We start from the raw sequence: 116,035 nt of genomic DNA, 5'->3' as shown, positions 1-116,035 counted from the left end.
GGTGTACTTTCCATTGTTGGACCTCCCATTGTCTTTTCAAATCTCACCTTTTTACTTCCCAAGCCTGAATGCCGTCCAGGTCCCTCTGTGATGACTCAATGGATCCTCCATGATCTGCTCTACAACAAAGAGAAGGTTGAGCCTGTTTATTCAGCAGTAGATTTAATAAATTTAATGTTTTTTTCGTTGTACTATAAGGTGCAGTGACGGTAGATTAAACAGCTGAACTGCACAGGGTTGCCCAGCTGACATTGTACTGGACTGGCATGGAGGTGCAGACCCGGACTGTTTGGAGAAGGATGATGAAATACAGGGACCCCCACAATGAAGTAGGAAAAGATGAAGAGGAAGACGACAGCGTCAAATGCACTGAACGGAGCCCCGTGGCATTCGAGTTGCGTGAAATCGCAACACCCGAGGGGCGCTGCGTGTCTGCCGTGGACCTTCTGTCGTCACACAGCGGAAACGCCCATTTCAGACTGCAGTTGCGATCCGTCGCTGCGCTGCTGCCGCCGCTTTTGTTCCTCTTCGGCCCCCGTAGGATTCGCGACTCGGAGGGTAGTGTGAGAGGTCAGAGGTTAGCGCGTGCGAACATGGTGGAGAGCGATGAGGTCCGCGTGGTTCGCTGCGGCGGCAGCAGAATTCACTATCGAAAGGCTCTCTTCAGCGTGGACTCCCGGTAAGTTGAGGGGCTTTGCGCCGATGAGGCGGCTGTGCGCTCCCACAGACGTTTTTTTTTTTCCTGTTTATGTGGGTTACTGTCGGTAGGGCCAGGCGTGTTTGGGAGCTGCAGCCAGGGCTTTCTTTTTAAATGTCCCCGCTCATTCGTTTACCTTTTATTATCAGTTAGTTGTTCTGAATTAACATCAATATGTGCCCGGTGTCCGTTTGGGTGGTCTGCCCCGAGTGGGTTTGGTGAAACGAAGCGGAGTAAAACGGCACCTTTGTTACTCTTCTTAAATGTTGTTGTCCTGAAATGAGAAGGTTTGAGTTGAAGGCGAGCGAAGTTCTTTGTCGTTGTAATCTCGGCACGCCAAGTTCTGTCGGGCACGTCCGAATCTCGGAGACTCCGTGCCGACGCTTTAAATGCGGAGACCCCGGGAGAAGCGGGCACTGCTGATGCCGTCCATGGCGTGTAAACCGCACAGAGCGCCGCTTTAGAAGCCGTCCGGATGAGACGGAGGGCCCGGGCCGGGGATTGAGCCGAGTTCTGCGGATGGTAAGCCAGGACACGGGGGTTCAGGGAGACCCTCGCAGTGGCGTGTGTTCGTTTAACGGCCCCCTTACTTGTTGTTTGTTTCCCTCTGATGAAGGGTCCATCTGGTCAAGTCCCAAAGCCGAGGGCCGCCGCAGCAGCCCAGTCCATTTATGTGAAGGTTGGGATTGAAAGGGAGCCACCTGGACGTTCGGCCTGGCATGTTGTGTGGCCAGCTTGAAGTGCCAGGTGGTGTTTGCCCACCAGAGTTCAGATGTACAGAGGATCACACTGGTGAATGTTGGCGGTTAGTCAAAGGGTCGAACCAAATTCCGAGCTCCGGTTTACAGCACTGTTGTTAAGATTTGTGCCCAGAAAGCTAGCCGTGACTGTGGCCCTGGTGCCAGCATTGTGACGAACCCAGACGGGTTGATGACACTTTTTTGGCCCAAAGGGTAAATTTTAGCCTTTCAAGAAACTCCAGAAATATTGTAACAAACAACAATCCTCTCAAACACCACAACCATAACGAACAAGAAGACGAAGCATCTGACCTGGCTAAAGACGAGACGAGACAGCAGGTGGTCCCAGGGAGGCGCTATAAAGGCATGGGGGCCACAGTGCCGTTTCAGGACACCCGTCCTCCATGCTGGCGCGTCACCCCGGGGATGTGTGGCGTTGTTTACAGTGGCACTCAGTTTTGTCTTCACTCTGTGGTCCGCCAACGGGGGTCCAGAGTGCGTCCCGTAACCGAGCCCACCCTTTTTAGTTAGCTTGTTGTGTTGATGGGCCTTTCTTGAAGGGATGTTAGCGGAGTAGAAAGTAGCGCTGCCTGTCGCCGAATTAGAGGGCATGTGAGGGATGTCACCGCCAACAGGCTGCTCTTCCCTTTCCTGGGTAGTTCCATGCCAGCCTGTCATTGATGTGGACCCCCAAGTACTTGCTGCAGTGCCCCACCTCTACATCCACTCCCTGAGTACTGACTGACTGTGCCCACCACCAAAGAGCCTCTATGCCCAGTCACCACTGGAATGCCCTCCTCTCTGTGGCGTCGCCCAGTGACGTGTCCGACAGGCCCGTTCCTTGTGCTGCTCCCCACTGTCCCTAATTGTCACAAACTGCCACCTGCCATTAGCCAGGCCACCTTAACAGGGATGGCTGGGTGGGTTTGAATCCACTCGAGAAATGCAGTGGTAGTGGTGGGCAGGCCATCCCCTTGTCGGGGTCTTCGCTGACGCTTTATCGCATACTTGATGAGGGTCACAGGTGGGAACTGAGGTGCCACGTCCAGGGTGTGCCTGCTTTCTAAATTGCCCAGTTGTGCTTCTGGGGGCGCGCTGGGCTTTAGTTGGTTGGTTTGCCAATCTTTTTCTGTCACAGGGTGGTGGTGCTGTTAGTGTGCCCCTGCCATGATACCTGGCAGTGTCTGAGCTGGCACTCCTCTCTGGCGTCGCATCTCGTCGATTTGAGAGGAGGCCTGAGTTGGCGAGTCTTTCTTGTCGCGTTTATTGACGAGGAGACCACCCAAAAGGGGTGAGTTTTTTTGCTTGTTACTCACTTTTGTTGCCTGTGTTGTCACCAACTTAGTTTTTACTGTCACATTTCATTAGCGATTCACAATTCTTGGGCCCAACCTGAATAGCAGCCAACACAACCAGAGTGCCCAGCAAGGCTGAGATGAAGACCCACATCCTTCTCGTTCGCTCATTGGTCAGTCCTGCCCTGGCACTTCACGTGCAGTTAGTGACGATAGTGGGTGACAGTGTGACTGGACGGACAGCTGGCCTTAGACGTGGGGAGCTTCAGCAAGCCAAAGGTCGGGTCACTGGTGCCGCTTCACCCACTGCCACTGAGTGAGTGACCAGGGGATGATGGAGCTGAGTGTCCACTTTAGTTCACAAGCTCGATGCCGCTGGTGGGTTCCACTGCCACGCACACGAGGACTTTGTTTGAACCTTCTGGGATGTTGTCGGTATTTGACCGGATACCCGACTCGCCATGCGTCTGCTTTGGCGTTTTTAATGGGCAGTTTGCTGTATTTCGGGGTGAGATGCCGTTAGAGCCCACTGTGCCTCTGTCCCCCGGGTGGCAGCTGCGTAGGGCACCATTTTGGGCCGAGTGCTGTGGAGCTCCTTTGTTGTTTTGGTAAGTCTGACGCTCGTGTGCACGTAGTGAGGGTCTTAAAGGCCGCTGCGTCTTTGCACATTAAGCACGGGGGGCGACCTTCACGGCTCACGTCCCTGCTGAGTGAAGGCCGGACCGCCACCAGCGCTTGTGCCCAGATGTGCGTTCAGTCAGGTCTGCCCTGTCACGTGAATGGACAGGGCCGAGTCACACGGGTCTGTTACAGATTTCTGGGGGTCCTGTCTGAGTGTGAACGAGGCCAACCCTTCACCTGTAACACTCGTGTGCTACGACCAGTTGAGCCGCAGGCCGTGGTGGGCTCTTGTCTGTGCACCCTGCTGAGGGTGGGCTTCATTACCGGTGACTAGAGTGTCACTTGGAGGACGGAATGCTTTTGACCACCGGGATGACCTTAAGCTGGTGACACGCCGTCTAGTCAGAGGGACACGAAACTTGACGACTACAGTTGCTGCTCTTGTAACCTAATGACGTTAAATTACGTGGCTCAGAGTGGCAGGCTCACCCTGGCACTCAGTGATGTGCTGTGCCCGTCAGTTCAGATGCAAATTCTGCCATAAAACGGGAAGCGTTTCTCTTCTGTTGGTCGTCATTCCTCGTCGCCGCAGGCCACACGTTGTACTTCACTGGCTGTCCGCTGTTGTGCACACAGAGCTGCCCTCTGTGCCGTAAGACAAAGTGGCACCTGCCTGAGGGGCGACCCGTCGACTGGGTTACTGGGCGTCAGACTACACGACTGTCGCTCTCAGCTGGCTGTGATTGTGTGAATGAAATGTGTGACTGAGAGTCCCCGGGCACAAATCGCATGGTGGGACGCTTAAGCCCTGGGTGTGGCACTCGCCGCTCACAATAAACTTTGGGCAGGGCACTGGCTTCACTGATGGCATCCTTAGCAGTAAAGCATAAAGCCCACCAACTAACTGAGACCTTCAGATGTAATCGTCTTACAGCCGACGAGAAACCCGAGTCGCGTCTCACAAACTCGACAACGCTGATCACAGTAAACCTTCACACAGCTTCTAACAGGGACCCCAACAGCACGTAACGTGACGCTCGCCGCTCTTTATGACACTCGCCAGAGCAGTCACCCCCACCACCTTAAAGCCCCTCGCTGCCCGCCAGATTACGGCGCCCACTGAGACACTGCGAGTCACCCAGTCACAAATCCATTCTGGTGGCCCTGAAGTGGCGCCTTGTCTGGCAGCTCGGGTAGGCCGAGATTCTTAGTGCGCTAAACTTGTCAAGTACGGAAGTCGGTGACAAGACGACACAACGGGGCGCCGCGGCTCTGTCCAGAAACACTAAGATGGCGGCCTGAAGTGGCGGCTGAGCCGTTGGCAGGGGGGCACACGCTGGGCGATGATCTGTCGGCTTCAGCAGAGGTGACTTGAACCCGTGTGCCGCGAGCTCCCCAAGCGCATGTTGGGCTGCTTTGACCGCAGTGGGTGGCAGTGGTCACCGTGGTCCCAGACTGCTGCCCCCTTTGTGTGTTCTTGTTTTAGTCTGGAAAGCAAACCTTTAGAAATGCAGTAAGAGACCCGGGTGGCCAAGTGGAGGGGTCCTGCTCTAAAGCAGCGTGTGTGACAGCGATCACAGTGGTGGGCACAGCGTGGCAGGGCTGATCTCTCACACTTGGGCTGATAAATTAGCCAAAAACATAATTACCTTAAAATAATATTTGAACTTGGTTTAACAGGTGCAGGGGGTCCGTGTTTATGCTTTTTTATACTTTATTATTATAGTAATGGCAACAGCAGCAAGTACAAAAGCCCACCTAAGCAGGTAAATATCCCCCCAGCGACCAGAGAAGCGTTTTAAGTGAAAATAAGAGCCGAGGAAATCCTCGGAATGGGAAGAATCTGCAGAGCAGAGCAGAGTGTCCAATCGGGCAACAGAACGACTGGAAAACGTTTGGCCTGCCCTGCCCGACACGTACCTTCGGCGCCAGTCTCTCCTGAGCGGCATTCCCGTCTTTATTTTCGAGGCGACTCTCCCAGTGTGCCTTGCGTGCTTTTACTCCTCCTCACACCCTGACCAATCAGTTGGGCACACACACCTTGGTATTTTCTCATCGTCCTCCTTCAGTCCTTGACGCCATCCCAGTGGCGAGTGCAGGCTATGGCTCTGCCGGTGGTCCTCCATGGTGCGTAGCTCTTCCAGGAGTTGGCAGATCAGGAGGTCTTTCCCTGCAGTCACCCGGGTACCCCCACTTGGTCATGTTGACTTTGTGACTGCCAGTCTTGGGGCACATGTGGGGCACATGTTGGCCAGTCTGGGTCACATACAGTGGGGGTCCTCGAGTTGCTTTCGTTTTTCCTGTTTACTCGCCACATTTGCTCTTTTGTCTTGGGGTGCAGTGGCGGCCAAGATGTAGAGGGCATTGACGGGTGTCGGTTTTACAGCCCTCATTGAGTTTTCTGGCATGTGATGACCGCTCCCAAGCTGGGCACTGCTGTGGAGAGCGCGAGGTCAGGGTGGTAGGGTTGGCTAGTTTTCTGAGGGTGGTGGTAGTTCTGCAGGTCAGGGTCCGGTCGAGGGAGACTCGGAGATACGCAGGGTTCAGATGGTCTTCAGTTCCAGAGAATTTGGAGTTACTTGGTGCTCTGTGTTTTGGTTGGATTTGCTGTCTGATAGTTGAGAGATTCCACAGAGCGGATTGAAGGACGTTCTCGATGGCAGGGCAAGCTTTCTCCTGTGCTGTTACGCCAATCAGAAAGTCCCGCGTTTGGGGTGGGCGGACTGATCGCTGGTATAGATTGACTCGGGCGCCGCTGAAGGACTACTGAAGTTAAGATTAGGGTAGGGGATGTGCATACTGAGTGGCGTGAAGTAGAGCTGGGCACGCTTGGCACACGTGTGAAGCCTTTTGGTCACCCCATATGAGGTCGGCGTCCCGCTCTCGCTGGTATTGGCGTTAGTCTGTTTGGGCTTCTAGTGAAGTAACTGAATGCACTAAATGTTGCATTGCCACCATCTTTTAAGTGTTTCGTCCAGGGCTGTGGAGTCGGTAGATAAATGCTCCGACTCCTCAGTTTCTAAATCTTCCGACTCTCCGACTCCTCAGTTTCTAAATCTTCCGACTCTCCGACTCCTCTGTATGTGTATACTATTCTAATGTATTTTCCACATCCATTGAAGGAAAGGAAGGCATCATACATGTCATTTCACCACAGAACTACTGGCGAGGAAGCCAACACTCTACTATAATGCCAGATTAAAGACAAACACAATTGATTGGCGCCCGCAGATTGCGGGTGTCCACATGGACGGGCAGATCCAGCTTGCCGAAAATCTCGACCACCGCCCCCATCCAAAGTAACGTGACGCCTCTGTCAGCCAGCTGGACGTTTAGTGCATTGTGTCGCTCACCGGCCAGCTGATCAGCAGCACGAGCCTCTGCTGGAGACCGGTAGGGAGATCTGCGTTCTTGGCTCCTTCGGCCCCCTTCACTAGCGCATAGCGAAGGGGGGCCGACGGAGCTGAGAACACACCAGATGATTTTTCAGGCGTTTGACACGTGATGACTCGTTGAACGGCCGAAAACTCGGCAGTGCATCTGTAAATGTATGGGGGGCTTTAGGCCAGGTTGACAGTTCCCTGTAACAGTGGAACACGACACAATGGAAAGTGGTGCCGCACCTGACCTGTGCATTACATCCCATAAAGTGACGCATACAGGCAATGAAAAGCATGCTTCATGGTTACTTGACATGTTCGTTTTGTGGTAACGTTATGCACTGCAAGCATCGGGCTTTATTCTTACAGCAGAGAAGAAGTTCATTATGACTGTTTGTGAATTGGGACATTTCAACTTACTTACTTACTTAGTCGGAGTGGGTTAACTTTTTGCCGACTCCGGGTACCCAAAATTGTCTCCGACTCCACAGCCCTGGTTTCGTCCTCGTTGGCATTTCAATTAGCAGACATTTTATTTACCACCACGTAAAAAAAGGAGTTTGAGTTTTCTCAGGAAATTCGCGACCAACCACTAAAGAGTTAAAGCAGGTCAGGGCATGGTGAGTTAAAAGAAAATGCTGCTGGTGCCAAGTGTGCTGCCCGCCTTGAGAAGTCGTCCAAGAACAACAGGCGGCATGAAAGTGAATGGGGCTGAGGCTGCCAAGTGTGCCGTGCTGACTCTGAAAAGTGAGGATTTCAGTCGTCATTCTAATAATGAAAGGAAAATCCGAATCCTGCCGCTTATTTTCCGTTTGCATTAAAGAGCATAAAACAACATTCTGGGATGTCAGGTTTAAGAGTAAAGTGCAACAGAACGGCAGTCGTGTTTAAAAATCAAATGTAGGTGGAAAACGGGCCACGAAAGTCACACATGAAGGGCTGTGGCTGTGCGTTTACCAACGGTGACAACGAGCCAAGCAGTCAAAATGACAAATAGTGCAGCCTGGCATCACATTAGTAAGGGCACAATCGGGACGCTCTCTGTCTGACTGTCTCGTGAGGGCGTCTGTCCTCTGAAGTGGCACACGTCCACACATTGAGCCATTTGTGTCACCGATAACAGAAAAGGTCACATTTGTGAACAAAATGGACGTGCTAGAGTGTATCCATTGCAGTTTGCTCTGGAGGACGCCAGTGGACACAGCTGGCAAGGAGGAAGGCGTAGAAAGCCAGATGGCAGCTGTTGATGTTTTGGCTGGCACTGTTGCCCCAGGAGATGCGTGGGACAGAGAAAGGAGCCAGCGATGGGGACCGAGACTGCACAGGTCACAGCTGCTGGTCCTCCTCCATTGTTGTTTTGGTGCCGGCCAATGACGACGGCGCTCAGCCCGTGGGGGGAGGGGTGATAAAAAACAACCACCCAAACACACATGAACTCTGACCTGACCGCTCTGCTTCCTGTCACATGGCCACGAATCTCGTACGTATCCGAGCTTTCCAAGTCAGATTCGAGCCACCGTGTCCACGCGGCCGTTTTTCTGGTGACCCACCCGGTGTTAAACAGGGCAGGGGGTCCGCTCTGAGGGCCCGATTCCGATTTGATTTTGTCTGCACTGACACCATTTGAAGGGGGGGCTTTTTAAGAAATGACCAGAGGCCAGTAATCCGGTACAATGTGACACTTTATTGGGAGGGTGACTTCTTGATGGCATGTGTGTAAGCATGAAGTGACACTTGATTAGTAAGGAGCTGTTCACGTAAAAATAAAAAGCGCTGCACTCGCTCACAGTTCACTAAGCTGCGTATCATCGGGAGCTCCTTTTAATCCAAATAATGATCTCTATATATAATTCGCTAAGGGCATGCCCGCCAACTCTCACCCTCGCTCTCGAGGCATGTGCCCGCCCCCATGCTGATAGCTAGTTACAGGCTAGTGTTATTAAACGGTCTCAAGTTAGTGAATAACGTTTATTACTTATTGGTGTGTTAGGGGTCTCCATGTAGACCGACGCCCTTCTTCTAAACTGTCTGCCCCCTATTGGAGTTTTAAAATAATCTCCAAGTTAAAGATCCAACGGCGGACTCGTCTTTCTGTCATTCTACAGGTCACCCGTATTTCGCGTTGATCGTCTCGAGTTCCACAAGTTGATGGATGGAGCAGCCATTGGGAGAGACAACGGCGCTCATACGATCCACGAAGTTCAGCCCATGGAGGTGCGTCACGCCGGCCGCTTTGTGCACGCGCTCAGTTTGGTCTTGCTGGCTCCTCTGAAAGCCCCAACAGTTGCCCGCTTGCCCAGCCGGGTGAGGCACATTGCAGTCCTTATGCACTGCAGCGGCACGGCTGGCCGTGTGCTTAGAGGGGAGCGACATTTACTGGAGTTGGCAACACAACCTCCGGATCGACGCAGCCATGCAGTGAAGCGGGACATGGAGGTGCTAGAGAGGCCAGCCGTGTTGGCATCGAGGTCTCTTCAGGTGGGACTGGCATTTGGCTCTGTCGACAGGAGCCCAGTCGTTTGTGATGTAGTGACATGTGTCACGCAGGGGTCTGCTGAGCTGGATGGCCACGTCAAGGTTGGGGGCACACGGTGCATTGCCGCACCCACCACAGTCACGTCAAGTCAGACCTGAGCCAGTGAAAGGGTACGAGAGACCGGGGGGGTGTGTGTGTGTGTGTGTGTGTGTGTGTGTGTGTGTGTGTGTGTGTATGTGAGGACTTACGATTACACACACACACCCGTCACAGAACTGCACACATAACCAACCAACACGTTAAGATCCACTCCAAACATCATCACACATATGAACGTCATGTCAACCTCTTAAGGGGCCGATGGCTTTAATGGTGACTTGAAAATGTGCCAGACGTGTGGGGCTGTGCTTCAGATCTTCAGAAGGCCTGGTGCCGTCCAAACCCGTGGTCTTTTCCAGAATGTCCTGGTTTTCATCCGCGCTCTCTTTACCGATGAGAGCTTCTGCTGTTCTGTGGGCAGGAGGCAAACTCAACAGAAGCTTGGAGCTCCCGCCACGGCGAGTGCAGACAGTTTATGGGTGACGTCGAGATTAAAGGACAGTTCTGAGCCACGCTGCCGTCGTCCCGTAGGAAGTCCGCACGTCTGATTTAAGTGGTCACGCCAGTTCGTGTGAAGCAGTAAGGCAGGCTCTTAATCCACGGAAAGTCTTGATGGGCGCATTAGTGACATCTGCTTCATCAGACGGCAAAAACGAAGATGAGCAAAAATGTACATCTAGAAATTGAGTAGGCTGGAGATTGACGAGGTCGATGTGGGTGGACTCTGTAAGAATCGACGAGAATAACGATTAATTGGAAAATGGACGTTTTGGCCCAGGGTTAGGGTTAAATACGAAGAGCTCAACAAGGGCTTCTTGGGGTCCCATCTCAGCCACCTGGCCCACCCAAATGGCTGCTCTGACGTGACGGGTTTGTTCAGAGGCTCATAATGTGCCACGCTGATCGGCGATGAAGGGACGCCTTGTGATGTCACCGAGCGATGTTGTGATTTTTGCTGTGTTACTCCCCCCCCCAAATAGGACCGTCAGGTTGAATGTCACAGTCTGTCTGTCACACACCTGGGGCTGGTCACGTATGCTGGGGCCTCCTGCTGACACGGGGCCTTCAGGGCCTTCAGGGCCTACGCCTTTGTCAGATAAGATCTGCTGTTTGAGTGGCCACTCCTCTCTGGGCCTCTTTGAACTTTCGAAGAAGTGTAAGGAGAGCAACACGCCATGCCAACAGGCCCACCAGGCCTCATTCGGGCAGAGAGCCCATCATGCCGTGGCAACGTTTGTGTCCCCTTAAGTTTCAGACTGTGCCCCCAGGTGCTTGTTGGAGAATTTATTTTGAGGTGAGAGTTGGAGTCCACCGTGCTGGTCAGACGATACCGAGAGCGGTGGAATCTGTTGAAGTGTCACAGAGGGTCTCGGGCAGATTTGTCCAGCGGATCAAGACGGTGACTTTAAAATGAGTTCATTAAGACCACGGGGACACAGCAGGAAACTTGTGAAGGGCGAATGTCACACAAAGAGACACAAGTGACCAGGTAGCGTGGTGGGCAGGAGGACTTCAGGGACGTTCACAACTCGCCTTGATGCCATTTTGATGGGACTGAGTGGACGAGGGGCTGACATTGACAGAATTTCATTTGTCTCATTTAAAGCGGGTTCTAAAGATGCAGCCTGGCATTTTGTAGGGCTCCTAAGTGAAGGAGGTTGTTTCCACAAGCCCCCCATGGGGCCAGAGGCCTGGCACAGCTTGGTGTTCATCGCCTTTTCTAAAACGTTTCCTTGTCATTGTCACTTTTCTTGGTCTCCATGTCTCTGCTCTACTGCAGGTAAACAGACGAGAACCGATGGAAAGTCGTCCTGAATTAAAAAAGAGACCAGAAGTGCCATCATGTCCAGCTTCAACCCTCTGCTGGTGGCCGTGCCGCCATTTTGCGTCTCGCCAGACGTTTTACCACCTTAGTGAGGAGGACATGTGACGTTTGGCTCGTATTCTCCTTAAGTGGAAGGACTGGATAAAGCAAAGGGGCCATGATGAAGTAGCCTGATGAGCAGAGGGCCGTGCCCACGTGCTGGTCGAGCCTGACCTTGGTCACCATCGGTACGGGCTTTAGTCCTGGCATGCAGAATAAGCTGGTGACATGAAGGGTCCTGAGGAGTCTGGGATGGCACGTGCTGTTCCTGCTGTCCTGTAGCCCAGAGTGGCGGCCATTTTGCTTGGTGGCACCTGCCATGTTTTTGGCTTCCCTCAATCCATAGAACAGTCGCCTGCACAGCCAGCGGTCTTCCTTCACCCGCTCGTCTCGGACTGGTCACGTGCTCGCCACAGTGTCCTGCTGGCCTAAAGGCGCTGCTTCCCTCCCTAGGTGGGCACTTTACAGGTTGTGCCAAGATGGCATTTAGAGCTCATGCTGGTAGAGCTTGACTGACTCTGACTGGTTTTCAGCTGGGTGCTCCGTTGAGTCACCAGTAACGTGGGGAAGGGCCGTCTTCACACATGGTGACGCATGGGCACGCTGGGCGGAAATGCCCCATGCTAATCTCTATGTGCTGTGACTTGCTGAGTGGTTGTGCACTGCTTTGCCCAGGGGCCCATGATGCTGTTAAGATGGCCCTGACGTGGAGCCCCTCATTCGCCTGGCAGGGTGCCACTTCGGTGGTGTCGGGCACCTGGTGCCACCAGTCAGTTACATCGAGGTGTTGCTCTGCTTTCTGAAGGTCAGAATGAGATTTGTACCTTAATGGGGGTCCTTCATTAACGTGTCAAGCTGCCCCTTACGTGTCACACATCTTGTCGCCTTGAGGCTGGCGCCCTGGTGGCCGTGTGAATGTTTTCGTGGGGCCGCGGTCTCCGCCTGTCACTGGGTTGTGACTGACGTGACACTCCGGACCGCCAAGCCCCTCTCCTGCCCATGCTGGCTGCTTCATATGCACTGGTGAACTTTCGGCTGAGCTCTCATTGGCCGTCGGCCCTTCAGACCCACCCTGTGACTTAAGACAGAATCAAACCTGCCTGACCGGTCACACCGCATTACTGGCTGTCACAGCCGTGTGACACGACTTTCTAAGATTAAGCGAAAGGAGGCCACAGCCTTGACTGTCAGTAGCAGGGTGGGCTCCGCGATGGGGCTGCCCAAACCCCAGTGCACCCCTGGCTCTTCTGGCCAATCCCGTGGGTGACGGGTCCATTGGAGGTTCGCCCTGCGCCCCGAAGAGTAAAGACCGGGCCACCGGGTGCTTGCTGAAGAGCTCGGCCCCCCCAAAGAAGTCACTGGGTCTTTGCTAACACTCCTCATAGAGGTCATGTGACCCTACCAGAGGGCGTTGTCGCAGACCGCCTGCTGTGGCCCCCCGAGGATCATCGAGACACCCAAACTGTTTGTGGAGGGGCACACACACCCAACCCTTGTATTTGTGACTCTTTGGGAGCTTCTGAGCGGAATTCTCATGCCACCACCGAGTCAAACGGGGTGGGCCTTTAAACGTCCTGTGTCACTAGAAGACAGCGGGCAGGCTGGCACTTTGATGCCCATATCGTGACAGAGCGGGGCAGGTTCTGTTCTTGGCTTTTATAGGTGAAGACGCTCTGCGCTGGCCTTCATGGCATCCTGCCCACTGGCACCTGAACTGGGAGAGCAAGGCAAAGAGGGGCATGGAGAAGACTGACCAATCACGTCAGAGCATTTTGAGCTCAGTTTGCGAGTTCACCTCTCTGATAGGCTCAGTTCACGCAGTGCAAGGCGTGTCCTCGTAAAATGGAGTTTGGAGTTCTCCTCAGCCAATGGGGCGCAGTGGGGAGGGCACGGACCTGATTTGTAAGACGCCAGCCGAGGGTCCGACATACAGTGTCACACAGGAGGGCCTAACAAAACACGAGGCTTGTGGGTCAAGCCTGGCACGATCTTTCTGCTGTTCGGTGGTGGGGGTCTGCCCTGTTCCCATAGGCGCCACCAGTAGGAGGGTGAGAGTGAGATGGCCGTTTGATAGCAAGTGTCTGTGTTTGACGTGACTGTGCCCGTGTGGGGTGCTATAAAGCAGCTTAACGTGCGCCTTTTGGTTTTGGCATAAATGAGGGGTCAAGGGGGGACCAGGACAGCATCGGGGGCACTAGGGCGCTGTGGAGGCTCTTAGTGGGCGAGTGCGCATCATTAATGACAGTACATGCTAACAGTTCAGCGTCTCAAACGCACGCCCACTGAAGTGACATGAGGCCACCAGGCGGTGGCACAGCGTATCGTTGAGCTTGCCGTCAAATTGTCAGCTGAGTGTCTGCGCCCGTCATTCTGACTCTGTCTGATCTGAGGCTCCGGGTAAGAAGCACTGGAGCCTGGTGTGAAGGCACTCCTAATTGTGCCAGTGGGCTGAAGGGCAGTGCCATCTGCTGTTTTTGGTTTAATTTTCTAAGTGCAGTTGGCGACAGGATGGCAGAGGGCCGCATTTTGTCACCCGTAGCGATGGGAGGGAGCGAGGGAGCGACTCAGAAGCTCGTCTGTGTGAGCCACACAGGTCTGGTTGGTCGTGAAGAGTTGCGTCTTGATGCCCCTCACGTGGCACAGAGTTTGCTTCCATAATCATAAAGTGCAGGAGCAGTTGTGTAGTGCGACATCCCCAACTGAAGCAGCAGTGCCCGCAGGTGTTTTAGACCTGGCAAACAGAAGAGCGGCTCGTCGGTCTGGCACCGCGCGTTCTCCTCGTACTGTGGGCACTTCACCGGGCACGGCCGTTGGCTGCCAGAAAAGGGGGAAGAGCACCCGAGACTTTGGAAATGTCGTGTAGCCTGACAAATGCGACAGCCCCTCTGACGTTGGTCATGTGACTAAGTGCGGTGCCCGCCAGCAGCCCACCCACTCACCCGCCCGTCTGTCCGTCTCCCCACAGGTTCCTGCTGTGTGCGGCCGGCAATCGTGTGCAAGTGCTCAGCACCCAGAGCCTGGAGTGCCAGCACATCCTGGAGGGGCACAGCAGCCTCGTTTCTGGGCTGGTCCTGAACCCCGCCAATCATCTGCAGGTGAGTGGGTGGCCTCTTGGGGGGGTTTGGGTGGTCTTCCTGACTTTTCTGACTCGCCGTCTCCCCCACAGCTCTACTCCTGCTCTGTGGATGGGATCATCAAGCTGTGGGACTTCACCGATGGACTGCTCATGAAGGTGCGTGTGGCGCCACGGCCTCACTCTGCATGCCCAAGTTGGCGTGACGTTTCTCACTTATGGCACGCGTGTTCTTTTCCAGACCTTTCACACTCGCTACAAGCTGCTGGCCCTTTATGCCTCGGCTGCCCACCCAGGCGTCCTCTTTGGCAAGATCCCCATGAACAATGAAGAAGCCTCAGGTAGTTTAGGAGCAGGAGGTGGCGCTGGCCAGCCTGTCTTGCTTTGCCCCCTGTGCCCATTCTGATCTTTCTTTTTTACTTCCAGGGCTCTTCCAGCTGGTTGCGCTGAGGCTTCCCAAGTCATCGAGGCAGGAGGAGGACATCGCCGAGTTGTCCTGCGTCTTGATGGATGTCAGCCCGTCCCCGGGGGCCACGTGCTTCAGTAGCAGGGTTTGTAGTGGCACGAGGGTGGCAGGGGGGTCAGCACGACGGGCACACACCCTGACTCGCTCCCTTCTCATTGTAGGGTGAATACATCGCCTCTGTCAAGGACCTGAGGCTCCTCGTCTATTTCTTCTCATCACAGAAGGCTTTCAGGTAGGTGCCAACCACGGTCACTGTGCCACCAGTGTAGGTTTTTAGTGCCCCCTGACGTGTTGCCTTTCTGCACAGCTTCTCTCTGAAGGCCACCGGCAAGAAGGAAGTCAATAACGTCTTCACCTGCGTGGACTGCCACCCCAAGGAGGACTGCATCGCCACTGGCCACATGGATGGGAAGATCCGTCTCTGGTGGGTGGCACTTCTGAATGGGGGGCACCATTGGAGGAGTTGCTTGCTCAAGGGCTGCTTTTTCTTGCAGGAGAAACTTCAACCAGAAGAAGACGTACACCTACTGCACCATGCACTGGCACCACAGTGCCGTCAGCGACCTGGCATTCACCCCTGAAGGTGAGGTGGGGTGTCTGTGTGCCCCTCTGTTGCCAGTGCGCCAGGCTCATACCCACCTCTCTCTGTGTTCTCACAGGCACCAATCTGCTGAGTGGCGGCGTCGAGTCGGTGCTGGTGCAGTGGCGCTATGATGAACCCCAGAAGAGAGACTATTTGCCACGACTGGGGGGCACCATCGAGCTTGTGGCTGTCTCTCCTGATGGGTCCCTGCTCTGCACCTCTCACAGCGACAACAGTAAGTGTAGGGTCCCGCGCCCGGGGGTCCAACCTGTTGGGCACACGCACTAATGCAACTGCTTCTTCCCGCAGAGCTGACCATCATCCACAGCAGCTTGAAGGTGGCATCTGTCGTCCAGGGCCTGATCAGAGGTGCGTGCCCACCAGTCGTGCACGGGCGTCTCGTTTGTTGGCTCGGGCGTATTCTGATGCGTCCCTTTGTCTGTTCACACAGGTGGCACTGTGAGGGCAGGACTGAACTTTGACCCCCGTAGCCGGGCGCTGGTGATGAATGGGCGGCCCGGTCACCTGCAGTTCTACTGCCTGGAGCGAGACCTGCAGCTGTACAGCGTGAGTACCCCTTCTGTTGAGCTGGCATCGTCCTGCCGGGCTGTGCTGATGCCCTGTGTCTTTTGTTTCAGCTGGACATCGTGCAGCAGGAAATCATCCACGAGTGCGGCCTGCAGCAGTTCGAGGTGGCACATGTGGCCTTCGATGCCAAGGGCGCTTGGCTGGCAACGGTGGAGGAGAGGACTGGGAAGCGGTCAGATGTGGAGCTCTGCTTGAAGCTGTGGGCATATGACGAGAGCTCACAGAGGTGGGTGGGCGTCCGTCCGGCAAGTTGGGCAAGGTGGCACGTCCACTTGATCCCACTGACCTGTGCTCTTTGAATCCTCAGCTTCACTCTGAACACGACGGTGATGACTCCTCACGACGACCACGTCGTGGCACTCTGCTTCTGCCCTGGCAGTGGTACACCCATGTTGGTCACGGCGGGCAGTGATGGCTGCTTCAAAGCCTGGGTACTGGGGTTCGATTCGGATGAGGAAGGTAGGTGGGGTTTGGGGGTGTGGAGGATGGATCATGCCACCTGCCGTCTCTGACTCTTGTGTTTGCTGGCAGGACCAAAACCCGGGTGGAGCTGTGACTTTGTTGGCACTTACCATGGACTCGGTGCTGCCACCTGCTGCTTCTCTCAGGATGGCTCCATTCTCGCTGTGGCCTTTGAGCAGATTGTCACGGTGTGGAGCCCACTGTCCTGGGAGCTCCTGGCCACATTCTGCCAGCCTCCGGGGCACATCAGGTGAGCATACTGAAATTAGGTGGCAGTGGTGTGGTACTTGCCCTGCCCGCCTTCACCTGTGACCCGGGTTCCTCTTCTTGCAGAGAACTGTGCTTCGGGAGGCAGAGCTGTGCCAGGTACCTGTTGGGCAGCACCAGTGCCAACTTGCTGTGCTGCTGGGACCTGCTAACCTGCACATGTAAGTGTGGCACATGTTGTCTGTTGTGCCCTTGCGCCCGCCGGCCCCTTGGCTCCCACCCACTCATCCCGTTCTCTCTCTTTCAGTGCACTGGAGTGCCAAGCTCAACGTTGTCGTGCTCAAGGGTGACCCCTGGAGTGAATATGTGGCAGCATTCGCGCATGCTGCCGACGTCACGGACCGTAAGCCGGGGATTATGGAGAGGGCATTGCCGGGGTGGGCATCAAGCTGGGTGGTCCGGTTCAGAGAGTGGCTGGCGTGGACCTTGTCAGCTGACTAGTTTCTCCTCTCCAGTGTTTGTCTTCAAGCCCAGCGAGCCGCGGCCCACCTACGTGCACAGGGAAGTGTGCCACGGGCAAGTTCTGCATGCCATCTTCACCCTCCGAGACTCCGTGGAGGACACCTGCCCCTGGCTCAGCAAGTCCTGCCTCTACCTGCTCACAGAAAACCTGGTAAGGGTTTGAGTGGCGTGGGCATTCCTGCCCTGCTTGACCCCCTTCTCTGTCATGGCGCCAGTCTCATGTGCCCATCCTTTTGTCCCTTGAAGGAGCTGTTGCTGCTTTGTACCCGAGCTGAGGAGGAGCGACGTGCCATGTCCTGCACCACATTGGTAGGTCCTGTGCCATTGCTGTACCCGACTGGCGGCTGCCATGCCACCTGCTGACATCCGCCTCGTGTTTCAGGGTGCCGCCCCCGATGAGGATGTCTTGGCGACGCCGTTCTCCATGCTGCTGCAGCGGGTGGGCATGGTCGCCCAGGAGGAGTGTCGTACCGCTCACCCGCAACCTCCTCAGAGCTCAGTCGCTGTCCGTGAGGTATGTGCTGCTGGGGGGTTGGGGGGGTGATTGTGGCAGTGCCTGGCATCCCAAACCCCACCCCTCATTGGCCTCTTGTGCCTTTCAGTTGTTGCAGACCCCCGCACACGTCCTGCCAGCGGCGACCTTCCTCTGCGCCCTCTTCATCAACTCCCTGCTCATCTCCAGGAGTCACAAGTGAGTGCCCTGACCAGTAGGGGGTGCTGTCAGACTGGCCAGGCGTTGCCCACTTTTAACTACCTCCCCCCCTTTTTTTATTTATTTATAGGGATGTATCAAATATGGAGACTGATGACAGTGACGGTGACAGAGAGGAGGAGGAGGAGGATGACGACACTGATGTGGACATGGACCCAAGTGAGCCCCAGAAAGTGCCCACCTTTACTGACGGGACACTTACTTTGACCAAAGTGCAGGAGAAAGAACTGAGGAAGGTGCGCAAACTGGACTTGAGCTGGCTCACCGGCTCCTGAGAGTGGCACTGCCACATTGGCACTGCCACACGCTCCACAATAAAGATGACTGTGCAAAGAGCCGAGTGCAGAAGTGTCTCCTACCTGCGGGTCACGTGACCGAGGGCTTCAGGTGTGCTGAGTCAGGCGTCGTCAGGTGGCCTTCCGACCCCACCCCCACCCGTGTGCAGAAAGTGCTGAGTCACGGAATGACACTGAAGTGGCACGGGGGTGGGGGGGTGTAACGGGACGACGGGGTTTGTTAGGTGGGCCTGGCAACACACCTGGAAGATGGAAGTGCTGTGCTGGGGGTCACCCAGGGGGGTCGAGTTGGTGGTGGAGGAGCCCACCCTAAGCGTGTCTGTGGCCATTCAGGTGCCTGCAGCTGCGTAAACACGAGGAGGAGGAGGATGAGGCCCCCTTTGAGGGCAGGGGTGGGCGGCGGCATGAAGCATTCAGACAAGGCGGCCAGTGGGAGTGAAGTCCTTTATTAGCACGTGACGCTGCCGCGCGCTGGAATGTGCTGCCGGCGCACAGGAAGACCCCACCTCGGAGCGCCCGGCGCCCGCTGCTCCGCTGCCCGCAGTCCGAGTCCGCCTCCACTTCACAGCAGCGGCGAGAGCGGCCATTGTCACTGCCACCGACGTAGAAAGACACCACAGGCACCACACCGAGAGAGATGCACACGACAAGTCCAAAGCCCCTAAAGCGCCTGTCCACACGAGGGATCGCCGGCTGCCCCCCCTACGCCTTCTCGCACTCGTCCGCCGGCTGCCCCTCGCCCGCCTTCTCTGGCGCGCAGCAGACAAACAGGCGGCTCCGGAGGCATCGGTAGGCATAAGTGAAGTACATGATGTGGCCCACTGCCACGAAGGAGAAGGAAATGAGGACGAGCAGACCGAAGGCCTCGGGGTTGGGCGCCAGGATGACCATGATGAAGTGCAGGAGGTCCATCAGGTAGTTCATGGAGTTCTGGACGCCGTTGATGATGCCCCTCTCCGACTCGATGACGTTCTCCTGGATGAGCTGGGTCACCGTCAAGTCGAAGGACCACAGGCCTACGAGACAGCAGAGTAGCTAGTTAGTCTGTGCCCGGCGCTGCCCGTCCACACCCACCTTCTGGGCCCCTACCCATCCCCCCCTTACCGAATCGGGCAGCAATGACTCCGGCAAACAGCAGGCTCACGGACACGTAGGACTCGACCTCGGGCATCATCTCGTCCGGGGCCGCGGTGGAGACGTTCATCCAGCCGTAGGGTTCGGTGCTCGTTGGGGTCGCCTCTGGCAGCGAGGGCTCGCCCATCAGGTGGCGCAGCAGGTCTTTGAAGGGTGACACGTTCAGGTCCAGGGGGCTGCCAGGCATGAAGACTGAGACGACACACAGCACCAGGCAGGAGAATTGCAGCACGCCCGAGATGAAGCCGGTGCGCACCAAGCCACAGCACTTGCGGATCCGCGTGAAGCCCACTGTCCCGAGGATGCCCGTGATGGCTGAGGCGCCCATCAGGAGACTCAGGATGGAGCCGTTGAGGCCTTGGGTGTAGGCATAGCCGGTGGTGATGCAGTCGAAGCCCAGCACGGTCATGTAGAGGAACGCCAGCCCCATGCCAGCCAGGAAGATGGACTGATTGTAGTAGGCCACCCATCCGTTACGGAAGGTGCGGAATGGCTCTGCCACCTGCTGGCAGCACCCTGCTGTGGCCGGGGCCTCTTTGGCCAGCTGGCCATTAGCGTCCAGCTCTGGAAGGGACAAAGAGAAGAAGGGAGGAGGTCACCTGACTGCTGCCCAGTCACAGCCCAGGGGTGCCACTCTGTGGCCATGTCGCTCACCTTTGCCAGTGCTGAGCTGCTGGAGCTCCTCACTGCTCTCAGCATCTTTCTTGCCACCCTTGACTGCCAGGGCTGGGGTCTTGCGATACACCAGGCGCAGGAGGTAGTACTCGAGGCACATGGAGCACAAGTTCCAGCAGGAGATGAACACGCAGCCGATGAGCGGCGAGCCGAAGGTGATGATCTGCCCCACCGCCATGGGTGCCAGGATGTTGGTCAGCTGGTCGATGACCCGTACGGTGGCATTCATATCTGTAGGGCGAGTATAGTCAGAACATGAGCCCCTGGCAAAGCGCCCTGCCCAGGTGCTGCTTGTTAAAGACCAAGGAGCCTGAGGCTTGACAAGCTGTGCCAACGGGCAGCAATTCTGCTGAGGCAGACCGCAGACGTGGAGGAAGTGGAAGCAGCGGACCCCCCCCGTCTGATAACCACACACACACACACACACACTCTTACTTGCAAGCCGGTTGCGGTTCTCTCCAGCCACCACGATGATCCAGTCTCGCTGGATGGTGATGCCCATGGCGGTGCTGGCCAGGTTGGCCACATTGGCGATGGTGATGATGAAGATGTAGCAGACGGTCTGTGGAGGTGGACAGCAGGGAAGTGTGAGAGTGGCCGAGCTGCGCATGTGGACACACTTTAGCAAACAAGGCCACAGTGACCTTTGACCTACATTGAGATGCCAAGCACAGGACCTTGACCTGCAGGCTGCAGAATGTCCTGCCAAGGCAAACACAGCTGTGAGCCCCCACCACCAGGCCACTTACCAGAAGCCAGCCGCCCAACAACACGTTCAGCTGAGCCTTGTACAGGAAGACCACCATGAGCAGGACCCCGCACAGGATGACCGACGTGTTCTGGACCACCAAGGAGGTTTGGGCCACTGGAAGAGAGGAACAAGAGTGGGCACGTCAAGTGACAGCAGATGGCGTGAAACCCAGGCGACCACAGACCTCCCTCATGCCCACCTTTGATTCTGGGGTTCTTGTCCACCCAGTCACCAATGACGGCTCCCAAGAGCAAGACGGAGGCAGAGACCACCAGCCCGTACAGGGCGGTCAGCAGCAGGCTGTTGCCATATAGTTCAACCAGAAAAACGGACACCGCAAAGTGCCACATCCTGTCACCCTGTGGTGGGAGGGAAGAGGCAGCGTGAATGACAAGTGACCTGGTGCTCCTTGGGTCCCATCGCCAGCCAGCCAGCCGCACAGATGTGGCACTCAGTAACTCACCCAGCTGTGCACCCTGGCACTTTCACCTTTGGTCACACAGGCACACCTGTGCACGCTCGTTACTGTGACACACACACACACACACACACACACACTGTGACTTGTGCACGCTCGGTACTGTCACCCTTTGTCGCACGCACTGTCATCCTCTTGTCACACTCACCCAGGTGGAGAGCGCGTGGCCCACGTAGATGAGGAACCTGGCCGAAGTGAAGAAGTCCGCCAGAGTTTCTGCAGGACAGGAGGACAGGAGGTGAGTGGCAGTGGCGGAGGGGGACGGGGCGCGAGAGGGGACAAGAGACAGGAGGAGGCGGGGGTCCGCTCGGCTTACCGCTCCGGCGCTGGCTCTCCATGTCGCCGCTCCGCTTGTCTGTCACTCGTCCGTGTCTTGTGCGTCTCTTTGGGGTTTTTCGGGTCGTCGCGGTGCGCGGGTCTTTCCGCCCGTAGCCAGCACTGTAGCTCAAGTCGGAAAGCTGCAACGCACCGCGGCTGTCCGGTATTTACTCGCGCGGCCCACGTGACCGGGGGGGGGGCGGGCCCGGGCGGACTTGTGGGCGGGTCTTTGGGGTGCGCTCAGCTGTGTGTCAGCATGAGTCTGTTTTCCCTTCGCGTCCCAAAATATTTTTGTGGGGATAAAAAAATACACGAGTGACGTCATTGAGCAGCCCGAGGCCACTAATCCCGGTGATGCCAGGCTGCAAGGGTGGGGGTGGGGAGACCATCTGGAGGTGGAGCGCTTACCAGCTTCTCCTCCTGCCACCTGCCCCTGACCCAGTGACCAGTGGTCTCGTGCCGGCGGCGGTCACCCCCGTTGTGTGTCACCAGCATGTCCTGAGAACAATAAACACAAGAAGCGGGCACGGATGATGGGCAGATTGGGTGTGACCACGCGCCCCAGACTTACCTGTAATTAGGAGCAGATGCTGAATTCCTGGACTTGTCACTCGCCCGTTTGGGCACGTTAGCTCAGCACAAGTGCGGTCAGCCTAAGTCACCTGGCCAGCCGCATCCTCCCCATTGTGGTGACCGTGGCTTTAAGCAGATAATTGACAAAGGGCCCCTCCAGCGTGCTGGCAGATCCAAAGCGGAGGCCTGTCCTAATCCGGCTGCCTTTCGTGGTCAACGGCACATCTCGTAGCAGGCAGATCCACACCCGGGCACAGTCTCCCTGCCGATGCCACACATACTCAAATGAACACAAGCATCTGATGCCCTCTGTTTTTGCCCACCGTTGTGATGACCAGAGCCACCCATGACTTCGAACCCCAGTCCCATCTGCTAAGCTGGTGACCCTCGTGAACTAAGAGTGGATTTGCAAAGCATTATGAAAGGCGCTATATTAAGGGGACGGTGACTGGATTGTCATGCTGGAGCCTGCTGTTGGCCCCCTACTGTTCTGTGCTGCCCTGTTGGCTCCCAGGGACGTCGGCAAACACGCAGCTCAAAAACAACTCGGCGCCAGTTCACCTCCTGCCCCCTGAGAGGAGCCGCACAAGCCTCAGCCTGCCCGCCTGCCTGCCTGCCTGCCTGCCTGCCTGCCTGGTGTGCACAAGATGCCGGGGGCTCAGACTGGACATAGTTTAGCTTTAGGGGGTGTCATCCCGTGTATTCGACTGGGAGGCCATGTCGACTCCGAGCCTGCGGGGACACCCGGACAGCACACACTGGTCATTGTCCCTGCCCTGGCACTGCCAGCCTGCATGTTACGAAGGCCACGTGACACTTGGCAGCAGGCCGTGTGGTGCAGTGACAGGTCAAAGTGGATGCTGTGGCCGGCTCTGCAGGCTCACTGAGAGTTTGGTGGGCACCATGTGCATTTAAGAGTCGGTGCCAAGCACGGTTTCAGTGAACAATGACTGGCATGTTAGCTTTGGCCAAAGTGGCTGCAGGGGTTCTGCTGCAGGAGACTGAGACAGGCAGAGACTTGGCCTTCCCTGGCGCTCTCTCCCTGTACTCCTTCCTCCTGCCCTCAGCTTGTGCCCCTTTCCCTGCCCACAAGTGCTGAGCCGCTGGCCACTGCTTCCACTTTGCGTTACTGCAGTTCACATTTTTACAAGCTGTGCATTTCCGAAAGTCGTCTTGTGAGCAGTAAAAGTGCTGATATGGAGTCACGTTCACATCAGCTGGCCAGCATCTCGACATGGGGGGGAGTGTAGGGCTGGGACTTCAGTGACAAACCAGAAGAGAGGGGGCTGCAGGCCAACTGGGTGCGCGCAGGGTGGGCCGAGCCACTTCTCAGCTTCAGTGGGATGATGGTGGCTGTGGGACAGTGGTAACAGATGACCCCAACTGGCCGGCCTCGTGCTGACCACACTGCCTTAATGGTCTCTTCCCTTGCACCCCATTATGCACCCTCCTCTGCTGGATTGCTGCATGCCAGGACTCTGCCCTCCATCATGCTGGCACGTACCCACGTTCGGAAGTCATAATCTGAAATTCTTTTCCTTACTGATAAAGAAGAGCCATAAAACGGTGGAGCAGGCACGTGCCCCTGGCTGGCCAGCTACCAGAAGTAAAATGTGCCCTTCACTGTCCCTGACATGGGAAGTGCCCATTGGGGTAAGGGCTCAGTGAGGACAGGACAGCAAATCCAATGCGCGGCTTGTGATGCTCCCTTCTGGAGGTCTTCATGTCCCACCTGGCATTTGCCAAGGCCGCTCAAGTGGAATTTAATCCCTTGATGGTGCCAGGCCTTAGGGCTCAGTGTTGGCATTGCTGTATCTTTTATCAGAATTATCATGTCATTCATGTCTTATGGCCACTAACCCCCCAAAGTGTCCTCTTACCTAGTGGCCATGCAGTTTGAACTTGTCCTCTCCTGAGATTTTATTGCAGAAGGCAAGCATCACCCCCCCGGGGACGGTAAGGAACGGTTGGCATAAGCTTCTGCCATCAGCATGGGCTCCAGGTGGGGCATGGCATGATAAACGGTATACTCGATAGCATGGGGGCGAGGGTTAGCCTGGCTAAATGAGACTCTGCAGCAGGGTGTGCCCTCCACAGGGGTGCCAGCCCTGACCTCCAATGGGAATCAATGGGAAGATGTGACGAGTCAATCAGGTAAACTGGGCACCTATTCGTGGCCGCCTGAACATCACCTCCCGTGGGCAGCCACACTGCTTTGTCTATGCATATGGAGCACGTTAAGGGCAGCTGGCAGTGCCCACAACTGCCAGGCAGAGCCAATTGGCGAACGTTCACTGCTGCTGCAGCTGCCAGGGCCTCTGCTGTGTACGACCAGTGTGAATTTGTGAATGAAGGCCCACGTAAGTACACGCTGATGAATACCTGCCGCCACAGGCAATGCCGCTCAGCCCGATAGACCCGCCGCTGACTGCAAGAAGATGCCAATGCAAACTTCAGAGAACGCAACTTCTGAGCCGCCGATTAAATGAGACACTCCGATAGGCCAAAAAGACGTCGGTTCGGCCGTCGATCAAGGTTTGGTCTCCGCCCACTTGACCGAGACACTCCTCATTGGATGACTGCGAGCTTCCTGGCGCTCAAGTTCAGCGGCTTATCGCGCAGTGGAACGCGCCGTCGTAGCTGCGCATGTGCGGGCACGATCAGGCCTTCCGGTTGCTGCTATCGCCGAACGCGTGGAGGAAAACTGCCGGCATGTCGGGGAAGGCTAGAGACCAGCGACGGGATGAAACGGTAAAGAAGGTAAGGCGCTGACCCCGGTCCGTCTCGTCTCACGCGGCTCTGCCCGAGAACATGTCCTCTAATACGCCTCCATCTTCAAACGTGCAGGTTAAAGAGCAGAAGGTGGTGCTGGATGAGCTGTCCAACCTGAAGAAAGGCAGGGTGAGTGACCGAGGCGAGCGTGCGAGTGCAGCGTGTATCATATGGGAGTCCGAACGAGCAAGTCACTCTCCGATGTACACTTCTGTCGTTAGCCGAGTCGCCGTTGACATCTTCAAAGGCCTAACTGACGACCCAGCGTGCCGCGGAACGTCAAAAACTTCATGCAGACTCCGACGTCAAGAATCGTTTTGTCCTTCCCCGAGTCCTCGGGAAAGTCCCAGTTTAAAACGGATTGGGACAAATTTAAAAACGGAATTGGAGAATAGTAAGGGCACAGTGTGGCGGCAGCGGGGACCAAAAGGACTTGAGATGTGGTTTAACTTGCGGCACGGAGAGCCCATTTGTGGTTTGTCCCGAATGTCGTGCCAGGCCACCTCCCGGCGTTCTTCTGCCCTCATTAAAGCAGTTTAGCGCGACACCAGTAGACCACGCACACTCCAGACAGATGACAGCCAGCATAGTGGTGCCCAGTCCAGCATCTGGCAAAGTGAGCCATCAACACCTGCCCAGCACCGCAGTGCCCAGAGGCAGCCCGGCTGATTTTGTGTGTGCTCGCTAATCGTTGGGTAGCGGGGCCAATCCACATGGCCTCTTCACTAACCGTCTCCGTTGTGGAAATGATTTTGTTATACCCAGTAACTGGTGTGCCAACCAGTTGTATCTTTTGTTAGTTGAGATTTGGAGGCGCTTGTGCTGTAGAACAACTCTGACCCTGTGTATCTCCACACTAAACCACTTCAGATCCTTCAAGTTTTGCTAGGCATTACGTGTTACTGTTCGTCTTTAGCAAAGGGGTGTCAGTCTGGAAAAAATCAAACTTCTGAGGCATTAAATGGGAGGAATAAAACAACCCTGCCCTGTGTGGAGGATTTTAACGGTCTATTGGTCCTGCCATAAAAAGAACGATTCCAGTGCCAGGAGCTTGGCACCATTAGCAAATTCACAAACTTTGAAACGGGTGCCCTAAACCGCACACATGACGACCTGTTTTACTACAAATGCACTTCTAATGGAGTGACCGGCCTGTGGAGTTCAGCTGTCGGGATGTTTCTGGAAATTCATAAGCGTGTTTTATGTGTAAGCAGCCGATGTTTTCATTCTGCAAAACTCCGTTCTACACCCTAAACAAACTGCAGAGACATTTTGTGTACCTAATGTGGAGAAGGACATCGGTGTGGGGTTCGTTTGGGTGCCCGCGCTGCCTGCCTGTTGATGTAAGTGGGGCATAAACGATCATCGGGGTACGCACTAGTGGAGCCCAACAAATGCCATCATCTGCTTTTACTGGGCCAACCGTGAGCCTCGGCGGGCCATGAGGATGCAGACGTCTGACGTGGACATCTTGGTCCTCCTCTGAAGAAGATGCCAGTCCTCCACTGTTGCTCATAGAGACACACACACTGCGTATTTCGGAGGAGCTCTGTGTGTGCGTCTGTGTGTGTGCGTCTGGGAGGTGGAGTTCTGTTCCCTTTTCCACTAAACTGTTTCTGATTTGTTTTCACCTTCTTTGTGTAGGTTGAAGTCTTGTAATCTTCTTCTTCTTTCAGCTTCTCCCGTTAAGGTGGAATAAGTTTGGACAGGATTTAGTTTGGTTTCATTTTTTATTACACAAGACCCGTGATTTTTCTTTGCCCTGTGAATGGATGTAGAACACGAGTACAGTAATGCCCATCAACATGTGAAAGATCTGGGAAGGCCAGAGTTGCACTAACGGCTCTTTTTAATGTCACTTTGAGCAAATCTGCAACTGTCCTGTCTTCATTTTCTAACGCGTGCAACTAAGAGCAGGGAGCTCAACCCAGCTAACGTGGGGCACAAGCCGTGTTTGTGGTGCCAGTCCATCACCGATGTCTCACGCACACACACACGCTCGGCCAGTCTCGGGTTGGCAGTTCACCTAACCAGTGGGAGGAAACTGGGAGAACATGCACACCCCATAAAGGGAGGACTCGGAATGCAAACCCTGGCCTCCTGAAATATGCAGCTGAGAACCCAAACAACAATTTCTGAAAATTCCATGGATCTCGCATTAGCAGTTCTGAATTATGGAACGTTGTCATATATATATATATTTTTTTTTTTCATATTACTTGGACCTTCAGTAAAGTCCGGGCCACATCTTCATTTTAAAGCCCTTTAGATCTTAGAAACGAATGCATTTGAAAGCCTACACTTTGCCACCCTAGTATTTGGGTACAACCGTATTCTTTCCATAAAGTATGAAACAAACTTGAGCTGGTCAGTTGGGAACGCTTCCTAAAATCTGTAGGATTGACTCGGCGTAATGGAGCTGATCTTAAGAATGCAGTAGCATGGCACCCAGAAGGTTGAGCGCCACGCTGGCTCTGTGGAGTTGGCATGTTCTTCCTGCGTTACCTTCGGCTCTTTAACGACTGGCCAGTTGTGTGCGCCTGATGCTGTCCGTGATTCCCTGCCGCTTTGCCCTGTGATTATATTTTGGCAACACAAACCATAAACCGCTGGTGGATTTCAAGGCGTACGTTTAATTAAAGTCAAACTGTCCCTGAAATTGCGGGGTCTTCCAGTTGAGGCTTAGCCAGTTCCGCTGATGCCACGCGCTTCTTGTGGACTCGAGATCAGCTTTGGTAATCCTTGATTAGATACACAGCCCTGAGGACATCAAAGACCAAGTGAATCTGATGGAATGTGTGATATTATGGGATAGCTTTGGAAATAAAGGACCCCCCGTTACAGACCTGGTAGAACACCGTAAGGAAATGCGTCGTCTGTTACAGTGACACACCCTGATGAAATGCCTGAGACTTAAATGATGATGGCATCGCGCCAATTGGAGCCCTTCTTTTGAGCTGTCGCAGGGCAGTGCTGAGGGGTCTGTCTTAGTACTGGTTCGTGTAAAATCCCAGTATCCACTGGACTTTGAAGGGCTGGTGCCTCCATGGCTGAGAATAAATGGACTTTGTACGTATTGAGTCTGACGGCAGAGCGAGTACCGGCCTGGCAGGTGATGTCAGTCGTGCGAAGCGCAGTAAGGACTCTCGAGTGGGCGCTGGAATCTGTTCATTCTGCACCGTATGCATACGTGTTGACGTTGTGATGGCATACAGAGTGGCGGCTCGCTTTATTCTTAATCGTTTTTATTATGCTGGTGGTCAGGAAGCTCGATGTGCGCTGTGGCTGATCCTGCAAGGTCCTCAGATGTTCAGTTTTTATTCTGCTTTACATGACTCTGGTGCTGCTTATAGTTTATGTTGGACAGCTTCCAGTGTGTGTGTGCGTGTGTGTGGTCATCTAAGTGAGGCCTTGGACCCATCGGATTGGTGGAACTGATGCTGTGGCCCGCCATTGGGCTGAGCGTCGTACTCCCAGTCCGGAGCAGCCTAGTGGGTCACACTGGGTGGCACTGGTTACGGACTGCAACTTGCAGTCTAAATCGTAGAACGTGAGGACCGCTGGGTACACCCGGGATGTACTCGCTTCGTTCACTTTGTGGATCATCCCGATTGATTTGATTTTAATTTGCACTTCTTCACAAGGTGACGCTGCGTTTTCTTTTCTTCTTTCCTTTTGCAGAAGGTTTACGTGCAGCAGCCCAACAGCAACGTGTTCTTCCTGGCAGACAAAGACCAGACCCTGAGCGCATGCAAGCGTAAGTTCATTCTGCCATTTTGTCAGGGAGGCTGACTGTTGTTTTTGTGGCATAGCAGATGGTATCGTGGCCGAGTGCGCCTCATTCCTTGCGTCTTCACAAATGTTTTATTTCCTGCCCCCTTCCAGGTGGTTGGCTTGGAGTGTTTTTAGTGCTTTGGGCTCTCGGCTGTCTTACGGGGTCCACTCAGACCTGAGCTACGTGTGCCAATCGGCTTCACGCACACACGACCGTCTCTGGGGACCTGCAGACCTCACACACACACACACACTGCTGCCATGTGAGAGAACTGAACCCGGGATGGTAGCTAACTGCTGCACCACCGTGGGTCAAGATGTTTGAAAGCTCACTACAGTAGACCGTAGCGGGTAACGGTGGCACACCGCGTTAAGGCCTCCACAAATGAGTGTTTTTGTAAATGATTATTTAATCGATAAATGAAATGACTAATCTTGTCTAAATAACTCAAACAGGCATAGAAGTGTGTGCCGTATTTGAATATTTAGGGAACGAGAGAACATCGGGAAGCTAAAATAACTTGAGCAAGAAGACAAACAAGATAAAATATTTAAGTCAAAAAAAGTCCAAAAGTAAAAAGTGATTCATAATGGAGTCTGAAACGCGGGGTCAGCAGGCAAACTTGAAAGCGGACAAAGTAAGACGTCGCTTGTACGATGGATCCGCTCGGCCTCGCTTCACACAATTGATTAAAGACTAAACTTCAGTCAAGGCGGAGGTCCACTTTGAGATTGTAGCTGCTGGGCATATTTGGCACAAAGCGGCTTAATGCTTGTAACGTATGAAGAATGCCAACTGACAACGGGCGACTTGTATCTCTCAGTTATAAAAGGACGTTTGGGGACGAGACTTTGACAAGCCCCGCCCTCCTCTCATTTAGAACCACGCCCACTCACTCCTCATTCGTGTCAATGCGATGGTCCGGCAGGTCCTGCACTCTCGGCTCCAATTGGGTCGGAAATAAAAGACCGAGAGTAGAAGACAAAGTCAAACGTCGTAAAGCGCTTTGAAAACGTGGGGCGACACTCGCGGAGAGCAGGTTAGAGATTACGAAAGTCTCAAAAAACTGATTGACTGATGGGAGCTTATTAAGGAACAGCGAAAAGAGAGCAAATATCTGGACGTAGGGACGTGACAGGAGGACGTAGATATTGTTCAGCTTCAGCTCAGAGACTTGGAGATCGTCTAATTGGTGTTGCCATCTAACAAATGAGGAGGCGAATCCGCGAGAATTAAAAGATTTGTTATTTAGTGAAATCCACATACGTGAGCGGCAGAGACGTGAAGCGGCTGGCGAGTGAAGCAAACGGAGGGCAAAGCCCCCTTAGTCTCTTAAAGAGGAAACTGAGCTAAAAATGAATGAATGTTTAACACTTCGCAGTTACAAAAGAAAAGAGGAGCCGTCACTGGCCTCCTTGGTGGGCCGACTTTGTTCGGAAGCCCCACTGACTGCACCAGGAACCTTTTCTAATTGTCATCGTAAGATGTCGCTGTGTGGGAATCCAGGGGTTCGTTTTGAACTCTTTATGTTAAGCCCTTTGCTGCGCTTGGCAGGGCTGCTCTAGCAGTGAAGTATTCTGATCAGCGGCAGACTTTCACTTTATTTTTAGTGGACGTCTTGATCGGTAAATTAGCACCGAAGTGCGCGCTCGTAATCCAGCTGTGCGGAATGCAAATGAACTGACCGAGAACCGAGGCGAAGAGGAGAGCACTTGGGAGAGCTGGCGCGTGGTGGCTCTCGGGGGCTTCAGCCTGGCCAGATTGACTTGGCTCTCTGGGGTGAGCCCGGAGCCAGCGTACTTGGCATGGGCACATTCTTGTGGGCGTAGAAATCGGGAAAGAAATGCGCCGTTTCAGACCTTCCTGAGTCCGAAGATCCTGTTATTGAGGTGATGTGTGTAAACGGGACAAGTCCAGCGCACTTTACCTCTGTGTCGATGTGTGCGTGTGTGCGCGTGCGTGCGTGTGTGCGCGTGCACGAGACCACCAGTGATGATGTCTGGTAGGCTCTCTCTGAATTCACTGTCGTAATCGTCTTTATTTGCTTTGTACTATGCTATATACTGGATACCCTGCCACTCTTTCTTATATTCCCTTAAGTGCCTTGAGCCTGGGAAAGGCGCTATATAGATAAAATGTAGTAGTATTATTACTTGGACCTCCGCCAGTGGGATTCTGTATCAAAAATCCGGAATCTGGCGACCAGAATTCTTACTTTAACTGAAATTCGTTCTTGAATTTTCAACTAAACTGTGGTTATAATTACAGATGGATGATTCAAACTGGGGCAGCCCGGTGGCGCAGTGGGTAGCGCTGCTGCCTTGCAGTTAGGAGACCCTTAAGGGTTCGCTTCCCGGGTCCTCCCTGCGTGGATTTCTTCCCACAGTCCAAAGACATGCAGGTGAGGTGGACCGGCGATCCTAAAATCATCCCTGGTGTGTGTGTGTGTGTGCCCTCTGGTGGGCTGGCGTCCTGCCTTGCGCCCTGTGTTGGCTGGGATTGGCTCCAGCAGACCCCTGTGACCCTGTGTTAGGATACCGCGGGTTGGATGATTCAAACTGTGCAGAGAGATTTAAAATGAAAAGACACTCGGCCAGAAGTCGGATTTTATTTAAAGTGCCATCTGAATTTTTTGTGTCCTGGAAATCTAAATATGTACACGATATTACAAACTGTATTGATTTTATTAAATGTGTACATCATCAGTGTAACAGTAACGTGAGGACCGGGAACACGGCGTGTAAATATAAAGACATGATGGCGACAATAAGCTCCTACGTCCCCGTCGTGTCCCTGGCAATACGTCATTATCAGAATTCAATGCAGTTTATTACAGCTGATATTCTCTAAGACTGTTTGTGTTTTTAGGTGACCAGAACTCTTTGACTTTGCACGTAATGTCGCACTGCACGTGTAATGAGAAACTTCCAGCAGCGTTTTGTGATTCGAAGTGGAGATGCCGGACGGAGCGACTGACGGACTGACGGGCTGACTCTGTCCCCGTTAGTCCCGGTGAGAAGCAGAGCTGTGACGTTTGTGACACATCACACCGCTGGCCTCGTCCTCCATCTCCAAATGAGCAGACCGTCCCGCTCCACAAACTCCTGCTTTTAAAGTGCAGCAGGATTTGCTCTTCTTTATCTAAAGGTGCCCTGCTGCTGCTGCTGCCACCTGTTTGGAACGGGCGAGTCGCCTGCACGGGGTCAGCCTGGCAGCTTATTTAATGGGATTTTACGACGTCTAAAAACGACTTGACGTGGCGGAGGTCACTGCTGCTGAGGTCTGCCAGCCTCTCGTGAGAAGTGTCTTGTCAGGTCCACGGAGTGACAGTGCCCGAGTTTCAAGTTGCCAGCCCTGGCATGAGGGTGACAATTCTACTGTGCCTGGCAAGAGAAGTCAATTCACTCGGGTGACCCCCAAGAAGTGCTTTGAGCAGACCCCCCTTGTATTGATCAGACTCCAGTGCCACAGCTGTAACTTTGGTGCCGATGCCAGTCGGTAGCTTGAGTTTCATATCGCTGATGTTGAACAGCTCAGGTGGTATTGGCTGGAGTGCCACGGGGTGGTCCTACAACCACTTTTCCAAATTTTCGGGTTACGAGTTTTCCTTCCGTTTTGGGGGAGCTGCTTCTGCCAATTGTGCTGCCGCTGGCGTCCTACAGAGGGTCCTAGAATGGCAGGGAGAACTAGTCCCTTAACAAAGTGTCGTTCGTCTGTTCCATTGATTAATGGCGGCGGCAGCGTCAGCGTCTCCTGGAATGGAGCGCATGCCCACCTCTGTACCAGCTGGCTTCTGTATTCCCGGCTGTACGCCTCGTCCGTTGTTTGCTGATCCTTTTCTCTTCAACATAAACACGGGCACAGCTGTGGCGCGCAGCCCTGTTTGTGCACTTGGAGTCTGAAAGCGGTGACGAGGCCGGGCGGCCGCACTTGTGATTTGTCATTTGTTTTCAACAATCCGCTGGCTCAGCAGGGCCTTTTGTGGCTGCACTTCCTGACTCCATGTCGGGACACGGTCGGCACTTCCTGATGTCAACGTCACGGCGACTCTCGAGTGAGGCCAAGGCCGAAGTTTACAAGGAATGCGAACACTTGAGATTACGCTGAGCCACGGTTAGGGGCTTCACGGCTGAGTTAGCAGCACTGCCGGGGGGCTTTGAGTGAGAGTGTGGGGGCTACAGGTGGTCTCTTCAACAAGCTGCTCATTCCTATTTAAAGTAACGTTCACTTTTGAGGGTCCCACTCTTTACAAATCTACTTGGATATTGGATCTGTGAAAAAGTATTTGCCCCTTTCTTGATATCCCCTATTTTTGGCAGAACCTGAAATGGGTGCTCGTGCTCACAAGCCCACCGCTGTGTCGGAGTGCCAGTCATTGTGCCCTCTTATCAAATGACAGATGCAGCATTAATCACAAATATTGAAACAAGGTCTTCTTCACTTGAGTAAAGTGTTGTGTGCCCACCCGGGCGCCTCTTCTGTAAACCCTGCACTTTGTCGAAGGTCTGAGGCCAGTCATTGCAGCAAATGTTCAGGATCAGAGGATACTGGGATGGGGGCACTTACTTTTTCACACCTGTGTTTCATGTGCTCTGTGGCGTTGGGCAGTTTTGAAAGTGGGGGTGTGCAGGCAGGCTGGTTAATTGGGTTACTTGGCGTGGAGGCGGGCACCTCAGTTGTGCCCTGGAGGCAGTGGCTTGTGGCACCTGCACACAATTAGACAGGATTGGTTAAAAAAGGAGTCTGCATGGCAGAGAAGGAAATGAAGAACTGAACGAAAAAGGAGGAGACCCCCTTGGCTCGGGGGCCGAAGTGGCTGGAGACGGACAGGGCGAGGCGAGGCCTGGATTGGGTGGGCATCTCTTGTGCTGTCAGGTCGGTCCGGTGCAGGGTAAGCAGAGGGGACGTCAGTTTTCGAGAATGTGCCAGGCCCCCAGATCCCTGCCTGCGTGTTTGAGGAGTTGTTTTAACCTCCGCTGGCACCTCCTTCATTTTATTTACTCACTCATTCATTCATTTGTGTCACTGCACTCGTTACTGGAGCGCCGCCTGCTTCGGTTTTTATGGATCTTAATAACTAATGACCTTTGCTCCAAGCGTTGGTCCGGCCCACCTCGGTTAGGACTGGCGATAGCGGCGGGTTCAAGGGGCCCCCAGAGTGCCAACCTGCACCGACGCACTGCGCTTCTCCATGTGTTGGACGTCTGTGTGTAACTTGGTCTTCTCTCCTTTTGTGGTGTAGCACTTCAGACCCCGAGGGTGTGGCTTCAGCTCTCGGTAGCCACATGGAGTGACAGTGAGCAGGTGACGTCACTTACCTGGGCAGCAGAGCTGTAGCCAGTTGTACCTCCGATAGTGAGAGGCTCCTTTCATGGATGACAGTCCACCACACATCGCGATCTCCTTCAGCTTTGAAGACCCAGACTGCCCCCCTACTCCGGCTGAGGCGGCCCCCCAAGACTGGTACTGGTGTCCCATATAAGTCTTTCCATTGTGACTCCCAGGTCCTTTCAAGTGTCAGAGCTGATGCCCCCAGTGCCCCTCTGTCCAGACCCTCTATAATGATTCATCTGAAGCAGTGGCACGTCCCCCTAGTGGCAGGTAGTGGCATCACACTGAACGCCTCCATTTTGTTGTGATGCCTTGTGGACCGGTGGCTGTCTGCTACTTGTCAGCGCTGTCACTTATCTGTCTCTGGATGGGCACCTCGGCTGTGCGTGCCAGATGTGCCAAGTGCCCGACTTGAGCTAATTGTCGTCTTCTTCTTCTTGTGTTCTTGCTGTCTCTGCAGACTCGATGGACAAAATGAAGAAGGAAGTCCAGGATTTCTAAATTGGAGAAGCGTCGGCGTCGTAATGTGTGGCATTTGCTGTGACATCGTTTTGTCCCCTTTACGGTTCACTTGTCGGGAGGACCACCAAGCCAAACTCCAGCGGAGGGGCCCTGACTGCAGCCGGCACGTGAGCAGAGGCGACTCCGGCTCGGGCTACGAGTGCCACTTTTCTGGTCACGTGTTGCACATGCGGGGTCCCCTGACACCCCAGCCCTTGGAGGACGATGACGGGAATGTCCTGCTGTGGAACGGGGAGGTCTTTGGTGGCTTAGCGGTGGGCTCGGAGGACAATGACACGCAGGCGGTCTTGTGGCACCTTGGCGCCAGCCGCACCGAGGCCCAGGTTCTGGCAGTTTTGTCTGCCGTTCGGGGTCCGTGGGCCTTCGTTTATTACCAGGCCAGCCGGCAGTGGCTTTGGTTCGGCCGGGACTACTTTGGGCGCAGAAGTCTGGTCTGGCAGTTCGCCGAAGGTCACAAAGCCGTCACCCTGAGCTCGCTGAGCATGTCGGGCGCCGGAAGTGGCCAGGAGGTCCCAGCGGCGGCCGTCTACAGGATCGATCTCGAGGCTTGTTCTGTCGCGGGCTCGTTCCATCTGAGCGCCTACCCATGGAGATGCCCCTCTACAGAGTGCCAAGAGAGCGACTTCAGGTGGGAAGATGTCCTCAGCTCAGCCAGTTTGGGCCTTAATGAGTCCGGACTTTTCCTGGAAGCCCCAGTTGCCCCCCTGAAGTGCCGAGTGCCCGAGGAGCCACTGGATTCCCAGAATTCCCTGCGGACTGCGGAGCCTCTCGAGGTTCTCGACTCGCTGCTGTTGATGGGGGAGAGGAGGACGAGAGCCCACCAGCTTCTGGACGCCCTAAGTGAGGCGGTGAGGCACCGTGTGCAGCTTCTGCCACGCAGCCCTGGGGGCGTCGGTGTGGCTGTGCTCTTCTCTGGCGGGCTCGACTCGATGGTTCTTGCCGCGTTGGCCGACTGCCACGTTCCTCTGGAGGAACCCATTGATCTCTTGAACGTGGCATTCCAAATCCCGCTGGCATCGCCTCGGAGCTCCAACAAGACCGACGGAGCAGGCAGCCGGGTTTGCTTTGAGGTCCCTGACAGGATTACGGGCTGGGCGGGCGTGCGGGAGCTCCAGGCCAGGAATCCCAGCAGGACGTGGAACTTCGTGGAAATCGACGTGGCACCGGAGGAGCTGCGCGGCACGCGGGAGAAGCACATCCGCCATTTGGTGTACCCGCTGGAGACCGTGCTGGACGACAGCATCGGCTGTGCCCTTTGGTTTGCAGCCAGAGGCCGCGGGACGATGGGTGCCAACGGCACGAGTGAGCCGTACACGTCGAGTGCCAGGGTAGGTCGGTGGTCTCGGCGAGCGGGTACGAGCCGTGCCCCCGACAATCCACTGAGCTTTCTGAATTTCTCGCAGGTGCTTCTGAGTGGGATTGGCGCCGATGAGCAACTGGCGGGCTACAGCAGGCATCGGGCTCACTTTAAATCGGCTGGGTGGACGGGGCTGGAGAGGGAGCTGGGCATGGAGATGGCGAGGATCTCGTCGAGGAACCTGGGCAGGGATGACCGTATCATTGGAGACCACGGGAAGGAAGCGAGGTGAGTCGGACACGCCGTAAAGTGACTGAGCCCATGTTGTGCCACCTTGCCCTGCCCTGAGGCGGCTGCTTCTTCTTCTTCTCTCCTCAGGTTTCCATTCCTGGATGAAGATGTCGTGTCCCTCCTCAATTCCACTCCGGTGCAGCAGAAGGCCGACCTGACCCTGCCACGGGGCCTTGGCGAGAAGCTGCTGCTGCGCTTGGCTGCCAGGGAGCTCGGCCTTGGCGCTTCGTCTGTCCTGCCGAAGAGGGCCATGCAGTTTGGATGTAGGATCGCCAAAATGGAGGACAGGAAGGAAAAGGCGTCAGATAAGTGCAGTAGGCTGCGACGGATCTGATCTTTTAAGGGGATGTGGGCCATGAAGGACATCCAGGGCAGCGGGCAGCAGCGGGCAGCAGGTGACGACACACAAGGAGAAATAAAGGATGCCACATGTGGTGGTCTGGGACTTACTCTGCTTTGTCTCAAAGTAATTGGAAATGGGGAAGCGGGTTACAAGATGCCTGCTGTAGTGCAGGAGGAGGAAGGCTGAGGCTGGCAACAGCAGGTTGGTGCCCACAAATGGAAGAAACGGCAGGCCAGTCACTTGCCACGGTCACCCTGTAGGTGATTTCCTGACCCCAAAGGACAAGACTTTGACACGCGAGTTTTGCTCAGGCTGGCGAGCTAAAGCTGGGCATTTGGGATGGGATGCCACTGGAACTCCAGGCCAGCGTCGTGTGTTTGGAGATGTGGAGGCTGGCACCCTGTTGGGGTCTTTGGTTTCTTGAGATTTATAACCTGATTGGGTGGTCCTGCCCAAAGCCCAGTGCCTGCTGGTGTAGGCGCTGCTGTGGATGAGGACGTGCCCAGGTAGTTTGGAATGCCAGCCTTCCTTTCCCAGTTGTGCCATCTGGATGTCACTCCGGTCACAGCTTTAATGGTTTTACAGCCTCATGCCAGGAAACTCGAGGCAGGTGGCAAAGTGCGGCCGTCTTGAGCCGCTGCCCGGGTGAACTTTGGGTGGTTTCTGTTTCGGACGCATTTCGCTGGGTTTCTGTTTTTCTTTCCAACTCCCAAAGAAGGGCGAGTGTGTGCCCGTGACAGACTGGCGTTTGGAATGTGCATGGACTTGCCCACATGGAGCTCTCTGATGTGCCAGTTCTGATTTTTCTATGTCCCTGGCACGGACTGGGTTTTGGTCTGAATGCCCAGAAAGTGCCTGGTACTCGGCTTTGAGATCAGCTCACCGAATCCAACCTAACGGATGGGGTGGCACTATGTCACTTTTGTGATACTGCCACTCCAGGTGCCAACCCACCGATCTGAAAAGTGCGGGCGATTCTCAACTTGACCTCCTGAACCGCGACCGAGGATGAGGATGCAGGGCTGTGCCAGTGATGCTGCAGATAGGAATTTGTGAGGTAAATGGTGCCCACCCCAAGTGCCCACCTTTTGTCTCGTGCAGAGGTGCCTGGCTGCTGGGTATGTGCCCACCTGATGGCATCATCTGAGCACCCCTCAACCACGTAAAACTAAACGGAGGATGACGGCGGGCACCGTTCACAACTTGTCGCCGAGTGGCCTACGCCCATCAAAGGGGGGGTCAAGGTCTCGTCCCTCCAAACGCACACAGGAAGGGCATTTGAGGGTCCTGGAGGGCACAACTTTACAAAAATAAATCCTGCAGAGAGCTGGGGGGTGGCCACTTGGCTGGCACAGCAGTCCCCTTATTTGCTGTTTTTGAACCAGGTCTCCATTTGCATTGCTGACCTGCAGAGCCAATGTGCCAGCAGCGAGACCCCTGAACCCCCCGTTGCATGCCAGGCGTGAACGGTCACATGCCACCACAGCCCAGGTGGGTCAGAAAGACGCAGCAGTCAGGGGGTCTCGTGTTTTTAATCCACATTTTATTTCTCTCGTGTCTGCCCACGCTGCGGCCTCAACTGTTCGGTGTGTGGCAACACTCGCTGGGACCGCCGGGAGGCGCCATCTCTGCCACCTGTTCAGAGTTCCTTATTCTGAAAGTACGAGTGGCACTCGAGGTACGAGGCGACATTCCCAACATCAAAGCGGCCAGAAACCTCGTAGACGTAAACGGGGGACCTGAAACGAAAACGGGAGCAAGTGTCAGCGGGTGCCCACCCAGGCGCGGGTCAAGACAGTGCCAGGCTGCAGTCACCTCGCTATGAGCCAGGATAGAAAGAAGCCGGGGGCGTCCTTGGTCTCCAGTGGGGCACTCTGTTGGAAACAAGCAAGTGGAGTTTTTAGAGGGGCACGAGAACTGGCACCGAGCAGGTGGTGACCCCTGCGACGAGCTTCACCTTCTTCTCCTCCAGAAACGTCGGCAACAGCGAGATGGCCGCCCGTGAGAGCAGGTAGAGGCAGGGGCACTGAAACGGGAAAAAGACGATGTCAGCACCCACCTGCCTGCAGCGTGGGGCACCTGCCCAGACACGGGGCACTCACCGCTCTGCGCGAAGTCGTGGCACTGGCACTGGGCTTCTCCTTCATCGACACGGCGCGCCCATCTTCATCCACTTCCAGGATGCCATACTTGGAGGTCTCTGGTGGGGCAAAGAGAGCAAATGCAGTGAGCGCCCATCTTGGCCCAGGAGGTGTTATGGGGGAGTTGGCACCTGCCACATCTCTACTGCCACTTGGCATTTAGCAGAAACACGCAGGTTTGCTGCTGCTGTGTGCTCCACCAGCTGGCACGGCCTCACCTTCTTCTGCGCACTGGTACGACAGGACCAGACTGGCAGGGGCACTCGTGGCTTGCAGATCACAAAACGTCTGCAGGAAGTCGGGGAGGCAGAAGTCCTGGGTGAGTAAAGTGTCTCTGTGGAAAGATGAGAAGTGGGCATGAGCGGGGGGCACCGACTTTACCAGACACGGGGTACGGGAGAGGCGTGGCGGCCGAGACCTTAGAGGGGTCCTCCTGCTTCTAACCCCACTCTGTGCCCAATGACGGTGGGCTCATCACGTAGCCTGATGGTACAGGAGGGGCTTGGGCAGTGCCAAAGGAGCAGGATGTGGGGCAGTGGGAACTCCGGTCCCAACGAGGCGCGCCATGTGTTCATTCGCCTTTGGCATCGCTGCCTGGGCTGGAGCTTCGCCCACCGCTTGGTTTGGGCACAAGTCCATCCTCCCCCCTCAAGCCTAAGCCATTCAAGTGCCCCCCCCCCAAGACCCTCACTGTCACACACCACCCACAGCTGGCATTCCTCCATGTGGTCTAGCTGTGCCCCCCGTTACCTTCCTCATGAGGTCAGCTGGCAGACATGGGGGGCTACTGCCATCCCGGGGGGGCTCCATTATGTTTTCTCCCCTTCCCTGATGACTGGCTAATCCCAACACATTCACTCCCTTGGCACAAGCTGGTATCTGGTGGGTTAGGGGCTGCTAAAGTCGTCCTTGTCACCATCCTGCTGAGCCGTGCAGACCGTGACAAGCGGTGGGCCGACGTACGCTGCTGAGGCTCATGGGAGAGAACTGACAGGCTGGGGTGGCATATAGCGCCTTGCAGAAGTGCTGACTGCCAGTTTTACCAAAACACAAAGGTGCCGTTTGTCCCCCAATGTTCTTTTCAGTCCTTCGTGTGTTTCTGCCGCTGTGCCCCCTCCGTGCCATGGCTGACCGCTGCCCTTTTCCTCTCTGCTCCTTTAAAGCCACTGCCAGCAGCCTCTCCCCTATCGTTTCCTTTTTGGTAACTGGCATGACTAGCTGCATTGGCACAGTTTTGTGCCCTTGTCCTGACAGCAGCGGGTGACGTGGCCAGAGCTTGTGGTGGTGTATGGCGCTATAAATCACAAGCAATTACAAGCAAAGACCCCTGTGTGTGTGTGTGAGAAGAAGAAAAGGGGCGGGGTCATGGTGGGCACCACTGTGTATGTAATGGGTGCTCGTGAGCAGGCCCTCCCTCCACTGGGCAGTGCCCGCCATGTTTCAGAACAGCCCATAGTGCCACAAGCCATGCAGACACGGGTGCAAAGGGCAGCTGTGTGCTCACAACAGTCACTCCTGGGACCACCAGAAGGGCTCGTCACCGTGGCACTTGGTCACCTACTCCACACGTCTGTTGTCCTCTGATCTGGTGGCACCTCATTTGGGGTCTGCAGGGGGTCCTACTTGTTTGCCCCTTTGTCATCACCTTTTTAATTTTGCACATTTAGGTCCCTGCGCCCATCGATGGCGTCCTCCACTGAGGTGGGTGCACTTGGCAGCAATTAACAGCGAGCGGTCTGATGCCAGCTTCTGACAACTGAATGCACCTGTGTGTCTGTGTGTTCTCCTCCCATTTGAAGGGCCCGCTTGGCACGTCTTGTTGGTTTCACAGGTAGGCACACGCGTCAGTCTCCCTTGGCACTTGAGCACAGTTGCCACGGTCACCAATTTCATGGGACTGACTTTCCGTCAACAGTGCAGTCACCGAGGAAGTGACACTCGGGCGCAGCTTCTTTATGAAAACTGCAGGTTCAGTCCAGGAGGGCACCCCTCACCCGGGCACACTTCCATATCCTTTTATGAAATCAAACACTTGCCACACAGGTCTGCCCATCCTCTGTGGACACCCACTAGCAAGCCCAAAGAGCCAGGGCTGTGAGGTGGAGCGGGGCAAACAATGGAGGGCACTGCCAATCTGTACAGCTGTGCATGGTCATCTGTGTTATAGTGAGGTGGCAAACTCCAAGGAAAGCACGTCTGACTTTGGGGCAGTTGGCAGGCCTCACCATCTCCACCTGTTAGCATCTGCGCTGGCACTGGTAGGCCCGAGTGACAGAGCAGGCGGCGACATCAGAGAAATGAGGTGTCACGTGAAACCCAAGAGGAACCTACCCTCCGATGACGAGGACGTCATCAGCAATTCCAAAGTGGCTGATGGCAAAGTGCAGACTGCCAACAGCACCCAGACGGCCCTGAAAGAGACAGAAAGCATTGAGTGAGGTACGGGCACTGCCCACGGCTGCCACAACATGCACATTCTCCTGGCGTGACCCAGTGTGTGTCCAGAGACCCCCTGGCATCAAACCCTGGCCTGGACGCCACCTCTGAGGGGTGCACCGGACCACCTGATGGGCACATGCGTGTGTCGGGTGAACCTACATTCTATGCTGGCCTGGTGTGGGCGCACTGGCATTCCCTATGATGTCAGGAGCCCAGGGGGCCCGCCAGAGGGATCCTCTCTGACACGTCTCGTGTTTCACCCGCACATCACTTGGGGTCCGGAGGAGGGCACAAGCGGGGGTCTCGTTCTCTGCCAAGCCAGAAAAGATCAGACAGCTCAGTGAGTTACAAGAACCTGAGGGGCATTCTAAATGCCCCCCAGGTGTGCCCGGTGTCACTGTGCACATCGTGGGTGACATTCATTCAACCTTACATCTGCTGACGGGTACGTTCAGTGTGCCCTGTGAGTGACAGGGAGCCTCTGATTGGCGCTGCAGTGGCACTGGGTGGAAGGCGAGATGGCATGCTGGGAGTGTGCTGCATGCAATCTGGTAACAGAAACCATTAAATAAAGGGGCTGTCGGGCACACAGCGGCCAACATTCACACCTTGGACAACCGGGGGCTCAGGCCAGGACTTCACAGAACATGCCAGCTGACACATGTCTGGCATTCCATGGGCAGCGGGAAACTGCTATTCTTTTATGAAAGACCCCAGCGAGAGTGGCACGAGGAAACTTACCTATAAATCAGGTGGGCAAACACAGCAAAGGGCACCACCGAGTGCCTGGCATCACAAAAAGAGAAGCCGTGTTGACTGGTGAGGCCCTAGCCAGTCAGTTACTTGTATTTATGCCATTTTGGGCCACTACTTCGACAAAGCAGGGCATGGAGCTAAAAACTGGGATTTGTGCAAAACGTCCTGCGTGTGCCAACAAGATGAAGAAGTGCGACACCCCTACCATTAAAGGCTCAGTGGTGGGCGGGCACAATTTCAATAAGCCCCCTCCTTTCCTTTAACGGTGCTGACATGTGGTTGAGGCACCAACAGTATAAGCTGGCATTCCATCATGCCAATGAGCAGCTTCAGCGCCAGGGGAGCCTGGAAAAATAGCACGACTGCCAAAGTCACAAATGAATTCCAAGTGCCAGGGCGATGGCGCGCAGTCCTGCCAAGATCGGCGGATCACCAAATAGAGCCATGAAAAGAGCAAAGGATTCAGATTGGCACTGCCACTACGACAGAAATAAAGTGTAGAAAAGGACAGCAGGTGCCCAACATAGCCACCTCTTAATCCAAACGCGACCCATAGCTGGCAGTGCCACAAACCCGGGACATGCACAAAAGGGTGACTGCAATGACTCCATTGGCGCCACTTGGTTACAATAAGAAGCGGCGAGTAGGCTGTGTGACGAGTAACGGGCGACTGTGGTCTTAATGGGGGTCTCCACGCTGGCACAGGTTTGATTTGATTGACGAGTGCACCGCCGCGACAGTCGTGAAGCTTATTGGCTCTTCAGACATGCCGCCACCCCCCCAGCTTCCAAGACGGAGAAGCCCACCCACAAAGCCGTAAGCGTCAGCAGGCCACCAACGGCGTCATTTTAGTCACATCCTGAAGGAAACACCACCAGCTGAGCCACCCTGCCCCTGCCCGGACCTCGTGGTCACCTGCCCACTCACCCCTGGGACTTCAGTGGGCTCGTTCATCACGCTGCATAGCTGGGACCACCAGAGGGGTAGTTAGGGGGCCACGGCCGGGTGGGCATCACAAACGCTGTGGCCTGGAGTTCGGGGAAATCCTGAGACACCAGAGGGCAGCAACGTGGGCTTCATGTGTGACTCGCTGGTGCCAACGTGGTGCTCATGCCCACCACTGAGGCTGCTGCAGCACCATTGAGAAGTTCATTAAAGTCAGGGGGTCCTTAACTTGGGGGTGTGTGGCTGGTGGGCGCGAGGATCTCGCTAATGTAAACCTTTTTTATTTTACTTCTTTCAAACTTAGAGACTTGTCTTTTTTTGGAGAAAGGTGGCATGAAATTTGAAAGACAAAAAAGATTAAAGAACTGAAGCCACACGGGATCTAAGACTACTTGGCACGGCAAGAGGGGCACAGGTTGGGGGTCCGCACTGACGGGGACAAGACGAGAGTCAAAGGAGGGTCCGCTCCCCTGGTCACCGTCTTCACCCGACGAGCTTACCCTCTGCGGGCACGTCCATGAAGATGAGTGACGTGGACATCGCCGGCTTCACTCACGGGGGGCTCACTGGCGTCTCTGATGTTTGACGAGGAACTCGAGGGTCTCACCGCGCAGGTCTGCATTAAGCAGGTGGAGATGTGCTCGGGGGGACATACTGGGTGTGCCATAGTGACACCAGTGAGAGGCCCAAGAGCAGACAATGGCGGAGTTCCATCACATCGGGTCCACAAGACGGCGGTGCCACCATTAAGGTCCATTCGGGATGTCATTTATTGAAATGGGAATCCCTTTTGTTCTTTATAGAAGAACAGGAAGCGCAAGCTTCACAAAGCCTCGATGGCACCGACGACATTAAAACGTAACAAATTCAGACCTGGTCCACCACAAACTCTGGACACGTCACTGTCACCAGCACATGGCAGTCTTAACGCATGCCAATCTATGTATGTATATGACTTGCTGAGTGGTTGTGTAAGTAGGTGCCCAGTGCACCGCTTTGCCCGGGGCGATCGTCTCCAAGATGCCCTGATGCCCGTCAGACTTTCTCGCATGTCCCGTTGCCGCAGATTCAGCCCCTCGTTCACCAATGTCGCACTCACGTCGCACTCACTTCAGCAGCCTCTCCATTCAACACCCGGCGCGCGTGACCCTGCGTCTGACGTCATTTTCTCCGCATGGCCTCGTCAAGCAGATATTCCGCCAAAGCGGAGACTCGCGTCGGACTCCGAAGGGGCTGCCGGCCTCTGCCAACTTCCGCACGGGACATTTTTGCGTTTATTTCAAATTTCAGTTTATTTCATGTTGTAAAAAAAATCAATACATAAAAACAAATAACGGGCTTCGGCGTCTGCGCTCGCGCACACCCACCTTGTCGGTTGTGGTGCCGTCGCTGACCACGCGAACTCCCGGGAAGCTCCTGGCCCAGTCGTCGAAGCGCCGGCGGTGCAGCTCGTTAGTCTGGTGACGGATGGAGAAGCGACACAAAAATTGAGACAAGAGATGAAGAGTTCGGCCCTCCGGCGCCCGGCCACTCACCACTACGCAGACGTCGGCCACGCAGCCCCCGAGGAGGCCCATCCAGCGCGACAGGAGCGGATGAGCGCCGACGGGCAGCAGGGCTTTAGGCGTACCGTGCAGCGCCCGCAGCTCCGCCCGCCGCTCGGCCTCCAGCTCCCGGTGAAGCCGAGTACCGTAACCAGCGGCCAGTACCACGACTCTCATGCTGCTGTCAGCTTGGGCCGAGGACACGCCTACCGCGCATGCGCACCTTTGTCGCCAGGGAGACGGCGTGCGGCGTCTGTGCGTTGCTAAGGGCGCGAGGACGGAGTAGAGATCGGAGCGATCGGTGGAGCGGGCAAGGAGTTGGGAGAAGTGGCGCTGAACGGGCTGGCAGAGGCAGGCAGGTTGGTGACACTCGGCAGGACGGGGGGGTGGGGGTGCAGTCTCACCAAGAGTGATGTCACACTTTGCTGGGGTCTTCTCTGCTAAATGAACAACTGCCGTTTGAAATGGACCGCCAACAAGGCTGGCAGGAATTCCCCTGAATTCTCGTCGTGTGTCGCCTGGTCAACGACCTGCTGAGCTCTTCGCGTCTTTAGATTTTCTTCAGGTGATGAGAAGCCCACCAGCCGCTCGTGGGCCCACTTTGATCTCCTTTGATTGAGAGATTTGAGTTTTAACTGAGGCTCTCTTTGTAGTCGGACCCTCTGCTCTCTCACGACGAGCCCCCCGACTGCCAGCCACTTGTCCCCCCAGTTCAGGTGGGCACTGACAGCGCAGTTCCTCTCAGCCCCTCGCCTCGCATTGCACCTCCTTACTGGGCAGAGAGAAACAAAGCAAGGGTCAGAGTTGAAAAGCTGCTCAGATCCACTCAGGGATTGGCCACAAATTAAGATGGCGCCCGCCCAGAAACCTATGGCCCACTGATGCCCAAGTGACAGCTCCGCCCTCGGCTCATTAGTTGACGTTAAAACATCATTATGCTGACAAGCGAGAGGCCAATGGACATTCCCAGCCTCCCCGGACCCCCTGAGCCCCCCATTCAGTGCGTCCTGACACTGCAGTGTGTCCCATCTCGGTGACTCATCTGAGTCTTCATGTAAAACTCATGCTGGTGCCAGGGTGACCAAAGTGACCCCATGTCACCCTCACTTTTAAAGGCTTGTCTGGGGGTCCTGGAACAAAAAAGGCACAGTGCCCCCCTTGGTATATCACTAAAAGGGCATATTTTGAAACAGAATTTTAATGACATTGAGAAATCGACAGGACCCCCGACATGGAGGGTCTCATTACGGTCCATCGGCAGTCAGGTAGCCTGTCCCACTAGGACCGCTTTGTCGTCCAGTAAGCACCAGTAGGTCCTACTGTGAATGTCCTTATACTGTGGAGGCCAGCTTGGCATATGGACTTGTGCAGCTTGTGCCAATGTCTCGCTGTCTAGTGCCACCACTGTCTTGTGCCAGCAGTCTGACATTGTTAACTGTTCCACATCAAGGCTTCGACACCCACTCTTTTGATTGCCACTCTTCACTTCTCTTTTCTCAGCTTGGCATGGCTGGCTCTGCCCACTCCATGGAGGTTGACCAGGGATACTTGGCGGGCCTGACTGCCCAAAGGAATGCCAGCGCCTTCTTCGAGAAGTTTGAGCGCAGCGAACTTCAGGAGCTGCTGGCCCTGGTCTCCTGTAACTGGCTGCTGTCCACCGGAGACCAGAGGCTACCACTTGAGATGCCCCCGGGCATCATCTCCCAGATGAAGGGCTTCAGCAGCCCGAGCGTGGTCATTCTGGCCCCAGTGCACGCCCGCGGCGAGCTGGACTACAGAGAGGTCCATCAGATCATAAGGGAACTGACCACTGGAATCTACTGCTTCAACCAGGTGCCCTCCGTCTGCCTGGAGGCCAACTTCGACAGCAGCACCTCGTGCCAGATGCCACCGGCGTACTACGACACCAGAGTTGGGCAGGTGCTGACCAGTGTGGACTACCTTATCAAGGCGCTCTGGCATGGGGCCACCATGCCCAAGGAGAAGCGGCTTCGCTTTTCAGAGTTGTGGCGGACCAGCATGGACGTGGACTTGAATGGAGCACCGCAGACCAAGAAGGACATGGTGGCCGAGTTCCTGACCGCAGGTTAGTCTGCTCCGCGCCCACTGTGACCCCATGGGTGGCATCTGAGCCTCTGGTGCTGAAGGTGTAACCACAATATGTGACAGGGCTTACCGGAGGAAGGTGCCATACAGTCAAGGTGCCCGTAGTGCGTGCCAACCACACAAACCCCCTAAATCTGCTGCTCTACACCTGTGGTGACGCCTGCTCCTCCGGCACCCCAAATTCGTTGTACTCTGCGACTTCCGCCAAGAAACTGCAGTGACGTGTGGCCCTGCGGCTGTGTGTGGTTGGGCATCATTGACTGCACTGGCACTCAGGAGGGCGCTACTGTATATCAGCTCAAGGCCGAAGTTGTGTGGTGAGCCTCCAGGGGGCAGTACGGCACCACAGCTACAACGCCAGCATGGGTGTCAGATGGCGTCACTGCCGCTGCTCCTCGGTGTCATAAAGTACCTTGCATTGCTTTACAGGGGAACAACAGAATGGTGACGTGGGGTTGGGCCTATCCTGGCAGCACTGGGTGAGGTGCCAGTCCATCACACACACTGCCTAACCCATAAAGTAGGGCAAGAAAGTTAAAGAGAGCCGAGCAGGTCCAGCACGGGGTCAGGGGCAGGGCTGATGGAACTCGAGTCACAGAAAGTGGGCACCAGAGTCGCCAGGCTAGGTGGTTGGCACAGCGTGTGCAGTCGCGCCTGAGTTCACATCAGACCTCCACTCCCAGTCCCTCACCTTGTTCTTTGTGCCCCCAGGTCTGGAGGATATCTCCAATGACCCAGCGTACCATGGCATTTACGATGGGCAGGAGCAGAGGAACCCCAGCTTGGCACCACAGACCCCAGCCGAGGCCCAGCTCTTCATGCAGCACGCGGACCGCTTGGGCCTGAAGCTGGCGGCCTTTCTGCAGAGCGTCGGGCAGCACGAGAACCTCTTTGTGTTCAGTGCCACCTACGGCTTGTCCAGCGTGCTGCGGGTGACCGAGGGGCAGATGGACGGTGTCACCTACCAGCGCCTGCAGCAGCGGCTCTCACGCCAGGTGGACGTGGTGCTCGAGCACCTGGAGAAGAAGCCGGACACCTGCCGGGATGTGGCCTGCCTCCATCTCATCAGCTTCCTCGTGCCATTCCTCATCAGCCTCAAGAAGAAAATGAAGATTCCGGCTGTCGAGCGTCTCCTGCCACCCATTTCTGGTAAGTGCCTGGCACTGCCACCCCCAGCCACCCGAGGGCACCACTGGCTAACTACCAGCTGTTTGTGGTTTAGAAGACAAGCTGAAGACTGAGCGAGAGTTTCCGCCGCTGCTGCTTGGCCCCGAATTCCGCTGCCCGCATTTCCAGCTGGAGCCCAACACATATTGCCATCTGCATGGCGGCATCGAGTTTGAGGTGGGAACACCGCCCATGGAAGAAGTGTCCAAGGAGGTGAAGGTAGAGTTCTGGTGCCATGGCAGGGCAAAGAGGGAACAAGACAGAAGCCTAAGCAGAACAGAGGGACAGAGTGGGCATCTAGATGGGCAAGGGCACAGCAGGATGAGGGCTGTCATTGGTACAGTGGTCAGTGTTTATCCAGGCTGAAATTTTCTTCTGCGCCCACTCAGGCTTCACTTGAAGATCTGCAGCAGGTTGCTATGGAGGGAGCCGAGCAGCTCTTGCGCCATCGTGATGCCTACTGGGAGCAGTTGCCCCTGCCAGTGGTGCAGCTGGATGGGCGCAGGTAGGCAGCATGGGCACAGGAGTCACCCTGCCCTTTGTTGTTCACCTGTTCCTTTCCTTGTGCCCACTCACTCATTTCTTGCTGACTTTCACAGATTCTATGTGATTTCACTGGAGTTAGAAAGCTTTTACCAGCAGGCAAGCCCGATGCCATGGTGGGGCGCCATGACCGAGACGATGAAAACACTGCGTGTCAGACGGCTGCCACTCAGCGACGTCCAGCTGCACGAGCAATTCAAGAAGACGTTTGGCTACCGAAAGGCCCTGAAATGCAAGGTATGGCAGCGGGTCTCATTTGGGCACTTAAGCCGTTTGGCAGTGCCCAATGTGCCCCCTTCTCTTTTCAGACCCTGGCCTTCGGGCTCAAGTCGGCGGCCGAGAGGGGCCTGTCTGCCGTGCTGCACACCTTCGGCCGCAAGAACGCCGCCTCCCGCCTGCACGTCCTGGATGAGGGCGGCTACTCGCTCGTCCACGCGGCGGCCATCCACAACCGGGCCGCCATCATTTGCCAACTGGCTATGGCAGGCATTCACTTGAATCAAAGGGGCAGCGGGCACTCCGGCCAGGCAGGTAAGCGGCTCAAAGCCGGGGTCTCGGCTGGTCACTCCCCCTCCTGGTCACCTCTGCTCTCTCCTCAGGTCTCACCCCCCTACACCTGGCGGCCCAGTGCGGCTCTCTGGAGGCCCTGAACTGCCTGCTGGGCCTGCGGGTGGACCACACAGCGGTGGACCGACGCGGCTGGACGGCCTTCCACTTCGCTTCGTTCTACGGGAACGTCCCCTGCTTGCAGGCCCTGTACTGGAAGGACCCGGCGATGGTGGACCGAGCGACCTCGGCCGAGTGAGTCAGCTAGCGGGTCCTGGGGTCTCTGAGGTCGCTTCTGCTCTGATCTCTGTCTGCCTGGCAGGTATGGCACCACTCCGCTGCTGCTGACCGCCATGTCCGGCTCTGTGGCCGCACTGCGGTATCTGCTGGCCGTCGGGGCCGACTGGAGGAGGACGGACAGTTGTGGGAACAACCTGGTGCAGCTGGCGGCCCTCTACTGCCACATCGACAGCCTGCGACTCCTCATTGACCTCCAGCTGGACGGCCTGCCCGTGTGGCATGTGCTTGTAGGTGTGTAAAGTGGCACGCTGCGCTGGGCACCTTGTACAATACCAGCCTGACGTGCCAGTGTATGACCCTTGTGCCCGTTTGTCCCCTTCTCTCTAGAAATGCTGTGCTCGGCTGACCAAGTGTCCAGGGAAATGGCAGTCCGGTGCCTGGAAGTGCTTTCTGTGGCTGCGGGCAGCTTCTGGGAGGACATCGTTAAAGCAGGTGACAGAAGCCGCCAGGCCTATGCTGCCAGTGCCTAGTAATGGCTGCCAAGTCACTCACTCAACTTCCTGGCTCCTGTCTGCAGGGGGCGTCCCAGCACTGGTGGATTTGCTGCGTGGCCAGGGGGGGACAGTGCAGTGTGTTGCGGCTGGCGTCCTCTGTAACGTCTCCAGACACGAGTCGGCTGCCACTGCCATTGTGCTGAGTGGCGCCACGCCAGTCCTCATCGAGCAGCTTGGCAGTCCGCAGGCCGAGCTGCAGTCCCGCAGCTCCCTCATTCTGGCTGACCTCGCCCGCCAGAGCGACCACCAGACCCTCATAGCGCAGCTGGTAAGCCAAACTGACCGCCAGACACAACCTTACTAAGGTCCACGAGTGTGACCTGCCCACTCTGTCCCATCAGGGTGGCATTCGGCCGTTGGTGCAGCTGCTTGGCTCCGAGATCGAGGACGTGCTGGTCAACGCCGTGGACTGCATTCGAGGCCTGTGTGTCCACAACTCGGCCAATCAGAGTGCAGTGGTGCAGGAAGGCGGAGCCCCGCTGCTGGTGGAGCTGCTCACCGTCAAGTCTGGTAAGTGCCTGCAAGTCTGGGTGTGCCTGCCCCGGCTGTGCCCGCCTCCTTTTAATGGCACCTTCTCGCTCTGTGAATGCACAGATGTCCTGCAGTGCAGTGCAGCAGCCGCTCTCGCCGAACTTGCCAGGAATCACCGGAGCAATCAGGATGCCATCGCAGAGGCTGGGGCGGTCAGCCCACTGGTCAGCCTCATCAGCGGGCGCAAGACCACAGTGCAGGTGGCAGCTGCCATGGCTGTAGAGGCCTTGGCTGACCACAACCCCGCCATCCAGCAGAGGTTCCTGCGCACCGACCTAACAAGACATTTGCTGCGGCTGCTCAAGGTAGGGCTCCGGGTGAGGGTCTTGGCACAGGCGGGCACCACTGATAATCGAGAGCTGTGCTCTTCCCACAGGTCTTCCAGCTGCAGGTCAGAGAGCAGGGCGCTGTGGCCCTGTGGTCACTCGCCGGACAGACACTAAAGCAGCAAAAGCAGATGGCCGAGATTATCGGGCTGAACTTCATCCTCGACCTGGTGATGGCACCATCTGACAGGATGCGGCAGGTCGGTGAGTGGCCCACCTGTGCTCTGCTATTCCTGGCACTGAGCTTGTACTTGGTATGCCCATGTGTTGCCCTTTTCAGGGTGCCAAGCGATCATTGCTCTGAGCCGCAACAGCCGGGCCTGGCAGGAACAGATCTGCAAAGAGGATGGCGTGAGCCCGCTGGCGCGTCTGCTGAGGGCACCCAAGACCACAGACACCACCCTGCTGGCCGTCATCAAGGCCTTGGGTTCACTATGCGTGGGTGAGTGACTACCTGTCCTTTGTGCCCAGCCCACTCCTTTCATGTCACCTTGTTTCACTTTGTCCTCGCTGGTCTCCTCTAGGTGTGGCGCACACCAACAGTGCCAGCAGCCAGAGTGCCATCATGGATGCCCATTCCGCCCCAGTTCTGATTGATCTGCTGATGAGTCACCAGTGCCGAATGGTGAAGGTAGGAGCAGCCCTTGGGTCGGTGTGCCCTGGGCCACAAGGCTGAGCTGGTGCCCGCTGCCCATCCCATTTCTCTTTACAGGTGAGGGCAGCTCAGACACTTGCCAGCTTAGTGCTAGGCAACCCAGAGCTCCAGGTGTGGCTTCGCAGTGAGGAGCGATTCAGCTATACCCACGTGCTGGAGCTTCTTCAGGACCAGGTATGCCTGGGTGTCAGCGGGCACATTCTTGTAAGTCTTGGCACCCCAGAACCACCGTCTTTTGTGATTTTGCCTGCAGGATGTCGGCCTCCAGGCAGGCTATGCCCTGACCCTCTTTGCCTATAACAGCACCCTGCAGCAGGCAGTCATGCTCGAGTGTGGTGGCATCTCTTTGTCCAGCTACGAGCCATTCCTGCACTCCGATGACGAGACTGCCAGGGCAAAAGCGGCATTTCAGGTAAGAGCAGGCAAGCAGAGCCGTCATTACCACTGCTGCCTGAATTGGGGGACGCAGCAGTGCCAGGAATGTGCCCACTTATGGGGGGGCTCTGCCTCATTTCATTGCAGGTTGTGGTTTTGGCTAAAGTCATAGTGGATGCTGAGCAGGTCACCCTCTCTGCCCGTGGTGTTACCATCCTGGTGGACCTGCTCCGTTCCAAGCAACCCAGGACAGTCGCCCTGACAGGTAAGCCCATGCTGTGTGCCACCTACTGGTCCCATGCCACCATATTACTCTAATCTTATTGTGTGCCAGGTGAACTCCTCGCCAGTTTGTGTCATACAAGAGCGGGCATCCCAGACGCCATCACCAGCCTGGGTGCCGTGGAGTACCTGTGTGGTCACCTGTATTCTGGCCATGAGCAGGTAGGTCAGGACGAGGGGGTACGGCTGCCCGGCTCCCTCATGTGATGCCCATGGACTGCTGCATCTTTCACTAGGTCCGTGCCGCCTGCGCCATCGCCCTTGGCTACCTCACGTTCCACCGGCCCGCTCATCGCCTCCTACTGGCGCAGTGTCGCAATCAGCCGGGACTCTACAGTCTCCTGCTTGCCAACATCTCCCAAGATGGTAAAATCTGCAAGGTGTTCACGGATGAATTCAAGCGGCAGCAGACTATTGGTCTGCCCTCCCAGAGGTAGGGGCGGTGGAGGGGGTGCCTGGCACTGCCCACCTTCTGCCATCATGCACTAACCTGACTTATCTTTTATTGCAGTTTGGTGATCAATGGAGGCCCACCGGTGACCCCATGCCACGGTAAGTATGTGCTAGCTATTTAGTGCCCCCTGTGTTTGTCATCGCGGGTCACGCGCCGAGGATCCAGCACTATGCCCTTATGCCAACTTGTCCTTTCTAATGCAGGAAGACCAAAGACGGCGTCTGCCACCCATGGCCTCCACCATGTGCTTGTCGAGCGGGTGCCACGCTCCAAGTCAGCTCCAGGGACCCAAAGCTCAGGGGCCAGAGGAACCAAGTGCCACGGGCACTCGGGAGGGAAAAGAGACAAGTCACAGTGGGAGAGATGAGCCCAAGGCCCACATAAGACTGGCACAGCCTTTATTGTCAACAGGAATCCAAGGCCCATCCCTCATGTTGCCAGTCTCAGCTTCACGGGTGGCAGTATGATGGCACTTTGCTTTACCTCCTCGGAAATGTCTGTGCCAAAGGTCGCCCTGCATAGTGGGAAAGAAGGGGACAAAAGTGACTGCAGCAGCTTCCAGTGGTTCGGGTGCCAAGATCCACTAGTACTACACACTTACTTTGGCTGGTACCTAATGCCCGCTGAACTGGGGAGGATGCCGATGCCCTCTCGGAGCCGTTCAATGCCATTCCTAGGGGGCAATGACAGACATGTTTATCAGACGTGTCTCACAACCACAGTGCAGTGTGCCAGTCCACTACTCACCAAGCTACCATGGCACCGTTATCTGTGCAGAGCCGAGGAGGAGGACACAGCAGCTCCAGTCCACTGGCATCGGTGATAACCTGCAGCAGCTGCCTGGCATACCGATTGCTTGCTACACCCCCGGAAGCGACCTGCGGCAAGAGATCATGGGCTGGTTACCTTGGGTTTAGTGCCAACTGATTGCCAAGTTTCTAATTTGTATTAATCACAGGTGCCCAAATGTTGGCAGGTCAGGATTTGGTTCCGATCCTCGCCTCTGCCAAAACTTGACAGGTTGTTAATTACGTGTGCCAAGTAAGTACTGGGGCGGGCACCAGGTTTTGGAAGACCATTAAAGCTGGCATATGGGGTATGTGTGTGGCATATTTCTGGCAGTCACGTACAAGTGTGGGGCTCCTCTCTGGCAGTAGACCCCTCGCTTTACAGAACAGGATGGCACGATGAGTCCTCTTGGCGATATGGGCACACACAGCATGCTGAGCTGCAGCACACACGTCAGCTACACAAGACAGCACCCGACCGTCCCGCACACCTGAAAGGAACACGTCAAGTTTAGTGGGCACAGTGGCATTGGCTCCTGCCCCTCAGTGCAGTGCCCTCTTACCCTCCTCCTGCTCTAGTCTGCCGATCGTCCGTTCAACTTGCGTTCGAAGGCCGGCAAATGAGAAGTTGCAATCCAAGCGGTGCCCCATCGGAGTCCGCAGGTTAAACTTGAGTCTGTCCCCTTGTAGTGCCAGGTGCTCCACGGCCTGCCCGCCTCCCATAGCACGGCACTCCGGGTGCCCAGTCAAAGACAGCCTCCTGGCAATCTGTCCGGAGAAAGCGTGACAGCAGTGAGCTCCAGGGCCGCCGGGGGAGCCGCTGCCCTCTCACTGGGCCTCACCTTATCCAGAGTGTCTCCCGGTGCCTCGTCCAGTGCCTGTCCCAGCAGCAGGAAGTCGGACACCCCCCTGGCAAGGGCCAGCAGGGCGTGACCACCAGAGACGAGCAGGACCAGGAAGGGGAAGGGCAGGGGGTGCACCATGCGAACGGTGAGGGCGTGCGCCTCCATGTGGTGGACGGGAATGAAGGGCGTCGGGAGGCTCTGTAGAAGTGTGCCAGTGAACTCGAGTCCAACAGACAAGCTGAGGGCCAGTCCGGGCTTCACGGTGGTGGCCACGGCAGACAGTGCACTGGCGCGCAGCCCGCTCTTCTCGAGGGCTTCCTGGACGATCCGGGCGATGTGCTGCCGGTGCAGAGCCTGAGCCACGTGCGGGATAATCCCACCGGTCCTGAAACGAGAAGAGAGGCCATCTGTCACCCTGGGAGGGTGTAAAGGGTGACGCAGCTGTCACTTATCAAACAGGAGCAAAGGGGGAGGAGTAAAGGCTGATCCAGATGGCACTGACTGGCGAGGGGTCACATGTAAACAGCAGGGACAAGGATAGGGTGACGAAGAGAAGAGTGACCCCACTGGGAATCGTCACGTGATTCTGTGTGCACCGACTGGCCAGGGCAGTACATAGCAGGGAGGAGGAAAGGGTGGCTGGCATGACTTGACTTACTTGGATGGAGAAAACGCTGGCAAGGAGAGCGAATGCAGTAAACATGGAAAAGTGAAAATGTGACAGAATGGACCAGGACTCCCTGTCTGTTTGTAGTTTTTAATTTCATTTGAGCTCAATAATCTGTTCAGACAGCCCCCTTGAACCCGGACTCGCTCATCACAAGCACCCCTGGCTCGAGGTTTAGCTTTAGCAGGAGGTGGAGCTCGAAATCTCCAACACATTTGTGATCCGTTCGGCCCTGACGTTCTTACGTTACCAATGGCAGCCAATAGCGCACGTGTGGATCACCAGGCCCGTGAGGACGTTCACGGCCGTTTTGGCTCCGCCTACTCGACAATAAAGCGCTACTGTCTCCTGTGTGGGAGTGTCCGCTCCCTACGAGCGATCTGATTGGTCGGTTTGCCTTTGGTAGGTCAGTGAAAGGGATGAGGACACAATCAAGGCAGGAAGCTGACATGCAGGGGGTACACATAAGGCCGGAGATCACTGAAATATGTTTAAATGTATTCGATTACCTGGCAAAACAAAGCTGGGGAGAACAACACGTGGTATGGAGGAAGTTCGAGATGACGGGCTAATGCGATCACAAAGAAGACATCGGCCCCAAGTGGTGGGCTCGTACCCGCTCTACCGGATTCTTTGATCTTTTGCGCGCAACGGGAATTTCTCCTTTTTAACAATAAAATTCATGTCTGGAAAGCACCGAGAAGGTACAAGTGTGACAGGCGACCCGACAACATGACAAACGGTAAGGCAAAAGTGGCCACCCCGACGTCTCTGCCAGTGTCTGTCTGTGGAGGGCGCGCTCGATCTTACTCTCTCTCTGCAACAGATATAAGGCTTGAAAGGCGCTATACTGACGCATCGCTCTGCTTTTGAATAAGCGAAGCTCGACAAACGAGACGAGGTCATCCGAGCGCCAATCCCCACCGATACCTTTCAACATGTTGGTCCAAGCCCGGCGACGCCTACCTGAGGTGCTCTTCCTTCTGCGAGTGCAGCGCCTCCCCCAGCACTCGGCCGTGCTCGTCCACCACCGCTGCCCCGGTGTCATCGCAGCTGCTCTCGATCCCCAGCACGACGCGGGGCCTCCGGGACGATAAGCAGTGTACGTGCGAGCCGAAGCGACACAGCCGCCATGTCCGAAGACGCGCGCGCAGCATGCCGATGCCCCGGAAGTAAACGCTCGACGAGGTCACACGGCTGAAAGCAGTCCGGCGAGCAACGCAGAGCGAGACTTTTGTTCCGGAAACAACCTGGAAAGTCGGAGAGCGAGCGAAACGCCGAGAGGCGGTCAGCCGACCGCATGTGGGGTGCAAGAGCGACCTGCCCGTCCCGACGAGGAGCTTCTTCGTCTACGCTGCCCAGTAAGACGGCGCTTGTTGACCGATGTGAAGTTGCGCGGTTAGCAGTCAGGCAGAGTGCGCGGCTCAAACGGCTCTCTTGTATCATCCGCGAAACGGCGTGGCGGCCCGATATTCAGTCGGTAACGTGGGGTGAGGCCGGTCGCCCGCTGTGTGCACCGCGCTCAGTTGAACCTGGCGGGCTGGCGTCCTCACTTCCCGGGGATTGTCCTGGTGTTCTGAGCCCCGCCTGCCGCGGACAAACGCAAGAACTCATTCTGATGGGCTTCAGCCCGAGTTCATTAGATTGATAGATAGAGATATGAAAGGCACTATATAGTAGATAGATGATAGAGATATGAAAGGCACTATATAGTAGATAGATGATAGAGATATGAAAGGCACTATATAGTAGATAGATGATAGAGATATGAAAGGCACTATATAGTAGATAGATACTTTATAAATTTGCATACTCCAGCAGCAGCACACTGATAAAACTAATCAATATTAAATTAAAGAGTGAGAACAATGCAGTGCAGGTTAAAAAATGCAGGGTGGAGAGTGCCAGGCAGGCGTAACAGACAGACAGACAGTAACTTTGTATAATGTTAACGTTTACCCGCACCCCCGGGTGGCATAGTGTGGAGGAGGAACGACCATATTTCATTATTCCTTATCATTAGGTTGGCGCAGTTCCTGTTCGGAACACAAGCAGGTCAAGTGACTGACTGGCTGAGGGTCTGAAGGCCAAACAGCCAACCACTACACCCCATGGTTTACTTTCTTTTTGTGTTTGCCCTTTGCAGCTACCATGGAGCCCGAGTGCAAGCGGAGGAAGACTGGCACTGGTGCCCTGCTGTCCTGGGACGTGGTGCCCGTGCTGTCTCCTGAGCAGTGCCAGGACGTGGAGCTGCTGGAGGCCTACGCTGCCCCCATCTTCAACAAGAGGGAGACATCGCGCCTGGTGAAGGAGCTGGCCACCGTGTGTCCTCTGGACGGTCTGCCGCACATCAAGAGGGTGCGGGCCTGCCCAGACAAGCTCAGCCCTCACCCCCTTGAGGTGCTCATCTGTTTGGCAGACCACAAGGCCCACACAGAGGCGCCATCTCTGGATGTGCTCCTAGCAGGGGCCGGGCACATTGACTGCTCCGGTCTTGGAAGGCCATTTTTGGTGCGGATAGCGGCCCGGCCCCCTCTGACGAGACTTCAGTTTGAGAAGGCCAGTTGTCATTGGCCAACCTCCTTCCATGAGGATAAGCAGGTGACGGTGGCCTTGCGAGGTGACCTCTTCACAGAAGAGCATAAAATGAGAATGCAAACATACATGGAGCTGGCGATCCAAGCTGCAGTGGCAGGCCGGGCACAGGGCATGGAGGCGGTGGGAGCGGTGCTGGTGGAGCCCGATTCGAGCTCCGTTCTTGCGGTGGGACATGACTGTCGACACGGCCCCAGCCCTTTGCTCCATGCGGTCATGGTGTGTATCGACCTGGTAGCACATGGGCAAGGAGGGGGCGCCTACACATACAAAGACTACCTGGCCTGTCACTTTGTGGGGGCCCACCCTGCAGCGGAACAAGAAGGCCACGAGGAACTGCCATACATCTGCACTGGTTATGAGCTGTATGTGACCAGAGAGCCCTGTATCATGTGTGCCATGGCCTTGGTGCATTCCAGAGTACGCAGGGTCTTCTTTGGGGTGCCCACGCCCGACGGAGCTTTGGGCAGCAGATATAAAATTCACACCCAGAAAGACCTGAATCATCATTATGAGGTATTCCGAGGGGTCATGGCACACGAGTGTGAGCAGCTGAGTAGCAAATCAGCTGGCGCGTTTTAATGTAGTTTTTTAATAAAGTGGCACTGCTACCCACCGATCTCTTCTTCTTTCCATCTGTATGTTGGCAGCAGCTGTACCAGCTGCACCTCGCACCACGTAATTCACCCAAAGCGGAGCGTGTTTGGGCCGGGCCGGGCCGGGCCCGGACTTGGAGGGCTGCTGCTGGAAGAGGCGAGGGTGAGGCCAGCGCGGGTGCTTGGCAGGTTGTCCGTGTGTGGATCCTACGTAGGCACAGGGACACTGCATTGTAAAAATGACTCTCTGTGGTCGTAAAAGATTAATAAAGAGTAGGAGGCAGCCTGACGCCCTGGCTGAATTGGGGTTTGGGGTTCATGGTCCCCTCATCACCCACTGCCCCTTACCAGCTGGCTCTCTCACTCCTTCACCACTTAATAGCACATTGGCACAAGCGTGGCTTACGTCTCCTCGTCTCTGTCAAGTGAGAAGAGCGCTAAATTTCCATAACTCTCTTGCTGCTGCTGCTGCCTTTGGCGGAGCCCCTTCAGCCACCTGTGTTTTACTGGAGCGACGTGAAGATTGGAGTCTGCGCTTGAGTCCAGCCCAAGGTGTAGGCGTCGAGGGAGGGAGTGAGCGAGTGGGTGGCTGGCATGGGCGCTTTGTCTTCACCGAGCTGCGTGATTTAGGGTTTACAAGGACGACATCAGAGCAGGCGTCTGAGCAACAAGGGGCTCTGGCCTGCCACTTTAGTGTGACCAGCGTCAGCACACAAGTCTTGATGGGGCAGACGTCTGGTCTCCAACCCATTGTCAGTAAGGTGGCACAAGGTGGCTGGGGGTCTTTGTTGTCATGCCAGTTTACTGCTCACACAATGGTAGAGCAGCCCTTACTTTAGATGACAAACCCGTTTTAACAGGACCAGCGGTCTCAACGGCCACCTCCTGTTCGTGTGATGCTGGGCCGCGCGGTGAAGCACAGACAGAATGTTCTACCAGGGTCCTGCTGGGTGGGCTGCACTTGCTCAAGCCCCATTTTCACCAACTGGCTGCATTAAGATTCCTACCCTTTATTAAGGTGGTCTTTCAGCCCTAAACCACTGCACTCCCCGTTTTAACTGCCCCTTAGTGGGCTTCACATTTACAATGAGAGACTTTCTAAGCTGCTCAGGTTCACCACACCAGTGCGTCACCACAGCGTCTGTCTGGGAGGACAACGAGGCGAGAAAAGCAAAGGGTGGACGAGCCATCGGACACCACAAGGACGACTGGCTTGGAGTCACAGTGCTGTGAAAAAGTATTTGCCCCTTCCCGACAGGCTCTTTTTTGTCACAATGGAGGTCAGCGTCTCACAGTAAGGGACCTGAAAGCCGTTTTCTTACAAACCCTGTTTATTTATTTAAACGTATATACGAGTCCTAAAAATGTGCTAAAACACTTCAAGAGCGTCAATGGCTGCCACTCTCTCCTGCGATGTGCTGCTCATCAGCAAACGTTTAGCCATTTCTGAGACACCGAGACAGATGATCTCAGGCAGGAGCGGCCGTGCCACAAAACCCTTACCTGCAGCCCAGTTAGGCACCAGCATGGCCACAGAACTGGAGAAATCTAGCGGCCCAGTGTTCTCTAACCAGCATAGGGGGCTTCAGAGAGTAAGGGGCTTATTCAACGCACTTTTAGCCAAGTCCAGGGGAGTGTGGTGTGGATTTGAGTTGGTGAATTTACTCATGGAGCTTCTGGACTAAGCCACATCTCCCCGAGGACCTCTCTACAATGAGACAGAGGGAACCAAGTAAGCCCCGAACAGCATTTCTAACTCGCTTCTTGTTCTCCACCATCTTATCTGTATTAACAGCTTAGAATGAAACTCGGCTGACCGAACCAAAGCCCACCCACACACGAGTGACGTCATCACCTCAACAGGCTGGCCTATCAAAATGACCCCACGGGCACCGCAGCGACTCATCCAAGATGGCACAGAGGATTCCAGAAGAACATCTAGAGAGCTGCTGCAGTGTTCAGGACTCCACAATTTAAAAACACAAATGGGAGAGGAGCAGCCATGCAGAAACATCTGCTAGTCAAGAGGGGCATCAGTGCCACGACAGAGGGTAACAAAAGCATCAGACCGCCAATAAAATGTGGCATTGCTAGTGGAAGGCGTGCCATTTTTGCAAAGAACGGTGAATTGGCACATTCCTAGAATACTCCTAAGGAGGACATTTAGTGAGCAGAAGTGTCACCACGTCATGCAGCAGGACGAGAAGCGAAAACACCAAAGCCAGCCTACAAGTGCAGGGCTAAGCAGGGGCCGAGTCAAAGTCCTGATTGAACCCGACAGAGATGTGCATCTGGCATCCACAAGCCTAGCAGCAAAGTTCTGCAAAGAAAGGTGGGCGCAAATCCCCTAACAGCAATGTGACAGACTGGCATCAAATGAGAGTTTTGCTTGCAGTGCCACTAATCGCACCAAGTATTGAGACCATGGGGGCAATGACTTTTTCACAGGGATGACTGGGGATTGGAGGACTTTGCTCCTGATTTAAGAATCGTCTTGTGTGGTCACTCAGAAAATGGAGGACATTCAGGAAACAAAAACCTGCAGGCAGTGACTGTGGCCCTCCAGAGCCGAGCCAAACCCAACAAGCCCCATTCTAGACCGTGGCCCGAGTCGGCAGATGGGCCCACCGGGCACTTCAGACTGGGTGACAGGTGCCACCCCAATACCACACTGAGGAGTCACCGAGAGGCTGGCGTGTTGCACCCTTACAGCTCACGGCAGGCACACACAGAAGCAGACGACCGACCACAAGGAGTTTGTTTCAGTAAATTTACTTTCTCTGGAATAAAAAAAAAAAAAAAGTCCAATGCACATGAGACTCTAGAGACTAAGACGAGAGTCGGCAGTCACAAGAGAGGTGCGTTCCGATTACAAACGACGCTCACGAACGCTACACCATCAGGTGGGCTCACTTTGAAAATAAAGTAATCCACAAAGCAAATGAAATTAGGAAATGGGAGTCCTAACTGACAGCTGGTCTGAAAAGGAGAAGACGACGACGACAAATCCAGAAATGGCCAGAGCGCTCCCCGTTGCCTTGGCAACTCTCCCTGTGCGCCCAGTGCTCAGACGGAGCCTTTTCAGGGTTACCACTGGGCCTGCCCAGCTCTTTGGAGAGATCTACCATCAAATACGTACCTACTCATGTTAGTAAATGCACTTTGCATTCTCCTGTCCTCTGAAATGCCAGCATGGAGCAGCGAGTGGCAATATGACATACACCGGGTACACACTACCAGGGTACAAAGTACAGATCACCAGTTCAGTTCAGTTCAGTTCACGTACTGTCGGGCGGCCGCTGCCACGCTGTCTCAGTACTTGTTGATGCCAAAGATGCGCACTCCATGAAGCTGGGGCAGTTTGGGGATGAGCACACTCAGCAGGGAGGCCGTATTGATGAAGCAGTGCGTCGGGTCGTACTTTGTGTAGAAGCTGGCCAGAAAGTATCTGCAGAAAAGAGAAAGCAGGTGAGTCACCCGGCCGTTCAGGGAGCAACGTCAAGGACCCCCCAACACCGCGACGACTTACATGATTATCGGCGAAATGGTGAAAAACTTGCGCGAGGAGGTGAACTGAACACCGTAGTCCAACTGCTCCCAGTGCGTGAGAAGCCGGGCCTTCCCCTGATCAGGCGTCTCAAAGGGCGTCCCTTTAACAGCATGAAGAAACACATACATCCCCTGCAGAATGAAGCACAGGCACATTGGAGAGCCCACTATAAGCAAGCCTTCCCGCCTGCCCGCCCGCCTGTCTGTCTGCTGGCTCCGTGTACGCGATCGCACATCCAGCTTACTTACCAAGTTGTGGATGACGTTGGTCAGTGTCCACACCACGGGCACGCTGAAGAAGGGAATGCTCAGCAAGACGATGTGCAGCATGCCAACCCCGAGTGCATAGGTCAGCCATATCCCCCGGCTGTTCATGATCCTGGTGTTGGGGTTCACTTCGCTGTGCGCCACACCGACATTCATCGTGACCTGCGGAGGGAGAAACCTGTAAGTGGCGGCCCGAGCAGCGCGCCTCGGCGGACGTCACAAGTGTGGCCACTGCCTGCTCCGGTGCCCTGCGCAGAGGGAACACAAACCGGCCAAGGATGGATGCTGCCACGCGACCCAAGTAAGAAATCCTACAGACGGGTTCTGACGAACATGAACAGCTTAGTCGGGCGCCGTGCCCGGCCGGAGTTACGGAGGGCGGCTTAACAGGTGGACACGCGCCGTCCGGGGCTCTTCGTACATCTCGAACACCCGGCTGGAGTTGCCACGTCTGCCGACCACTGGGGTCTGCCTTGGACGAACGAGTCGGGTATCGATCTCCAGGGACTCGAGAAAAGTAAACTGCGCGTCGGTGACGGGCCCGCGATCCAGACGGCAGCGCTCTGCCATTCACCCGAGTCGACACTTAAAGGCGAAAGTGCAAGTGAAGTGTCCTCCCGCCCGGAGGCGAAGGCACAGCCGCGTCCACCTCCCTGCATGTCGGCACGAGGCCGCCGATGCCACCTCTGCGCCACACGAAGATACCCCGAGCGCCCGGCTCGTCGTCTCAAACGCTACTTACGGAGTCGCGTCCTCCAAGTCCGCAGCAGGCGTCGCGCTCAGGCCTCCTCGCGCCGTCGTTCTTTTTTCTTGTTGTTGTTCTATGGACGTGCGCGCTCTCGACACCTCGGGAGCGAACGCGTCACGACGCACGCATCCCGCCTTTCCCGCCCGCCCCTGTAGACAGACCGCCCAAGAATGTCTGCCAGAGCGTTACGGTATGGCGTAGCAGGTCTGAAGATTTTATTATTGTTGTTTATACGAAGAGTACGATTAAAAAACAAACACTAGCATAAACCATGGAAATTAAATAAAGTTGAATTGCCTGCACACAGCGTTATCTTTACTTCATGTTTTCTTTTGTTTAGATGGGAAACTTGTTCGTGCAGTCGAGTAATTTGACCAGTTCCGTTCGTTTTACTTTGGTATTGCGCAGGCGCACGAGAAGTTCTCCAGCGGCGGCGAGTACAAATTTTACAAACGTCACGGGGACACATTGGATTTGTTTAAAAGGACAGGAGCATAACGGGACTTCAGACAGAGTAACGGCTAAGGAGCCTCACAAGGTCTGTGCGCGAGTGAAACTGCTGAGCGTCCGTGTGCTTTTGGGTGAGGAAACCTCAGTGGACCCATAGGACACTGGCACCATCTGTGTGGAGAGGAAGACAAAAAGCAACATCCTCTCTAGGCACCAGGGTGGCAAACAAGGTCCCTCCAGCTGCCCAAATATGTCTAAGGCCTGGCAGGTGAGGAAGGTCATCCTGATTGAGCCGACTGTCCTGTGCAAGGAGGGATGTGACAAGGCCACAAAGTAGTAGGACACAGTCCAGGAGTGCGGGCAGTTTCCTGTCCAGGTGGGCTGACAGGGGTGAGGTTCCCACGTCCAGGACTCGCTGCCCTAGGAATATCAGGGAATGAAAAAAAGATGGCTGCCCGCAGGAATGGAGAAGCAGCAGAAGGAGCCTCCTGCTGGTTATGGCACAAAACAGAGCAGTCAGGCTGGGGGTCAGGAACTAACGGGCACCAATTTGCCTGCACTGCCAACCCACCAACTAGAGGGTGTTGCGGTTAGTGGTCAAATCTCCTGGGGAAGGCTGGGCACCGTCTGACAACATCAGCTGTGGACAAAATGGCCACCGTGGCAGAAATCGTGACTGCAGGTGAGGGACCTTCGGAAGGCGTGAGTCCTCCTGTCCTCCTCGTGTGTTTGTTGCTCCGGAGGAAATGTCGAAGTTTGTAAACGGGGGGTCACGTGACTTGTGTTTAGGGGCGCTCTGACTCCTCCCCCCATCCCACATTTCTATCATCGCTTTTGCTTTCCTGCGTTTTGCATGCTGACGTATACAGGAGAGCCTGGGGTGGAATGGGACGCCAGTGACATTTTCAGAATGAGAACTGAAATTACAGTAAATAGAGAGACTAAAACTAAATACAAATAAAAATGAGTGATATGTGAACAAATTAAAACAAGATCAAAAAATGAAAAATACAGCAATAGCATTGTCGTTCAGCGCGGTTCAGTCGTGCAGAGGAGTTGTTTGTAGGACCCCCTGTGCGCTCAGTTACGTTGCACTCTTCACTATGTGGTTATCTCGCACCCCGGCTTACTTGTTGTCACTTGGCGCAGCTCTCGTAAAGGACCGTCGTTTGTTTGTTGAGCACATTTGGCTCGTCGGGTTGAAGCAGTAAGCACTTGTGGTTGACGATGGCGAGTTTTAATAGATGTTTGCGGGTAGAAAGTGGGAACGTAATGGACAGGCAGCCTGCCAGGGCGAACTGCAGAGGTCTTGAAAAAGAAAGAAGGCCAACACTGCAGATATGGACTCGGTGCCACCTCAACTTCATGTCATTGTCAATCAAAGCCTTTGAAACTTCTGAACGTCTCGTAATTCACCTCCAGTACACCAGAGAAACTTTGTGAAGACCAACACTGGTGTCCTTCTCCAAACTCTGTATGTATACGAGCGGATGTGCCCGTCTGACTGGGTGCGTCTGTGCAGGCGGTCATTATGTGCATTAGCTATACCCGCGGTGCCCATTGGGTGTGTTCCACTGCGCCACACGTCTGCGTCCGACTACGAAGACTCGACTCTGTTAATCCAGTTCACGGACTCACTGGTTGAGTGGTGCTGCCCTGCAGACTGAGTGCGTATGTTGTGGTGGCGATTCAGAAACGCTACCGTTATGCAGTCGCGCTCTTCAGTATCCTTAGATTGCAAGGGCAGCAGTGCGGGGCTCCGGTGTCGACTCGATTTACACGACGTTGTCTTCGAGGAAGGGACGATAATCTGCTTGGACTGGGAATGCCCTGGTCAGAGAGAGTCAGCTGCCGCTATGAATCGGTTTGTGGGGGTCCAGGCAGGTCACTCGGTGCTTTGAGGCTCGTGCCACATTGGGGACGTTTTTCTGTTTGACTTCCGGAGCATCTTGGACTGGGATGCCGGGTGACCTTCATAGTATTTAGATTTTTATTATCTAACAGATGTTATTTCCTGACTGTTTGTATTCTTTGCGGCTTATACAGAGAGGTCTGTGCAAAGGGTGGGATAAGCTGGTGGGGGGCTGGCTCACTTGCCTGGCACGGCACAATCCAATGGAACTGCGTGTGGTTATCCCTTCTTTCATTCTCAGTTACTACCTGGTTGGCTTTGCGTTAATTTAAGGGGTGGCCAGTACTCGAGTTAAAAATCGGAACGCAAGGGGGCTTTGTACACCGGAAAAAAGAACAAGCGTCTCCAGTGTTACGCAACATGTAAAGGCGGATATTGTGTGTTTAACTGACACGTACTTGAAGGAGGCACACAGATTGGCGTCAAGGCGCTTTAAGGTGATGCCATTTTCTGCCTGGCATGGTGGTACTTGTACGGTGGTCCCTATTGATTAATATCTTTAACTAGCATTCTGATCAGGCTGGCAGATGGTGCCACATGTCGCTTGACATTAGTGGCCAGAAGATGCCATGCTGTGGCCTTTGTGTGCCAACACTCTTTGACCCTTTGGCTCTTCAAGGATCTTCCTGGGCAACTGTTGCAATTTTATGGATACCAGCTGGCGGTTGCTGGTGATGTGAATGCAGTGCTGGATTTTATTCTGGGCCACTGCCCTGTGAAACCAAATCAGCGAGTCCCCGCTTTACTCGCGTGTTTAGACTGTGTGGGGTACAGCCCGGACACAGACAGGCAGACATGTTGGTTCACCACCCACGTGTTTATTTACAATATATTTACAAATAAAGTGCGCTAACCCAGTGCCGCAGCACCAATTGCCCCTTACAGTCCTGGCCGCACAACAATGCCTTACTCAGTCCTCAGACCGCCTCAGACCGCCTCTCCTCCGAGCTCCGTCCACTTCCACCCGACTCTTGCTGTCGACTGGCGGCCCCTTTTATGTACGCCCGGATGGGCTCCTGGTGCTTCCTGAGGAGCTTCCGCCGACGCACCCCTGTGTGGCGGAAGCACCAACCATGTAGCCGGAAGTCCTCTGGGCGTTCCTGGTCCTCTTCCCCCCAGCACTTCCCGGTGTGGCGGAAGTGCTGGGCTCCAGGCTTCATCAGGCACTGGGGCTCCACCTGGCGGTGGCCACGGGCCCCTACAGGGCTGGGCTTCCAAGCCCTCTACCCGTGGCCCCCAATACAACCAGGGCGGTCGCCCCCTCACGTTCTGGAGAAGGTACAAGCCCTCCTCCGGTCCTCCTGGGCGTCCCGGCTGGGCTCCACCCCAAGCCGCCTGTGACAACTGCTAAAGAACATTGAGACTTTCTCCCAGACACAAACCGGCCTCTCGTTTAGATTGCAGTCGTGTATCTGAGCCGTTAGCACACGGCCTCTTCCTCTGGTCGCTGGTGTTGTAATGCGTTGTGATTGTCCCAGGAAACGTTCTGTTCTGAATGACCAATTAAACCAGTGGACCTCATTGATACCAGTTGTCCATCAGTGAGGGGTCCCACCTTTGCATGGCTGGCTGGCTGTCAAGGGCTTTGTTAAGGAGAGGGAGTCCATCTTGAAAATGGAGACACACTTGATGGAGCTGGGAATGCCAGGACTTAAAACCTCGAAGGCTCATCTGAACGCGTTACTTCTGAGGAGAGTGGAGGTTCAGATTCAGCGCACGAGGCCAGGTAAGCTTGTAGTGCCGCGGCACCGCAGGAATGAGTCTGCAGCAACTACAGTACCCCCGCCATTGAAACTGAGGAAGGGGCTTTAGCCAGCAATTGTAAGTACATCAAGGGCAGAGTCGTGCCAAGTTATTTAACTCCTGGAATATGGTGCCCTCAGGGTTTGACCTGCCAAAGCCGTCAGGAGAGGAGGCCTCAAAAGTGGAATAGAGGCATTGCAGGTGGCATTGCCAACTTCATTTAAATCTGATAAACGTCCCGGTGACTTACAGAAGGCTTTCTGCTCTCGGGTATTTGTCCCTCTGTGTGACATGTTCGATTTCTCAAACTAAATAAGGAGAAGTCGGAAATCCTAGTGATTGGCAAAAATGGATATAATGAGGATATTAGAAATAAACTTGATCCAAAAGTCAAGACAGGTAAAGAATTTCGGACCAAAATTTGAACTCCCATATTAATCAGATCACTAGGGCAGCTCTTTTTTCACTTAAAGAATACAGTGGAACCTCGGGTCACGAGCGTCTCCGAACACGTACAGATCGGGATCGGACCAAAAAGTCGACCAAACGTTTACATCTGTTCACGACCGCACACTCGGGTGACGGCCAAGCCAGTTTCCATTTGCGGTTCGTACGCGCCGGTGATTTCTGCACGTCTTCAGTCTCTCCCGGTACTTTAGGTCGTTCTCGGGGCATCACGCAGAGGGACTCTCCCTCAGAACTGTAACCTCCTCTCCACCCACCTTCCTCCTGTGGTATAGCAGGTCCACAGCTCCCGTCAAAAAGGCCGATTTTAATAAACAACTAAATGAATAAAGCCGGCGCAGGACAGAGAGAGTGCAGGGAGCCTGGGTGTTTGTCTCCGTGTTATTCAGTGTTTTTACATTTAGTTTACTATTACGCTGTGCATTCTGTGGTATGATTAACTATATTTGTGCTTAAAAATCTTTAAAGAAAATATATTTACATACAGTTTGTAGGGTCTGGAACGGATTAATTGTATTTACATACAGTCCTATGGGGGAAAAGACTTCGGGTTACAACCAAAGTTTTGGAACGAATTACGGTCGTGAACCGAGGTTCCACTGTATAGTAAAAGTCAGACCTCTTATAACATTGCAAGATGCTTTTGTCTTCAGTCAACTAGATTACCGTACCGCACTCCTCTCCAAAAAGACATCAATCAGTTACAACTGCTGCTAGAATCTTAACTAGGAAAAGAAATTCTGAGCACATCACGCCAGTCTGAGCGTCACTACACTGGTGACCTGTGCCATTTAGAACTGACTTTCAAATCCCGCTGATGGTTTACAAAGCCTTCGACCATCTCACGCCATCCTGCCTCTCACCTGACACTCCAAATCGTAACCTCAGATCTGCAAATGAGGGTTTGCTCAGAATTCCAAGGGCTCAGATTAAAAGAAGTGGTGTTCAGCCATCTGCTGTGATGCACCTCAAATCTGGAATACGAGTTTACCGATAGAAATTTGCCAGGCTGATACGGTGGAGCACTTTAAACAACTGCTAAAAACCCGTAACGTTAACATGGCCTCCTCATCACTTCATCTTAGTGTAACCCTGAGATTCTGCATATGCATTGAATTGTCGTTTTTTTATCATATCTCCGCACTCCGTACTAATCCCGACTTTCTCTGCTGTTCTCTTCTTTCCAGTTTTCTGTGGTGGTGATCTGCACCGATCAAAGCACCCTGCTGTCCCTTCATTCATGGCCACCATCATCATCAAATTCTTACACGTGGAGACTGACAACCATGAGGACTGATTGAGGTCATTGATGTTAGGTAGAATGGGGGCTGGCCAGGTGGTCTCGTGGCCTCGGACCCCCTGCAGATTTTGGTTTTTTGTTTTTTCTGTCCTTCCTGGCCATTGGACCTTACCTTGTTTCTTTTTTCTTTCTTCATCTTGTAAAGCACTTTGAGTTCCATCATTTCTATGAAAGCGTCCTCTAGCAATGAATGTTGTTGTTGTTAAATTCTGCCGTGTCCAGGGTGGGCTTACACCCTGCAGTTAATCAATCCACGATCTCACAATTGCTGAAAATGGGCAAGGATGCCACCAAATGTTTAACTCCCGGCCGACAGGCTATGCACACCCTTTTCCAGATTCCACATCCGGCAGCTGCTGCACTTCTGGACAGCACTATGAAGACAGACTATGTGGACCACCAGGGGGCGTCCCGCTCCCGACACGCCGACACAGACAGGGTGAGACACAAGTCCTCCCCAGTAGCACATGTTTTATTCAGATGTGGAAGCGTTTCACTTCACAGCACAGTACACAAGCACACTCCTTTTCTTTCTCTTTCTCCTTCTCTCTCTCTCTCTCTTCCTCCGTCGCCTCCACTCTTCCTCACAAGTGTTGTCCTCCACCCTCTGACTGATGGTGAAGTGGCTCCTTTTATATTGTTTCTTGACCTTCTTCCAGCTGGACTTCCAGGTGTGGCAGAAGTGGTGCCCCAAAGGGTTCAGCTGTAGCTGTGGCACCCCCTGGCAGCACCTAGAGAGCCCAACAGGGCTGCTCCAAACTACAACTCCTGGCATGCCCTACGGAGATCTGGGGTGCAGTATTAACCTGGGGGGCTGCCCTCTTGTGTCTCAGGGAGGACACTGTCCCAAAGAGGTTCTCTCCCTCTGTCCTTCCACCCAGCCGGGTAATCGTCCTGGCCATCCGTCACAGCTAGCTGTGGTATATCGTTTTTCACTCGATTGCTTCAAGACGTGCCCAGACTCACAGTAAACGACGTAAGTTGCATTATTCAAACATTGTGCCAAACGTCAGGAGCAGCAAAGGAGAAAGGCTTCAAACCCTCGGCTTCAAGCTCAATTCCAAAGGTAAGATCCAAACGTATTAAAAACCGTGTGTCTACTACGAACTCACCTGGGGCAAACATGTGGTTGGATTAGGCAAGAATTAGTCCTTACACTTGGGACGGGTGAATATGTGAGCTTAATACATAAAAACGCGAGTGTGCTGGACATCTTACTGTGTGAGCCAGTGAAGTGGCGAGTGCCACACTGCTGTGTGCTCAGATCGTCTCCTCCTCTCCAAGAGACACGTTTTCTTCAAGCGCCAGGTCGACAACTGCTGGATCAGGAGCCGAAGCGTAGCCGTGGTCTTCTAGAATGTTATCATCCTCCTCATCTAGTGTGTCTCCCTCCGTCAGTTCGCTTTCTTCTCTCCCAAACCACCGGTCTTGAAAGTGGAACGGAGAAATCGTTCCACCAAATCAACACTCCCCTCTTCAACAATCGCCACCCTGGCTTGACAATCAGAATATCTAACAAGCACATCTTGCAAAACCCCCAGTAGAATTTTAGAATAAATATGCCTCGTCTGAGGAGTGATATAGAAAGGAAGGAGGGAGGAAGAAGAAGGGACAAAGACATCAGAAGAAGAGAACAGAGTGACATCAGAAGAGGGCACCAGCAATGTGCGGCCGTTTCCATCTGATTGTCAGAAGAGCATCTCATGAACAATGATGACAAATTGGACTGGACTGCCAACACTGATGCTCTGTGTAAGAAAGGTCAGAGCAGACTATACTTTCTGAGAAGGTTGGCATCCTTCAACATCTGCAGTAAGATGCTGCAGATGTTCTACCAGACGGTTATGGCGAGTGCCCTCTTCTACGCGGTGGTGTGCTGGGTGGCAGCATAAAGATGAAAGACGCCTCACGCCTGGACAAACTTGTTAAGAAGGCAGGCTCCATTGTAGGAGTAAAGTTGGACAGTTTAACATCTGTGGCAGAGCGACGGGCACTAAGCAAACTCCTGCCAATCACGAAGAATCCACTGAACAGTGTCATCTCCAGACAGAGGAGTAGCTTCAGTGACAGACTTTTGTCACCATCCTGCTCCAATGACAGACTGAGGAGACCCCACACTATGCGACTCTTCAATTCCACCCAGGGGAGTAAATGCGAACATTAATTTTATTTGAATTTTTTCATTTTTATTACTATTTAATTTAATATTGTTTCTTTGTATCAGTATACTGCTGCTGGACTATGTGAATTTCCCCTTGGGATTAATAAAGTATCTATCTATCTATCAATTACGAGTGCTAAGATCACAAGCCTTTGGTAAACTTTCTCTAAAGACTATATATTTACTGTATATATATATATATATATATAGAGAGAGAGACTTTGCTATCAGTCCTATTTTCTATTATTCTTTGTTCCACTGGTATTTTTATTATTATTCCTGTAATAAATCCCATGCTGCTTTTCACTTTCTACATTTTGTCTTCATGATATGACTTGTGTCTCACCCTGTCTGTGTCGGCGTGTCGGGAGCGGGACGCCCCCTGGTGGTCCACATAGTCTGTCTTCATAGTGCTGTCCAGAAGTGCAGCAGCTGCCTGATGTGGAATCTGGAAAAGGGTGTGCATAGCCTGTTGGCCGGGAGTTAAACATTTGGTTGCATCCTTGCCCATTTTCAGCAATTGTGAGATCGTGGATTGATTAACTGCAGGGTGTAAGCCCACCCTGGACACGGCAGAATTTAACAACAACAACAACAAGTGACTGAAGTAATAAGGTCAATTTCTTTGAGCGCCTGCTGCAGCCCAAGATTTATTAAGGCTGAGGGTGTGAGCTTCACCCAATGGTAGGGAACAGGACGTCAAGTAAGGCACTCTTGGCTGATAAACGGCTGATAGTCAAGGATGCTGGGCCTTAATGTATTCTTGGAGACCCAAAGTAACATTTAGGTCTGAGATATCTTTAAAACGGCGTATGTTGTTCGTATGTTGAAGTGCTGAGAGAGTGACAGGCTGTGTTATTCCTAAGGCACTTGTGTGGGTTAAAGTGCTGGAGGTTTACCAGCTGTGCTTTGAGCCAGGGCCGTTTGAAGGAATTTGGGGGCCCCAAGCAAAATGGACATGGAGGCTCCCCTGCCTTACCCACGCACGCACGCACGCACGCAAAGGAACCACAGCATAGCCATACAGTTTAAATTCACTCACACTTTATATAAATAAAAAAGGTTTACAGTGCAAATGCTGCTGTTGCATATAAAGTGCATAAAATTTGAACATTTTCAACAATTGAACATTTGCAAAAAACACCAGTTTACAAATAAACAATCATTAATAGAAGGTAAATTGACAGTTAATCAATCTTTAGTCTTTAGCTATGCATTTACTGAATGAGCACTGTGCAGCTGTTCGTCTGACTGTACTGTATTTTATTTTATTTTTCTAAACTGTTTTAATTATATATTCTTATTTCTTTTTATTATTTTAATTTCTTCTCTGTAAAGCACTTTGAATTGCCATTGTGTATGAAATGTGCTATATAAATAAACTTTTTACTGTTAACAAACAATGAAATGATAATTAAATGTTTACTAATTATTAGTAGTGCTGTGAGTCGACTACCAATGCTTAAAAACATCCCAAGCTAATGTTTGATGCACAGAATTTATTGTGTGGTTTTCCTAAATCGATTATCACAGTGGAATAGTTAGTATAGCATGCTATGGCACTTTCATCAAAACCTGTTACAAAGCTCTAGCAATGTCATGTCATTTATGTAGGATACATAAACATATTTCTGCTAGCCTACCTTTGTACAAGACAAGTCGAGCTATTTGATGTGTGGAATTTATCACTTACCACTGTCTTGTTTTTTCTTATCCTCCTCTTCCTTTCTCTTCTTTCTTTTTTGGCTTCCTGAAGTATAATTCCGCTTCCTGACTGCCGAGGAGGAAGTTTTGTATTTTGCCGGCAGCAGAGATCGCGTGGTTGGCTGGCTGCTGTCCGCGAGGGGGGCCCCCTCGAGTGTCATTGCACTTTACTGCCTTCACTATCAATGGGGCGCTCACACAGTTTGTCGCTGCATTTTATTCTTAACCAGTCGTTGTCTTGGTTGCTTGGTTTGCCTGCCTTGTCGCGACGGGCCTGTGTGTGTGTGTGTGTGTGTCACTCATAGGGCACTGTTGAGTTTCTGGGTGTGTGTGTATGTCTATGTATGTGTGTGTTCATTTTAAGGTGCAACAGTAGATCAACCCGGCAATGAGTACACTTACCCCTAGGTGAAGGGTAAGTAGAGGGGACTATCACGATAATACACTTGGTAAAAACTTTGCACTCCAATACTACAACTACAGTTTGCCCAAACTCAGACTTTAGCTTACCCTTTAAATGGGCAGTATGGTGTCAGGCAGGAGTGCCCGCTCGCCCCTGTGCTTTTCATTCTCACTTCAGAGCCCCCCAGCTATGGAGCTGCGTTTGAGGTCTGCTTTGACACCAATAACTGTGGCCGACACTGAACATAAAATGTCCTTACACACTGACTTTCACATCCTGGTAACGCTGTGACTGACATTCCAGCCAAACTGTCCATCTGTTCAACGTATGAATTTCTGTCAAGTTATAAAATGAAAGTCTGCTCTCTTGATACTGGCGTCTCCATGAATCATTTACTGGGGCCTCACAGTATACCCGTGGTCGGGTCATTTCGAGACCTACGGCTCACGGTTTCTTCTTCCACAAGTGAAATTTCATTGCAATAAAGGACTCCATTAGTGCATGGAGTAAACTAAACGTATCTCTTTGATTTCTAAAATGGATTTTCTACCTCGTTTAAATGATATTATCATGATGGTTCCTCTGGCCATTTCTTATGGAATAAACAGAGGCCAGCACTTAAATATAGCGCCTTGACTCTTGCTACGGTGGATGGTGAGCTTGTGTTGTGAGTGGTATCATGCTGTTATGGCAATGGCATACAAAGAGGGAGGAGACCCCATCTTGGTTACCCTACAGTAGAATTTTGTGTTCTCTTACCCTCCCTTCCCTTTCCATGGCATCAAGTCTGAGACGTTCATTCTACAACTCTCACCCATCCTTAGAGAGTTTGGGTTCGCTCATATTCACCCGTTTTTGACCATCATGCCCTACTCTTTCGGGGCTCATCTGATCTCGTTCCCCATGTGGTGTAAGGCAGCTATTCATACACTGGGTGGTCTGCTTGATTGCAGGGGCCTTAAACCCTTTCAGTTATTTATGCCAGGAGTTCTCAGTCCCAGACTCCTCCGTTTTCTTCATCTCCAGGTAAGATCAGCTATCAAAGCGCAGGCTGTTGTTCTGTCCGCTCCGCTCCGCTCCGCTCCCCGGCCTGTACACCCACTAATTAAATCTGACTTTCTACTTTGCTGTAATTCCAGGCCTGTCTGTTCATTTTATGCTACGCTGCGTCATGCAGCAGCTAATCCATCAGCTGTTCAAAAAGTCTGCTGCAGAGATTTGTTGGGATACCATGAAGGCAAATCCAGATGATCAGTCAATTTGTTCATCGTACATACAGTATATCACACAGTGTAAGCGTTTGTTTATGGGTAAGGCCCAACTAAGGTGCCTGGCACCTTCATGCATAACTTTTGGGAATACCCTGAGGTTGGTGGAATTGTGGAGTCTTGTTGTGAGGGTCCCTACCGCCATATTCAAATTCCAGCATCACCACAGCTCTGTTGATCTGTCGTTGGTATCTCAGCTACACAAAGCACTTCTGTTGCTTTAAATCTTCTACTAGTGTGTTGTTGGCGGGACCCCATAGTGAACCCTTCAGACACATTCGAAGGCAGAGGTTTGAGAATGAATGGACCGCGAGCATTAGATATGGGAGGCGATCACCAAGAACATCAAAAGTCAGATGGGCTGTGTTTAGGGGTTTACTGTTTGATTGTTTCTATTATGATTTGCATGCTGTGGATATTTGGCGGCTCGCTGGCACAGGTGAGTGGGCATTTTGGGGTTGGGGCCATGGAGACTTGAAGGGGAATGGGGGGCTGGTGTTTATGATCTCTCTAACATCTAACGTTCGTAACTTTCTGATTCGTCAAACATACTTTACAATTATTTTGAACCAGCTGTAATGCTATATATCTTTGGGAGTAAAAACTTCATCTCCCAGCAGTCCCTGCAGTGGCTGTGATTGGATGCCTGCCGAGGGAGCAAGAAGGCCAGCGCGGCTTTTAAAAGGAGGCTGGTTATACAGGCAGGAGAGGAGAGGAGAGGCTCTGTCTGTTTTATCTTCCCGCTCCTTGCCTTTGGATTCTTGTTCTTGTCCCTGATGATCTCCCGTTCGTGTGTACGGACTGTCTGGTGTGTGCCTGCTGCGTGAGGGCTGATTGTTCATCGACCTTCAGAGGAGGAGTGCTCTCGATCCCTTCACTCTTCATCCTCAGGGTATACCTACCGGTAGGACTGTTGTGTATGCGCCCTCACAGCGAGCTGATCTCTCGAGTGTTCAGTCTCCATCATTTCACTGCATGGCTTGTGATGGACTTCATCGAGTGTAGTTTCACTTTGTTGTTGGTTGTTTCTGAGTTCATCTTTATTGTGAATTCGCCGGAAAGGGGACTGGGGTGGGTGGATTTCGTTTGTGTAGTAAGACCGCATTCATTGTTGTTTAATACATTCTTCAGTTTCTGTTTTATTGCCATTTGCCTCGTGGACTCCGTGAGTCGGGCCAGGGCTGGGTGCGTTCCTGGGGTCCTCACCTAAAAAATAAATAACTAAATCACCGTCAGTAGGCGGTGTGAATCTTAGCTGGGTCGTTTTCACTTTGCTATCTATCATATCTTACTCCCAAATAAGTAACTGATCACAAAAAAAATAAGTTTGTTAGCCAAAAGCTCTCTGATTTTATAGGCACACACACCACTGGTCAAAGGGTTGTGGGCACTGGGGGTCGCTTTAAACCCAACAGGCTGACCCTCTTTTACCCCCCTTTGGTTAAAAGCACCAAGAAGATGTTTTAATATTTTTTTCTTCTTTAAATGGTGCCCTCCAAGCACCACAGCCACAGACAAACAGGCACGTAAACACAACACCAACACAAATCTTCTCCATCTTCTCCTCCACGCCTCCCAGCAAGCTGCGCGCCTCCACCCGACTTCAGCAGTCATTTAAATAGTCCTTGACCCGGAAGTGCTTCTGTTCTTCCTCTCACTTGACTTGCTAGCACTTCGGGGTCAGAAGGAGAACTTAAGTTCTTTAATCAGCCTGGAAGTACTTTGGGGCTTCCGTCCTCCTCATCCATTAGTACTTCTGGGCTAGGTGAGAATTTATTCTCCCACCATCTTCCCCAGCAGGGCTGTGTTGCCGAACTCCATGTCCCATAATGCCCTGCGAGAATCCGGGGCACTGCTGCAGTTCATTGGAGCTGCCATCTAGCGCCTTCAGGGAGGCAGTGTCCTCAAAATGCTGCCTTCCATCTCAGGGGCGTCCCGGCCGGGTTGAGCTGCTGCCCATCTCTCACAGATTTTATTGAAATGTAAGCAGTTCAAGTCCAGTGAAAAGCCTAAAATGGTACAAAGGTAAGTGGTGAACTGCCAGAAGTTACCACTAAAGAAGTTCAGGTTACCGATTTCCACAGTTGTGCAAAAAGACTTTTTCAGGGAACATTGAGTGGATTAGCAAAGGAGGTGAATGAAGCCTGGAGAGTTGATGCCAACAATTCCTGCTGGTGTCCCAGTTTGGCCTGATTACTGACAAGCCCTCTGTCTGTAGAAAGGCAGTGCTGGCACATCCGTGTTGCTGTGCACCCTATGCAGCGTCATCTGGACAGCAGTGTGCCATATATTGCTATCATAATGATAAAGAAGGAAGACAGACGCACCATTCTGACCCTAAAGGGTGGAGGTCTTTCCTTGAGAGAAACTGCAAGTCCAGTGTCCTTCACCACCAGGAGGAAGTTGCAAATGGACACGACCAGGGGCCTCATGTATAAATGGTGCGTACGCACAAAAATGTTGCGTATGAACGTTTCCACATTCAAATCGTGATGTATAAAACCTAAACTTGCCAAACACCCACGCACATCTCCACAGTAGCTCATACCCTGGCATACACAAGTTCTCCGCTTGGTTTGCAGACTGGCGGCGCCCAGCGTCAAAGCAGTGCTACTGTTCCTGTGTGGTTTATCTTTCTTTTTTAGATCCACATCCCTGACGCGGCTTTATAAATACGCTGAAATTAACCGCATGTTGTTTATTAGTTTAATGCAGGGGTGCCCAATGCGTCGATCGCGATCCACCGGTAGATCGCAAAGGTAGTGCACGTAGATCGCGTTGCATTCAAAAAACATTTTTTTAAACGTTAGTCTGTCATATATCCTCCCTATGCCATTTGCCAGTTGATTGACATACAGGGCGGCCAGTCTGAGATCTCTTCTCTTCTAACACACTGGTCATCCCGCACGCTCGATCAAACAGGCGAACTACTGCAAAACTCCGGCTGCGATCGAGTTAGCCTTCCAATTACATCGACTAAAGAAGGGATTTAAATAAATTGTTTGGGGAGGGTATGGACTGGACGTGGAACTGGAAGAGGAATTTTTTGTCACAATGTCACAATCGAAGTACGTTTGTCTGATCTGTCAATCTATCATGCTATTCCAAAGAAGGAAAATGAGGAAAGGCACTTTGGAACTGTTCATAAAAACTACAAAACTGACGTCCTTCCAAAAAGCGATCTGAGAAAGAAAAAGGAGAGGGAACTAAAATCGCAGTTAATCGGACAGCCGTCATTTTTCACTCGGCTGAATTCAAAAGCTCCTTGACTGCATTATTCGGCTCTACTGTACTTATTTATGCGAGTCAGCCTTTTCCCACATTAAGATTATTAAATCCAAATACTGTAGCGACCATAAATGTATTGAATTGTTATTGTGCCATAAAGTTTATTCAGTTATGCAAGGTACGACAACATACATTTTATGTATAAAGTATACTCAGTATATATATATATAGCATTTTTAATGTAGGTAGATCATTTCGACCTGGTCATTCTGTTCAGAACTTTTATGGACAGAATTTCTAGGCGCAGCCAGGGTGTTGAAGGGGTCCGGTTTGGTGGACTCAGGATTGGGTCACTGCTTTTTGCAGATGATGTTGTCCTGTTTGCTTCATCAGGCCGTGATCTTCAGCTCTCTCTGGATTGGTTTGCAGCTGAGTGCGAAGCGGCTGGGATGAGAATCAGCACCTCCAAATCCGAGAGCATGGTCCTCAGCCGGAAAAGGGTGGAGTACCCTCTCAGGGTTGGGGGCGAGATCCTGCCCCAAGTGGAGGAGTTTAAGTATCTCGGGGTCTTGTTCACGAGTGAGGGAAGAATGGAGCGTGAGATCGACAGACAGATCAGTGCGGCGTCCACAGTGATGAGGGCTCTGCATCGGTCTGTCGTGGTGAAAAAGGAGCTGAGCCGTAAGGCAAAGCTCTCAGTTTACCAGTCGATCTACGCTCCTACCCTCACCTATGGTCATGAGCTATGGGTAGTGACCGAAAGAACGAGATCGCGAATACAAGCGGCTAAAATGAGTTTCCTCCGCAGGGTGTCTGGTCTTTCCCTTAAAGATAAGGTGAGGGGCTCAGAGTAGAGCCGCTGCTCCTCCGCATCGAGACGAGTCAGATGAGGTGGCTTGGGCATCTGATCAGGATGCCTCCTGGACACCTCCCTGGTGAGGTGTTCCGGGCACGTCCAACAGGGAGGAGGCCCTGGGGAAGACCCAGGACACACTGGTGGACTATGTCTCTCCGTGACCTGGGAACGCCTCAGGATTCTCCCGGAAGAGCTAGAAGAAGTGGCCAAGGAGAGTGAAGTCTGGGCCTCTCTGCTCAAGCTGCTGCTCCCGCGACCTGACCTCGAATAAGTGGAAGAGGATGGATGGATGGACGTTTTTCTTTGCCTCCGCTTGGTATTCGCTGAAATTCTTCTGTTTCCCCTCATGCTTTTGTCTTTGTCTTTTCACTGAACGCTGAGCTCAAGGGCTCTTTATATTGATTTGCATATTCAAAGAGGTGTAATTCTGGGAGGAGACGGGGAGGGGCAGCAGGTGGGTGCACATGCATTATTTTTCACGCTGACCAGGATTTATGGAACGGAAGAACGTGGAAGTTGGTGAACACACAGATTTATGCACCTGGATTTTATTGTACGTACACACATTTAGGCTTTTGTCCGCACGCCATGTTTTAGTGTGAATTCTACACATGACGTTATGTACGAGGCCCCTGGTCTGCAGACCCAAAGCCACCACAAAATCACAAGTTGGGATCAATGGGAGCCTTCAAATTAGTCGAGAAGAGTCCCACTTTAGCCAAGAAAAAATGATGTCATCCCATCAACCCCAGCATACACCTGCTGCCTGATGGGAACTGTTCATTTATATATTTAGTCTATTTTAAGTTGGACCAATGGCAACGCACAAGCAAATTGCTGTTAAACTTGGTTCTGCCGTTTTTGTGTGATTGGTAAACAAACAGACAATCAAATCAACACAATGCAACTTAACATTAAAAGCTAACATTCCTTTCAAATATTCAGAATCCGTTTTTCCCAAGTCTGCTCCTTCCCTTTTTCAATTACCAGATATCTAATTTTGTGTTTTAATGTCTCCAGACATTTCCCAAACTCTTTACTTTTCATCACCCAATTCTAAAGTTTATCATTATTTATGTTTTAAACCAAATCCTCGCCATTCAGGACCCTGCATTTCCAATTCCAGTTCCTTCTAAATCTTGTTTTTTGTATTCGCTTTTCAAAAACTTTATGAATTTGAATCACTTTATGGTCTGTTAGTCACAAATGCTGACCTTCTTGATTTGACCTTCTCGCTCTTTTTCTATTTTTGACTGAACACTTAAATCTTTGTTGTGCCAGTACGAAAGGGGATTTTTAATTCTCCAAATGTCAATTAAGTTTTGATTATTCCAGAAAGTCTCCAGGCCATTTGTATTGTATGATGGTCTGGCACTTACAGTAGAATTGCTCACATGTTTGTTCAATCCTCCTCTTTTGCAAGTTTCGCTTTGGCTTTCAGATTCATCCATCCATCCATCCATCCATCCATTCTCTTCCGCTTATCCGAGGTCGGGTCGCGGGGGCAGCAGCTTAAGCAGAGAGGCCCAGACTTCCCTCTCCCGGCCACTTCTTCCAGCTCTTCCGGAGAATCCCAAAGCTTCCCAGGCCAGCCGGGAGACATAGTCCCTCCAGCGTGTCCTGGGTCTTCCCCGGGGCCTCCTCCCGGTTGGACGTGCCCGGAACACCTCACCAGGGAGGCGCCCAGGAGGCATCCTGATCAGATGCCCGAGCCACCTCATCTGACTCCTCTCGATGCGGAGGAGCAGCGGCTCTACTCTGAGCTTCTCACCCTATCTTTAAGGGAAAGCCCAGACACCCTGCGGAGGAAACTCATTTCAGCCGCTTGTATTTGCGATCTCGTTCTTTCGGTCACTACCCATAGCTCATGACCATAGGTGAGGGTAGGAGCGTAGATCGACTGGTAAATTGAGAGCTTTGCCTTACGGCTCAGCTCCTTTTTCACCACGACAGACCGATGCAGAGCCGCATCACTGCGGATGCCGCACCGATCCGCCTGTCGATCTCACGCCCATTCTTCCCTCACTCGTGAACAAGACCCCGAGATACTTGAACTCCTCCACTTGGGGCAGGATCTCTCCCCCAACCCTGAGAGGGCACTCCACCCTTTTCCGGCTGAGGACCATGCTCGGATTTGGAGGTGCTGATTCTCATCCCAGCCGCCACACTCAGCTGCGAACCGATCCAGAGAGAGCTGAAGATCACGGCCTGATGAAGCAAACAGGACAACATCATCTGCAAAAGCAGTGACCCAATCCTGAGTCCACCAAACCGACCCCTTCAACGCCCTGGCTGCGCCTAGAAATTCTGTCCATAAAAGTTATGAACAGAATCGGTGACAAAGGGCAGCCCTGGCGGAGTCCAACTCTCACTGGAAACGGGCTCGACTTACTGCCGCAATGCGGACCAAGCTCTGACACCGTTGTACAGAGACCGAACAGCTCTTATCAGGGGTCCGTACCCCATACTCCCGAGCACCCCCACAGGATTCCCGAGGGACACGGTCGAATGCCTTTTCCAAGTCCACAAAACACATGTAGACCGGTCGGGCAAACTCCCATGCACCCTCCAGGACTCTGCTAAGGGTGAAGAGCTGGTCCACTGTTCCGCGACCAGGACTAAAACCACACTGTTCCTCCTGAATCCGAGGTTCACTATCCACGGACCCTCCTCTCCAGAACCCCGAATAGACTTTTCCAGGGAGGCTGAGGAGTGTGATCCCTCTATAGTTGGAACACACCCTCCGTCCCCTTTTAAAGAGGGGACCACCACCCCGGTCTGCCAATCCAGAGGCACTGTCCCGATGTCCATGCGATGTTGCAGAGACGTGTCAACCAAGACAGTCCTACAACATCCAGAGCCTTAAGGAACTCCGGCGATCTCATCCACCCCGGGCCCTGCCACCAAGGAGTTTTTGACCACCTCGGTGACTTCAGTCCCAGAGATGGGAGAGCCCACCTCAGAGTCCCCAGGCTCTGCTTCCTCATTGGAAGGCATGTTAGTGGGATTGAGGAGGTCTTGAAGTACTCCTCCCACCGACCCATAACGCCCGAGTCGAGGTCAGCAGCGCACCATCCCCACCATATACGGTGTTGACACTGCACTGCTTCCCCCTCCTGAGACGCCGGACGGTGGACCAGAATCTCCTCGCCGTCCAAAGTCGCTCTCCATGGCCTCTCAAACTCCTCCCATGCCCGAAGTTTTGCCTCAGCAACAACCGGCAGCGCTCCGCTTGGCCTGCCGGTACCTATCAGCTGCCTCCAGAGACCCACAGGACAAAAAGTCCTATAGGACTCCTTCTTCAGCTTGACGGCATCCCTCACCGCCGTGTCCACCAACGGGTTCGGGATTGCCGCCACGACAGGCACCACCACCTTGCGGCCACAGCTCCGTCAGCCGCCTCAACAATAGAGGCACGGAACATGGCCCATTCGACTCAATGTCCCCACCTCCCTCGGGGCGGGTTGAAGTTCTGCCGGAGGTGGGAGTTGAAGCTACTTCTGACAGGGGACTCTGCCAGCCGCTCCCAGCAGACCCTCACAACACGCTTGGGCCTACCAGGTCTGACCGCATCTTCCCCACCATCGGCCAACTCACCACCAGGTGGTGATCAGTTGACAGCTCCGCCCCTCTCTTCACCCGAAAGTGTCCAAGACATATGGCCGCAAGTCCGGCGACACACCACAAAGTCGATCATCGACCTGAGGCCTAGGGTGTCCTGGTTCCAAGTGCACATATGAACACCCTTATGCTTGAACATGGTGTTCGTTATGGACAATCCGTGACGAGCACAGAAGTCCAATAACAAAACACCGCTCGGGTTCAGATCGGGGCCATTCCTCGCAATCACGCCCTTCCAGGTCTCACTGTCATTGCCCACGTGAGCATTGAAGTCTCCCAGCAAAACGAGGGAATCCCCAGAAGGTATGCCCTCTAGCAACCCTCCAGAGACTCCAAAAGGGTGGATACTCCAAACTGCTGTTCGGGCGCATACGCACAAACAACAGTCAGGACCCTTCCCCACCCGGCGGAGGGAGGCCACCCTCTCGCCCACGGGGTAAACCCCAATGCACAGGCTCCAGTGGGGGCAATAAGTATGCCCACACCTGCTCGGCGCCTCACGGGGCAACTCCAGAGTGGTAGAGAGTCCAGCCCCTCTCAAGGAGATTGGTTCCAGAGTCCAAGCTGTGTGCCGAGGTGAGTCCGACTATATCTAGCCGGAACCTCTCACCTCGCAAGCACTAGCTCAGGCTCCTTCCCTTCAGAGAGGTGACATTCCACGCCCCAAGAGCCAGTTTCTGTAGCCGAGGATCAGACCGCCAAGGTCCCCGCCTTCGGCCACCACCCAACTCACCTTGCACCCAACCTCCTTGGCCCCTTCCATAGGTGGTGAGCCCATGGGAGGAGGACCCACGTTACCTCTTCGGCTGTGCCCGCCGAGCCCCATGGGTGCAGGCCCGCCACCAGGCGCCGCCATCGAGCCCCACCTCCAGGCCTGGCTCCAGAGGGGGGCCCCGGTGACCCGCGTCCGGGCAAGGGAAAACGTCGTCCACAGTTCTTATTTTCCATTGGAGGTTTATTGAACCGCTTTTGTCTCATCCTCACCTAGGACCAGTTTGCCTTGGTTGGCCCTACCAGGGGCATAAAGCCCCGGACAACATAGCTCCTAGGTTCATTGGGACACGCAAACCCCTCCACCACGATAAGGTGACGGTTCAAGGAGGAGATTAAAGATTTCAGATTCAGCGCCCTCCATCTTTGCAGTTTCTCTATACTGGCATCCCGCCTGGGCATTATTGGGGTGGCTGGCTTGTTTCCGATGCTGCGGCCGCAGTAACATACCCACCACCCTAAAACTGGTCCAAATGCACACAGAAAGTTTCAGGTTAATGGCCGGATATTGCGCATCTGTTAAAAGCGCAGACATTTATTCGTTCTCGGCCATATGATTGGCCTACGCGGCTTTCGACTCTTCTTTTGAAAGGGAACTTTTATTTTGAAGACACGCGAAGGGGCGTGGCTCTAGTGGAGAGTGGCAAATGGGCGCTTAGCGTTTGGCGGGCTGCGCGTGCGCATTGTGAAGGGTCCGCGGCTGCCGCTTAATGCGTGGCTTTCAGGGCTGAGATTTGGGGGCTCCTCGGGTTATGAGACGAGACATCGTGTAACGGGGACTGCTCGTGAATGGAAAGAGCTGAGAACAGGCACGAGGTGAGTGTCGCCAAGCAAAGCAAGAGCCAGTTACGTTCGCGGTTTATAAATGCAGGCAGAGTTGTACGTAATATAACGGTTCATGTCGCTCGGCCACTTTAGCTTGGTACGTTGTTCACAAATCTTACTGCAAGAACGTATGAACACAGTACTACAGGTGCAAAGCGGGCACACCACATAAACCCCGTCTCACGACCTGCAGCTGGCAGTTTGCTCCGTTTGCCCAATGCCCGCACTGTCTTTTTTGCTTCTGACCTTTCGTTAAACGGCGTGTTTATCCCTCAGTTACGTTCAGACGGGACTCTGCAGAAAGTATTCATTGTGTTTCCTGTAGTCCGCACCATCCCAAGGCAGTCGACACACACACACACACACACACACACACAGCCAGCGTGCAGGAAATGGATGGCTTTGGCTTCTCTAGTGCTTCCTGATACCAGTGCAGGGTTGATGGATGGCATCTCAGCTTAACAATCGCCGGACATGGCAGTGTGGCTCAGTGGTTATGGATTTGGAGTCTGTGACCTCATATCTTGGTACTGACGCTGTGTGACCCTGAGCAGATCACTTCACCTGCCTGTGCTGCAAGTGGAGCCAAGTGATGTGGAAAGGGTGATGAAGTCAGCCAAATAATAATTAATAGTAACGGCCTTTGCAAAATGTCACCAGGCCTCTCCATTCTGTGACGCTACCAACAACACAGTTGGGGAACTTGTGCCATGCATCAGTGGTTATCACTTCAAGGGAAATGTTTGCACAACTGCTACACACACACACACCTGTGTTCAGAGTCGCGGGCCCCTATGAGTTTGTTTCCTCCGTTATTACCTCGCAGTCTCTGTTTGCTTAAAATGAAAAGAGGAGTCTCCTTCAGTCGTTTCGCAGAACTCTGTTACTCTGCCATCTCTGCAGAGGCTAAAACTTCACACAAGGCTTGACAGAATGCTGCACAATGCAACGTGTCATCCATCCATCCATCCATCCATTATCCAACCCACTATATCCTAACTCCAGGGGCACGGGGGGTCTGCTGGAGCCAATCCTGGGCGCAAGGCAGGAAACAAACCCCCACAGGGTGTGCAAAAGGTCATTTTCTTTCTTTCTATCTATAATTTTCATGACTGTTTGCTTGTGGACAACACTGAGTACGCTAGGAGGCCCAAATCTTTATCATGTGGTGTGCTTTTAAGTTCCAAACTCCCCCCTTGATCCACATTAAAGTTCTTTGCCACACATCGGCTGCGTTTTGTTCTTGTCCATCTGTAATAGCTTTGCTGACTCAGATGTTCTGTGCCAGTCCTCCTAGTTTTGTGTTACTAGCGTGTTAGTTACGTTATTACTGGAGTCATTTCTAAAGACCACTGAGCGCAGCACCCAGTTCTGAAGCTCAACAACTGTAAGCACCATTTAGTTTAATGAATAGTTGCCGGCCTCACTTCTTTTGGTTTGATCATAAAGTGCCACATCAAAAAAAGATTTTTATTTAAAGTGAACATCGATAGCATTTTATACACTCTTCTGGTTAAAAGCGTTTGCTGCCTCCTCGTGGCCCTCATTTTTCTTCAATATGTTGATTCAATGAATGTAGCTGTGATGCACTTTAAGCTGTCTGGCTTGTAATTACTGGCTCAGCCCCGTTACATCGTGTGTGTTAGTTTATTTTGTAATAAAATGTGTCCAGTATATATAATATATAATATATAATCGCTGTGTGTAAATGGCATGCTGGCCCGGCTACGTTTCTGTTTCATTTGCTGTCATCTGAAGCACGTCCTGCAAGTGCCTTGTGCGCAGTTTTGTATGAATGGACAGCTTTTGGTGTTTGATTTGTCCCTCTCTGACCGTGCTACGTACGCGTCACTTCCTCCTTAACTATTCTGATGTCATCCCCTGATTCTGCATCTCCCTGACGTTTCCCTGTTTCTAACATCGCGTTTGTTCATCTGTTGTGCTCATAATCCTTCCGCTGAGTGTTCTGTCCGTTTGTCTTTGGCGGTCACTTGAGCTGCTTATTCTTCTATTACAGATTTCCTCTCCGTCTAGGGCTTGCTTTTTAGCTTCACCCGAATGTCGTCCTCCTTTCTGTTTGTCCACCTGTTCATCGCTATGCACGTCGGACGTGTGCTGCTGGCTTTGATGTTTAACGTCTGTTTTGGGTTTTGCTTTAGGCCGATTTCCACAGCATCATTGGCTCTTCATTGTCAAAGCTGCACTTCTAGTTCCTTGTACCCCGAGGAAGCTGAGGGCCCTCCTTCGTCACCTGCTGTGTCCGTTTGTGACGAGTCCGCAGAGCACAGCGTTTTTGCCAGATGCCTTTTTAAGCATACATGGAGACTTTTTAACTCGTCTTGAGATAGTTTGGCTGGAAATTCACAGGATGTTTCACACTTTTGCAGAAAGAAATATTGGCGTATTTAATTCTGACAGACGTTATTCTGGGATTGGCTCCAGCAGACCCCCGTGACCCTGTGTGAGGACATAGCGGGTTGGAGAATGACTGACTGTTTATTACATACAGATAGTAATTATAGAATTAAAAAAAATAGAAGTGGGCCCGGAGAATCTGGTCATTCATTACCTGATCTTGCCATTGTTTAGTAGTTAGGTGGGTCAGCTCAGTGGCTTACCTCCCAGTGCTGTGCCAAGGCTGTGCTGAGTGCCACTTGGAGGCTGCTTAGTAGGCAGGCAGGCAGGCAGGCAGTGGGTGCCATGGACCCATCTGATCTGCTTTGTTCAGTAAAGCCCCTTTACGCCATGCAAAGCACCACATCAGAGGAGGAGTGACAAGTACAACAAGTGCACGAGTTCCCTGTGACGAACAGAAAACGCCGATCCCCTTACTCGATGTATTTTCAGACATTGTTATTTGTCACGGGGCCTGAGAGTGGCCACGTCTTGCTGTTGGTCAGACGTACAAGTTAGGACCTCGCGAACAGGACAATACAATCACTGCAGTTTGGGACTGGCTAACTGACACGTCCAGGAAGGGGAAAAATTCCTAATGCGTTTCTCTTTGTAGGCCATTCTCGTACGTCCTGCAGTCCATGGTCGTGATAAATGACTAACGTGTTACTGTTCAACCCTAATAAAGGAAATCGTGTGATGGCAGAGGTCGCTGGAGCTTCAGTACGCGGTTCATGAAAGCTCCTGGCTGATCACAAGACGGTGAACATGTGAGTAGTGAATCTGTATTCTGACGGGTTAGACGTGTGTGGAGCCTGTGGTTTTATACGCCAAATGACAGCGGCACGCCACGCCTTTTCGGGCCCCGAATCGTCAAGTGGCCCTCTCTCCTGCCCAGGAATGGGCACTAAACGGTCTCATGGGCACACTCGAGTTGTTTTATTGTAAAATACACGGAGAGACCTGCATATTTTGAAGAGATCACAAATCCAGTTCACTGTGTGCTTCTCTTCTTTCCAAGTGTTTTTGTTTGTATTGTGTAGTAATTGAGCAAATAAAAGAAATTACTGCCATTATGAAAGTAGCTTTACAGTTCTTACCTAAAGGAGCAAAGTGGGCAAGAGGAGAGGCAAATGATGCACACTTCACAGACAAAATGGTGTCCATGTGAGTCTTCCGGCTTTCCTTAAAGCAGAACATTAAATAACTTGATTTGCGTCAACTGTGCCCTGTCATTGGGACATTTTAGCAGGCCTGCCAGAACCTGATTTGACTACACGCCTGCGGACCACCGAGGACTTGAGTCACTTCAGTATCAAGGGGGTTCAAGAGAGTCGAGGCAGAAAGGCTTATGGCACTGTGTGTGTGTCAGGCATTTACAATGGCTGATGTGGCAGGCCGTGGACTGTCCCTGAGCTCTAGGCTGGCCACCCCAATGACAATGACGATGCCATTACAGAGCAAGTGTTAAATCCTGCAAACAGGCTGCGCGTCATGAGGACTGGGATTCACTCTGTCTGTCCGTCCATCTTTTTATTGTTCAAAGTGTGCTCACCAGTTTTGATTGTTCTTCCCCAAGGTTCTACTAATAAAAGCTTGCTGACCATGCCAGCCCAATCACGTGGACTTGGCTCAGGTTGTTTCTTCAGCAGGAGAATAACTAAATAGTAGAGTCCATTGGCATGTTGGTCTCTTAGCAGGCCGACGAGGCGGCTTGGCCTGGTCGCCTCCTTTCCTAAAGCCTGTCCTTACCGATGTGTGTCGGAGGCTACCGTCGCATTTGGAAGGGAATGCCGAGAAAGCAGGTCTTTGTTTGTCTGACCCTTGCACCCTTGCCTTTCAGAGACGCAGACATGAAGCACCTTCCTCCGGAGACTGTGCGCCTGCTGTCCAGTTCACAGGTTGTCACCTCAGTTCTCAGCGTGGTAAAGGAGCTCGTCGAGAACGCGCTTGATGCAGGTGCATCCAGTATCGAGGTCAAGCTGGTGAGTGTGCACGTGTCATGCTTCTCTCGGGGGCCCCTGCCAGTCACAAACGTTGGGCATGCAGAGCTGCCGTCGGCGGGTCCCTGGACTGAATGTGCTGGTCGCAGGTCCGTCGAGGGATGGAGTTTTGCGATGCTCTGCACTCCGGCTGAACCCAGTGTCTCTGGTGGAATATTAGAAAGCATCACAATAACTCTGGTAAATGATGGCTTCAGCAGGCTGCCTGGAAGTACTGGGACAAGAAACGGCTCTAAATCACTGCCACTGCAGCCCCACTCATGTAAATTATTGCATTTTCCTAACTTCCCAGATTACATTCCCAGGAGCAGCATACTTGGCGTTACGGGGGGTGGAGGAGTGGTGGATCCGCCGTGCAGAGAACGGCTTGTAATCTGTGGCTTCCTTCCTATTTATAGGACAACTATGGGTTTGACCGTGTCGAAGTGAGAGACAACGGCAGTGGGATCGAAGCAGCTGACGCGCCTGTGATGGCAGTAAAGCACTACACTTCGAAAATCAGCTCGGCGGCCGACTTTGACACTCTAGAAACATACGGCTTCCGCGGTGAAGCCCTGGGCTCCATCTGTGCTGTGGCAGAGGTGAGCTTGCTCTTCGTATCCCACAGGTTGTAATGGGTGCCTGCTTGGCCTCCCTGAGCCCAGCGCTGATCTCGGCCCCCGTAAGGTTGGACAGTTGCCTGTGTCACCCAAATGTCACTGACCACTTTTCCCAGCTTAATAGTCGTCCAGCCAGGCTGGAGATTAGGGTACAACATAAAAAGACGTCCAGCTGAGCTTCTCGCTGCATGTTCACGTGTCTGTTCTCTGCTCAGGTGGTCGTCACTAGCAAGACTGCAGATGCTGACTTGAGCACACAGTATACACTGGACTCGGAGGGCCATGTCCTCTCCCAGAAGCCTTCTCACCTGGGACAAGGTGTGTATCGGGTGTGATGTGCCACGACAGCTCCTAGAAAGACCTTATCTAATCCCAAGATTCACAGACCTTTAAGGAAATTTGTGGATTTTGCTTTTTGTAGGTACAACTGTCACCGTTTGCAGTCTCTTTAAGAATCTTCCTGTGAGGAAGCAGTTTTACTCGACAAGCAAAAAGTGCAAAGAAGAGCTTAAAAGAATCCAGGATTTGCTCATGGCCTACGCTATAATCCAGCCTGAGCTGAGGCTGACGTTCACGCACAACAAGGTAGGCAGTGCTGTCGGCAGGGTGCCAGTTCATCTGCGTCTTCGCACTTTTAGGATCACCGGGCAAGTGAAGTATACGGTTACGCTGTCTGCTGTTGTCTTTTAAATGCCAACAAGTAATGCTGGCGGGGAGAGACCTGCCAGGGCCCGCTGTGTGTAGGGCTCTGCCATTTCTGTCCACGCTTTTCTATCACTTGATGCTGCTGGAGGGTGATTGGCTCTGATTAACGACGACGTAGAATAGGAAAGGACTGTTTTATATTTGTTGGAAGCCATTATTTATCATACCTGTACCAGGCTTTACCCAGGAGGCCCTCTGCAGACCCTGAAAAGAGACTCATTTGTATGTATGGACAGCAGCCATCCCGGGGCTTCTGCCTCCTTCAGGCCCTTCTTTTGCACTCTCTTGACGTTGTTAGCATTCTTGCAGCCCTGTGGAGTTTGCTTCACCCTTAATATGCTGAAGTTGTGGGTGAATTCTGATGGCAAAAATGACAACACGGCCAAACGTTCTGCCGCCATCACTTTTAACAAATGAGCCTCTCTCAGCTTTCACCAGATGAGTCGCGGACAGAAGAGGAGGGCTTAGTGTGTAGACACTTGGGGGGTTTGGGGGGATGTGAGCATGCGGCCCAGGACAGGTGTTTCCTAATTGAAACCCAGTTGCTTCCTCCTTTTTACACCCCGCTGGGCTTGACTCTGTGTTGTTTTAAAAAGATGCATAGCCTTTTATTTTTACTAAACTTCATCATCATCATCCCTCTTTCTGAGAGAGGGTCTCGGTAGCGACACACTGATTTGGACCAGGCCTCCCATTGCCAGCATCATACCCCAGTTTTTTCAGTGAAATTCCAAGGCGCTCCCAGTACAGTCCAAGAATAAAGTCCCTTAAGTATATCTGGGGTCTGCTCCTCGGTGTTTTTCCAGATGTTCACCAACCATATCTCAACTAGATTTCCTTTTTCTAGGGTAGTAGTGGATCTGCGTGAGATGCTCCCATATTACTGAGCTCAGCCACCCTGTGCAACAGCCTCTTTTAAGTCACATGTACTTGTAGTCTCCTCCTTTGGGTCACCACCTGAAACTTGTGGCCTTAGCGTAGGGATGGGGTGGCATGTAGACTGAAGAGTTAATCCGCAGCTTCATCTGAGGCCGTGACTCCCATTGAAACACCTCGATACAGCACGACGTCCATAAAGTCACTGCTGCTGCATCCACGTGGCAGGGAAGAGAAGAAGCCGCTGCTTTCTGAGTGTGAGCTGTGATTTGGAGGGTCTGATTCTCATCTTCATCACATCTTACGTTGCTGCCAGCCCTTGAAGGGCACACTGGAGGTCACAGTCTGTCGTCTGCAAACAGCAGAAATGTAATCTTTGGTTTTCAGTGGACACTGCCCTTGGAGGAGTCCTACGCCATTATTGTTAAGAGGAGCCCATTTAGCCCAACAGTCTCGCTAGCCATTCACTTAAGTTCTCCAAATTCACAATAACCCTAATTCTTTACAGTTTAGAGTGCATTTCCAGCTACTTAAAGCATTTTACATAGCGAGTGTGGCGCAACTTCAACCACCACTAATGTGGAGGATCCACCTGGACAATGCGAGAGTAGAATTCTTGTGCCATTACACTCCCTACACATTAGCTATTAGGGGGTGAAGTGGTAAGAGAGCGTGCCATTTAGAGATGGGATGATTAGGGGGGCAGTTTAGCCAGGACATCAGGATGAACCACACTCTTTATGAAGGGATCCCCTTTGACCTTTTGTGACTATGAGTGTCGCGTCTCATCTGAAGGACTTCGACCACGATGTTGTCCATTCAGACTGCTGGGTAAGCACCCCCTGCTGGCCTCACCAGCACTTCTTCTGGCAGCAACCCAAGCTTTTCCCAGATGGTCTCCCATCCACGTGTAAGTACTGGCCGAGCTTCAGGTGGTATGGCTGCCGGCGCAGTGGAGTTGAGTTTTGAAGGTCCACAAAGTCCCACCATGCTACTTTGTCCCTTGTTTCATGTGTCTCTGGTTCTCTGTGATTCTTGTGAATCTACTCTTAGGGAAATTCCATAATTGTAAACATTTCAATCGTGTCGCCTCTTAATCTCCGTTTGCTTTAAGCCGATGATGAGGTTCAACTGCCTGTTTCTTTCCTGCTCAGTTGGTCTTCATGGTCTTTCAGTCAGCCTAGTTGCTGTTCTCTGGACATTCTCGGGCACCGCTCTGTCTTTGGGGTCATGTGGAGGGAGATGAGGCCTCACCAGAGTGTTAGGTAACCCTCCTTTAACAAGGGGCGCTCCAGACCTTCTTAGTGACTTTGTCCACCGTCCAGATGTAGATGTTCCTCCGCCCCCCTTGTGTATTTGGATCTCCCACTTTAGATTTGCTTGCCATGAGTTTTCCGAGGCCCCTTGTTCTGATTTGGCCAATGTGGCTTTGTCTGGCCCTTCCACATAGTTTGGTGTCCTTCTTGCTCAGATCATTTATGGATATTAAAAGTGGTGTCCATTGGGGTCCGTGCTGGGGCTGCTGCTCTGCTTAACGTCCCCTAATTGTAGTTGTGCTGTTCAGGCCAGTTTTGCCGCAGTCACCACACTGTGCCTTAGTCACAGACTACACGATTGAGTTCTTACAGACGCCAGTGCTGTTCCACTGACCCAGGAAGCTGAGCTGTGGTCCTGGTGAGCAGAACATCTCCACGTACGGAGGTTGCACAAGACACTGAGTGGGAGGAGCCTTGGCAGGGCTCCGGTAAGCTTGTTTGGTTTTATGAAATCTTTCTAAATGCCATACAGCGTGTGACCTTCCTGTCAAGTCTGCTTGGGCTTAAACCAAACAAACAAAGACACTTGCACTCTGGTTTATGTATTAGAAACGAAAGGGGGAGCCCCACAGAGACAGGTGTGTCTGAACCTATGTAATATATGATTGTCGAGGTGACTCCGCGCCAGGAAGTGAGCGACGGCTTCTGCCAAATGGGCCACAATCCATCCAGCAAATGAAAAAAGAAATGCAACTACACTTTTCACAATTCATCATCATGTCGTCCGTCGAACTTTTCGTTTAGGGTGTGGTGTGTCAGGACTGTCAAGCTTTCCATAAAGACAACTTCAGGGTTTTTACTTAAAGAACGAAAAAAAAAAACCATTTCACCACAGTGCTCTGGTGTTCAGACAAGCCCATGCATCACACCACCGTGGGCACACACTTGGCGCTTCTCAGCCATCTCTTGTCACTTAAATTGATTTGCTACCCATGGGCTGACCAAATGCCATGCGTTTTCTGTAGAAAGTGACTTTGCAAGGCGCTTTACAGTTCAGCGGTAGTTTGTTTGTTTTCGGGCTGTAGAGCTTAGGCCGGTTCAGAGACTCGCTCAGGGTCACATACAGCGAGTCAAACTGGCGTTCCAAGTGCAGTGCTTGTGCCAGTGCAGGTCTTTTAAAAGCTCAACACACTTTAGAGTTGTTGGTTTTATAGCCTAAAAGACCAGGAGCCTTTGCATGGTTGTCATTCAGGGCCTTCCTTCCTTCCTTCCTTCCCTCCCTCAAGAAGAGCCGTCTTTCTGGCTACCGCCGTCTCGTGGCTTTGGAGAAGCAGCAGCAGCACCTTGTAGATCGTCAGTTTGGCGCATTCGGTTCAGAATCCACAGGGCGTGCAGAAGAGTCCGGATTTCATTTGTGCCAAAGGCGCATTATGCTGCAGCACAGGAGGACAAAGTGGGGTAGGAATGTCTGTGAGGCTCTTCGATCATATAGCGCCTTTCAAGGTTTGGCCATTTTCAAAAAGATGGTGTGATGTAAGGCTTGAGCTTATTTCACAGCTGGGCTACGCATAAAGACCTGCTTTTACCGGGGCAGGGGGCTTCTTATTGTCCCATCGGGTTTACAGTCCTTGCACGTGCCATTGATCACGCAGCTTGTTGGGACTCTGCTGTTCCATCAAGACCAACTTCTCAAAATGGCCGTCTTCTCTGCCTAACATTATCCCTGATGATGGGCCAACTCCGATGATCATTTTGGGCTGCGCCACAATAGCACCACTGTGTTGATTCGTCACTTTCAGCATTTTCTCGAGTTTCACTGGCACTGCGTAGGCACAGCGACAGCGCCACGTCCATCCCCTGCTCCAAGGCCCCGCTCCTTGTTTGCTGCACTCCCTCTTCCTCTGGGCCATTCGCTCGTCGTGTTCCTCTCCATTGATTCTCATGCCACTAAGCATGCCGGAGAACACGTAGACACGAGACCGCTACTGGGTCCGCCGTGCAGCGTGATGCCATCAGGAGACTTGTGACAACTTTCCTGTCGTCTTGATAAGATGAATTGTTGCAGCCAGGAAATTGCGGGAATGCCAGCAGCGCTTGAACTCATAGCAAGCATTCTGTCAGGAGGGTACTTTCCACCTGTCGTCACGCCTTCCCTGGAAAGCATCTCTGTGCCCACCACTGCCGCCTCCCCACTGACCTCCATGAAGGATTCTGCACTCGGACATAGCTGGCATTGCTGGAGTTGCTGCCGGCTTCTGCCCGCCATGTCCCCCCACGTCTGTTCTTTTCACACTCTCAGCACTTGTATGGGTGTCCTGTGTCACAAACTTTGCACTTCGTGGCTTCTCTGCTTTCACAGCTCATCTTTTGAGCTTCTTAAATTGCAAGTTATTGATCCAAGATGTGTCATAAGTCGAGGCAGATACGAGCAGGCTGGGTGGGCGCTCACCCAGGCTTCCTGTTTTTATTGTTCAGCACCTCTATGTTTAGCAATAAGAGACATTGGCACTGACTCTGGCATTTTTGTTTCAGGCACTTGTTTGGCACAAGGCCAAGGTGTCGGATTCTCGAGCAGGACTCATGTGTGTGCTTGGGACGGCCGCCATGAACAACATGATGCCTGTCCAGTTCCAGCAGGACGAGCCACAGGTCAGTAGCGTCTTCTCTTGGAATGGCAGGTAGGTGGCAGGGCAGTCACGGGAATAAAGGCCTTATTTGAGCTTGTGGGGCTTTGGGCGCTGCAGCTCTAAAGGTGACGTCAAGCTGAGTTTTGCTACCCTTTACCTCTCGCGTGCAGGTAGATCTCAGTGGATTTATCCCCAGACCTGGTAGTGACAACTCCATGAGCTCCAGCAGCACTGACCGGACCTTCGTTTTCATAAATGCCAGGCCGGTTCATCACAAAGAGATTCTTAAGGTAACCCAATTCACGTAACTGACACCTGTCCCTCCTGTGGTCGGCACAAGGTTTACTCAAATGTTAACTCAACACTGCAGCTCATCCGCAGGTATCATGGAGGACAACCGAGCAGGGAGACGTCATGCGGCCGCTACCCGCTCATGCTGCTGGACATCAGAGTTCCTGCCCAGTCAGTTGATGTCAATGTGACCCCTGACAAGACGCAAGTCCTGCTTCACAATAAGGTGGCGTAAGGAGGGAGAGGAATGGGGCTTTGGTTTTGAGCTGTGGCGAGCCTTACTGGTTTCTGTCTCCCTCAGGATGTGGTGTTGGTGGCTGTGGAGACCGCATTGGCATCTGTGTACGGTCCCCTCGCGGAGGTGCCATGTTCTCTGCTTGTTCCGCCAGAAGTAGAGCAGAGCCATTCGGCACCGGACCTTGCCAGCGAGGAAGGCACTGCCCTCCCACAACCTCCTCTGGAAACCACTGCTGAGCCCGCAGGCGTAAGTGAAGAAGTACAAGCAGGCGGGACAAAGAAGCAGCAAGGCCGAATAGATGGTGACCGATGGAGCCTGGGTCACCTGCCAAGTGACCCTGCATCAGAAGAACACCTGCAGCCAGTGAAGGTCTTTGTGCCCAAGCGGGATGGAGCTCCAGTGCCAAGCTGTGGCCCAGACAAGACCCCCAGCAAAGTGGCAAAGGTGACTGCCTACGACTTGATTAGCAACCGTGCGGTGCGGCAGCCCCAGTCTGCCAGTGCTCTGTTCAGTCAGGAAGCACGAGTGAAGGTCCTAGCAGACAATCCAGAGGCAGGTCCACAGGAGATTAGCAACATTGTGGAACGACTATGGAAGAATGCGCCACAGGAAGAGAGAAAGAAGTAAGTTTCCAGACTTGACCTTTGACCCAGTACTTTCCACTGCGCTGACTCACTAGAAAGAGTGGAAAGTATTCTTGGCCAGCAGTGTTGCTTTCCAGCCGGCTGCTTCCTATCGTCAAAGTGGCTTCCAGCAGCTGCTACGGGAGCAGAGTGAGAAGTGCAGTGTCATTCGCTGGCCACCCTGCCAACCTGCACAGCGCCTGAGCTCGGCCGCGGGTAGAGGGGGACACGGCTGGTATGGTGTGGCTAGTAGTAAACCTCTGGTGACGTGCTTCCAAACGGGGCATGGGAGTGTCTGGTGGGCATTGATCTTTGGAGATAAGCTGGAGGAGAAGAAAGCTTATCTCCATTCGTCTCGCTGGCCTGTAAGAAGCTGCATTTTATTTCGGTCAGGTCTTTAAATGTCCCCCTGAGCTGCTGCTATGCAAGAGTGCAGGACTGTTCAGACCATACGCCACTTTCACACATGGCTTCCATTACGTTGATGAGTGGGCCGCCCAGTCCTGTCCACCATTCCACGTGTCTGTGGTTGTTCTTCACAGAGACATCTTCCTAACGTTTATCCATAACAAGTTTCTGACAGTGTCCCCGTGTTCTTCCTGAACTCCCAGTCGCCATGCACTTCCCTTCATTATCTTAAACGCTTCACTGGGGTCTCCTCTTGAAGGTTCCACTCCTGACTCTCTCCTCATAACTCATTTTCTGTTCCTCTTTTCAGAGGCGTAGCTTCTTTGTCAGCAATGACATGGACAGAGAGAGCAGCGTTCTCATTTTCAAGAGGCTCCTTGTGGTTTACTGCCAGCCTGTCTGGCAGGTGGAGATGCCCGCTGGCATGTGGCCATGTAGATGGCTACTTTACACTTTCTCTCTGAGCCTCATTCTGCTTGTTGCTGGCTGTGCGAATGTTGGAAATGTTGTCCCCGACAGACCCTTGAACAGCCGATAGCTCTGCCAGTGTCACTTCTACAAGCTTGGCACATTTCACGAATCGATCAACGGACTGAAGGATTGCTGTGACCCGTGGACCCGCTCATCTTGATTACTTGGCTGACCCCTGCACTGATGCTGTGATCTCCCCTTAGCACTGGTAGTGGCAGAAGAGATGGCTACTCGCCCAGACCAGGCCTTTGACGTCCTCCATTTCCATTCAGTTGTCCTAAGCTCAGTCTGTTGGCAGCCAAGGGCCAGAGGGTCTTCATGTGCAGGCCTAGCGGAGAGAGGACACAGCTGAGCACAGGGTGGCAGTGGCAGCTTTCGCGTCCCTAAAACGGATTTAAAATGCAGCGACTGGTGCCATGTTGGGTCACTGGGCCGTGAAAGTGGAAATTCAAACGACTCTCCAAAAGACCACTAAAGTCCCTAGAAAGGTGTGTGTGGGCGTCTGGAGAGAGAAAAGCGCAGTAAAAAAGACACTTTGGTCCTTGGCACTCAGTTTTCTTTTACGAAAGTTAGAATATCGAACAGCACGTGACCTACGAAAGCGTGAGCAGAAAAAGCAGCCCAGCCTGCTGTCTCACCCCGTTGGTGCCCTGCTGGTCAAAGCAACCAGAGCTCCCGCCGAGTGTCGCATACAGTGGTGCTTGAAAGTTTGTGAACCCTTTAGAAGTTTCTAGATTTCTACATAAATACGACCTGAAACCTCATCAGATTGTCACTCAAGTCCTAAAAGTAGATAAAGAGAAACCAGTTAAACAAACGAGACACAAATATTAGACTTGGTCATTTATTTGTTGAGGAAAATTAAAGAATGTTACATATTAGTGAGTATGAGAACCTCACGGATGAGCAGTCAGTTTGAAGGTGAAATTTGAGTCAATGGGATGCCAATCAGCTGTGAGTGGGCACCCTGTGTTATTAAAGAACAGGATCTATCAAAGTCTGCTCTTCACAACACGTTTGTGGAAGTGTATCATGGCACGAACAAAGGAGACTTCTGAGGACCTCACAAAAAGAGTTGTTGATGCTCATCAGGCTGGAAAAGGTTACCAAACCATCTCTAAAGAGTTCGGACTCCACCAATCCACAGTCAGACAGATTGGGTACAAATGGAGGAAATTCAAGACCATTGTTACCCTCCCCAGGAGTGGTCGACCAACAAAGATCACGCCAAGAGCAAGGCACACGTGGAATAGTCGGCGAGGTCACAAAGGACCCCAACTGAAGGCCTCTCTCACATTGGCTAATGTTCATGTCCATGAGTCCACCATCAGGAGAACACTGAACATCAATGGTGTGCATGGCAGGGTGGCGAGGAGAAAGCCACATTGCTGCTCGTCTGCAGTTTGCTGAAGATCACGAGGACAAACCAGAAGGCTATTGAAGAATGTTCTGTGGACGGAGGAGACCAAAGTAGAACTTTTTGGTTTAAATGAAAAGCGTTATGTTTGGAGAAAGGAAACCACTGCATTCCAGCATAAGAACCTCATCCCATCTGTGAAACATGGTGGTGGTGGTATCATGGTGTGGGCCTGTTGTGCTGCATCTGGGCCAGGACGGCTTGTCTTCATTGATGGAACAATGAATTCTGAATTCAGAGAATCCTAAAGGACAATGTCAGGCCATCTGTCCATGAAGTGAATCTCAAGAAGGTGGGTCATGCAGCAAGGTGACGACCCTCAGCACACAAGTCGTTCTACCAAAGAATGGTTAAAGAAGAAAAAAGTGAATGTTCTGGAATGGCCAAGTCAAAGTCCTGACTCGAATCCAAAGGACCTGAAGTGAGCAGTTCATGTAAGGAAACCCACCAACATCCCAGAGTTGAAGCTGTTCTGTACGGAGGAATGGCGGTGTGCAGGAATGACCAGAAGTTACCAGAAACGTTTAGTAAGGGGGGTCACAGCAGATACTGAAAGTAAAGGCTCACATACTTTTGCCACTCGTATTCGATCAATAAATAAACGACCAAGTCTAATATTTTAGTCTCATTTGTTTAACTGGTTTCTCTTTATCTACCTTTAGGACTTGAGTGACAGTCTGGTGATGTTTCAGGTCAAATTTATGCAGAAATCTAGAACATTCTAAAGAGTTCACAAACTTTCAAGCACAAATGGACGACGATGAGCGGCACTTGTCGCACTCGCCATGTTGTGCCTGCGCTGCACACTGCGGTCTGGCTGCTGGTCTGCTGTAAGCGGACTGCTACTGCCGTGCCGGTGTTATAAAAGCTGGCATTGCCCGCCCAGGACCGCACGTCACCAGAGTGCCCCGAAGGGTTGACGAGAACTCCATTTTCCAGGGAAGGTCAGAGGTCACATTGTTGTAATACTTGATTTGACTTTTAGACTCCATTTGCTGTTTTCACTGTGATGGGCGAGGCTGGCAGGGATGGGCTTTGGGTGCCAGACAGATTTGAAACTCTCCTGAATGGTTTTTCACTTTAAATTGTCAAGATGTTTTTAAAGTTTTTATTCACATCCCTACTTCCGTAAACGCAGGTGCTTCTAATTTGGGGGCAGCTTGTAACCAACTGACCGCCCCGACTGAGTGTTGGCTCCTATTACGAGGGGCTTTATGGGCGCCCTCCTGACTGATGGTTTGGCTCTCATTTTGTCTTGGCCTGCAGGTATGAGGAGAAGGCAGAACGCGAGACGACAAGATATGAGTGCCAGTCTAAGAGGGCATCTGAAAAGAGCACGGAGCAGCTGGCCAAGCTGAGTCGAGCACCAAAGCACAAGGCGGTGCCCTCCAAGCAGCAGATCCTGGACAAGCTCCTCCTGTCTCAGGCCGAGAAGCCGCGTCCTCCACTGGCACCGGACAGGCCGTGTAGAGATGCCCCCTTCTCGCTGGCGGCGCTCAAAACGCGCCTGAATCTCCTCTCGAAGCGGGTTGGCCCCTCCGCAGAACGAATGCACCTCATTGGCCAACTGGGTTCACACCCGGCTTGGCTCGTCTCATCTGGAGACCAACTCCTCCTGCTGAACCCCTTCCGGGCCGAGGAGAGGCTGCTCTTCAGACGTCTGCTGGCGGAGAACCTGCTTCCCACGGAGAAACTGGAAAGCCCGCTGCGCCTGTCTGATGGGTAAGGTGCCCGGCTGTGGTGACAAGTGGGCCAGGTGGCTTACGCTGACACTCTGTCTCCTTTCAGCCTTCTCGGAGGTTCAGTCTACAGGGAGGCCCTCTGCAGCATGGAGAAGACCAGCGTGGGACCAGGGGGGACAGCCACCTTCTCTGACGCGCGGCTGGTGGCCAATGGCTTTCAGATCAGACACATTCCAGGTGAGATTCTGTCCTGTCCTGTCCTGTCCCACAAACCACAGGTGAAACAGTCGGCCCCAGGATGAACAAAAGACGAATGCGAGCGAACAACTCCACAGTACGCAGCGTACTGTACTGTTAGTGGACACAGCGGTCCATGAATGTCACGTCACATGACCTCGAGTCACAGGGCTGGTCTTGTCAAATTACGTGCCAATGTAGCGACTTTCTGGCACAGTCTTTGTGACGGTGGGCTGGTGCTGGTTCTCTATGAAGGGTTAACGGGTGTGGCGCGTTCTGCCATCTTGGCTTCTTCTTTTCTTTTCTCTTCTCTTTGGTTTGTGTGGGTCTGGATGAGCCATCAGAGCTGACCGACCCCTACAGCCAGTCACAGGGCATTTTACGGGCACACACCGCCAACGGCCATTGGATTCACTGCGATTCTCTAACTGAGGGCCCCAGCTGCTAATCGCTAGCTGCTAAGGTGGCATGCGTAGTGTGACGTGACTTTGACACTCTGCAGTGTTTAATGCAACAAGAAACTGATCAGGAAAATACGAGTGGAGCTCTCCTTCCGAGCGGCAGTGGGCGATTGTAATGCCAGCTGGCAGCCATGCTTGGTATGCCTCCTTCCTCATGTTCTCCATCCAGGAGTGCAAAATGGGGACACACATGACACTCCTTGACATCGGTGGGCCGTGTCATATTGTGCCACCCCCCTTTTCTAGGCCAGGCCACTGCTGAGCCTTGGTGGGTCTGGACGGGGGGGGCAGACTGGGCCGATTCCAGGGCTACGAGGTCTGAGCTGAGCCTGAAGGACATGAAGAGGTGACGGGGACCGGTGGGTCAAAACTGGGACTTTAGAATGAAGTCCTCAAGAACATGGGGACACCGTTGAACCTTAAGGGCAAATGTCACAAACATTAGGAGGAGAGCCACAGACACACAGGATAAGTGACAGGAGGGGGTTTAGGTGGGTGGTACGCCTGTTGGGGTCACACAGGTTCTGATGACACACACGTCACATTTGGTTACACTTCTCACAGACTTCGTGACGTCGTCTTGTCACCTGCAGTGGAGTGCGGAATTTACACAGGGAGCCCTCGGCTTGCTGGGCTTCAGCATTACTGACCACCTGAAGGAGGAGGGAGGAGGAGGAGGAGGACTTGCCAAATTGCAGGGCAGACCAGCCATCCTCACCCCCATCACTCCACTCAAAGCCATCTGTGTCCTTTGCCCAGAACACCTTGTGGTTCAGCTTGGCCATAGTGGGCACTGGCAGGTCACTTCAGCTGGAGCAGGGTCCTGGGGTTGGAGGTCACCAGCAAGTGTGAGGTGACTGAGTGACCCCCAGAGCCAGCTGGTGATCAGACAACGGGCACGTTGTCCCCCCCAGTCTGTCCGATTCGCCACCCGGCTGAATGCAGATGTGGTTTGGCTCTGCCGCCTCTCCGTTTTTATTTTACGTGCGCCCTTTTTCCAGTTTTGGTTGCCCAGCAGCTGTTTTCCATGCGAGCCTCGGCTGACTTGAACCTGAGCCCACGGATTCGTTCAGAGACGCGAGAGGAGCTCGGTGTGTCATTTCGCCCGGGCCACTCGCCTTGTGTGACGTGCTTGTGCGGCCATCGTGTCTGTCAGGCGCTATTTAGACTAAAAGAACTTGTTTGTTCCTTTCTTGTAAGGTGCCACTGCCACAGATGGGCTCTTGGAGATTGTGGCGATGGCCACCTGTGTGCCCTTCTACGGCCTGTCGGACTTGAAGGACATCCTGCACCGCGTAGTTCACGACGGGGCCCAAAGCGTCCAGCAGTGTCGGCCGCTCAAAGTCCACCGCTACTTGGAGGTAAGCGCGGTGACCGATTAGGGGGTCCCCACCTAGGCGTATGGAGACAAACCCCTGTTGTCCTTTTGACTTTTAGGGAGAGGCGGTCCGGCTGGCACGCAGGTTACCACTCATGATGACCAAGGAGGACGTGGACGACACCTTGAGCAGGATGTCTGGGCTGGAGGGCGACTGCACGTCGTGTCTGCACGGCCGCCCGCTGCTGCATCACCTGCTCGACCTCCCCGCACAGAACTGATGCCCCCCTCGCTCGGCTGCCAGCCGTGCCCTCTCTCAATAAAGGATGCCTTTTTATTTTTGCACAAACTGTCCTGCTGTTTTTAGGAGGCTGGGCGTCGTGTGCCCCCGTGGTAGTGATGAGCACTTTCAGGGCCGTGGTGGAGTCCCTTGTTAACGGTGGGCTCCTCACTGCCCCACGTGGGGGGGCTTCTCGCCTACCCTGCGCCTGTCCTGACCAAACTGGCCACTTCTGGAAATGACGGGGCAGCAAAGAAAACACACGTGTTGAAAGGCGGGTGAAGTTTAAGTTAGCCAGTCAGTCATTCGGGACCCTGCAGTGAGTGGCAAGTGACCTGTGGGCACTTAGACTGGCATGCCACCAAGGTGAAGGCCTGGTTCGTACCCACCATCACAGAGGCAGTGTTAGCTGCAGACATGCCAAGTAGTCGATGAGCCCCCAGTACGCGTTGTAACCCACTTTAGTGCTGGGGGGTCCAGCACAGCTGGCACTGCACGCTGCCCAGGAGAGGGTGAGGTCTGCAGTTTTATTTGCCCTGTCGATGCTGCTGCTCATCAGCGGTGGGCTCCATTTGTGTTCATCCCGCCCAAACTGCTTTGTTTCCTTTGTGCCAGGGTCTTCATTGCGTGTCACCCACAGGCTTGGCACGGGGGTCTGGGCCACCCCAAATCAGACACACTGCGCAGTCTTACATGCCGTAGCCCCCCATTAAGGTGGGCAGTGTTGTCACTGCCAATGGTGGAATTCAAAAGCTGAATGAGTAGGTGGTCTCCTGTAAGGATAATCTGGGGGGCCTGAAACTACATGAACACAGTGGAGAAGCGTGTGAGTTTATTTGCCATCTTTGAAGCCTTAAGGACAAAACGAATGAGCTTTGCAAATAATGAGGAGAAAGGGGGGCCTGGCAGAATCCTACTGGCGCTACATGTAGGAGGAGAGCATCGAAGTGGGAGACCCTCAGTGTGGCCAAACGAGTGACTTTACAGCCAAAGAAAATCTGGACAAGCCCAGCAGACACGAGAAACAATCCAACTGATGAAGTGTGACTGACTTGTACCAGCCAGGTGGCAACTGTGCCCTCCGAGAACAATCCCAGCAGAGTCGGATATTAAAGTTCTAGAAGAGCTAAAAGTGAGGTGTGACATGAAGTGACGAGGGACCAGGAATTCGAATGGAAAGAAATTGAAACGAAACCAACGTCCACAGACACAGAAAGGGGGTCAAGACCTGAAGAGCAAAGCCCACCGCGAGTGCCCGCTTGAAAATGGCAGCCAACTAGCACTACGGAGAAGGAGGTTTCCGTCCAGGAGTGACAAAATGAAGACGCCACGGCCATCATATTTCTACGTGCCATCCTGACACTGGCAGGAGTGTCGTGGAGACGTCAAGCAGAGAAAATGTTAGAAACGTAAGACCCCGTTACTTTGCAGTCGTTGCTTTGCATCTTCTCCTGGTATCCAGCTGGGCGGGTGTGAGGCTCTGACTAGGCCCTGCGATTGGCTGGCTTGACCACTAGTGCCAGCGACGCACGGGCAGACAGTGACCTTGAATTAGGTAAGCGTGTTCAGAAATTTAACAGACAGACGGAGAGGGTCTGCGACAAAGACCTGAAGAAGTCACCAAAGACCAACAAACGTGTGGAAGTAGAGATGGAGAAGGAGAGCAGGACTCCAGCCAAAGACAATTCAAAACGAGCTTCTGTGGGCACACGCCTGGGCGCCTGGCATTTGGATTACAGTGTCTCCATTGAAGCCCCCATCGTGAAGTTTATCTTGGCCAAGCGGGGGTTAACTAACACCTAGAAAGATAATCGGTGGGTGGACAGAAACATGACGGACCTCCGCAGGATGACATACGTTACTCCGCCGGACCCTCCCCACTACATGGGGGTCACAGCCCGGCTCATTTCAGACACGGGAGCAAAAGAGCGAGGATTCATCTGTGATGAGACATCCGCTTCAAGGAAGACCAAGTGCTGCCATGGAAAGGGAAACGGCGGCCCGTCTGGGCGATTACAACAAACCGAAACGCAGGAACGAGAGTAACATGGAGAGCCCCAGTCGACGTATGCTGGCGGGCAGATCGGTCCGCAGTGGAGTTTGAAAATCATCGTTGGGAAAGAGCGACCTGGCGACGTCACTGGTCTAGTGCTGACAGTGGGGGTGGCCAGTGTGTCCCAGCGAGTGGGGCCTCGTAGTCGTCCTGCACACACGCACACACGTAGCGTATCGGCCACAGTCAGGATGACATGCTGCTCTGATCAGAGCCCACAAACAAGTACAGGGGCGTAAGGCCTGTTGCCAGTCCTGCCCAGATATGGCCTCACCAGAGGCAGGCCACCCCAAACACCAGAGGCAGGCTTCGGCCCGCACAGGCCTACTATGGCGCCCAGGGCTGGGATCAGAAACACTAATGCGGGCGATTCAGGGAGAGGTGGCACTGCCACACGTGAAAGTGGGCCGGGACCGCAGGTTATGTGCTTCACACACACACACACACACCGCTCATCGAGTCGCGTCCTGACGTTGTTTGACAAACGTACCGCGTCATCCACAGACCGTCTCAGGCTGTCACAGGCTGTGGATACGAGACGCTGAGGCAGCACCTCTCACCGATACGGGTCAGAAAATGACAGCAAGGAAGGAGGGAGGGCTCGTTTGTACTTCACGCTCAGGACATTTGACGCGTCCTCTGAGCGGGTCCTCGGACATGAACGTGACGTGTGTGAGTTGCAGTACCAGCAAAAAGTCAAGGGGGGGCGCAGTGTGCTAAAAGTCGGAATGTGACGTCAGAGCCACATGGGACAGAAAGCCGCTCTGAGGATCCTACGAGATTGACGTGCGCGCTGCGATGTTTGACGAACGGCTGGATGTGGGGAAGCAAAATGGCGACATACAAATGCAATGGTGGTGCTTTGATATTCAAGCGTCGCATATTCCCACTCGTAATGACGCGGCACGTTTTAAATGTCTCGCATATCATCTTCACAACAGAAACAGAATGGACACCCACAGAGAAAAAAAAAATAATGAAGGACACGGTGAACAGGAGTATTGTGTGATAAAAAGTGGAAATTTAAATCTCGAAATGTCCCCTTTAACCTCGTAGTTTACTTTGTCATTAAAGCCGAGTGTCGTAAACGTCATCCCAGTCGTTAATCACTACGAGCTTCTGGGACTTCCTCCTGACCTGCCAGCAGCGGCGAGCGATTAGAGATCAGCACACAGAACACGTGACGTTTACGATAGTCCAGCTCTCCGCTCACATTTCTACTTGATGTCACTTTCGTGATGAAATGCATTAAAGGATGGATGTTACATTTTACAGATGAGTCGTTAACTTCATTTAAATAACGAATACTGTTAATAATGACACACATGGGGTGCCACGGTGGCGCAGCAGGTAGTGCTGCCGTCTCGCAGGGAGTCATGTCGCTGGTATTCCCTGCCTGGAGTTCTCATGTTTTCCTGCTGGGTTTCCTCAGTGAGCTCTGTTTTCGGGTTTGGTGACACTAAAATGATGCCAGTGAGTGTGTGTCTGCTTGTATTCACCTTGCGATGAGCTGATGCCCGTCCAGGGATTGTTTCTGCCTCCTACCTGGTGCTAGCTGGACTGGGCACATCCCTGGACTGATGGCCTTAATCTTTAAACATCTTTTTCAGAGACATTGCGGTCAGGCGTCCTCGGAGTTTAATGGCTGCTCCAGGCCATTCACAACACGGCGACACCGAACCTGTGCTCACCGTGATGATATCTCGCACTGCCACCTGCTGGATTCCTCCAGATTTACATAAAGTACGCGTGCGAGTATAAACAGTACAACGCTAGCGTAGCAGGAGCGTCCGCTGCAGCAGGCGTTGTGTGAGGTACAAACCCGGCTCTGCTCTCGGCCCGCTAGCATGGTGGAGACAAGAAGCGGCCAAATTCTCAGTGTTCGCTGTTCTGGTCGCACGTCTGCCCCCAGTGAGTGACGATATTGGAGCCTCCGCCTTATGCACAGAAACATCATCATCATCATCATCATCCTTTACATGTACATAGTGCTTTGCTAACTACTCAACACGGTCTTCGAGATCCAGCTGAGACCCGCAGTTATTATGTCAGTAAGGCATTCGAGCGGAATACGTTTAAATCTGATTGACGTTTGGAGCAGCGAGTTCAGAGTTTTCTTACGGTCATTAAGTGTAGAGAGGACGGAGAAAGTCTTACTTGTAACGTGCGTGTTGTTCCTGCAGTGGAGATATTTGACGTTAATACTGTAGTAGTCGGCGGGATTGACAGCCACCTGTCACACAGGAACACTGAGCTCCGCACCCCACAAACACAGGGATTATCCGTCATACGCCTTACACGCCCAGGAAGGTGAAAAACCAAAAGCAAGTGGTCTTCAGAGGTCTGTGAGGTGAGACCACTCGCTCGGATCTGAATGTCGGATTTAGGAATAATAAGCTGAACTAGATACGCAGGGCGTTTCTTTGATGACGATTTCCTATCGTGGATTGTGAAGACTGAACGGCAGCAGGAGGTGACGGGTATCATAGGACGGGCGTATCGTCTCCTGCCTAATAAACACAAAAGGAGCTCAGTCTCCATAAAGTGACCCCCCATTTCTGCTCAAATCACACCAAACTCCATGAAACAGAACAATTAGATCCATCACACCGCCAGTCATGAAGACCAACCCTAACAGCAAACTTCCTTTTGTTAAATGCGCCTTCATGAGGCCGTCTACCCTGCCTTAGCACTTTACTCTTCACCTTCAACGACCTCTCTTGGGTGACTTTTCCAACTCTTTCTTCCAGTTTTTATGGAACCCCGTTGCTTGAGGTAATTTGGGAAGACCTTTGAGCAACACATGAGACGAGCTGACAACGCTCAGCTGTGGGAATGACACAGGCGGTGATGGTGCGCCCCCAACATCCAGCACCGCCTCACACATCCAGCACCGCCTCACACATCCAGCCCCACCTCACACATCCAGCCTTGCTCCAGTCGAATGATGACACAGACGATCAGAAGGTGGCGCTGAGGTGTTTATTTGAAAATCGTCCCAGACGCGGTCTTTGTAACCATGGAAATTCAGCTCCATTGTGATTCAGAAGACAAAACTCAGTGCTACACAACTTGCTTTGCATACCAGAATTCTCATGAGTTTCTTGTTCATACTTTGGAGGAGGCCTACACAATGTTTAATGAATCTTTTGGGATAAATATATGCACAGATTTTTTTTCTCATTCATTTTGTCTGCTAGGACTTTTGAACCTCAACTGGGCTGCAGGCCGTCTGTGGTGTTGTGTTATCGTGGTATCTCCCTCTGCTTACCCTTCAGCTAGAGGTAAGTGTTCTCATCAGGTATATTATCAGGTTGGTCTACAGTCACACCTTAAGAATAACACACACACCACAACAGTGCCCCATGAGTGACACACACACACACACACACACACAGCTGGTTAACCTTTAAGCCACACAAGTCCCTTAGGAATAGCACAGCCTGTCACTCTCTCAGCACTTCAACATACGAACAACATGCGATGTTTGAATGATATCTCAGATCTAAATATTACTTTGGGTCTCCAGTAATACATTTAAACATACAAAGGCTCAGCATCCTTGACTATCGGCCATTTATCAGCCAAGAGTGCCTTACTTGATGTCCTGTTCCCTACCATTGGGTGGCGCTGTCACCCTCGGCCTTAATAAACCTTGCAGCACAAAGCGTATGGCAAACCTCCGGCTGCTCCAGGTGCTCAAAGAAATCAACTTTATTACTTCAGTCACTCTCGATATGAAGACAAAACGTAGAAAGTTAGAAAGTGAAAATCAGCTTGGTATTATAACAGGAAAAATAATAATACCAGTAGAACAAAGAATAATAGAAAATAGGACTGATGGTAAAGTCTGGAGATATATATGTATAGTCTTTAGAAGAAGTAAAGATGACCAGGATGAATGTCACAGGCGGCCAGTGATCGAGCACTCGTAGTTGTTCCTGAGATGCTCTTCTGACGATCAGATGGAAACGGCTGCACGTTGCCGGTGCCCTCTTCTGACCTCACCCTGCTCTCTTCTCCTGACATCTTCGTCTCTTCTTCTTCCTCCCTCCTGTGTCGCTCTTCAGACAAGGCATATTTATTCTAAAAGTCTACCGGGGTTTTTTCAAGATGTGTTTGTTAGATATTATGATTGGCTGGCTGTCAATATGATGGATGGATTCACTCGTCCATTTTTCCCAAATAGTAAACCTTTTGCTGTTGCTCAGCCCCTACTGGCATGTCTTCCTTTCCCAGGCTGTCAACCAGTTTAGCTCCTTGTTGTCCCAGAGGCCCAGGTTATAAACTAATCGATAGCCTGAGGCACCAGCATGTCTTCCTTTCTTTGTTAGTAAAAGTGAGGATGTGCCTTGATGTGTCCTGAATTTAGTTCATCTGTTGTTGTCTTGAGCAAAAGTAAAATGAAAATACAGAACAAGATGTACAGATTTTGTACCCACAACAGGCATTAAACTATGCAGTCATAACTCTGAAGACCTGGCATGTGATGTGGACTGCTGTCTGTTTCACCTATTGGGCCAATCATGGGCAGAGCTTCCCGAGGTCAACGATTCCATACAACCTTGGCAAGGGGCAGACACAACTGGACTTGCTTTAGCTCTGCTGCCCATAAGTAAGAGTTTACTCTTTAGTATCTCAGATGACTTGAAATCCTCAGAAACATGAAGCGTAAGAGCAGAACTACCTACGTAAGAAATGAGAGGAGGCCATTCAGTCCATCAGGTGTGTGTGCTTAACTAACACCTAAACTGTCCCAATTGCTCATCCTGAGACTTCCTAAAGTACTTCCGCTCCATGACTTTGTAGATTATTTCAGATTCCCATAACTCTCTGTGTAAAGAAGTGCTTCCTGTCTTCAGTCCTAAATGTACTTCCCTTAATTTCCACTGATGTCCTTGTGTACGTCATTCACCGCTAAGTCGGAAAAATTCTGCTGGATTCTGGATACTTCTTCATTGGTAAAGTGACCCTCAGTGTCAGAAACCGTGGCTCTGGGAAGCGTCTCACTCGACCTGCTGGGTTGGCATAGTATGAAAGTCTAACATTCCCCATCAAGGAATTCCCAGTTTGTCATTACAAACCTCAGCAGATCAACTTGTGGGTGTTGAGTTACAGTCCTGGGTGAAGAGGAGCCGAGGAGCTAAGCTGTGACCTTATTACACTCATCGAGGAGGCCAAAGTTGTGCTGACCTTCTCGTGACCAGGTGAGGCTGATGGCAAATCACAAAAGGCTGCACCATGCCATGCCACCCATGTCAACGAAGTGTTCCTAATGACCAGTGCTGATTACCTTCATGGCACTGCCCTCCAGTGTAACCAGCTCCAAGTTTGCCCAACTTTGTTTAAACATATAAAGCTTTTTATCTCATTGGTAGGAAAGGCAAAGCTGAACCAATCACAAGACACCAGATGTGAAAGCAGCCCCAGGATGGCGTCGTTGATTTGTCCAGGCCTCTCTTGCGGCTCTGGTCTTCATTCCTTGGTACAAGTTTTCCTCTGATGATTTTTTTTGGTTTATTTTGTCAGTTAAGTTAAGATGAAAGGCACAGGATACTCAGTTTGGTTTTCGGTAGTTTCCAGCGTTTGGGAATTGTCAGATATTTATGTGATTGGAGTCTTCCTGTGTCTTCATTGTGTCATTCTACTGTTTCTTTTTGTCATTTCTTTAACATTGCCTGGCATTTTTGTTCTGGCGTATTTGGTAAATTCTCTGTCTCTGTAATTAAAAAAATGCTTAGAAATCAACATTATTGCCATTTGAATTATTATTGCTCAGAATGTTGTCAATTTTCCTTAAGAACACGTGACAAATGGGTACAATTTAAATTGAACTTACTGTACATGCACGGCTGGACCCGCTGTGATCAGGCTGCTCGTGCTGTAGACATCAGTAAAGTTCAAGAGCACTGGGGTCTTCTCAGTACGCAGCAGGTGAGGACCACGCGTTCAGTGCCACCCCACCGTGTGCTTAAGACGGGCAGGAGATGTGATAGCACCGTCTCGGTGCCTACTGACAGATGCCATATAGCTTGAATTGTGTGCCCTCTTGCCAGTCCACCTCTGTCTTTTCTCCTTGTTAGCTCTCAGCTGTACTGAAAGTCCCTCAGTCTAAATCGGGGCACGGGGGCACAGCCTATGCCAGCAGCTCAGGAACCAATTCAATTCAAACTAATGAATGGTCATTACAGCATTGCGTTTCAAAACGTGGCCCATGTCACGGTCATCATATTTCTATAAAATGACGTCTGAATCACTACTGTATGTCAGCTTGGCACAGTATATACGCTGTCTGTTTTAAAGTTAAGCACACGTGTTGTGCATTCGCTTCATCATAACACAGCCTCACTGAACCACTTCATTTGTCTGCGCTCACGTGAATTGTAATTTCTTGTTGTCTTCTTTCTATTGATGCCAATTCTGTTGCACTCAGATGGAGACAGTTTGGCCTTTTCCTGTTTTTAGTGTTTCATTAAAATCAAGTTGCTGTCCAGCCTTTGGATTCCTAGTTGAATTCCCAGGTGTGACAGCCGCATTGCATCCCACTAAATCCACCAGAGGCCCATAATGCTTTGTGATGGAGGCTGCATGCGCGGTGCTCTTGTTCACTTGAACACAATGTCCATTCTTCACCTACTGTCTCCCTGCCTCCCTCCAGTCCATACCTGCTCACAGCATCTCCTTTTAAATACTTTACGCCATCACCGACGGCTGTCCGACCCCTGGAATCAACCCTTCTGAATGAGTCATTCTAATGCTAGTGGAGACTTTCAGAAGAACCCGGCAGGTCAGGACGGACAATTTCAACTTGGACCTGCTAGATCCCTCATGAAGTCCCCAAGCTGCAGCTCAGCCAGCACACCACCCTCCGTCTAACGTCGCTGTTAGCAACTCGAGCCTTTCCTGCTCCCTTCCCGAGATCTCCTTCTCTATTTAGAGATCACTCGCTGAAATCCAGGACTTGGAAATGCAATTCCCGCACTGTTGGATCTGAATGTTACCATTTTAAAGAAATAACTATGGAGCAAAATAAATGTGGAAACTGTAACATGGAATTTAACTGATGGCTGGCTGTAAGTGGTCTGCTATGTCTTTGACTTTGGTTAAGGGGTCCTCACTCCAAGATACTTTGAGAACAATGGAAAGACGGGAATCCCACTGGTGCAAAAACAGACCCAGATTACTAAACTTCAGTGAGAATCAGAGATAAATAAACAGCAAACAAGTAGGCAGTGGTTTTGGTTTTTAAAATAAAAACAAATGTTGGGTAGAAACAGACAACGTTAGATGGAACAAATACCAAAAACAGAGTGAAACAGTCCAGCTGATGGAGTCTTTGTTACAAGTCAAAGAGATGATCACATAGGAGTTATTGCCACACCCAGAGTCATACGGGGGCAGTTCAGAGGTGCCGATAATGAAGACCACTCAACTACCAGGAGAGATGCCCTTGTAGACACGGTAAACTGCACAGCTGCCAAGTCTGCTGATGGCACACCTGTGCCACAATGAGCAGGTTTACCTGGATGAAGTGGAGAGAGCATCACGCTCATATCAGGACCACAGTCTACTCTTAAATATCAGCAAGACAGACAAAGGAGCCGATTGTGGACTTTGGGGGGAAACAACAGAGGTCTAACCAGCTCCTCAGTATTAACAGCACCCAGGTGGAGAGGGTGGGCAGTTCCAGAAACCTCCGTGTTCACATCATGGAGGACCAGACCTGGACCAAGCGCATTAGCATCTTGGTGAAAAAGGACACGACGACACCTTTACCACCTCAGGGATTTTCAGTGGCCCTCCCAGGTACTAAAGAACCTCCAGAAATCCACCATCAAAAACACCTGACAGGAAGTCTGACTGCCTTGTTTGGAATACACAAGGCTCTGCAGAGAGTGGTCCGGTGAGCTGAAGGCGTCACTGGGTGGGCACTCCCTAACACCCAGGACAGCCACACCAAGCGATGTCAGACCAGGGCAAAGAAAATAATCTGAGGTGCCCACCGTCCAACAGGTGGTCAGAGAAGCGCCATGTCTGCCTGAAGACCAGAGAGACCGAGGAGGAGCTTCTGGCCACAGTCCGTCCGCAGCCTAAATGGGGACCGAGCTGCATGATGACCTGCTGTTTATAGGCTTTGATAACATCAATGTAATTATAATAATAATAATAATAATACATTTTATGTATATAGTGCACTGTAAGGCACACTGTCCAAATTGATTTACATGTATACAGTCGCGTTTATTGTCTTTCCTCATGCGCAGTCGTAGAGCGTAGCAGCGAGGGACTTGACTACACGTTGCACCGTCTGTATACACGTATGTGAAAATCAGACCTGACAGACAGACAGACAGACAGACAGACCTGAACCCGAGAGTCTGTTTGCCACACCACCATGCCACCCTCCAGCAACATTCGCTCCTTTAAACACTGAGTTGCAGATCTGAGAGCATCTAGAGAAGACTAAGTGGAAATGCAATCAGAATGGAAATGGCAGCCTTACTGGGACAATTGAAGTGTTTTTAGCCCACTGACTCTGCGTTGTTATGTTTTATTAACGAAGGCTTTAATAGCTGGTTTAATTTTCGCTATGCCGATAATTGTACATTAATTTGATTTAAAGGGAGTATAAAAGGCGTGACGATAAGTAAAACGGTCTGCTGCGCTACAAGTGCTCTGTAACAACAGCTACTGTATCAGTTCAAGGCCCGCTGGTTTCGTTCATGTGAAAAGTTCACATCAAGGCACATTGAGAGCCTGTTATAGGGTTCATTGTCCACCCCGTCATTCAAACACACCGTACATGTAAGCCGTTTGTCACATACGTCTCAGGTATAAAAAGGTGCTAACGGGTCAACAGCACCGGCTGTAACTCACCTTTCTCCCGCCTGCCTCTTCGTTGTGCGCATGTGCACGAGCTTCCGGCACTCGGGCGCCTCTCCTTCTGCTCAGTTTTGCCGCTCTGGAGTCCGACGCCTCGTTCTGCGCATGTCTGTTCACGTTGGTGCTAAAGGCGCCTTTGTAGAATCATCGCTCGCTGCAGTTCGTCTGTCGGAGTGGAGCGCGTTTGCAGGTGCGTGAGGTTTTTATTTTATTTTTTATAAAGTAAATCAGATTTTCTCTGCGCGAGGCTGAAATTCGTTGCTTTACACATCAACCCGTAGTTGAGCGAACGGCGGCGTACTTGCATTTCCTTCTAATGTCGCGTGGTCGTGAGAATTGCGATGTGAAGCCCCACTAAGGTGTAGCTTTTCATCTGAAGCCCTTGAGAACTCTTTAAAATGGTCGTGGAGTCGGGACTCGTCTAAATGGGGAGTTAGGTCCGAGTATCACAGCCCTGCCTCGGTTCGTTTGACCCGCGGTGTACTTGAGGATTATTCGACTTTGGGGGATATTAAGGTGGGCAATTCTGGCCGCGCGAACGCCGGGGCCCCCAAACCCCCTGCGGCCCAAGCAGATTCATAGCTCGTTATGATAACTGATAAGAATAACTGATTTCATTGTTTAGTTTTCTTGTTTTCTCTGATTCAGGCCTCAAAGACACAGCAGTAGGATTTCACACTTACAAGACGTTTGGGAATATCTGTGTTTTTTACGGCTTTAAATGCTCGACTGTCCCAAGTTGTTTTCCAATTAATTTGCCCTTTTCTGTGTCGTCTCCTCCCTTCGTTTTATTCTAATAACGTTAATTAAAGCAGACGACAGTGACACATGAAAGGCTTCAACCCTTCAGCGTCAGACCCACTGATTAGTCAATAATGGAGTCCGCAACCGGACCACCTGGAAAAGCAGAATGGAAGTAACAAAAACTACATTCTCCTCATGTCCCTGCTTTGGTGAGAAATAGTTTAGCAATTTCTACACTCGCCCCAAAACACAGACACTGGGAAATAAGCGCGCACTTAATTAGGATGGGAGTCAAATTAAAAAACGCAGTTATTTGGAACAAAAGCCTGCAGCCACAGGGGGTCTCAAGAACCGAGTTTGGGACCCACTGCACGCTCTGTCAGGTTCATCATCAGTGAAACCCTTGTGGTACATGCCACTTCACTGACCAGTGCCAGTCAGTGCCCACATGGAGCCAGTTCAATTACACCGAAATAAATGCACAAAAAATGGATGTAAAAAAAAACGATATAGTTGTTTAATAAGACAGTCCAAGGTAATTTATAAAATTTAATGAATATCTTGAACCGATGCTTTGGGGCAAATGCACAATTAAAAATATTTGAATGAAAGTGTCCTCTGCTGGCTGGGATTGGCTCCAGAAGACCCCCTTGACCCAGTGTTAGGATATAGCCGGGTGGAAGTTAACGAATACAGTTATCTCAGGATACTAAATGTATTATACATTATATCACTTAAATTGAACTCTAATTTCAGAGCTGACATGTAACACAGTTGAAGGACGGACGGACGGACGGACTGACTGACATGACTGTCGCAGACACCCAAGGTAGACCTTTGTTAATTTGGTCCATGGGTGTCCATCTCTATTCTTGCAGGGCCACTTTGATTGTAGTTGGCCATTCTAACAGTTTTCTAAATTAGTGCCCAGTTTTTGCTGCTAATTAATTTACACCTAAATTTGAACTAACTTGCAGTTTAATTGTTTCAGTTTCTCCTTAATTAGCAGCCAGACAGTAAAGAGATTCCAAGGGGCCAGCACATGAGCAGCTAACTGGTGTCCATCGTACAATATTTCAAATATAAAGACAGGTGAAGTTCTCTGTTGATCTGCTGGGGACACCAAAATCATTTTGGAGGTACTCAAAAAAAAAAAAAAATTTTGGAAATTTCTAGTCTGGCAGAATAAAAGCACCAAGACGCCATCAAATAAAATAATGGGTTTAATTAACACAAAGCATTCACTCCTAATTAACAGATCAGTTAGAATTTCAACCTCAGTTTAGATGGTCATCTCATGGCTCACTACTTCATCTTTTTTTTTTTTTTGGTCTGCCATTTAAGGGGAACAATAAGCAATTCAGAGGACTGACTCTTTAAAAAAAAAAAAAAAAAAAAAAAAGACAATTTAAAGAAAGACAAAAGAAATCGACTAACAACAGGAATTGTCATTAATTAAGAAAATGGCAGACAGGAAAACCTGTAGCCTCTGTGGTCTGCTGGGATTGAAGCCCTGCTTGTGGGTCACTTCTGTAAAATCCAACTATGCACAAGGCCTCTGTTACGTTATGTTGTAATATTCCTGACCCTGTCGCTGACGGCAGCTCTTAAATGATTGGGGATATAAACCTTTCTCTTCTGTTGAGTTCATATGGCCATGGAGACCTGCTTAGGACAGTAGGGTTCATTCAGTAATTATGACATTGTGGTCACTTCAGGCTGAGTATGCAATCATTTCCTTCAGGCTCTGGAATCTGGAAGTAGCCATTCCTGCTTTTATCTCCTCTCGTCTTGGTAGTTGTAGCTCTCTGTACTTTGGGTATCTCTGTCAGGTTTGGCACGCCTACAGTTGATCCAGAATGCAGCTGCCTGGCTTCTAACTTGTGCCAAGAAAAGAGAGAGCGTCACTCCTGTGCCTGCATCCTTGCATTGGCAGCCTGTTAAATTGAGTGGATGGCAGGCTTTAATATTCGTTTTTAACGCTCTCCTTGGCAGACTCCCGGCTATATCTCTGACCTTGTCAGCCTCCATTCCACCTCTGGAGTCCTCTGCTCAGATGGTTTAAAGGTGGCAGGCCTTCTCTGCAGCTGCCTCGAGACTCTGGAGTAGTCTTCCATCTTTTATTAAGTCTTCCTCCACATTAAATATCTAGAAGTCAAATTTAAAAGCCTCTTTATTTTACAGACTGGGTGTGTTTTGTGTTGCTGTCCGCTATCGTGGCTCTCTCCTATTGCTTTCTTAATCTGTTGCTCATTTTATTCCTTTTAAAACGTGCCAGTTTGTACGCTTGTCTTTTGTTTAAGTCTTTGGTTTGTATTCATTGATGTTATTGTGCAGCACTTTGGTTGACGCTTGTCTTTTAAATGTGTTACATAAAATAGAATAATAAATATGAAATGAAACCTCTCTGACCTCCTCAGGACCTTGTGATGTCTGGGTGACACCGTTAGGCATCTGAAGAAAATACACGCAGGTGGTTAGTGTGTGTGGTAGGTTGGCACCCTGCCCGCGGTTTGTTTCCTGCCTTGTGCCCTGTGTTGGCTGGGATTGGCTCCAGCAGACCCCCGTGACCCTGTGGTTAGGGTATAGCAGGTTGGATGATGGATGGATGAACAGTTAAAGTGTGCAGATGGACTCGACGCCGCAGTGAGCCTTTTTAGCTTACTTTTACGATGGTTGTGCTGTTGTGCCGCAGTGATTAAACAAACTCGGGTAGCACGACAACAGAATTTTGGTCGAGATGAGACACTTTTTTTTTTTTTCTTCTACATTACAATCTATGTAGTTTATACAGGGGTTCTCTGTCGGTACTGCGGACCCCCATGGCTGCCGGTTTTTAATTGGACTCCTGGGCTAATTAAGTGAACTGTTATTTGCCAGATTGTGTGTTTGGGGAAATGTAGAAATTAGAAAACTAAGTTTGGTAAAAAAATTATATTTTAAAAATGTTCCAAGCAGTTGTAGGATAATCATTTTTTTTTTTCTTTTCTTTTTAACAATATTTTCATCTTCATTTTCATTCTGTTTTCTGCCGGGTGTTCTAATTGTTTACTAAATTAATTATTTTGTGATTAGTGGGTCTAACACTAAAGTAGTTGATTATTCTGTGTTTGCCTGGCTGTCTGCTCTGCTGGTTGTCATTATGAAGATACAATGAAGGGTGCAGACTGCACAGAGAAAACGGGCAAAATGGAATAAAATCAACAAAAGAGGGTTAAGCATTTAAATCTTTAGCAAAAATGGAAATATTCCTAAATGTCTTAAATGTAAAACTTATGCTGCACTGCTTTCTTAGTGTAGAATAAGAGGAAAAAAACATGGCAGCTAAGCAGTGACCTCACCTGATAACGCTCGCCTCAACTAGTTAGGAACAAAAACCTGAAGCCACAGTGGACCCCAAGACTGACTTGGAGAACCCCTGGTTTATACCTCGCCTCCCTGTAGGCAGTGCCGACTGGCTGGCTGGCACTGCTGCCCCTTTAACATGAAGACCTCGATATGGAAGGAGTCTTTCCCCAAATCTACCAGACGACTCGGACTTTGTGATTGTTGAGCTATTTTCTATTCTTTGACCTGCTGCTTTTCTCTGTTTGTCTGTTACTTGCCATTTCTGCCCGCTTCTTTAGGGTCTGGAAAGTCTTAAACCCCTTGGTCTCACTTTGGTTTCACAGTTATGACACATTGACGGATACTCGGCAGAAGAATGTTGGAATGAAATAATATCTTTAATTACATTAATAGTTTCCTTCACTTTTTTGTCTT

At 52.4% G+C, this 116,035-nt stretch overlaps 10 protein-coding genes and 1 long non-coding RNA gene across 19 annotated transcripts in view; 7 read left to right on the top strand and 4 right to left on the bottom strand.

Annotated features, from left to right (window-relative positions):
* The first annotated feature begins 541 nt into the window (after positions 1–541).
* On the top strand, positions 542–18,120 carry wdr75 (WD repeat domain 75). The gene is made up of 21 exons (XM_039757902.1): positions 542–679; positions 14,138–14,267; positions 14,339–14,404; positions 14,487–14,586; positions 14,672–14,796; positions 14,873–14,943; positions 15,019–15,135; positions 15,206–15,294; positions 15,371–15,529; positions 15,604–15,663; positions 15,746–15,861; positions 15,933–16,108; positions 16,190–16,341; positions 16,414–16,594; positions 16,678–16,772; positions 16,859–16,954; positions 17,067–17,224; positions 17,320–17,382; positions 17,456–17,587; positions 17,676–17,764; positions 17,856–18,120. Exons 1-21 carry the CDS (start codon positions 594–596, stop codon positions 18,058–18,060), a joined length of 2,466 nt encoding a protein of 821 aa, XP_039613836.1. The 5' UTR covers positions 542–593; the 3' UTR covers positions 18,061–18,120.
* A 388-nt stretch (positions 18,121–18,508) lies between these two features.
* On the bottom strand, positions 18,509–21,606 carry slc40a1 (solute carrier family 40 member 1). The gene is made up of 8 exons (XM_039757909.1): positions 21,436–21,606; positions 21,268–21,335; positions 20,841–21,000; positions 20,640–20,755; positions 20,326–20,452; positions 19,870–20,121; positions 19,186–19,779; positions 18,509–19,097 (listed from the first exon to the last, which is right to left on the bottom strand). The coding sequence occupies exons 1-8, from the start codon at positions 21,455–21,457 to the stop codon at positions 18,784–18,786; spliced, it is 1,653 nt and encodes a 550-aa protein (XP_039613843.1). The 5' UTR covers positions 21,458–21,606; the 3' UTR covers positions 18,509–18,783.
* On the top strand, positions 21,254–36,448 carry asnsd1 (asparagine synthetase domain containing 1). 6 transcript variants are annotated; one of them, XM_039757904.1, is made up of 6 exons: positions 24,621–24,770; positions 24,858–24,911; positions 28,464–28,539; positions 34,349–35,738; positions 35,814–35,995; positions 36,086–36,448. In XM_039757904.1, the coding sequence occupies exons 3-6, from the start codon at positions 28,532–28,534 to the stop codon at positions 36,330–36,332; spliced, it is 1,827 nt and encodes a 608-aa protein (XP_039613838.1). In that variant the 5' UTR covers positions 24,621–24,770; positions 24,858–24,911; positions 28,464–28,531; the 3' UTR covers positions 36,333–36,448. The 6 variants fall into 6 exon arrangements, with proteins under 6 accessions (XP_039613840.1, XP_039613837.1, XP_039613838.1 ...); XM_039757906.1 differs by lacking the exons at positions 24,621–24,770; positions 24,858–24,911 and adding an exon at positions 21,254–21,357; XM_039757905.1 differs by lacking the exon at positions 24,858–24,911.
* A 1,414-nt stretch (positions 36,449–37,862) lies between these two features.
* zgc:136439 (uncharacterized protein LOC678627 homolog) lies at positions 37,863–44,378 on the bottom strand. Of its 2 annotated transcripts, XM_039757914.1 has the most exons (8): positions 44,158–44,378; positions 43,990–44,079; positions 40,814–40,893; positions 38,701–38,816; positions 38,444–38,541; positions 38,299–38,367; positions 38,157–38,215; positions 37,863–38,080 (listed from the first exon to the last, which is right to left on the bottom strand). In XM_039757914.1, exons 1-8 carry the CDS (start codon positions 44,341–44,343, stop codon positions 37,981–37,983), a joined length of 798 nt encoding a protein of 265 aa, XP_039613848.1. In that variant the 5' UTR covers positions 44,344–44,378; the 3' UTR covers positions 37,863–37,980. The 2 variants fall into 2 exon arrangements, with proteins under 2 accessions (XP_039613848.1, XP_039613847.1); XM_039757913.1 differs by having other exon boundaries at positions 43,990–44,378.
* On the top strand, positions 44,274–53,042 carry ankar (ankyrin and armadillo repeat containing). Its single transcript, XM_039757901.1, has 23 exons — positions 44,274–44,525; positions 45,667–46,252; positions 46,984–47,421; positions 47,495–47,658; positions 47,829–47,944; positions 48,039–48,219; positions 48,291–48,513; positions 48,582–48,783; positions 48,851–49,059; positions 49,156–49,260; positions 49,346–49,590; positions 49,664–49,832; positions 49,917–50,158; positions 50,230–50,383; positions 50,460–50,621; positions 50,704–50,810; positions 50,892–51,008; positions 51,088–51,246; positions 51,357–51,474; positions 51,544–51,653; positions 51,728–51,924; positions 52,003–52,043; positions 52,149–53,042. The coding sequence occupies exons 1-23, from the start codon at positions 44,382–44,384 to the stop codon at positions 52,310–52,312; spliced, it is 4,353 nt and encodes a 1,450-aa protein (XP_039613835.1). The 5' UTR covers positions 44,274–44,381; the 3' UTR covers positions 52,313–53,042.
* Positions 52,301–54,929, bottom strand: osgepl1 (O-sialoglycoprotein endopeptidase-like 1). Its single transcript, XM_039755110.1, has 7 exons — positions 54,871–54,929; positions 53,612–53,993; positions 53,297–53,558; positions 53,076–53,224; positions 52,693–52,823; positions 52,547–52,618; positions 52,301–52,459 (listed from the first exon to the last, which is right to left on the bottom strand). Exons 1-7 carry the CDS (start codon positions 54,927–54,929, stop codon positions 52,375–52,377), a joined length of 1,140 nt encoding a protein of 379 aa, XP_039611044.1. The 3' UTR covers positions 52,301–52,374.
* On the top strand, positions 54,396–58,868 carry adat3 (adenosine deaminase tRNA specific 3). 2 transcript variants are annotated; one of them, XM_039757911.1, is made up of 2 exons: positions 54,396–54,987; positions 56,392–58,868. In XM_039757911.1, exons 1-2 carry the CDS (start codon positions 54,978–54,980, stop codon positions 57,420–57,422), a joined length of 1,041 nt encoding a protein of 346 aa, XP_039613845.1. In that variant the 5' UTR covers positions 54,396–54,977; the 3' UTR covers positions 57,423–58,868. The 2 variants fall into 2 exon arrangements, with proteins under 2 accessions (XP_039613845.1, XP_039613844.1); XM_039757910.1 differs by lacking the exon at positions 54,396–54,987 and adding an exon at positions 55,304–55,606.
* Positions 58,869–60,192: 1,324 nt separating this feature from the next.
* On the bottom strand, positions 60,193–62,084 carry ormdl1 (ORMDL sphingolipid biosynthesis regulator 1). The gene is made up of 4 exons (XM_039757915.1): positions 61,995–62,084; positions 61,235–61,414; positions 60,966–61,117; positions 60,193–60,884 (listed from the first exon to the last, which is right to left on the bottom strand). The coding sequence occupies exons 2-4, from the start codon at positions 61,406–61,408 to the stop codon at positions 60,749–60,751; spliced, it is 462 nt and encodes a 153-aa protein (XP_039613849.1). The 5' UTR covers positions 61,409–61,414; positions 61,995–62,084; the 3' UTR covers positions 60,193–60,748.
* Positions 62,085–62,158: 74 nt separating this feature from the next.
* Positions 62,159–67,888, top strand: LOC120531982. Its single transcript, XR_005634182.1, has 3 exons — positions 62,159–62,204; positions 62,341–63,132; positions 67,758–67,888. It is a non-coding gene; the product is annotated as an uncharacterized LOC120531982 (long non-coding RNA).
* Positions 67,889–82,559: 14,671 nt separating this feature from the next.
* pms1 (PMS1 homolog 1, mismatch repair system component) lies at positions 82,560–100,658 on the top strand. Its single transcript, XM_039757900.1, has 13 exons — positions 82,560–82,698; positions 86,945–87,086; positions 87,503–87,685; positions 87,919–88,021; positions 88,125–88,288; positions 93,073–93,189; positions 93,338–93,457; positions 93,538–93,684; positions 93,760–94,319; positions 97,882–98,337; positions 98,404–98,534; positions 100,196–100,356; positions 100,433–100,658. The coding sequence occupies exons 2-13, from the start codon at positions 86,955–86,957 to the stop codon at positions 100,592–100,594; spliced, it is 2,436 nt and encodes an 811-aa protein (XP_039613834.1). The 5' UTR covers positions 82,560–82,698; positions 86,945–86,954; the 3' UTR covers positions 100,595–100,658.
* Positions 100,659–111,524: 10,866 nt separating this feature from the next.
* The window catches only part of LOC120530610 (SAP domain-containing ribonucleoprotein-like), a 55,945-nt gene continuing 51,434 nt past the window's right edge, over positions 111,525–116,035 (top strand). For both annotated transcript variants that reach the window (XM_039755033.1, XM_039755034.1), the window contains exon 1: positions 111,525–111,719. In XM_039755033.1, the coding sequence (XP_039610967.1) occupies positions 111,554–111,719 (166 nt within the window). In that variant the 5' untranslated portion in view covers positions 111,525–111,553. The remainder of the gene's footprint in view (positions 111,720–116,035) is intronic.

The sequence above is a fragment of the Polypterus senegalus genome, chromosome 6 (assembly GCF_016835505.1).
Source record: "Polypterus senegalus isolate Bchr_013 chromosome 6, ASM1683550v1, whole genome shotgun sequence".
In the NCBI taxonomy this organism is placed as follows: domain Eukaryota; kingdom Metazoa; phylum Chordata; class Cladistia; order Polypteriformes; family Polypteridae; genus Polypterus; species Polypterus senegalus.
Note: the sequence above shows the minus strand (reverse complement) of the source record. Positions and strands in the feature narration are given on the sequence as shown.

What these genes read in the sequence shown, in the direction of transcription:
- ankar (XM_039757901.1), top strand. Translation starts at nt 44,382, where the DNA reads ATGCGCACCTTTGTCGCCAGGGAGACGGCGTGCGGCGTCTGTGCGTTG. An exon ending in GACCGAGCGACCTCGGCCGA is followed by an intron (nt 48,784 to 48,850) that starts GTGAGTCAGCTA and finishes TCTGCCTGGCAG; the next exon opens with GTATGGCACCACTCCGCTGC. An exon ending in AGACCCTCATAGCGCAGCTG is followed by an intron (nt 49,591 to 49,663) that starts GTAAGCCAAACT and finishes CTGTCCCATCAG; the next exon opens with GGTGGCATTCGGCCGTTGGT.
- zgc:136439 (XM_039757913.1), bottom strand. Translation starts at nt 44,343, where the DNA reads ATGAGAGTCGTGGTACTGGCCGCTGGTTACGGTACTCGGCTTCACCGG. An exon ending in GACGTCCTCGTCATCGGAGG is followed by an intron (nt 38,817 to 40,813) that starts GTAGGTTCCTCT and finishes ATCTTTCCACAG; the next exon opens with AGACACTTTACTCACCCAGG. An exon ending in CGTTTCTGGAGGAGAAGAAG is followed by an intron (nt 38,216 to 38,298) that starts GTGAAGCTCGTC and finishes TGTTTCCAACAG; the next exon opens with AGTGCCCCACTGGAGACCAA.
- osgepl1 (XM_039755110.1), bottom strand. Translation starts at nt 54,929, where the DNA reads ATGAATTTTATTGTTAAAAAGGAGAAATTCCCGTTGCGCGCAAAAGAT. An exon ending in CAGACTAGAGCAGGAGGAGG is followed by an intron (nt 53,225 to 53,296) that starts GTAAGAGGGCAC and finishes TGTTCCTTTCAG; the next exon opens with GTGTGCGGGACGGTCGGGTG. An exon ending in CAGAGAGGAGCCCCACACTT is followed by an intron (nt 52,824 to 53,075) that starts GTACGTGACTGC and finishes CTCTTGCCGCAG; the next exon opens with GTCGCTTCCGGGGGTGTAGC.
- asnsd1 (XM_039757903.1), top strand. Translation starts at nt 21,296, where the DNA reads ATGAGGAACCTGGCCGAAGTGAAGAAGTCCGCCAGAGTTTCTGCAGGA. An exon ending in GCAGGACAGGAGGACAGGAG is followed by an intron (nt 21,358 to 34,348) that starts GTGAGTGGCAGT and finishes CTGTCTCTGCAG; the next exon opens with ACTCGATGGACAAAATGAAG. An exon ending in CGTACACGTCGAGTGCCAGG is followed by an intron (nt 35,739 to 35,813) that starts GTAGGTCGGTGG and finishes AATTTCTCGCAG; the next exon opens with GTGCTTCTGAGTGGGATTGG.
- adat3 (XM_039757910.1), top strand. Translation starts at nt 55,546, where the DNA reads ATGTGGGGTGCAAGAGCGACCTGCCCGTCCCGACGAGGAGCTTCTTCG. An exon ending in TTCTTCGTCTACGCTGCCCA is followed by an intron (nt 55,607 to 56,391) that starts GTAAGACGGCGC and finishes TGCCCTTTGCAG; the next exon opens with CTACCATGGAGCCCGAGTGC.
- pms1 (XM_039757900.1), top strand. Translation starts at nt 86,955, where the DNA reads ATGAAGCACCTTCCTCCGGAGACTGTGCGCCTGCTGTCCAGTTCACAG. An exon ending in CCAGTATCGAGGTCAAGCTG is followed by an intron (nt 87,087 to 87,502) that starts GTGAGTGTGCAC and finishes TCCTATTTATAG; the next exon opens with GACAACTATGGGTTTGACCG. An exon ending in CCACAGGAAGAGAGAAAGAA is followed by an intron (nt 94,320 to 97,881) that starts GTAAGTTTCCAG and finishes CTTGGCCTGCAG; the next exon opens with GTATGAGGAGAAGGCAGAAC.
- slc40a1 (XM_039757909.1), bottom strand. Translation starts at nt 21,457, where the DNA reads ATGGAGAGCCAGCGCCGGAGCG. An exon ending in GCCACGCGCTCTCCACCTGG is followed by an intron (nt 21,001 to 21,267) that starts GTGAGTGTGACA and finishes CTCCCACCACAG; the next exon opens with GGTGACAGGATGTGGCACTT. An exon ending in TGTTGGGCGGCTGGCTTCTG is followed by an intron (nt 20,453 to 20,639) that starts GTAAGTGGCCTG and finishes CCACCTCCACAG; the next exon opens with ACCGTCTGCTACATCTTCAT.
- wdr75 (XM_039757902.1), top strand. Translation starts at nt 594, where the DNA reads ATGGTGGAGAGCGATGAGGTCCGCGTGGTTCGCTGCGGCGGCAGCAGA. An exon ending in CCACGTGCTTCAGTAGCAGG is followed by an intron (nt 14,797 to 14,872) that starts GTTTGTAGTGGC and finishes TTCTCATTGTAG; the next exon opens with GGTGAATACATCGCCTCTGT. An exon ending in CACCTCTCACAGCGACAACA is followed by an intron (nt 15,530 to 15,603) that starts GTAAGTGTAGGG and finishes TTCTTCCCGCAG; the next exon opens with AGCTGACCATCATCCACAGC.
- ormdl1 (XM_039757915.1), bottom strand. Translation starts at nt 61,408, where the DNA reads ATGAATGTCGGTGTGGCGCACAGCGAAGTGAACCCCAACACCAGGATC. An exon ending in CCAACGTCATCCACAACTTG is followed by an intron (nt 61,118 to 61,234) that starts GTAAGTAAGCTG and finishes TTCATTCTGCAG; the next exon opens with GGGATGTATGTGTTTCTTCA. An exon ending in ACCATTTCGCCGATAATCAT is followed by an intron (nt 60,885 to 60,965) that starts GTAAGTCGTCGC and finishes TCTTTTCTGCAG; the next exon opens with ATACTTTCTGGCCAGCTTCT.